The 144,179-nt window shown below is 41.4% G+C and overlaps 2 protein-coding genes across 2 annotated transcripts; both read right to left on the bottom strand.

The window, feature by feature from the left end:
• Window positions 1-4,454: 4,454 nt before the first annotated feature.
• Window positions 4,455-12,794, bottom strand: ADAMTS1 (ADAM metallopeptidase with thrombospondin type 1 motif 1). Its single transcript, XM_027648634.1, has 9 exons — window positions 11,782-12,794; window positions 11,042-11,388; window positions 10,468-10,600; window positions 9,925-10,092; window positions 9,330-9,616; window positions 8,905-9,091; window positions 8,628-8,803; window positions 7,599-7,774; window positions 4,455-7,239 (listed from the first exon to the last, which is right to left on the bottom strand). The coding sequence occupies exons 1-9, from the start codon at window positions 12,284-12,286 to the stop codon at window positions 6,498-6,500; spliced, it is 2,721 nt and encodes a 906-aa protein (XP_027504435.1). The 5' UTR covers window positions 12,287-12,794; the 3' UTR covers window positions 4,455-6,497.
• A 26,290-nt stretch (window positions 12,795-39,084) lies between these two features.
• On the bottom strand, window positions 39,085-86,035 carry ADAMTS5 (ADAM metallopeptidase with thrombospondin type 1 motif 5). The gene is made up of 8 exons (XM_027648641.1): window positions 85,172-86,035; window positions 73,243-73,375; window positions 58,238-58,405; window positions 52,184-52,467; window positions 50,856-51,039; window positions 50,254-50,429; window positions 49,453-49,628; window positions 39,085-46,004 (listed from the first exon to the last, which is right to left on the bottom strand). The coding sequence occupies exons 1-8, from the start codon at window positions 86,033-86,035 to the stop codon at window positions 45,449-45,451; spliced, it is 2,541 nt and encodes an 846-aa protein (XP_027504442.1). The 3' UTR covers window positions 39,085-45,448.
• Window positions 86,036-144,179: the final 58,144 nt, after the last annotated feature.

The following is a 144,179-nucleotide window of genomic DNA, read 5'->3' as shown; positions in this document are numbered from 1 at the left end:
TTGAATCAGAGCTGTACCCACACAACATCTTTCTTTCATTCAGGTAGCTACAGATGAGGCCAATTTTGTGACTGTTTAAAGAGCACTTCATGGTTTTGCTGCTGAAGTTAATTATTTAAAGCTCTTGGTAGGCTGAAGTGGGATCATACATGTGAGAAGCATAAGATGTACAGACTGTGGTAGGATGTGGTGCAGCTTTGAAGCCATTTCTAACAAAAATGATGCCCTAGTGATGTCAGATTTTGCCACTGCCCATCTGCCAGATGGTGCAGAATGACCCACTACTTTGTGCTTAGCTGTGCCTTCAGTGTATGTCTTGGAGTGTCCCTCTTTCTTGACATCACAGCATTCAAGTTTTTTGCCAGTCTGGCTGTCAGAAAACTGAAGAAAACAGAATAAGCAAATCAGAAGTAAATTGTTTGAAAGCTTCTTATCTTTGATGGTACACGTTTTCCATTAGAATAACTACTTAGAAAAGATTTCTGTTAATGTGTGTTGCTTGAAAGCGAAATTTTTTAATCAAAATATTTGAATTTAAGTTGTTTTCTTATCCCTAACTCCATCTCCAGTTTTGTACATGAGGAATCATATGAAGTGGCAGCCTACATTTAAATTGTTTGGGAGGAGACAGGCATATTGTCTTAGTTATACTGGAAAAAATATACTGGTGCACAATTAAAATGGCCACTGCTTTCAGCTTGCCTGATTATAATCTCTACCATATGATTTCCCTCTTGGAACATGCAGCTCCTTTTTGTGTTCATAGGAAAATATCTTATAGCTGAGTGCAACTAATATTGGAGAAAATATTAATTTCCAGCTGGAATATCTGTGAAAATTCACAAGCTGGTAGAAACTTAAATTAGATTTGCAGCATTCTGACACAAAAGTATAGTATATTAAAGAGGACAGATTTAGCACTGGTTCAACTTCGATTCTGGATGCTTAAATTTAGATATTGTCCAGGTATCTGGAATCTCATTAGCTGATGGTCTTGGGCTGCAATATGACACATCCTTTATCACACTGAAGCTATCAAGCACAGCTTACAGGCAGAGAGACTGTAGGAAACTGTATTTCTGTTGCCCAACATTAAATCTCTTTCGCACAAGACCCTCTTACACTGTTGTGGACTGTAAAACAGATCTGTGAGTCCAAACCAGGCTACTTTCATCTCCAGCAATAATCTGTCTACCCTAGGCTTCAGCTACCCTAGGCTTCAGGAGCACTGGAACACCATGTTCATAGCACTACTTTGTGAACCTGATAACAATGTTTTGACTTCCCTTCTGTTGATACAGGTTGTTTTGTGTTTTGAGGGGGAATATCAAGCACGAATGCACGTTTGCAGCTGCTGTTTCACTAGGAAAGCACCACAGTTTGATGCTGCCATGGAAGAGCTCTCAAGAGGGTGCTGCTAGAAGAAGTGGCAATCTCCTGTTCTTTTTCTGCCTCTATATGTTGTAACAGTGTGATCTGTTTATGCAAAACAGGGCAAAATGCAAGGGTTTATGCTAAATGAGGGCTATTGCTGAATGCTTACTTACACTCCTGTTGTAGCCTAGACATGTCCTAGAGATTTGGCTCTGTTCTGGGGAGGCGTGGGGGCAGGTGATCTGTTTGCTATATTTGGGTGTTGGGTGACCTTTGCTAGGGAAAACTTCTCACCTAATTATACCCTCTTTGCCTAGAGAACTAAGCAGTCCTGACCATATCACACAGGACTGATCTTTGCTCCAAATGGTGTGTGGCAGGCATGTCTGCAACTGCAGGGGATGAAAAGCTTTCCCAGGTGTATGAGGCCAGAGTAACACTGAGCTGTGAAAGCAAAGCTGCGCGAGCACTTTCAGAGCCAGCAGATGAGCAGAAGCCAGACAGTACAGTGGGGTTGTTTGCTGAGGACTCTGGGTTATTCTTCTGAAGCTGCCTTACTGAATTTCTTTAGGAGTATTTTCTTTTCCATTCCCTAACCTAATTAGTGTATTCATATATTTTGTCTAAAACTTCCGCTCCCTAGTCCATATAACCTATTTGTCCTACAAAATTCAACAAATCACATTACTTCACATCTGCTGACCCACTTGTGACGTGGCAATGATAAAAGCAAAGTGCTTACTTGTTGCTGAAACATAAACAGTGTTTGGAGATGTTGATTTGAATGAAAGCTACTGTGAAACTACAAACAAAGGAATCCAGTTGCCACATTACGAGTTATGTGGAGCTGCATTTCAGAAAGTGAAATCCTGGCTTTGCTACTGCCTGGCAAATGGGAGTGTCACTCATACAGATCTGGGGCCTTTATGCTCTAAGTCCATGTCATGACATTAAAATTACAGGTTGGAATATATTCAGGCAACTGGTGGCTCTGAAATGCAGGTATCATCTTCTGAAGTATATGGCTCTAGACAATTTCAGGATTTTTCCATATTAGATATATACAATTATTTCTTTATTCTGAAAGCTCAAACAGAACCAACTTTCAGATAGCCACTAACCTTTCACTGCTTTGAAACCACATGCATTACAACCAATGGCAAAATAGTTATTTTATGACACCAACATCTCTTGGTTTTACAACAACAGTTGAACTAAAGAGAGGAGAATGCAGCAGCTTAAGAACCCTATCACATACTGTTTTGAGGTTTTTCCTATTTAATGTTAATACAATTTCAAGCAGAAAATCACATTATTTATTAACAGCACCAGAGGAAAACAGCTACTCCAAATTTTTTAGTTACACCATTTACAATACTTACCCAGCATAGATACCACAATTCCACAACTAATCAGCTTGGCAGATAATTCTCCAGCATAAATAGTCTCCTCTTCAAACTTCCAGTTATTTTCTAACTTAGATGGTGAAGTTTGAAGATTGGATTCTGGAGATCTAGCCCTCAGACTGGCCTTCTGATCCAAAGCCAGGCTCCTGAGGCCTCTGAAAGACAGGAAAGAGTTTTCCTTTGGTCTCATGATGTCTGAAATGTCTAAGAACTACTCACTACAATGCTTTCAGAGCCAGAGGGGGACCCTTCATCAGGAACTGTAGTGACAGGACAAGGGGGAATGGCGTCAAACTGAAAGCGGGGAAATCTAGATTAGATATACTGAAGATATTCTTTACTGTGAGGGTGGTGAGGCACTGGAACAGGTTTGCCAGAGAAGTTTTGGATGCTCCATCCCTGTAAGTGTTCAAGGCCAGGTTGGATGGGGCTCTGAGCAACCTGGTCTAGTGGAAGGTGTCCCAGCTGATGGCAGGGGGGTTGAAACAAGATGATCTTTAAGGTCCCTTCCAACTCAAACCATTCTATGATTTTGTGATTCATGAACCTTATTACTGTATAAGAGGTGCAGCTTCCAAGAATTCATGATCTAATCAAAGAAAAATAGCCAGTGAACTATGACTTGGAAATGCAGTCTTGGTCAGCCGCACTACAACTGACCTGCTGCTGCTTTGTTTGTGCTCTGAAGAAATGAATGCTACCATAGCAAATAGGCTGCCAGTATGTCATAAAACTTTACTAGTTCATCACTCATTTTATTATGCAGCTGTTTGTGAAAGTGTAAAAACTGTTATTGACATTTGTGTAAAATACCAAATGTGTTTGATTTCCCTCACCCCCTCTGACTCCTCACTGTAACCACAGGGCTGACTGACCTAGGTAATGCAGTCACAATGTTTTGGAAATGCAGAACACTTCACCACCTTTTGTTAAAGAAGGAATTGGCTGTATTTGGTTGGATCCAAATTCCCTTCAGCATGAAAGGTGGTGCCTCTGAAATGCCATTTTTCTCTCCCAAGAGCCTCTTTAAGCACTACTGCAAGAAGTGAGAGTATGTCAGCGCCTCAGCTGGGCTTCAGTTGATATGGACAGGTCATGGAGAAGCTGTTTCCTCTGCAGGGCTTTCTCAGCCTTGCCTTGAATGTTTCTTCTTGGTTGAGGAGAGCAAATTTGGGCAATTGCCATCACCCAGAAGCCACGGGACCTCGTCAGTTCTGTAGATATCACAGGGTGTTGCCTTTTCAGGACTGTAGCTCCTTGGAATCTTAAATGAAGATTGTTTCAGGTAACACCAACCACCAGCTACATGTTAGGACATGAAGCCTACAAGGAGTAACAACAACAGCAGAATATGAAAATAAAAATGTATATTTTTTTCTCTTGAAACTGTATATAATCCTAATTTTAACCTGCTGTAGTAAAATATTGGTGTACATATATACAAATAAATAGTTATTTGCTGTGTTTATACATACTATTAACTATTTATAAATACAGAAAGGGATTGGCTCCCTCCTAAATAATGTTAGAAGCAAAATAGTCCCCAGTATTTTTGCATGTCAAAGCAATGCTCAATGAAGTGTGACGTGATGGGAATTTTTCTGTGCTTTAGAGGGGCCAGAATTTTATCCACAGAATAAAGTGGGAACTATTTCTGCAAGACTGAGTCCAAACATTGGCAAAGGAAGTTTTAATAGATTTTTACATGACATAAAGCCAAAAGTATCCATAAATGACTGATGTCTTAAATTCCATGGCAAAAATCCTACTGAGCTCAACCGAAGATTTTCCCTTGAGTGCAGTGGTCATGAGATCAGATATGAGGGAGCAAAAATCAGTTTCTCAATGCTTAATATCTATTTTAACATAATAAAAAGTGTAACCAACAGTGTTAGAACAGCTCATTCATACAGTACTTCTAATTAGAAAAGCACGATCAGGAGGGCCTCCAGAAACTGGTGAGGGAAACCTCTGAGTGCTTGTTAAAGGCTTTGAATTTTAAATGCTCCTTTCCCACTGGGGTAAGGTTAACCAGAGCAGGTAAAACTACTTTTGTATGTATTTTGTTGGTTATAAACACTACTGACAGCAATACTCCCTCTGCAAGCAGTTACTACAACCAGTAGCATCAGTCCAGTTGCACTGTGATTTTTAATAGATGAATTAGTGGTTAAGTAATAAAATACAAAATTACCTCTTTTAACTGATGTATGGTTGTACAGGTAGAGTTTTCCAAACCTCTTCACTAACACAGTTAATTATTAGCCTTTTGCATAACATTTCCTTAGATTCCAAGCTCTTTCTGCTTGATGGACTAGTTTTAGTCCAGTGAAATAAAGACGCTCCATTTCCAAAATTTATAGGGTTCTTTTATTACTTCTAGTAACATATTATACTGTATAAATACTCTATCCTTGTTATATGTCCTTTTAAAAAAGTGATAACTTAGAAGATCACATTAGACAAGAAGTATAAAAATAAATATGCTCATTATATGCATTTATTACAATTTATAACCTTTCCCAGAAGGGAAAGAAATATAAAATACTTATAAAGTATATAAAATCTATAGTAATATATTTTACTATATACATATGGAAAGCCATATTCTCTCATTGTCTATGAACTGGCACAAACTTCAATCATGTGAATGCAGCTGTGGATGGACCTGCTATCCTTCAGCTTTGCCTTCCCACCTTATCAGTGATTGAGCACTACAAACCCATCAGAGGCCGCATAGGAGGTTCCCATTCACAGTGGGATTCTTCTTTTTTTTTTAACCCAAATGCAAACAATATCCATTGGCTGGGGCAAGGCAAAAGATTTGAACGTCAAAGCTTGACTCAAATGCTCACAAACTCCATCAGTCTGTTTGACAGGAAGGTAGGACCAAGCTGGAATCAGAAAAGCCAGTGGAAGGTATGCAGAAGGCACAAAGAGCAACCAGAGGTAATATCTGTTCCATGAAGATTTCCACTTTGTCTAGCCTCTGGATTACATATGTCACCACAATGGCACTGGAGTGGATGAGAGAAATGGACAGGCACACTGGGATGACATAAAGGCACTTAAAAAACCCAAAAAGTTTAGTTATTTGTGAAGTTGACCGACTATTCTTGATACTTCTTACTCTTTACACATAGAGAATATGGCTTTATTTTTATATAAAACTATTCTCTAAAACAATAGCAGCCATGAATGACATAGTTAAAGCTCCTTTTCCAATCCTGTTTTTTTGCCCTTTGTGAGGTAGGTAAGCTCTGACCAATTATTTTAAGCTATCTTTTTCACTCCCCTTTCCCTCCCCTTCCTACACCTGGGGACTTGATCAGTACCACAATATAAATCCAAAAGAAGGAAGAAATAACTAAACCCCAAAATGTTTGCTTAAACATGTCTTACTGCTCCTGTTTTGTTTAATTTGTAACAGACTTTAAAAAAGGCAATTATGATGTCTTTAGGCGTTATCTGCTGAAGATGAGTGAGTGACATGGGTCTGCTATCCCATCAAATTTTCAGTTGGCAGGGTATTTTTAGGATGCAAAGCCAACTAAAGCTATTTGCACTGTCCCACCTCAGTGGATCCTTACCATGAATTTTTTATGCAAAAACACATGTGCTGCCTCTAGCCCTCTTTTTTTTTTTTCAGTGCATTGTTCTGAAGTTAAAAAAAAAATAAAAAATAAAAGACTTTTAGCTTTCCCAACTTGTCCTATTTTAACTGCAGTCCGTAACGTTGCAGAAGTCTATTAGGTGTTTCGGTTTCTTGGAAGGTTCACAGCTTTCTTGCGGCAGCACGCTGCCGTCATAAGAAATGCATTTCAACAATCTCTTCTTGAAACCTTTCCCACATGTCTTAGAGCAGGGTGACCAGTCCCCCAGCTGCCACTGCGGGCAGGGCACGTCGGCACAGGGACGGAGGTTGCTGGGCTTCAGCTCCCGGGCGCAGTCGGAGGCCGGCCGGCCCTGCGGGTCCCGGCACTCCACTGCCCGCCGCTGCCAGCCCGAGCCACACGACTTGGAGCACTCGCCCCACTCCTCGATGACCCACTCGGACGAGATGATCTCCCTGATGGCGTTGAAGGACTCTTTCTTTCTACCGGGCGCCTTCTCCGACCCAGGCTGCGTGGGCTTCTTCACGAAATAGGTGAACTTGATCTTGGGCTGCGGCAGGTCCCCCACCGTGAGGACCTGGATGGTCAAAGGCTCCTTCAAGGGGCTGAAACTGCGGATCCTCTCCAGGGCGGCAGAGGAGCCGCTGTACCTCAGCACGCTGCCCTTGTAGGTGATGTCCTGTTCCAGCGTGGACAAGGTGTAATCACCGTTGAGGACGTAGGTGCCATCTGCAGCTTTGATAGCGAGGAAGCTGCCATCGTGCCTCGCGCCCCTGTGGTTCCGCTGCTTCACCTCGATGTTGGTTGCCCCAGCCGGAATGGTGACGACATCGTGGTAGCCGGGTCTGCCCGAGAGAAAAGAGAAAGACTGAGCCCTCCGCTCTTCCCTGGGAAAGGGAAGAAGTTTCCCAGCACAAGGCTGAACTTCGTTTTTAGTCAAAACATTTAGGTCATGAGCTGCCAACCTAATGAATGGAGTAAGGGATTCCCCAAGTCACATCCCACATTTGCAGAGACACGCCCACACGTAAGGGCTTTCTTTTGCTGCATTCCACTGTAAGTCATCCTCAGTCAGATCGTTCTGACATATCAAATCTCAGTTCCAACGACACACTTGGGCAACATCTCGCTGACTTGGAAAGCCAGAGTTTGCACCCACAAAACATTCACCAGAACAAAGTAACAGCAGCAGTCATATACTCACTTTGCTCTTACAAGTGTGCCAGACACTTTCTTGCAAGTGGATCCATTGCCACCACAAATACCGCATTTGTCAAACTTCTTGTTGGACCCTATCACACGGTCACAGCCAGCCTTTACACACTGCCCCTGCACACACACGGACGTGGAATCGGGGCTACATGGGGTGCCGTCCACAACCTTTGCAAGAAACAAACAGCAGGACCTCTGATTAAAAGATGCACATTGCTTTGGAACTGCGTAACACAGACACATTTCAAATGCACAGTATGGACAGGTGGTAGACCTGCAGCACCTGTATTTTCAGGGCTTTGGAAATTAAAAAGCAGCCCATGGTCGGAGGTATGTAGTGCTACTTCATCTCACTTGCAAAAATGATGTCATGGTGAGAGGAAAGAACAAAAAATTTCAGTTTTCTTTAATACTCCCTCATACAAAACTGTTTTACTGACTTCATGTAAAGAAAGAATGTTGTTTTCTGATGTCACTAGAAGGCAGTCATGTTCTCAAAGTACAGTATCAACATTGCTTTTAATGTTGTTCAACATATCCTCTATTTCTAGAAGTACTGGTCTACAAAAAACATCTGTGTCATCGCCCTGGTAGTTACTGGCTCTCAACATCTGATGACAGTGAGTTCAAGTAGCTGTGCAAGATGAACACTTTTCCTCATGTTTATTTTAAGCTGTCAGCATATTAGTAACCAGTATGAGAAAGCACCAGTGTTTTGGCAAAGATCCCCCCCCAGTTTTCTGAACATATCTTCATGTAATCAAATTGGTGGAAGGAGAGGAAAGGAAACCATGGTGGAGTGGGTAGAAGAGGCAGTACGTGTGAAATAACTGGAAGCACTGTGCCAGAATAGTTAAAGCATGCTTGTACTGATTAAGCTGTATCTGTAGGAAAACGAATAATCCAATTTCAATATAAGAAAGACATAATTTCAGATTTCTGCACTGTTTGACCCTTCACATAAAGAGAGAAGATAAAAATCCTATTCATATTAGATGGAAGAGGTATGGTTTTGAAATACCTTTGGCTGTAAAACAAAGAAGTATCCTGTTCCTTTTGCTCGGCAAACCAACTTGCATCTGTCCTTTGGAGAGACACCAGCAAACTTGGGTGTCCACTCCACTGCAGGTCCACTTCCAAAGGGAGACTTGGAAAACTCATTGTGCTTTTCACATTGTTCCTCCCTAAACGTTTTGCCTGCAGGCAGAGAAAAGACAGGTGGACATTAGATCATCCCTGTCCATGCTCTTCCTCCACAAGACACCAATCCTCTGCCTCAGAAATGGGGACAGGATTACCATCGTTATCCGGGCAGTCCTCAATGTTACATGATCTGTATTGCACGCGCTTCCCTTCACAGTACTTCCCGCCGTTCCTCGGGATGGGGTTGTCACACTCCCTGAAGGAGTACTGCACTCCACCGCCGCAGGTCCGGGAGCACTCTCCCCACGCCCCCCAGGACCCCCAACTCCCATGCACTGGCGTCTGGAATGACAAGCAGAAGGGGAACAAAAGTTAATACAGTAAGAGCAAGACAAAACCAAACCACAAAAACCACAATCATGCTCATTTTTACCCAAACTACTCATTAGATGCTCCAAGTTTGTTTTATTACTGTCTGCCTCCATTGATTCAACCCCTTTTAACTGATTCCTCCCACCGCAGCATTTTCCATGCGACTCTGCAACCCAAGATACATTCTGATTTCTTTCTCAATACTTACATCATAATGCTTCTTCTCAGTTTTATTCACACACTTGCCATTCATGCACCACTTCCCTTCCCCGCAACTGGTGCCGTCTGCCCAAGGGAAGTGTTTGGTTTGGCACACAAGCAGTCCTCCAGAAGTGCCAGTACACCACAGCGTCGTACACGTACTGGCTGCGTCGGGGCAGTGCTTGGACTCATCTCCAAATGTAAACTGGCACTGTCTGTTGGCATCGTACAGCGTGCCAGGCAAGTCAGAAGGGAGCTGGATTGGTTTGTGGGGCTTGTCTAACAAACACTCACCTGAAGATGAAAAAAAAGGGGAAAAAAAAAAAAAAGGCAGATGATGCTGTGAGTGAATTCAGTTTCAAAAGGGAACTGCATTTGCTTTGTGACAGAAGTCTTTGAGCCCATTTTTGCCACCATTTCTATAAAACTAAGGGTCTTCTAAATTCACTGGCAGCATGCAAAAGGTTAACTCTATGCTGAAGCAGAAAGCACTCTGTTAAAAAAAAGGAAAAAGAAAGAAAAAAAAGAAAGAAAAAAAAAAAGCAGAGCAGTAAAGCACAAGAGCTTAAATGCCACATGAATGGAAAGCTTAATAATCTTACCATGACCATTATCCAAAAATGTTGTAATCATGTAGGCACTACACGGAGACCACGGCTGGCTGCGATCCAGATTGGAAAGCATAGATGCCATCATGTGGAAATCCCGGCTTATTCCATTAATACCAGCACACTGCTTTGCATCGTCATGAGGCATGTTAAACACATGGCCTTAAAAAAAAAGGAAACTCTGTGATTTTAGGAAGTCTGTCCTATGCATTACCAGTAGTATTTTAAATATTACTCTAGAGCTGCTCATAGCCTGGTCTTTAAGTAATAACCCAAATCTGAATGCTGCCAGATTTTAAGCAGATGGCACTGTATCTTCTCTCCCGTTTTTTCCTGCAGTCAGTCAAACACACAGCTCTTGCAGACAATGCTGTGCAGACTGGATTTGCTTTCCCCAGTTCAACCCTGCTGCAAGGCAAAGCTTTGCCTCCTCCTGACTGCACCGGGTGAGCCCGCGGTGCAGGCTGGGCAGTTGCTTTACGGCATCAAGCTGGCTTCAATTAATCACATGAAACTGCCTTTCAAAGCTTCAAGTACCTAGTTCGTGGGCTGTTGTAAAGGCAGCCTGCAAACCATCGTCTTCTATGATAGAGCAACTGCGGTTTAGATCACAAACTGTTCCCACATCAGCCATCCCAAGAGTATCACATGTCTTGGCACCGCACAGGTCCTGTAAAAAAAGGCAGTTTCATTATTAATCAGATCAGAGACTTAACCTTGGCAAGAGCCATCCAGCCCTGGCAGTTTGCCTTTACTTATGGAAAGAGCATAAATATTCAGCACTTCAATGGGTATGATGGCAAAAATCTGTCTTTGGAACATACACAAGGGTTACACGTAGAAATAAAATGCATAATTTCCATCCTAAATCTGCTAAAAATATATGGGGCAGAAATACAGTGCACAAACTGTAAGTTTCACCTGAGATGATGCAAACAGCAAAAGACTAACAAAATAAAAAGCACTTCATCTAATTTTTAGCCTACTTCACCAAAGCTGTGATGACACAAGACTGTCTCTGAACACTTTTTTGGGGGTTTCCTGGCAGAAGGGGCCTCCTGGGGTAGGGAGCAAAGGGCGTGGGGATGGATTTGACCTTCATGTCCCTCACCTGCCTAGTGAAGAGGATTGCCGTGTCGTAGTGCTCTGCGTGCCGGTCGCTGGGCGGGTTGTGCTGCTTCTGCCAGCTGCAGAAGTTTCTCAGAGTCAGGGCTGCGTTCGAAGAGATATCAGGTCCCTTCCGCTCCTCGTAAATGACCATGATTTTCACCACCACGAGGCTGATGGAGTTACGGATGCTGGGATGCTTGTACAGCTTGGCCGCCACAGAGAGCAGTGTCAGTAGATAGTGCTTCAGCCCGCTGCCGTGGAACTCGGCCATGGACTGGTCGGCTACCAGCATGGTCTCCACGTAGCGGGGGCTGGACACAAACCTCTTTTTCCTTCTGCTTCTCGTTTCTGCATTAAAAATAAGATAGGGAGAAGGAGGGAAAGCGCAGGTCAGCACAACAAAACAAGAGACCACCGTAAGGAAGCCCAAACCCACCGATACTCAAGGGACGTACCCCATGGCCCCGCGCCCGCCTCCCGCCCCCAAACTCCGGCAGCCCCCGCTGAATAACCCGTCCAGCTCGCTGCCTCCGGGCGAACGCCGCACCCAGTGCGGAGCACCCCGCCGCCGCCCCTCGGGATGCGATGCGGAGGAAGCTCTGGCCGGGGCATCCCTGCCAGCGCCCGTCGGGGCGGGGGCGCTGGGCGAGGCAGATCCCATGCCACCCCATCCCATGCCACCCCATGCCATCCCATCCCATCCCCGTCCCCGCGGAGGGCGGCGCGGCGTCCCGACGGTACCTGCGAGCCCGGCGGGCTGCGGCCCCTCCACCCCCGCCCCCGCCTCGGCCACGGCGCAGCGGGCGGCGGGGGCGGCCCGGCGGGCCCCGCGCAGGCGGAGGAGGTGCGGTCCGGCGCGGTGCGCCGTGCCGGGGGCCGGCTGGATCAGGTACTGCCGGCCCCGCAGCGAGAAGGCGCCGCGCATCCCCGCGCACAGGCTGAGGGCGGCGGCGGAGCTGGGGTCCCGGTTCACGGTGCCGGAGTAGAAGCAGCGGGAGAGGTCGTCCTCGGGCGGCGGCGGCGGCCCGCCCAGGTACTGCAGGGTGAAGTCCGGGGCCAGGAAGCTGCTGTCGGGCTCCAGCTCCAGCGTCAGCCGCTCCCCGAAGGCCTCCAGGCGGAAGCGCTCGCGGCCGGCGGGCGCGCCCAGGCGCCGCGGCAGCACCAGGGCCCGGCGCTCGGCGCTGCACAGCCCCAGCAGCGCCGCCAGCACCGGCGCCAGCGCCGGCAGGGGCCCCCCGGGCCTCATCGCGGCCGCCGCGCTCGGGCGGGGGAGGCTCGCTGCTGCACCCGCCGGCTTGACGGAGCCCTTCTCGTGTCTTTATTTGACTTTATAGAGAAATATGTAATAGAGATATAGGATTTTTTTTTTTTTTTTTTGCTTTCAGGTTTTGGGGGGTGTCTGAGTCTCTTTCTGCTGGCGGAGGACCGGGCGGGCTCCGGGTCCCGCGGTCACTGGAGCGGCGGCGTCGGCTTTCCCATGGCCGGGGCGCGGTGGCGGGGAGCGAGGGTGTGCGAGGGCGGCAGCCGTGCCCCCCGGTCCGTCTCTCTGCCTTCTGTCCTGCTCTCGCTGCCGCTTCTCCTTCCCGCCTCCTCCTCGGCTCTCCCCGGCAGCGGCAGCGGGCGGGGAGGACGCTCCGGCGAGTCTCCGGCAGCCCCGGGACGGTCCCGCCTGCACTTCCACGGCCCCGCCGAGGAGCCTCCCGTCCTTGCCGAGCGGAGCGAACGCCGGCTCTCCGGGCCAGCCGCGCTCCGACCCCCTCCGCCGTGCGGGCTGAGTGCGGCAGCGGGGCGGCCGGGGCCGCCCTTTATGGGGTTCTGCCGGGCCGCCCCCGCCGCGGCGCGTCCCGCCGCCCCCCGCCGCCCCCCGCCGCGCCGCCCCTCGGCCCGGGCCGCTGAGCTCACTGCGTGCGTAACGCGGCCGCGGGCGGCTGCCGGCCCCCCTTCTCCCCCGCCGCCCCCGACGGGGCGGGACGGGGCGCGGCGGGCACAGCCCGGGGTCGGCTCTCGGCTGCCGGGTGGCCTGCGCCCCTTCCCCTGCCCCCGCTGCTCCCCCTGCCCGGGGCCCGCCCGCCCGCGGGGGTGTCCGTCCCCCCCGGTCCCCGAGGGCATCCGAACTCAGTCCGTGCCGCAGTGGGCCCGAGCTGTGCCCCGCGCTGCCCGGCGGACGCGGGTCTCTCGCTGGAGCGCCGGGATGGGCTGCGGGCGGCGCCGGTCCGGGGGCTTGGGCGTGCGGCGGGGCTGGGGAGCGGCAGGTGGACGGCCCGGAGCTCCTGGGGCGGGGGAGGAAGGGGAGGGGGATTCCTGATCGCCTTCGTGGCTTTTCCGTCGTTTTATTTATTGGCCCCATCCCCCCCGCCATTCACCAAGCAATTCTTGCCCTTTCACGGCCCTAATAGCTGTAGTCAGTCATGCACCTGTACTTCTGGGAAATGGTTTCTTTTAAATCACTTAAACAGAGACATTTACGTAGGTGCAGCCAATGTTTTCCTTTGAAGCCATAACCAACCATAGTGGTGCAGCTAATCCCCTTAATTCTTTATATACAACGCCCGTGCGATGTGCACTGCCAAGTAACGCTTCCTTCTGCTTCTTGAGGCCGGGAGGATGAGGACAAAGAAGTGGTGAGCAAATGCGTGAATGAAAACAGAAGGCAGTGTACCTGTTGGTGACCTCCTGGGCTTCCAAATTGAAGATGCTTGTGTGTCTCTCAAAATGGCATTTTATACAAGTTTAAAACTCAGAGGTTGAAAACAGAAGTAGCAAAACCTTGTGATAGGGTGAACATTTCTGTAATTTTATGTATCCGCTGTTTTCTTAGGATGGAGTGTCCCATATATGCCACTAAATCTAACCCAAAGGCTATTCTTCCTAATTTAAACCATGTCACATGACCTTGGAACTCCGTGTCTGTGTCATTGCACAGTCTGATTGCCTGCTAAATTCCAACAATTCGTTCGTTTCCAATGGTGTTCTGTAAATCTTGCAAGTTTAGAAATGAATTTTGAGATGTGCAAAAAAACATGGGAAGAGGTAAACCCTATTTCCCAGCTACTTGCTCAGCACAAGTGCTGTTGTGCCACAGAGGGATGAGCAAAATCAGAACTGGGCCTCAAATGTGGGACTTTCTTTAGAATACAACAGGAAATGCTGGACATTTTGAGCAGTGTCATGACTTCTGGAGACTATGGCTGCTGCCCATTAATACCTCAGGAGCAGAAATACCCTTTTGGTTACAACAGAGGCCTAATTTGGCTTAAGCTGGAGATGTGTGTCAGTCTCTACCCTTATCTTTGAGATGTGGTAATGTGTGCCCAACTCTGTTGTGCTTTCCCTAGCATAGAAAACTCACAACAAAGGAACTGTTCATTCATGCTTTTAATTTTGTGTTGCATAGGATACCTCCCTAGGAGTTGTACGTACTTTGAAATTTAGGGAATTACAAGTGTCACAGACTAGAAATAGAAGCATAGAATTGAAAGGAAAGAATTTACATAATTTATTTTTGAACTTGCATGGATTCAAGATAGAGATGCTTGCAAATGTATTAATTAAAAATATGAAAACCTCCTTGTCTGTCATTTCACAGAATAATCAGTGTCACTCATAGATCAACAGGGACTTGAGCCAGGCCACGTGTCCACTCAGCTGCCGGGTGCTCTCTGTTGTAAGATTTTGTTGTTATTTTTTGATGTAAATTCTCTGATTTGAAATATCCTGACCACCTTAAAACAGCTTTATTGGTCTGAAAAGTCTTCCCGTTGTCCCACCAGGTGGCACTCGCCTATAAAGAATTGTTCTGGGAGGTTGTTTCACGGTTCATCTCCCAGGTTTCAGCTGTGCTCTGGTGTAAGGTTTGCATTTTAGCAGTGATCTTAACAGTTCTATGATTAAGGCAAAACTTTTCCTGGCATTTATATACTATCCAAGCTGCCTTGTTTTCCACTCATTGCTAACTGTGCTGCTGTGCACTGCTTGAACACAAATCATGTTGAGAAGAAACATTTACAAAAGATTTGCTGCCCAACACACATACAATACCACATGCATCATCTTGCTACAGCTTGAGTTGTTTTCTGTGAATAACCCCAGTGATTTTAGCTGGGTTATTCAAGACATTAAAGCCTGTGTACATGCAATTGCAATCCATATCATATCTAATCCATGCCAGCTCCGATCCCAGTTTGTGTGAATCCAGACTTAGAAAGATAAACATACTGAGCTTTTGCAGAATTTCGATTAGTTGGATGAAAACTTAGAAAATACATAAAACTTGGATTTTTTTTTTTTTAATGAAGTTCTGGCACTCAGAGAAAAAAACCCTAAAATCCAGTGAGGAAATACAAGAAACTGTAACGCCAAGTAAGCCACCAGATAGCGCTCACACATCATCGTATTTTGGTCAGATCACTGTATTTTCGTCTGCAGTGCAAGAATAGTTTTTATGGCTCAGACTCAAGTATTATTAGTCTCTGAGCAGTATTAACAACGGTGAAGCTTTAATTCCTTTGCCGCTGTTTGCATAAACGGTTGCTTCCAAAATTAAAGAAAAAAAGCAACAAAACAAACCGCCCCACCGTTTTTCAGCCTATTCGTTTAAATGCTGCAGAATGACTGCTTCTTTCAAAAGCTGTTTATAGTTTAGAACTGAAACAGCAGATGGCACATTAGGCCTACCGAATAGGGGATTAAAGACCCGATGCTGTTAAAAAAGTCCTCAGAAGAACACTTCCAAGATTATTTATGGAGATTGTTCTGCTGTGGTGTCTTTTGTGTTATATGTGTTTTTCCATTTATTATTGATTTTGAGATCATTAGCTGTTGGGTTTTGGTAGTAGGATGACAGTGTTTTGATAATCAGCAGAACTTGGAAAAAAGCAAACAATGTCCATCATCACTTTAATGAGAAGTGTACTTTTTTTCTGAGAAGAATCATGCGATTTAATGTGTTGATGTGTTTCCCCATAATTTCTGCTTTTACATTACTAAAGTTGCAAAAAAAAAGAAAAAAAAAGATGCAGAAATTTGGGCACCTTCCAAATTTTATTGCTAAGTAGCCTATGTAGGCCTGTATGCACTCAAAATGAACCGCTACCGGTTATTTCTGCTTTCCATTATTAAACTTTATTAAACTTCTATCAAAATTGGTCTCAGTGGGAACTTGGTCTGACACTTCTGGGTGTGTGAGTCAAACATTTTGCTATTCAGAAAATATAATGCACCAGACTTTGCGGTTCAGAATACAGGTTAGTTCAATTTATAAAAGTAAGGGCCAGCCAAGAAGCTTCATTTACTTTTAACTGAAAACCACTTGTAGAAGTAAGAATGCATTTATTGTGTGCCAGTCCTTATTTAGGTCACAAAGAAATTTTCTGTAGATATCTTGCCCTGACTAACATAATACCGCTCCCATGATTTTAGTACAATACAGGCATTATAACTGATGGCATAACTTTTCACTTTAACAATTTTTATTGTACACAGGTAGAAGTATTTGTAATCCAGGTCACCTACACATCTCCCAAGGACAGTATCTGTTTTTTCTGTTTGCTCCTGAAATAAGCATGGTGAAAAATGTATTGACTTTTGTCCATGATAACATGTTTTAAACCATTTTACAGTTTCTTGATTGATGTGCTTGTTAGAACCTGTGAGCTGATGCATGTTAAGTGATAAAGTTCCAAGAGTAGCAGCAACAAAGATGTGCATATATTTAGTGCCAGTTTCATGGCTAGATCAGGACCTGGGGGATGGCCTACCATTTAGGTTTATGTTAAACTCTTCCCACCTATTATCAGTCACATACCATAGCAAAAGTCTGTTATCACAGCAGGGTAAGGCCGAAGAGGGAGATTTGCTAAAGAATGTGAAGTCAGATGTGACTGTATCACACTTAAATCCACTGGCTCAAAAGACTGTTTAGATCTGACATGTGTATCTCACTTTCTGGTAGTAGAAGTATTCCTACTGAAGAATTCGCATCACCATCTAAATTTCTTGTGAACAGCTGACCTAAATCCAAATTTTCATGGTCAAAACCACTGCTAGGGATCAAATAAAAGCAATCAGGCAAAACAAAATGCTGCATTATAGCATGTCTTCAAAAGTGTTTCAGAAGTTAAATATAACTGTAACATTGGCTGCAAAGTCCCTTGGCAAATGGCAAGGAGCACATTCATGTGTACCCTGAGCTCCACTGACATTTTGATATTTTTATCACACTGCAGTTTCGACAGATACCACACTTTCTTCATGTGCTTTGGACAGGGGATTTCACAAGTACTGCAAGAAGTGTTACAATTGCCATGGAAGTCCTCCTAATGAAAACTCATCACTGTACCTATTAATAGTTTTTCACCTTTGAGACATCTGTGTGGTATGGCAGACAATTGCCATTCACTTAGCAGATGTTGGCAATGGCCACGCTGATTCCAAAGCTACTGCCTAGTAAGATTTCTATGCTATCCTGGGTATGGTGGTCATTCTTTCTGACCAAAGTCTGTATAATGCTGATACACCTTATAAAAATTGCCAAGGAATTTGAACATTAGCAGCAAACATTTTCAGTGGAGTTAACTGCCCAATCTCAGGCTGGGCAGTTCCCTCACCCTAGCTCAAGCTCATCCACCCTTCCTACTTGTTATGCTGGATAATCAAAATTGGACAGTAGGTGTACTGAACGAAGGGCAAAAAACATTAAGGAAGGTGATTAACCACTCTTCACTCCCCAAACAATTTATATATGTGTTTAGACTCATCTAATCCATACTTTGCTAAAGTTCTGGATAGGCTTTCCTCTTGGTTTGCAGGGATGGGGCTGGCCCCTCAAACTCCTCTGAGTCTTGGTTTGCTCACTTGTTCTGAGAGAGTTCCTTTTTTCTTCCCTCTCCCTTTCCAAAAAGCCTCACCTTTCCTATGCGTGTCTGAAGATGGTCACTGCTGGACAAATGGCATTTGTTGTAATACTCCCATGAAAACTTCCTTTTTGCCTGGCACAGCTTTTTTCCCCTCGTGAATAACTGTGACATCTAGGGAAGAAAGTTAGACCCTTTCTAACTGTGGTTATAAATTCATGTATGAGAGGCTGAATGTATTGTTAGCTCTGTATTATAGTCCAACACACTGCTTGAGGTTACCTAAACAGGCAGTTTAAAGTAGAGATTAGTATTCATTGTCAGCTTCTTCATCACCTATGACAGAGATAATATACTAATCGCAATAATTGAGGTGCTCAAAATGTTATATTGCCATTCCCCCCCTTTCCTTCAGACATGAGTGTTGCCTTTCTACGCCTTGTGAAGTGTTTTTCTGAACTTACTACAATGAAATGGACACACAGCAGGCCCAGGGGTCTTTGATGCCCTTTTTAAAAGTTAGGTATCTTGCATTTTACCATCCTTAGATCACTGTGTCATCTTTGCTGATACTAAGTAGTGCTGAACTTGTGCCATGTTGGTGTCTGACATAGTTAAAGATTTTCTCAGTATAGTCAAGGGTAGATTTTGCTACCTGAGCAGGTCAGAAGCCCTCTGACACCTTCTAGAAAGAGTGAAAACTTCAATTGTTTCAAATACGTGAGCCACCTCTGTGGTCCTTACTATACTGAGGACATGGTCCTTGAATTTGTTGAGACACTGACCTTGCTTCTGTTGCCTTTTGATAAAATGACAGTGTCTTTCTGTCTCTGTGATCTGAGGTCTGTACCACTAAGGTCAGAATATCTGCAGACTGTTTGGGAACAGAAGATGCGACCTCTTCTATCAACTCTGACACAGAGGTGGATGTTATGATCACTCTTAACCTTTTTTATATATATTTTTAGTACCTACTTTTACATACTAGGTCATGGTTGGCACTTGTCGTCCTAAATCTTGCTTTGATTTTAAATAAGAGCCTGTATTGGCTGAGCAGCCACAGATTTCCTTGACACCTGCATCCCAAAGGGGGTACAGCATTTGTAGTCTCCTCAGCTTACTCTTGGAGTGGAATTTGAAGTGTCAAACAAACATGCAACAGTAGTCATTTGAGAAGTAAACGGGCAAATGCCTTTAGTAGGCAAAAAGGAAAGTGAAACTTTGGGGAAAAAAGAATCAAGCAAGTTACACTTTTCTACATCCAGCAGTTGACTAATAAACCTCAACAGCTCTGAGTTTTCCTCTTGTGAAGAGAGGGATTTTGACATGTCTGTGCAACTCTTTTAAGGCCAAGAGAGTTGGTAGTCCCAGTGTTTTCACTAATTTCTGCACTACCTGTCAGCGACTGTAATGGAGATTGTCTGTTAGCTTCTACCTCGCTGCAAAGCAGAACCTGTATCCCAAGTGGAGAAAGTGATGGTCTAACCCTAACCCTTTCCCTAACCTTAATCCTAACCCTAACCCTAAACTAAGCATGAAATACTCTTGCCTGCATCTCTTTTATTCAGAACATGTAAACAAAATTTCAGCAATGTATACCTCAAGAGAGAGAACCTCAAAAGGCATCTTCACTTAACAGTAAATTCGGGGATTTGCATCAGGACCTTTACTTAGATGTTTAATCCAGGCAATTCATCAGTTTATTCTGTGACCTAAGCAGATGTTTCAAAAATACTACCAGGGGTTATAATACAAAGTCATGGTTTTAAGTACAGTTTTTTGTTTCTTTCTCAAATATTTGTTATATACCAAAATAGGGTAAGATGTCTCTTTAGTTTTTGGGAGACCTGGCTGTGCTCCAGGCTCCTTTTGAGATGAGGAACAAATCACCTTTGCTTAGTCCAAAAAAACCCCATTAATATGTAAAAAATCAGTTATTTACTCCAGTTGCTGGGTGAATACTATTTTTTAAAATCTTGTCGGCTTTTGGGAGCTCTTAATAATTACCTCCTTCTAAGCATTGGTAGGAGGAGGGGAAAATGGTCTGAAGTTGTGCCAAGGGAGGTTCAGGTTGGATATTAGGAAAAATTTCTTCAGTGAAAGGGTGTTTAAGCATTGGAGCAGGCTCCTTGGGAAAGTGGTGGAGTCACCATCCCTGGAAGTGTTCAAAAAATGAGTAGACATGGCACTTTGCAATATGCTTTAGTGGGAATGGGGGTATTCTGTTGAAGGTTGGATTCAATGGTCTTGGAGATCTTTTCCAGTCTTCATGATTCCATGATTCTGTGATTGTATTTTTGACTCCCTCATTGTGCTTATATGACTCTCAAATGAGCAATTCACTGTCATTAAGGACTATCTCCTCAAAAGCCCCTACCAAGTGCTATCCTTATTTAACAGGCAAAAACCTGAGGTACAAAGAGATTAAACAATTTATTATCAATAGGACAAAATACCTTTTTTATATTAATGTAATTCACAGATGTTTGCAGAACCTCTAGCTCTGCCATAACTTGTTGCAGCTATTTCAGAACAGGGCTCATGATGTTGCTAATTTGTTCTTGCTTTCTGACAGTTTTATCCACATTTGAACAGGAGATGGGATGGCTACCTCTTAGTTTTTTCTGCTTTCAATCCCCTTTGTTTTCTAATGTTAGTCTCTTAACTTCAGATGGCTTCTTCACTTCTTTTTTTAGTGTTAAAGTAAATGAGAAATCTTTGTTTACTATTGGGTACAAGGGCATGTAAGTCCATAAGACTTGCTTAGGTGTCTTGGGATAGAACAAACTCCTAGAAGGTCTCCCTAGGTTCTGGATATACCTATGCATGAACCCTGACACCTTTTAATCACAAGGTCAACAAGACTTCATCACATATTTTGCCTGACACATTGGAATGCTTAATATCTCCATTTTATCAATTAAGTGAGTAAAATAAAAGGTTGTAACACTAATCTTAGGTGAAGAAATATGTGGTATCATGGTGGGTTGACCTTGGCTGAGTGTCAGCTGCCCAACTGGCTGCTCCCTCATTCCTCCTCGTCAGAATAGGAGGAAGAAAATAAGATAGAAAAGCTCATGAATTGAGATAAGGGCAGGGAGATCAATTATCAGTTCCTGTCACAAGCAAACCAGACTTGGAGAAAATTAATTTAATTTATTGCCAGTTGGAGAGGGATGATGAGAAACAAGGATAAGATCTAATTCACCTTTTTTTCTCCTGGGCTCTAAGGCCCTCTTCAATTCCTGACTCCTCTGACTCCCTTGTAAGTGGTGCAGGAGGATGAGGAATGGAGAGCTGTGGTAAGTCCATGACAGCCCCTCTTTGCATTTCTCTCAGATATTGTCCCTGCTCCAGTGTGGGACCTTTCCATGGGCTGCAGTCTTTCAGAGCAAACCCCCTCCACCACAGGTCCTTTCCGTGGCTGCAGGGGACCCCTGCTTGGGCACCTGGAGGTCTTTTTTCCCCCCTGCCCACTCCCCTCGGGGCTCTCAGGACTGTCTCTCACACTGTTCCCCTCACCCCTCACCGTTGTGCCCTCCCCTATCCCGCTGTTCCTGAGGCACCACCATCGTGGCTGTGGGGCTCAGCCGTGCCTGGTGGTGGGTCTGCTGGAGCTGGTGGAACTGGCAGTGATCAGCATGGGGCAGCCCTGGCTGATCCTCACAGGGACCCTCCTGGCAGCCCCTGCCAGGGCCTGGGCACCCACACTCCATACTGGTACTCTGACTAAGAATGCTGCAGAAAGGACATGCAGAAAATTATATCCCGTGGTTTTCCCTTTCCAGCCCATTGCCTTTTTGCCTGACTTCACTGTCACTGTCACCTGCTGCCTGTACCCTTTTCCCTTCCTTCGGACCAGTTCCTTGCAAGCCTGGGATGCCAGGGAGGGGCAGCAGGAGCAGCAGGGTCATGTTTGCCACTGTCCTGGAGACTGATCCCCTCAACCTCTTCACACCGTATGATTTTCCCAAGCCATGTGAAAATCTAATACCAGATGTCCTGCTCAGGAATTAAATGCTTGACAAAATAGATGAAGCCGTTTTCGTCGGATTTGTATTGATGATACCCCATCTTTGACTGTCCCTTGGTGGCAGTTGCCCTGCTCCTCTCTGAGGAGGGCAGGTGAGGTGAGGAGGCCTCTTGCTTCCCTCCCTGCTGCTGATCCGGCCGGGAGCTGTCAGTAGGAAGAGGGTGAGCACAGGGGCAGCGAGGGCCTTCCTTTGCAGCTCTCTCCAGTTTTTGGAAAGCTTAAACTCCCTGTCTGTCCTAGTTCACTGCAGAGTCACGGTTGCTATCTCCCCAGCAGATCTGGAGCAGCTCACATGAGCCCCTCCTCTGGCACACAACCTTGCTTGCACAACTCCATGTTAAGACTATTAATACACCCTGCCCACGCGAGCAGCCCTCGCTGCAGCCATGGAACACGTATCTCAGTCACATAATGTTAACAGAGGGAACTCAGCAGACACATAGGCCCCAGTCCTGATAATATTTATAGTTAGGCTTAACTCCCAGCATCTTGCTAACCCCTGGAGTGCTCACAGGATCGAAAACTTAATAAAATGTTGGCTAAAATACTCTGTTTACAAATGATATCAAGAGGAAGCATGTGCAATGTCTTACCAGGAGAAATGAAGTTTTTAAAACAAAACACCCATCCATCCTCCATGTCAGTTTATTCCACAGACACTATAAGAGAGCACAGCAAGAAATAAACAGACAGTAGTAAGCCAGTACAAACCAAGCTTTTATTTTCACTCTTGTTACTCATTCCCCATCTTCTGGAAAAAACATTGTTCCTGCTTAAGACCAAACACCAAAAAGTCAGTCAACAAAACATTTAACTTCCATTTAGCATCCCTAAATTTCCCCTCTTGGCTTTGATATGCAAACCCTTATGCAAAGCCTTTGCTGTCATGGTGTAGACAGGCCGTTTGACCTCCAGTGGGTATAAAGCTGAGCATGTGAACACGTTTGTGAGAGATGCAGGAGACCCCTGCTGACGTGCTGCCTTCACTATGCCACCAACTCCTTTTTGCACAGCATGCCATAAGATATGGTATTGCTTTGGGTGATAAAGAACTAAGGGAGCATGGGGATGTTCAGGAAACCTTTTCATTCAGTCTTATTTCCATGAGTGTCCTGGGTAATTCACAGTGTATTTGACTGAATGGTTCAAATTGCCAAATGCGTGTCCTGAAGTTAAAAACTGTATTTAAGGCAAAATTAGAGGTTTGGATATATGATGAGGATTGGTCAAGGAAAAAAAATTACAGGTTTTGAAATGTCTCAAGTCTTCTAGGAATATGTGGACCTAAGAAGAGAGGGAAGGGGAAAAGTAGGGGAAAGCTTTTCCTGGTAGTATTAGATCTAACAGTTAATCCCAGTATTTTGATTCATTCTCTTATTGTTGAGTTCTACCTTCTGTTTATTTAGAGGATTATAAGTTTTAAATCCAAATAAATTTAAATGTGCATTTTAAATATCGCAGACAGAAAGATGCATCATAGTTTCATGATGCATGAAACAATAAAATTAATTTTATTACCTGCACAAGTTCAGCCATAATTTGTGATCATAAGGTGGGCATAACTGGAGGGCAGACATCACATCCCTGTACCCGCTGGCATTGCCCTCTCCTGTTGTGAAAGATACCCAGTTTGCCTGTTGGCACTCTAGGATCTGTGGGGAATACAGCTGAGGCAACCCCAAATTCTTTGGGTTGCAGTTGCCTCTGTCTGCTTGGCTGCATGCTGAGACCTGAGCAGAGGGACATCTGCGTGTCCCTTGTGAAATGCAAGTGGGTGAAGAGGAGAGAGAGCCCTCCAGCTGCCTGTGGCCGATCCAGGCTCTTTCAGGCTCAGTAGCAGTGCTTGTTGAAATCGTGTGGCTGCTGATGGGCTGATCTTCAGCATTTGCAAAAGCTGGGCTGGTCCTCAGTAAGTGTGGGACTTAATAAGGGACATGGACTGGAGGAGACTTCTTGGGCTTTTGAGTTTGACATTCCAAGGGGAAACATGGTCTGGTTACATATTATCTTCAAAGGCATAAATGAAAGCAGCTAGGGAAACCCCTTCTCTGGGACCTCCAAGGTCTCATAGCAGGACTCCTGCAGAGCCTGGATTGTTCTTACATTTCCAAAGTAGATCAGCACTATTTCTAATCATCTGGGAAGAAAGAAATCAGTGTTATTCTGTGCTGCTTCCCTCACCAACATTTTCTTTCTGGATTATTTAAAAATGTCAGAAGCTGTTGCTCAATAACATTTATGAACTGGGTGTGGTATAAAAATCCTAGCTACAGCGCAAATATGCACAGCTGTCACATGTAACACACTTTTTAAAACCAATGCATCATCAGGTATTTCAGCAAACAGGTGAAAAATTCCACTTTATAAAAACATACCTTTATATAATTCTAATGATGCCAGCTGAGCTGCCATTGCTTTAAATGGTAAATACATAAGCTAAAATAGGTTGTGTAAAGAAATTGTTACTAAAGCAAAAAAGTGAAACCAAATTTAACTGGGAGGGACCCTGCCAGCTTTGCAATTTGGATTTCAAAACTCTCCAAGAAAAACGTTCTGTCTTTACCTTTCCAAAAGAATTCAAACTCGAAGATATTATCGGAAACAACTTGAAAAACTATAAACACTCAAGCTATGACATACAGCACTCAGAAACTGTAAGTGACAACATTAACTTGTGCTATTTGTTTCAGGGAGGGCAGAAAAGCAAAAGTCAACGACAGTTGGGACACCCACTACTAAAAGTGCCAGCACATGTTGCTTTATGTTACTCTCTGTGGCTCCAGCCCCGCAGTATTTTTCACATATTGGTGGACAGGTGTGCTTGAACAGAGGCTCACTGACTTCTTGTCATTCGAGCATCTCTTTTGCCTTCAGGGGCTTTGATCTGTGTGGCTGGAAGTCTCTTCTTCGCTTCTGCCTACAGCAGTGTCCTGACACAGCCTTGCCTCTCTCTTAGCATGGTGCAATTCATCTTGACTGCTGCAAAGAACTATGGAAATACGTTGTGTGTTAGCTCCCTTTAGGTCATTTGTACAGTTATGATGTGAAAAGTACCCAAAACTATAGCTGTGAGCAATGTAAGCGGTGGTTGTCCACAAACCAGACATTTAATTGTTAGTGGCAGTGAAAAGAGACCAATTATTGATGTTAAAGACTGCTGCATCCATAGCCTACGTGGCCTCTCACAGGTGCTGATTCCAGATAAGATCTGCTGTAGGTGCACATAGATAGACCTGCTTTCCAACAAGAGGGATGGAAACAGAGGGCATGACAGCTGTAAAACTGAACCTGATGCATTTCAAGACTGAATTACGTGTATCTACCTCCTACCACAGCAGAAGAAGGGATACGTTGATGAAGGAAGCAGATTCCAGACTCGTGTCCCTAAAATGCTCCAAAACATACATGCATAAATTTCCTGCCTGGGCTTATTTCAACATCCAAATGAATTTGTGAGCAGTGTTTGATTATCCAAGAGCAGGGGAATGCAAACCTTCTGGCACCTCCAGAAAGCTTCCAACAAGCACTTGGACTAGCAAGCGGTGCCTGGGGATCGTTACCACACAGAGATAAGTTTAATTACAGACATCAGCATTTCGTTGGAGAGGCTGCCTTGTCCAACATTTTGCTGTGTGTGCGTATGTCATTTCAACCCCAACAGCGAGCAAAAAAGGATCAGCTGGTGCTCTAGACTCCAGGGCCAAGTGCTGTAAATAAATGCTGTTCCACACATGAGTAATTCATTTGGCTCTCTCTGTGCTGTCTCTGGGACCATGAGTCGGGGAGCACAGTACGAACCTTGGCCCACTCTTTGTGTGCCTACATTGCTGCAAGGAGGCATCCAAAGCCCGACTACCTCCAAGCCCTGTACTCTCCCTGTCACAGGTGAAATTGGCTTTGCTATGGCTTGTTTGTCCAGGAGTAGGGATAGAAAGGACTTCCATCTCATTAGGGGAAAAGGAAACCCTGCTGAAAGCATTATCTACTTTACTACACTCAGTTTCTTCTTGCTGAAGATGAAACTAGTTGACCACCAACTTTTTCAAAGGGACATTGTCATCTAATCCTGCTTTAGACCATTGGTTGGAAAGGCAGGGGTTTATGGTTAGATTTGGTTATTAGTTATCATGGACTAGGTACCATGGCATAAATATTTTACATATGCTTCTAATTCTGTGTCATCAGTGCAGGTGTTAAGTTGGAGTTTTGTATGCTTGGGTTTTGTCTGTTTTTGACATACGGTCTACTTTTAGACCCACCAAGGAATATGGGATAAAGACAGAATATAAACAACTAAATTAATGGGTTTGCTGTTGATCTTATGTTAGGAGTCAGAAGAAAGAAATTTGGTGATATAGGGTGTGACTGAGATACATAGATAATTATCTTATAAAATAGCGTGAACATTGGCCAAAGTTGGAAAAAAACAGTGTTTCTAAATAGGAAAATATTTTGCTGCTGGGGATTTGGGGATTTGTGTACTAAGAAAGGGCTGAGGGGTGGTTCTTTATGCAGCATGGAAACACTCCCAGCAATTCATCCTCACTTTGACTTTCTTTGTCATCTGACTGCTGCCACTCAGCTGTGTACTGTCCTCGCTGAACTGTGGATAGGAAACCGTGTGTTACTACATCCCTAAACTTGTTTCTAGGGAGTGATGGTGAGATTTATCCTAGATTACAGCTCCTGTCATCTCTACCTGTTTGTTCTTTAGAGAGCTCATGAACATTAGGAAGCAAAATCTAGGATAAAACCCCCACAACCCCTAGAAACAAGTTTTGGGATCTAGTAACACACGGCTTGGTGGACACATAAGTGGTGTCAAATGTATAATTGATTTGATGAAGCTGTTCTGTAGTATTAGGACCACCCAAAAGATGGCACTAAACAACCTTTAGTCATGGACACTTACACACAACAAAATTTGCTAATAATACTCAAAGAAATAGCTCACTACCTTAATTCTGTAATTTTGTGTGCAAAAGTAGAAGTCATCCTGATGATACTATGTTAGACCAACAGGAAAATTGAGGAAAAACACTTTTATATAAGCAGGTAAACTTTGCACTGCAAATATTACTTTCCTAGGCCACATGAAAGCATTCATATTTTTGTAAACATGACAATGTGACATTTGGTGAGTGGTGAAAATGTGTTAAAATTACTCAGGACTTAGGCACTGCACTTAAAATATTTGTTTCCTTAGAAGCTACTGATGCCATTGCTTTACATTGACCTTTATAAATCTGTGGTTGTTGGGCCAAAAGTGGTTTTATTTATGTGGGTACAATGTGGAGTCATTCCACCAAAGCCCACAGAGCTACATGGAATGACAGGTGTTAGCAAGGGGAAGCTCTGGCCACTTGTCACTGCCTTTTTTAATAGGTAGGGCTGAATATTTTGATTTTTAAATTAGCCTAGTTGTCTGCAATAGGAAGAACAAGACATGTTTTTACTAGTCACTTTCTGGTTTGTGTTGTAATAGTTGAAGGAGGAAAAAAACGCCTTTTATATTTATAACCTTTGAAAACTCAGTAATGGACTCCAATTTATACTGAACCCTGAAGATGAGAGTGTTCACATAAAGTGCTGGATGAAGGATCCTTGCATTCTGTAGGGGTAATTTTTTACAATTACTTCAGTTTCATGATTGGAACCAAATACATGTTAATAACAAACAATATAAATGAAAGAACACTGAACACCACCTTTGCTTAGAGCAGAAATCATTTGGGTGGCAAAAGGAGTTGAGAGATCTAATGCCTTCTACAAATATTTGATCCCCTGTATTTCGAGGCTCCTCTTTTGAATGTGCCTGTATCTAAACCTGCAGCTAAAGTAGCGGGATAAAAAGAAACTTCCCAGGAACCAGGCACAGAAACTTTCACCAGTTGCTCCAAAGTGTGCTCCCTCCATGAGTCTAGACTTCTGCCTGTCTTAGTGCCATGGCCAGCATGGATGCATATGAAGTGTTGAGCTTTCCATTGCTCTGTGCACTCGTTGGATTTAAAGGCATTTAAATCAACTGTATCAGCTCAGAAAAGGGAGTCAAGGTTTGTTTTTTTTTTGGTAACTCAGATAAGGCATTCAGCTCATACAGTAATTTGGCTAATATATGGTTGAATTATAACTACTATCTGGTTATAATCAAAAAATAAATTTGGATGTTGGGGATTCAGGGAATGAGCTGGAGCACATTCAAGAGAATTTAGTGACACCTGTGGAAAAACTGCACAGACATGAAAGCAGCAGCTGGCTTGATTATATTTATTCACCATGGAGTAAAGAAGACAAAAAAGAAGAGATAGTGGCAGTACACACAGAGCGAATGGGCGAGAAGCTGGACTTCCTTTGTTCTTGTAGCACAGCAACAAGATTTACTCACTGAGAGATTCTGCACAATGCATAGCATTCAAAGCCTCCATGTATATCATGGTCACATTTTGGATCTCATAGTCACAGCTCGTTGAAACTAAAGGCTTACCAATATTGATGTGTAACAGGGATACTGAGTTGTAATAACCAGTACTAATATATAATTGAAAAATTGAAAGTTCTTTAGTTACATACGATTTTAATATTGTATATCAAGGCTAAGTGAAGGAAATAGTTGTGCATCTTTCCAAGGCCTTCATAATTTGATTTTAAACAACTTCATTTTAATTAAAAAAGGCCTCTGCAAATAAGTCTTGGCATAAAAATTAGGTCACTCCACATGAATATGTTGTGGGCAGAGGGAGGTGAGCAAAGCATTTTTCTGGCAATCATTGCAACCTTTACATTCTGAGGGGATTTGAATTCACTGCAGATATTTTCTATGAGGAGAAGAGGTATAGTTTCTTATGAGCTTGAAGATAACTTTCCAATGAAGTAAGAGCTGGAAGACATAAGGAGGAGGGATGATAGGGAGGGAGAGAGTCTGAATTGGAACATTACTAATTCTCACAATGGTAGCTCAGTGAAAAAAAATGCTGCAGAACAAACCTGCCTTCATCCAGTCAATTTTTGGAAAGAATTATAGCCATTTGGAACTCAGTTTTTACTTGAAAACTCTTTGGAAACAGGATACTGCTCCCAAGCACTTTCAGCCCTTGAAACCTGGAATGAGATTCCTCTCACTCAGCTACAGACATCTGCACTGTAGCTGTCTACATCTGAACCCCATGTCCCTTTGTCACTGGAAAGAAATACACTTTTTTAATGTGTGATCCATCTAACCTATTATGGACATCCCCTGTATGGTGAGAAGAATCACATGTATGAAGTGCCCATTCTCTCTCTGTTGAATCCAAAAGGCACCTATAAACCCTGTTCAGATGCAGATTCAAAAGTCCTGGTGAGAAAGCCCCTCCCCAGTGTCAAAATATTTTTTTTTACATTCTTGAAAGCCTATGAAAGAGTTGTAGCAGTTTTATATATTTAGACTTAAAAAAATTAATAAGAGGAATGGTGTAATACAGTCTTGGCAGAAAACATGCCACTGAAATAGTTTAGGACAGCAGTGTTTGTCTTTATAGACCTGCTCACATAGAAGTCAACCATTGTTCCATAATGCAGTCTGTGGAGCAATCGGAGACCAGGGATGCAGCAAACAGGGAAGCATCCCCTACATATAGCAATAGAGACCAGTGGGGAGAAATAAGAGCCTGTAGTGTACTGTTCATCTTATCCTAAGGTCAGTGGCAAAAGCCACAATCCTTGTACCTTTTCAGTGCTTACTTTTCAGTCCTGTTTAATATCTTTATTGATGATCTGAATGAGAGGATCGAGTGTACTCAGTAAATTTGCAGAAGACACCAGGTTGGGCAGGACTGTTGATCTGCTGGAGGGCAGGAAGGCACTGCTGAGGGACTGATGGGCCAAGGTCGACAGGTTCAACAAGGCCAAGTGCTGGGTTCTGCACTTGGGTCACAAAAAACCCCTGCAGTGCTACAGGTTTAGGGCAGTGTGGCTGGAGAGCTGCCTAGGGGAAAAGGACCTGGGAGTGCTGGTGAACAGCAGCTGAACATGATCCAGTGTGTGCCCAGGTGGCCAAGGTGACTAGTGGCATCCTGGCCTGTATCAGCAATAGTGTGGCCAGCAGGACCAGGGCAGTGATTGTCCCCCTGTGCTGGGCACTAGTGAGTCCACACCTTGAGTGCTGTGTCCAGTTCTGGGCCCCTCACTGCAAGAAAGACACTGAGGAGCTGGAACATGTCCAGAGAAGTGCAACAGAGATAGGGAAGGGTCTGGAGCACAAGTCTGATGAGGAGCACTTGGGGCAGCTGGGGGGGGCTCATCCCAGAGAAAAGGAGTCTCAGGAGTGACCTTCCTGCTCTCCACAACTACCTGACAGGATGTTGTAGACAAGTGGGGGTCTCCTAGGCAAATAGTGACAGGCCAAGAGGATGCAGCATAAAGCTGGGCCAGGGAAGGTTTAGGTTGGACATCAGGAACAATTTCTTCATGGAAAGGGTTGTCAGGCATTGGAACAAACTACCAGGAATGTGTTGGATCACCGTCCCTGGAGGTGTTCAAGAATCCACTGGATGTGGCAGTTAATACTGTCATTTAGTTGACAAGGTCATGTGGTTAGTCAAAGGTTAGACTCCACAATCTTTAGGTCTTTTCCAGCCTAAATGATTCTGTGATTCTCTGTCAATTAGCAAAGATGCCTGGGTTGACTAATTAAAGGTACTTCAAGAGTTGCTGTAGGCAGGGCCAGCACTCCTGTCTGCAGTGTGGAACTGCTTCTGTGCATGCAGCTGCAAGAGGTGACTGGAATGAAAAAAATAACTGAGAACGTAAACCTGATGCTGAAAGCAGCTGTAAAAAATCCTGGTAACAGAGGAACAGTTGTTTTATATCACTATTTTGGAGCCTAGAAGCCCACGGTACATTCCTGGCTGTGGTTCTGCTCACTGTGTGACTTAAAACAGGATAATTATGACTTTTATGTCTTCCAGTTGCTTCAGCTGGGAAACAGGGGTAAGGATATCTTCTGGTGTCTATTTGTCACCACTTCATTTGACCTGTGTAAGCATAGGCAAATTCTGAAATCTTGCAGCTCAGCTTCACAGTTAACGGGAACTTGGGGATATTTGATTAGGATTAGGTTTTGAATGGCAACGCTATCTTTTAGTTAGACTAGTCTTGCATCAATCCAGCGTAATTTATTTGAGAGAAAATCCAAGCAATGAATTAATCAGTAAATCCTTGGAGATACAATTTATTTCATGTCATTATATGTATATGCTTTGCTTTTTCTTCTCATTTCTTTTAATTTCTCTGTTGCTGCAATGTGTGCTAGCTCAAGGTTGGGAACTGGAGACAAAAGCAGGGAGCAGACATTCCTGTAGGTGCCACTACTCTGGAGAGGGTTTGTGTAACTCCACTATTACCTACACAGCTCAGTCACACACTAAGGACATGTGGGAGGGGGCTGCTTGATGACTCCTGCTGTTAAGCTGCCCGGTGGGAAGGGACTTCCAAAGTCTGAAGTCCTGCTGCTGTACTTACTGGATAAAAGAAGCTAAAATGCCTAACACAGCTATACAATACATCACTTGCACGGAGGCAGTGAGAACCATTTTGGAGGCAAAAGTCTCAGCAAAGCAGGCGCTTCTTGGGGAGGAAAAGGGTTTCAGTGAGTGAGCACTGCATTAACACAGAGTACTGGGCAATGCAGTCCCATTGCTGAACCTGGGAGCAAAACTGTAGTAATATTGACCCAAAATTTGGGTTGGATCCATGTCTCTGCTGTTACATTTCTTTCCCTTCTATTTTTCATGACTTCAAGCTTGTGTACTGTGTGTTGTTTGGGTGCTTACACTGTCTACGCCCTGTTTCTTCTATTTGTTTGCAAAATATCTTGTAGGCTGAAGCTACTGTGGTGGAAATTATTAATGATCACAATGTGTGCAATGCCTAATTTGACCTGGAACTCGTGCCTTATCCTCTCACATGCAGCCAAAAATCCCGAAGTGACTTGAATCATGATGGTTGTGTTGCATTTTAATAAAATTTCCAAATTCAGTCAATATTAGAGAATTCCTGCTTTATAAGTGGCTTTTCATCCTTGATTCGTTCAATTTTTGACATTCTTGTAAATTTATATTCGCTACACAGGCGCTTGAAGGAACAGCACATTGAACTGTTCACTCAAAGCATTGCTCTGTTACAATGTTTTCTCATAATAAGAGAGCATGAAATCATCCAACTATCTGCTGGAAAATGTACTAATTATTTTCTGAGTGGGTAAAAGGTCACAAGCAACAAAGCAAGGGAAAGACAAGCAAGCCCCCATAATTCTGCACTGGAATTACACATTGGCAGGAAAATAATATTTATTAATACAGCCTACAAAAGTAATAGTAAAGCTTTTCTAAAAGCTTTAGCATGTTGTCCAACATGAAATTTAAGAATTATTTTGTGTCAAGACCAGAAAGACCTGCCCATAGAAACAGAGTTATAGTACTAGCAAAGAATAGGAACGTTTTATTTTCAGGTTCTCAAAGCAAACTTTGATCATCAGGCAGGAAATACACCAGACTTAAGAAATCCTGCCACTGACCTCTGTGGTAGAATAAAACTGAGAAAAAAGGGGAAATAACTCACCAATTTCTTAATTACTATTATGCCAAGACTTTTAAGAGTTTGAATTCCAAGCGTGTTCTAAGAAAGGAAAACATTTTGTTTCATTGAACAGCCCTTGGGGTTGACTGGCTTTTTTTCCCCCTCGACTCTCCCTGAGAGATTTTTCTATTTCTTTTCTATTGCATGTACGTGTAAAAATACAAAGTCATTTGTAAGAAGTTCACTTAATTCCTCACTCTTAGCTCACATTTGTTACAGATTTTGTTTGGCTTTCAGTTTGCCAGAAGGGAAGGGAAGCATGTGCTCCAGCCAGGGAATGCTGCTGTCCACTGAAAAATGTGTTTGGATGGAGGAGCTCTTTTTCATGGATGGATTGTGGCTTTTGGCAGCAGAGGTGGCAGGAAGCAGTTGCCATAACTACTATACCATTAGAAAAAAATGTTTTAAGTAAAGAGACATTTTTGAAATTATGGTTTTATTAACAATCCTGGTAGAAACAATCAATTCAATATGATGGGTGGCAGGATACTGAATGTGGTCTCCTGAGTGTATGCTGAGGATATGCTTTTAGGGCTATATTCAGGCTTTGGCTTGTAAGGTACATAGAAGAAGAAAATATGTAGACAGCCAGAGAACTGAACATAATCTGCCTTGCGTGGGATTTTGGGTTTTGGCTAGAATCACACTATGGTGTTAAATAGCAGGGTAAAAAAATAATATGTTTTTCAAAAGCTTTAAGGAGGGGATTTACAAATTCACTGCAATGATTTAGAAATAAAAGTTACATTTTAAGTCAATACTAAGGACTCTGCCTTAAGTATAGACATAATTTAATATTTATCTCTATTCAAGTGACAGCTACTACTCAGATAAAAAGCCCAGACATAGGTGGTTAACACTGCATATTACTGGAGTAGAGCCAGGGATGGTTTATACTGGGTGAAACCCAACTGAAGGTTTTTCATCCTCAACATTACACTACACATTATTGTCACTGGCAAATTACTTTGGCACTTTTTGTGTGCTGGTGGAATCAGAAAACATTTCACACTGCTAAAATAACCTCAGTCTATTACCATATAGACACCAGTGTAGTTTTTGTGGTCCTTTAGCTACTTTCCTGTATTGCTTTGAGACATGTCCCAAATGACCAAGCTATCTATTTATTAGTGAATTGGCCTCATGCTCCTGCTTAAAGACTGGCTCCCAGGCAGGCTTTATCCCTTCATTCTGACAAATTTCTGGGGTCAGCACCTATGAGACTGTTTCGCAGTGAGCAACCCACGGTCATGGTGCACCTTCAGCTGGGACCCTGGTCCTGGTTCCACGCACAGGAGAAGCGCAGCCACATTCCCACCTCATTCAGCCAGTGGCTTTCTCTTGTGTGACGACACCAAGAGCTCTGGGGTACTTGTGAATCAAGCTTGTACCTAAATCCCAGGTGTCTGAAGTGTGTTTCCTATGGTACATCTTGCTGGTCTGAGCAGGTGTAAAGAATAAACTCTAGTTTACCTGCTAACCCTTTGCTTTGAAAGCCAGCGTTACATTAAGAAGTACATTTGGAATGACTGATTCACTTCCACACCTTTGTGGGTTGTAATGCATATTGCAGCTTCAATTGCTTCCATGCAAGTGTAGGAACCTCCTAGAATATCTAATTAAAAAAATAACAAATCTTTGAAAAGGCTTGAAATTATAAACCCATCTGGGCTGCAATCTTCCGGATTTTAGTAACAATATCCACATTCTCATGAATAATTGGGCTATGAAGTCTTCAGGTACTGCTTCCAATGGAAATCTATATTTATTGTTTTTGGAATAAAAAAATTTTTGTTCCTTATATTTAGCTGATAAGTTTAATCTTGTATGAAATTATCCTAAACCGTCTGGGCTCCCTTCTTAGTTATTACTTCTTCCTTACTGTATCTAATTGAAAAGTAAAGCATTTTTTCCTCTACTGCTGCTCCATTATCTTATTTTAGCTGTTCTGTTTTATATTTTAAAGCTTACCAAAAGATATTGAGTTCTAGGAGATCTAAATCAACTCCCTGAGTTTTCCAAAGTTTTTGGATGCTGCCTGGTTATTGCTTAGATCCAGATTCAAAAGAGAAAAGATCCTGTTCATAGATACTGTTCTTTCTTGGAGCTTTTCCCCTGCTTTTTTCTTTTGTAGTTGTAAATGAGAAGTAACTACATCTCTTAATTTTTTTTTGCCAATGTGTTTCTTTTTCCTAGTCTACTAGGTATTTAACATCCTCTTTTACATATTTCTAAAAATCTGACTAGCTCTGAAAACAAACCAGGTGATGATTTGAATACACATTATGAATGCGGCCAAAGGAAATGGCTCCTGGGGTAGAAGGTGCAGACTCTGGGGAAGAGGAGCCTGAGACTGGAGCCACACTGGAAAGGCCTTCCCAGGCTGAGGCAGGCAGAGATCTTTTGGAGGCAAAGCTGTTCCACAGTAACATTACAACTTGTTCTGGCTCTGTCTCTGCCTGGCCTTAAGAAACTATTTTGGGGGAAAAAATAGCCAAAAATACACAACAAATCTATCCCAAAATAATAAACATTCTGACGGAGGGGGAAACAAACCCTTTGGTTCTTTCTCCTCTCCTCTGAAGGAAAAGTTCTTCATATATAATTCTTCACCGTTTCATTTTATCCCGACAAACGGGCAGAGTTGTGATGGTGATTTCCTGCATTCATGGAGAGGCTGAGGTTTCCACAGAGGAGTTCTGCCACTTCCCTTCTCCCTTTGAAGTGAAGCTGAAGAGCATTACAGCGTGCCTGTGCAGCCAAGAGTCTGACTGTGTATTTTGGCATTTGAATGCCAGACTGGTTGGTAATTTCCCCTTAAATCCTTTCATAGCTCAAATTCCTGTTGAAACAACCTATATCTCCGTAGCCACTGGTTTACCATACAGGGTCTGCCATTCGGTTTATCCCTCAGAAGCCATGCCATTTCATGTGCCTTTATTTGGCTGTGTGTAGCATGTATTTAAAATGAAATATTGGCCCAAACCCCTCTGGATGGCTGTCAGATCTTAGCATGCCACATAAATATCAGTGAGAAAACATTCCTCCCAGCCCACACAGAATGCATCTAACACTGTTTTTTCTGGACAAACCAGCCCTAGCACAGTGAGGCCTTCGGCAAAGGACCACTTCCAGTGGGCAGAGCCCTGTTTTAAATTGACCACTTTAAAGTGCTCTGAACGTTTCCAGTATAATTTTTGTTACCCTTTAGTTACAGACCACCTTTACTAGGTAACTAATCTTTTTTGCCAACCCGTTGGGTAGCTGCCATCTAAGCAATTCCCTGGGTGGCCTGCTGCCAGCTCTCAACTATTTCAAGATGTGAGTTACCTGATGCTCTCAGGCATGACAGGACCATAGTGGTGCTCATTGTGCTGCTTCCTGCCTGCTTTACCAGGCGGTTGTTTCTCTGTGGTGCCTCCATGGTTTTTCAGCTGCACAGGGCTGGTTTGCAATGGGCCTCTCTGCTGCAGTGCCAGTCAAGTGCAATTTGCACTTTTTTTTTTTTTTCAAAAATGTACAGTTTATGCACACTAACACGTGGATGGCCCTTATGTGATTACTGGCATGGCTAGAGCAGAATTTACACCTGCAAACCTCACCAGGGCATATGGGCTTCAATCTTTACAGCAGGTAAGCAAAATTATCCATGGGCATGAGAACATCTGGCTCCCATCAGCAGAGGACCTGGGCACAGCACCTGCTACCAACAGCAGCCTAAAGCTTGAAAGGAGCAAGGGCCTCAGTGCCTGCAGAGCAAACAATGCAAAATCCATTTTGACTGCACTCTCAATACTGCAATTGTGCAAGGGTGAAAAAAGGACAGAAGCAGAGCCGGCGCTATTTAAAAGATTGATTTCTGATGCACACCTGTGTGAAGCATCCAGATGAGCCAGAGACAGGTATGTCCTTGCCCTTGTGCAGGATCTCAAAGTTCAGCTGGTTTCACCCTGTGACACAGTGAGAGTCAATGCCGGCAGGGCTCTCATATGCGCTGTGGGGTTCAGCCCCCTGCCCTCCACTTCTGGCAGCTGCGAGGGCAGGGGTTCCTGTTCCTTTGGAGCCCAGCTGGCAGCTGTCATGACTTATGGGAAGCGCTCCTGCTAACGAGAGACTGCTTAGCAGAACGCACGCCTCTGTGGTCAGGGACATGCAGGAGGGCTTGGCTTAATTCTGTAAGGTTAGGTCCTTTGGGTTTACTGAGACAGTGGAATAGATGGAAGAAATAAAACAAAGACACACCACTGAACCAAATTACAGGTAGGTATAAATAGATGCTTACGAGCTTCCTGTGCCAAGATGCATTAAAGCTAATAAAGGTTACAGAGTGCAACACTTCTAACCCCTTAAACCTTCTGAGACACCCCTCTCTCCAATACCTGTGTGCACATGTGTTCTCCAGAATTTCATCCAACTTCCTGGTCTTACTGTATTTGTGAAGCAACACTTGGAGCAGTCAGACTATGGTGGCAATGGCCAAAGTGGCCATTTTAATAAGCTCATCCTAAGGCTGCACACAATTGCTTCAACAAAGCTTTCTTGAGCAGCTGCTTAAGAAAATGTCTGTGCACTTTCACTTAGAGGTATGCTTTTCCCCAGAATGATCAAGGGAAAGCAAAGAGACTGCTGCCCTGTCCTTCCAAGCATGGAAAATAATAATTTTTCTTTGGCTTTTTTTAGATTATTTTTCCCACACATTTGCTCTTCAACTCTATCCTTGGGTCAGCTTAGAATGCTGAGTGGTCTAAGTATGATGAATTTATTACTTTAAACTTCACAGAGCACAGCATAAGGAGAGAGGAACAGTGTAAGCAATGTGGAAAGGCTTGTACATTTTCTAGTTTGATTACTGGATGTATTTTGAGGTTTCCAAAACTATTTTTGTCTTAAAAAAAAAGGATCAGTTTGGCTAGAAGACTGAAATTGGATCAAATCCATCTTGCATCCCCACCTAAAAATGAGATTTGGGTCTGCAAGTTCAGAATCTTGGGAATAGAAGTCTCCCTCCTCACATGTAATTATGGATAGTTTCTGAAGAGGTGAAATGTCACGTTCTGAAGAGATGGAAAATACATTAAGAGAGAATGAGTTCATCTTCCTGATACAGAACAGTCTCTGCAGAATAATGGGATTATGGCAGCGTTGGACATTTGAGAAAGTCTATACTGCTGTGTCTGCTTTATTTGATTTGTATATGAATGGATTTCCATTTCCAGTAATTGTTTCCTCTGAGTTACTGCAAACTCTAAAATGGGAAATAAAAATGGAATTTTGGGGAGATAGGACCTGCTATAATCACTTGGTGACATTGCAGCTTGCCATACAGAGAGAGATATGGAGGAGGTGCTGATTTATCTCTGAGGTGGTAACACTTGCAGAGCTCTGTAGGAGGCAAAATGAAAGTAGAGGATAAAGTTGTGGCTTAGTTTGCATGTCTGGTATTTCTACGTGCAGGTGGGCAGGAAAACACAAGGTGTTAGAGGAGGTTTTGCACTACTCTAGGACCCTGGCTGAGGAAAGATGCAAGGAGGGGTGAAAACCTGTTAGTCAACTTTTACTGAAGACTGTAGCAGATGACCCATCTCCCTGAAACATTTAGGCAGGGTAAGTGCCAAAACTGCCTTCTAGCACAGGTTTTTCACTGCATCCTTCACTGGTGTTGCCTGCTGTAGGCTTGATGGGCAGTGACCAGCCTTATAACCATCTAGTGTAAATGTATAAGCACGATTTTCTAAAATATCTTTATATATGTGTATTTCTCTCTATATATACAGTAGTAATATTAAAAGTATGAAATATTGTGCATATATCAAGCACTAGTAGAACAGCTCTCTTCAAGCAGATTTATTAGCCAATTTTTTCTGAAGACCTTGGGCCCCTCTATAGGTACTGACAGCTCTGTAAAGCTTCACTGCCTTTGTTTGAACAGCCTAGGAAGAAAAGCTATTCCTAGGCATGTATAAAACTGTTTCTGTAAAAAAGAACCAATTTCATTCACAGTTTGTAAAACAAAATAAAAGCAAAACCTCCAAATTAATAAAAAGCAAAATCAAAAACTCATAAAAAACACCAGTAATCAATACATTAGACATGCACATGGAGTAAGATTTAGACAGGATGAGTTTGTTTTTACTTTGGGGAAGAACACCTCTTTGGAAAGCATCATTTTTGGGAACAAGAAAAACTCCAACTTAATGTTCTGGAATGTGAAAGGATAAGCAAGAAATCAGCATGAAAAATGACATATAAGGTATAATAATATGGTTCTATTGGAAGAGTAAATCTTTGTAATAGGGATCTTTGTCTGAGGCTCTGGAAGGGCACCCAATGCCCTCTTCTGCACTTTCCTGTTATGTGTCTTGACTCCCCAAAACACTTTGCTGGAACTCCACCCAACCACAACTAAAGTGCAGTGTTTACATACAGAAAGGATATTTATGCCTTAATGTAGAAATCAGCTCTTTATGCTCTTCTGTATGTAGTGGGGCACAAACAGCAAACAGTTGCCCCGAATATACCATATAAACAAATATTTTGGACCTATGATACAGTTTGCATTTATTACTTTTACTGAAATCACAGAATCAAATGTTTCAAGATTACAACTGGTAAATTATACATATGTAATAGTTCACAAAACAAAATATTGGCCTTCAATGTGTCATAGTACAGTGTAGACCTTGTACAATTCAGTTCAAATGATTCTTTATTTTGCATAACATATTTTTAGGATGTAAACTGGCTGACATAGTAGTGCTCTAAAAATGTTAACTCTTCAGTTGGACAAATACTAGGATGAAAAAAGGGTTTTGTGACACATCTTGTTTTTACAAAGGGTACTGGTATTTCAGCCAAGTTATCTGTAATGCACAAAGTGACAATTCCCAGAATATGCTGACACCAACAGTGTATAAAGAGGCACGTGAAGTAAACTAAGCAAAACCAAACATTGTGCTTTCCCCTTAGTCCTTCCTACAATACCTCGTTCATTTTATTTTATCTGGTGCTGGGCAGATGACCTGGCTATACAGGTTAAAGGGGTTTATTGCTGTACAGGAGTATACACTGTCTCCAACTTGAATTCAGCGTATTATTTCCTGTATCTGATGGGATTTTAACAATGAACTTATGCTTGACTGTCACTATGTTTCATACGATAAACTATTTGAAGATTTCACAGTTCATATGATAAATAGTGTAAACCAGTTACTATAAATTAAAATTATGCTGTCACTTACAGTGGTATAAGTTCGAAGCACCTCCTGCAAAGCCAAATGATGTAATGAAGTTACTCTAAATTTACACAGATATAACTAAACCCAGTGTAACTTTTTTCCCCTGTGAGTGGGAGTAATGGAGACCCCGAAAACTTGCTTCTGTATGTATGTACATGTACATGTTTATATATACACAAGCATACACATGCACACACAAAAACTACGCACTCTGCATTTAGCCAAGGGGAAGCTCTACATGTGCCCATGTATGAGTTTCAACATGGACCAAGCCAGGCTGATGTGTGTGGAGATGATTTTACTGTCCTTAAAGTGACCATGAGCCCCCACAGACAACATCCAGAGCCAACGACGCTGCGGGTTTTGTCTTCAACGTTTAAGTCTGCAGTGTGCAGAGCAGCGGGGTGGTACTGGGGTGTTTGGTGTGTTATGTCTGGAGAGAAGCTCCTACACCACTCACCTGTGTTTGGGCATTTCAAATTTTGCACTCTGTCACTGAAAACTTGCACTTGTGATAAAATCTTCTAAGGCCCAAAGCCACCTTCTGGGGTCCCAGCTGAGGACCTAGTTTCCCTTACATTAAGAGTCATTACTGGTACACCTGATAAACCAGAAATACCTGCATTTGCAATGTTATTTAAAGCAAGGATGTTGAATTAGCTTTACCATACAAGTTAGTATCAGCGTACCCACAGAAAAAACCCTCTTGGAAATGTTGCAAATAACAAGTATGAATGCAATGATGCACTCTGGCAGCTCTATAAAAATTAACCACTTAATTAAAAAAAGGAACAAACCCCTCCAAACCAAGCAACTTTTTTTCCTGAAAATGGCAGCCCATGCTCAGAGAATCTAATTTTGCCTCTTGTCATAGGCTCCACCTCCCTCAGTGACAAAGAACACCATGGCATTCATTGGCATGAGGAAAAACATTCACCTAAACATATTGCTGAAAGCCCACAATTGTTAATGAGCCATCCCTAGAAATCCTATTTAAAGCCTGCCCTGAAGATCATCAAGGACCCGGCTTGTAGCCACTCCCTGGCATTTTGGGTTGTGTCTTGAGTGAGGCAGCATCGCCCACTGGCCACCATTAATTCATTTAAAGCCTCGTGGCTGGCTCTGGGTCCTCGGTAGTGCCTGGGTGGCAGCAGGGGCTGTGCAGAGAGGCTGAGCTGGAATTTAACTTAGGTGAATGTGGGCACTGGCAGGAGGACTTTCAACAGCTTGAAATTGCTAATAAGCAGTCCGTAGTGCTGCCTTTACAGTGAAGTGGCTACAGGAGTCATTTGTATTGTTAAATAAACCGCAGAGAAGCTGTACATTTGTCTGTATCACATTTTTCCCCTAACACTGGACCTGATACTAGTTCCCTTGAGTTCTGCAGTAGTTGAACTGGAGGAAAAGTGGAAGTAAAACAGATATTGTTATTTTCATGGAAACATGCTTTACTAGCTTTTTTTGTATCTAACTTTTCCTGATGTGGTGCAAAGAGCTAGAATACAATGAAGTAAAATATTGAAAAGCATTCCAAACTGGGCTTTTGACTTTTATAGCCATATATACATATCTATATATGTATATAAACAGTGAAAACACTGGAAAAGTACCTTCTATAATGGTTCAGGCTTCATAAACCAAATCATACATTGTTTAAGCTATTTCTTAAAGAGGCACCCAAGAGTTTCTCTTTAGTGTTTTCACTTTAATGTAAGAAGCTGCATGAGAGAAGACTCACTTGCACCCTGGCAACTCAGGAACTTCATTCACATATAGAGGACTCCCAGTTACTAAAAGTCTGTGACTGCTTCAATGCAAGCACCAGCCTCGGTGGTCAGTCTGAGGTGTGCAGCACGAATTGCACATGTCTAAGCGAAGCAAATCTGTTGTCTGACTTCTTCAGGAGCCATTATGGGTTTTTTTCAGTCCACAGACCTTTATGACACTCTAGTTGAGAGATTTTTGAAGTGTAAGTGTAACAGGGAGCTTTGAGCACAAGGTGTCACAAAATTACAAATCTAGAACCTACTCTAAGTAAAAGATGGTAGCAGAAAAAGAATATACATCTATACAGTGTGCACACATGTATACACATATACTCCTGTTTCATGAAAAAAGTTTTCTAAATAAAATCATACAAAAAAAATAACCAGTGCCATATATTATGTAAACTCACAAGGCATACTTTCAACACAAATCTGAAGCATAAATTAAAAGAGAGCGAGAAAGTGAGAGACAGAGATGATAGGAAAACATTTTAAATATAGAATTTGCACAATTGGTATTTTGTTAAATAAGAATAAATAAATTCATTACATCCATTCACATACCAGTTGTAAAAACAATAAATTACTTTATTTTTTTCAGTGCTGTGTTGCCCTTTTCTTTTTTAAACAGCTGTTATTATTCCACAAGATTATTCCCTCTCCCCTTGTGATAAAACTGTTTCCACAGGAGGGCAGCTAAATTTAATTTCTTGTATACAGCCAAACCAAAGTTGACAGGCTTTTTCCTAATGAGAATCTCTTATTTGAAAAGCAGATGCTGTAAAACCCACCAAAGCTTAGAGGTCCAAATTCACCTAAGGGCACCCTAAGTGAGTCCCAAAGTCTGTGAATTTAACTGAGGACTGTTCCTTAATATGCCAAGAGCAAAACTCTGGGTTTCTATCCCCTAGGTGCATTTTATGACTCCAGCTTGGCAACACTGGGGAGCGATGTAAACAACGATGTAACAGAGTGAGTGACACAGAATTAAGTTGGGAACAGATGTGGACATGACAAACTCAGATACCTTCCACCAATTCTTCATTCATCAGTTACATGAGACAGCCATGACTGACAGAAGGAAGGTTTGGAATAGGAATCTGACTACCAAGAACACCTAAAAAAGTAAGAGTTAACTACTGTTTTAACTACAGCAGGCTGATCTAGTTTATCTTACACTTTTAGGGTCCTGCCTTGGTCTGTCCCCTTTGCCCTCTCACCATAGAAGGGCAACTGCTCTTTGCTCATGATACTTTGCTTCATTGCTACACTGGTGAAAAGGGTAAAGTCACTATAGTGGTTTGTTCTCATACTTATTTATATTTATATAAATAAACTCTTTCAGTGGAAAAGATACTCTTGATCTAAGGAAGCTTTAAATTTATACCCGCGTATGGTATTACTCTTCTGGAGCCTAAATAGCATCCAAAAGCTTTACTCACTCTTTTGAATATATAATAAATTATTACCATCATGAAAACACAAATACTTGTACATTCTGTCTCTATTATGAAAAAACATAGGAAAAACAAATACCACTTAATGCAGCAGCTGTATGCTGAGGCAAATGTTAAGTCTGTGCTGAGACACATTAAATCTCCTGATTTTTCCTCTCATGATGGTTTCTATTTGTAATTGACTTTTTCAAGAGGTTCTAGAACATGGGTAATATATAGATAAGTATAGAAATTTGATTACCTGAAAGGAAAATAAGGCATTTCAAAGCAATCTTATTTTAACAGGCAGAGAAGGCTCTCTGCAAATATTTAGAGCCTCTCAGTTCTTAGGGTGGGATCAAGATTAAATGGGGAGTTTTCCTCAAGACCCACAATTTTGCATAGGGACTACTCCTAAGCAGAAGGCCACACCGGTTTTGAAAGCTGGAGATGATTACTAACATTTGTTGGTGATCCATTTAACAGAGGAGGAGGCCCTGCCCCTGTTACTGTTTATTTAGAACAAGGTACAAAAATAGATACTTCTCCAGGTTTCACAGTTGTGGATGTAGCAACTCTATGCTGTTTTGAAATCATCACATGATTTCTAAGAGTTCATACAAACATGCCACAGTTGCAAAAACATGTTTGTGTCAGCCTGGAGTCAGACTTGCCCTTCTTGCTACACACTCCAACAAGTTTTCCCTCCTGATTTCATGGGATTTTCAGAAGAGCCTGAGGTGCTCGAGTACCACTGACTTACAGCTGTGAGGCTTGTCTGAAAATCCTCCTGTGATCCTGGACTCTCCTGTGTGGATGAACAAAGGCATAAAAGACAGATGGGATTCTACCTCCATCAGTATTTTTTAACTGTTTCTTTCACTACCTGTTATCTCAGGGCTTAATTCAAAGCCTGCTGATATAAGAGGAAGCAATTTTAACAGGATTGCTATCAGGCCTCCACCTGCATAAGGTGAAATGTCCATCCTCAGTAACAGAACTTCTACCAGACAATAACGGGATTCAGGAACTGCTGCCAATGAAAACTATTACCAGCTACTGCCTGTACTGTGGAAACAGTCTTATTGATATTGGACAAGTCCTCCACATCCTGATGTGGTTTGACTTTCTAGTGACCCCTCTTCCTCCCAAATGTGGTAGATATACAAAACATGAATGCCTTCTATAGATTTAAAAAACCCCAAAAGACACACAAAACAATCAAAAAAGACAAATAGTTACAAACTTTTGCTGGTAAGATGAATACCAGAGTTAGACATGATGGACAAAACAGTGATAAAATATTAACTGCTTGCTGTGTTTTTTTGACCTTTATAGCCTCTTGAAAAGATGTAGGTACATTACACATTGTTAGATTCAAGGTGGAAGCCATAGAGAAAATAACAGAGAAAGCAGCTGAACACAGCCTCAGAATATCTGAGTTAGAAGACACTTGATTATCTTACCTGTAATTTTTGGTTCTCTAACTAGTTTCTACAAAATACAGTATGCCTTTGTTTCATGGAAAGAAGCAGCTAGCAGCTATTGTTAACCGACAACAAGGACCCCAAGCTGTGGCACAGCTGGAACTAAGTGAAAGGTTTACAAGCACAGTGTAAATAAAGTACACAAATTCCTCCTAGCAGCCAAATCCTCCTTCTGTGCATGCCTGACACACACATGGCAAGGAGTTGCTGATGGTCCTGGTATTTGAGAAATGTACACGTGGGGTGTCCTGGTCTGCAAGCTGCTGCAACGCTCCTTCTGAGAATTTCTTGGTGGATACACAGTATTTGTCATAGAATAATGATATACCGTCAGGAAATTCCTAGCATGAAAATGTATTTCCTTTTGTCAAAACCAAAAGGTATTACTTTTTAAAACCAGCAGCAAGCTCTTCATTTTCCAGTAAAACATCTGTGGCCCTTTTTGAAGAATGGACCAAGTCCAAAAGGGCTACAGATATACTTTGGTCAATCACTTTGCTTATGTAGTTTCTCTTTTCACTTTTTAATAGAACCATGTCATATAAAGTGACATACTGAATGAAAGATATTTACAAAACAGTATAAAATAAGCTACTGTGGGATCATGGGTACATGTGACATTTTCTAAGGACATACTGTATTAGAGGTAGGTGAAAAAGGGGAGATGATTCTGTAACCTTTAAATATCCCAGGCTCCTCCATTCACTAGTTCTTCTTCTTTTGCATTATTTTAGTTTACATTTTTGCAGACACAGAGGGCTTGTAACAACTTTAATGCTTAGTTTTTTTGACATATTAAGATCACCCTACTATTACTTAAAGCAGTGCACATCTTCATTTGGTCCAAATAGGCAGATTCTGCCCATAATTTGAGACTGTATGTAAGTACATTGAAGCCTTTGCTTCTCTCTGTCTGGGCAGACCTAATACCAGTATGTCAACAATGGCTTAATCAAACCTCTTTTAAAGAAGATCACAACCACAGGTTAACACTTTTTCAACAAGCACTGTTTAAATGCTGACGGTCTCTGAGAGAGAAGACAACCCTTAGCTAGTTTTCCATGCCCGTCTTTGCACTGGACAGTCCTGGTGTGCCATCCCGTGTCACACGTTCGAGAACAGGAGAGCCACGGCCCCGTAACCCAGCGGGGTTGCGTGAGCTGCGGAGTCACTTTGCTGGTGACAGAGTTAGTCATTTGCCCGGGTTTCTTTGGCACGAAGAAACTGTAGCGGACGTCCACGGGCTGCGTTGGATCGGTCGCCAGTATCTGCACAATCAGAATCTCCTTTGTGGCAGAGTGTCCCATGGCGTGCAAAAAATCGTCTTTGTGGCTCCATCCGCTGTAGTTCATGACAGTCCCGTTGATGTCGATGATTGTTTCTGAAGTAGAGATCATGTATTTCCCATTGACAAGGTACTCACCGTTTTTCTTCTTCAGGGCCAGGTAGGCAGTGAACCTGCTCTGGTCCTTAGTCTTGAACTGCCGAACTTTGATGTGGGTTGCCCCTTCGGGGATCCTCACTACGTCTGTGTAGCCCTTGCTGAAGGCAGGGAGAGAAAGAAGAGCATTCAGTAGCTAGCATGAAATAAGCCTCAAGTCTTACTGCAATGCCTCACAAAGTCATTGCTATGACACATCTCGCTTCATTCAGTTCAGGCCCTAAATCCATCTGGATTGACGCTCATCTTAGATTAATTTGACCAGGTTCCACTGTTGGTCTACTGTGTTGTTCTTTATGTTCTTAAAGAAATTTCTATTGCACTTATTTCAAATTGCTTAATCTTTAGCTTTAGTAACAATTTGATGTAAGTCAGATACAAGAGGAATGAAAAATAACAGATAGCTCATATATTTCACCAAAGGGTGGGAGATACGAAATACGATGCATGCGTCGCCTGCCAAGGAAAAGATAATGAGATATGCATTGGTTACAGCTGTTTCTTGCTGTCTTTGCTAAAATGATGATTAAGGAAAGCATGAGCAGAGAAACAGCTGGGTAGAGGCACCTTGGGAACATTTAAAAATAATCTTGATCACTGAGAAAAAATTTGTTTACTCTGAAACTCATAAACCCAAAGATTAATTGTCTAATAAGAGGGGCACCCAAATGTTTCATTTGTATCATCACAGAGTTCTCTCTGTTGCTACTTATGGAATATCTGAACTCAGATTTAGAAAAAGGTATTAAACTCTTTTACCGAAAGTGACAAGCATTCAAAATGTGCAAGTGTGCTGGAATTTGTCACTATCTCAAGTATGTTATTTTAACTGTACTGATACACAGAAAAAAAATGTAAAGACTATACATAGCTATAAGCTACCAGATGGACTTTGGAGACACGTATTTTCATTTCTAAATCCGTGACAAAACCACACTGCAAGTATCCTATATCTGAAAGGTTCAATGAGAAAATACATTAAAAATGTATAAAAGTGAAGGGGTGTCCTTTGAGATTGTTCAAAGAACAGATTGCTAATTTTGAGAATTTCTGGCTGCACGAGTAGAGACAGCACATACTACACATGAAATGCTTGTGCTATTTCCCTGCTATTTCCAGCAGTTATGGGACAATGACTAAAACTCTACTGATTTAGCACCTCCATAAAGCTGAAGGGATTTGGTGCGAAACCCAGGCAGGGGACTCTGCTCTACAGCACTGCACAAATATTTTTACGTAACAGTTGCCAGAATAAGTCTGTAAAAACGTGTCATTAAGGTTACAAAATCATTTGTTCAAAAACTAAAAGCAGTACTGGAGAATTCAAGTCATCTGCATAAAGAACTGTAACACTTCATGTGCACAAAGAAATACGTGCAGGATTAACTCTCCTCTTTCCCAACTTCTGATAATTTGGCTTTAGAACTTTTTAAAAAAAGTTCTTAGGAAGCAAGTTTCCCAGAAGATTATGTTTTGCCTGCTTTGAATAAAAAAGAAGTACAAACAAATGTTGTTATGGCAATTGTCTACAATGGGAAATACTTGTGCATTTAAGTTTTGCTGTACACTTAATGTACAGATTGCTACAGTTTGATTTATAATGGACAGCAACACATGAGCTGCTATTTTTCAGTGGAGGAAAGACAATTCTACTACAGCCACTGCCTTTTCATACACAACTGTAAAAACTGTTTACAGACAGTTAAGATTTTACTATATTAATGCGGGGTTTATTTTAAAGTCAATTACTCGCATAAAAGAATCGTCTCAAACAACACTTCCAGTAAAAATAAATCCTCATCAGTCCAAAATCCAATCAAAATCCAGTTAGAAGATACTTGTGACTGGTTAATTATGACTTTCCAAAAGGGGCAATGTTTTAAAATGCATCGAGGCTGAATTTATATTTTACCCTCTGGCCAGTCTCATGTCACTTAGAGGTGTGATTTGAGGTGTAAGATGGGAACTTCACAGGAATAATTATAATAAACCTCTCAATTTCCAAGTATATCACTTCTACAAATCTGGCCTCACTGAAATTCATGGAGTCCCTTTAACACTTCTGCTGGAGGCTGGATCCCAGCATAAGGATTATTACTGAATCATATGAAGTGTATCTCCCACTGTCTTCATTCAGACATCCCAAGCATTTCAATATTTACAAACTGGAAAAGATTTAGTTTATATAGTTGCTAATTTGTATGGAAAGCCATTCCTTCTGGCAGAGGTGTTTTGGCACTGTTAGGTGAGCAATCATTGGTTTAGCAGGAAGAAGATTAGTTATGTTTATTTTTAGAATAAATTCACTCTCAAAGCCATTTTTGACTGCTATTAATCTCTATGTTGAAATGCATAGAAATAAAAGGTCATTTCAGGAGTCATATTTCAACTTCTGGTAGCTTTCGATATGCTATGTAAGAATTTGGAAGATATAAAACAAAATCAAGTTTATATATAAAGTTATTACACCAATGCAGTCACTGATTCTGAGTGGTAATTGACAACTAAAAGTTCCTACATTTGGATATCTGCAGCAATCCTCTTAGACCCTGGAAGCTATATGAATGATAATTTAAAATCCTCATTTTTCTATGAATCTTAAGAATTGGAGAGGGAGGAAAATGAGCCCAGACATAAAGGAGACTTACTTGACATTGGTATCTCAGTACAAAGCCTACTGCCCCCTCAGTGTGGTGAGGGAAAACCATGAGGGCAGTTCTTTTTATTTTACTTAACGCGTTAAGTTTTATTACAGTTAAAAGGTGAACTCTGACAGAAAAAAATGGATAACTGCTATAAATATTTTGACTTAAAAAAATCCATATGGAGATTGATATTATGCCAATGGACATGAAGGGATATAGTCACACTTAAGCCAATGTTTACTTCTGGTATCTCATCTAGTTATCTAAACTCCAAACATACTCAGCAGTTGAAAAGGTGATTTCAGGGTATAATCCCTCTCAGCTATTAAGGATGTTTACAGCTGTCTGCTTCTCTCCATTAGTTATACATGGAATGTGTGTCACAAAATCACGTGGAATGCCCTCACTGTCATTCAAAATAGATGAGATGAAAAATCATTCTCAGGGCATAACTTGCTAATGCAACAACATCTGGAAAATGCAAAATTTCAGAGATATGGAGATAATTCTGATCCCAAAAATTTTCTGATTCATTCATCTCTTACTTTTTCTCCCTCCTCTAGGAACCACAGTCCATCTGACACAGCAAGATTAGCAAGTAGGATGACTTGCTATGCCTTATTCTAGGCAGGCTTCTCATTAATGGGGTGCTCACCTGCATCACTGGCACTTTGTATCAGAAATGAACTTGGTACAGTGTTTTGCCAGTTGATGATTTGCCAGTTTCAGGGTAATGCTAAGAGCCAGCTGTACATATCTGGAAAGTGCAGTATAGCACAGGCAATGTACTTTTTTCCCCAATCTTCATATGAAAGCAAATTGCATTGAGGGACATACAGAAAGCAGCACATTAGCAGAGTTCTTATTTGCACAAGATACATTTAGCAATACTTGAGAGCAATACCTCTTTTTGGTAAAGGTGCCCATGACTTTTGTGCAGCTGGAGTTGTCTCCTCCACACACCCCACATTTGTCATACTGGAGCTTTGAGCCAATGATGCCATCGCAACCAGTCCGGATGCATTTTCCTCGGACACAGACTGAGTTACTGTACGGTCGACATTCAGTACCATCAGTTACCTGGGCAATCAAATAAATGAGCCTCAGTTAAAACTGCCACAGAAAAGACTGACTTTTTTGGATCCAACTGGCAGGACACAGTTACTTATGTGCGTCACCTACTCAGAACAGAGAGCCCGACAGACCAGACTGAGTTTCTCTAACATCCCCAGCACAAAACCAATTTAGTAAAGTGCTGAAAGCAGCGACAGGTAACTTTCAGTTTGAGTGGCATCTGATAGAACAAACTGACCACAAGTAACATCTATACTACTTGGCTAGGTTAATTGGCTCTGTAAGATTTACTCTGGACTCCCTTAACCTAATTCAGGGTTAAAATTCCAGAATAATGGAAAACTCCAGGCAGAAACCCCTTTGGCCACTTCTGAGAACAAACTAGTGCAGAGAGCTCTAAGAGGCTCATATTTTTCATTAATTCACATACTGAGATGTAGAAATCTCATCTCATTTTAGAGGCCGGTTCTGGTCCTAATGTATAACCAGTGGATCAAACCATTAAATCTAATCACACAGTGAAATCTCTGAATCATAGGATTAACTTCTTTTCCCTGGTTGAAGGGAAAGATTTTTAGATACAGGACACTTCTGCACTGGAGCATGAAATCATGACTGGAGTTGCCATTACCTTCTGAGAAAACACCACATAATAGCCAGTTCCTTTGGCTCGGCAGGTGAGCTTGCAGACATCTCCGGGAAGTACTCCAGCATACTTGGGGACCCATTCAACAAATGTCTTGACACCCTTTGCATCAGACTGATAGCCATTCCTTGCTTCACACTGCTCTTGTCGAAAAGACTTAGCTGCAGAATTATTCACATCATTAGTGGCTATTTCAGACTACGCTGCAAATATCATTATGTCCATCTATTATTTCACTTTCTTTTTTACATAATTTTTAAGATACATCACGTCACTTCTCTACTTAGAACTGGCCCTCCAATCCTTCAACTGTTTTAGCTTGGAAATCTTCCTATGGCATAATAAGCATTAAAGGCCTAAAATCTGCATTACATTTCATTTTCCAGGACTGAAAATCTTTTTTCATTCACGTGTCCTTTCCCTAAGGCATCTGGGGGGGACATGGGTGAATAATTACGACACTGTATTAATGATTAATGTCTTGCTTTGGTAAATACATTTTGGGGAAACTACAGTGGACCTTTGCTGTGTCCTTATTCAGTATTTACTGTCTATGAACAGACAGGCTGGAGCACAAAGGCACTCACCGTTGGCAGGGCAGGGAGCAACGTTGCAGGAGCGATAGATGGCCCTCTTGCCCGTGCAGTACCGCCCGTTGTTTCTGGGAGCTGGGTTGTTGCAGTGACGATAAGAAAACTGAACTCCTCCACCACAGGTACGGGAGCACTGTCCCCAAGGCCCCCAGGAGCCCCAGTTACCATGGCTTGAAGCCTGGAACGTAAGGAACAGTAGCAGGTAAGTTCATCATCCAAGTGCGAATGAAGTTGTGACATCTCAAAGTCACTGCTAATATTTTCCTCATTGAAGGCAATTCTTTGGTCATTTTAATCAGGAGCCTTCTTTCTCCCAGTAGAGTTAATTTCTGTCTTTTATCTGTACATTGACAACATCTCATTTGGCAAAGGCAATACCAGGCCTTGCTCCACACAGCTGCCTTCACACTGTTCCACAGAAGACATTGATGCACCAGAAAGAACGCCCAAAGTCTCATGTGCTGCTCTCCTTTATTTTGCTTTTCCTACCAAAAGGGCCCTTTAAACTGGCTTCAAGGGGTCTGGCTCCCAGAATATGTTCATAAAGCTAATCTATGATTAATTAAATCCAATTATTGTGATGTGTAGGCATTGCTTTGAATTACTGGCAAGAGATGGAGTTGTCAACTCTGCTAAATTGGCTACCTAGAAACAGTATTGCAATAGCATGTAGAAGTCTATAAATCTGTAAAACAGGGTGTTATAAGGGCTGTAGCTTGATTTGAATGGTTCTCATAGTTTTCAAATATTTTCACAAAGCTCTACAAGTCCACACCTGTTCTGTGGGGCTACTCTCTACCCAGTAAATTTAGAAGTATCTGAACTGAGTTCTCGTGACCCTTCAGATGCATAGTGGACAGATGGATACTCTGTCACTGGAGGTACAAACTTCTCTGCTCCAGAAATTATATTTTGTATTAACTTCATCAACCTTTTCCTTCACTGCAATTAGGGTCCTGGGGCCTTTCAGGTGAGGAATATAAATTAAATTTACGGATTTAATTTATCTTGCACTCCATGGCCAAGAAGCCCAGAGAGCTATGTCCTCATAACTGATTTACTGAATGGGCATATCATCTACTCTGAAAGGATGCTCCCAGTTTTCCAGGAATGAAGGCTCTCATACTTCAAGAAGAAAACATGCTTCCTGAACCTCAGCAGCATTTTTCCTATATCCCTCGCCAATAACAATCCAATTATACGCTAAAAAAATAAGGCAGCTTTCAATCTGACTTCCATCAAGTTCCTTTCACTCCCGCAAAAATCAGCAATTTGAGGATCACGCCTTTGAAAATCCCCTAGGGTCACAGCAGGTAACTTACCGAGTAGTATTTCTTCTTGGTTTTGTCAACACATTTTCCTTGGAGGCAGATCCTTCCTTTTCCACACGGTGTTCCCTCGACAGCAGGGAGCTTCTTAGTCAGACAGACCATCTGCCCTTGGCGCACCACGGCACACCAGAGGCGAGAGCACACGTCCATCCCGGGACACACGGTGTACTCGGGCCCGAACGCCAGCTTGCACTGACGAATGGCGTCGTACGTTTGTCCCGGCAGCTCCTCGGGGCCCACGATGTGCTTCCTCGGCTGGTCCAGCAAACAGTTACCTAAAAGAGCGATCCAACCTGTTACTACTCGTTTCCTGCTTTTCTCTGCAGAGCTGCAAATCCGTCAGGTAAGGCAGAACAACGATGACAGCAAACCTCACTCAAAGGAAGCTGACGTGAACGGGGAGGCTCTCTGAGGTGACATCAGGTTCTGCACAAGGTCATACTGCTGCCACTGTGTTCTCACCCAGCAGCACACTGGGTGTCGAGCTGCCTGTTTCCCACCTGAGCACGTAAGTGAGTTTTACTCAGGTCCCTTCGGCCTTTCATCCTGGTTTCCTTTATGCAACGACTGGACACATTCCACACTATCAGTCTGTGATTTAAGGAGTGAGCGAAGTAAGCAAAGTTGTCATTTGAGTTCTGAGACAGAATGTCAGAAATGGTAAAGCTTCTAAACGGATGTCAGAAAAGTCAAAAAATACAGACTTGTAGCCAATGAGGCACTTAAAAAAAAAAAAAAAGGGAAAAAAATCAAAACAAAAGGAAAAGAAAAAACCCTAACAGACCAAAGGGAAAATATAAGCTGCATGTCAAAACTGGTGGTAAACCTGGACCAGAGTCTCCTTCTAAAGAATGATACTTGGCTGCTTATGCAATTAGTTTGAAGAGGGCTATCCATTAATTAAAAAATACATAAATATCAGGAAGAAAAAATTACAAAAACATAAAGAATTGTATATGTGTTTTAAGATCTCCTGCAGTGGTCAAGATTTGTCTGGCATACTCTAAACATGAAAATTCCTATTTATGTTGTAGGTATCTACTGATAGCTATTTTTTCACCACTGGAAACCTCACTTGTTGACATGCAGAACTATTTATTCAGTGTAACCTCTTTTACACTTCATGAAAGGGATATGTGGTCTGGGCAAGCTTCACTTATCCTTGGCCAAAATAACTTACCACAATTTACCTCACTTTGGAATCTATACCAGTGTTCTTTAGTTGGATCATGGGTGAGAAAAGCCTATCTATAAAAACCTCTACTATTTACACAAAATGGAATAGAATTTCAAGCTATGGCAGTGAATTTAAACAAACCAAATACTTAATTTCTCAATAACTCAGGTTTTCCTTTCAGAACACATACTTACTGCAACTGTTATTTTGTTCCTCCAAAGACCAAGGCCCATTAGCCAAATTAGCCAAAAATGCTTTCTGCATTACCACTTACTACCAAAAACTCTCTGTTTTGCTAAACATGTTCCATTTGTTGACCCTGATTTACCCCAGCCTTATCTGGACTATGCCGACTTTTTTAATGCAAACAAAGTGTGACAATGCTAACTCTCAGAGATAAAGATACTTAAAAGTACCCTGGCATTCAAAGGTTGTTGTAGTGTAAAATATTAGAGACATGATGAGGAGTGAGGAAGCACCTATCTTTTTTCTGGAGTTTCTGAAAAGGACATAACTGGCAAAAGTTCTGGCAAAAATACACTTTGTAAAAGTAAGAGTGGAAATCCTACTTCATACACCTTGTGATGAGGAAGGAAGCTAATACATTGTTAGGGCAGTGATGGGAAGTCAGTAGTGTATCAACATTCATTATTATACACTGCTATTGTACCTATAGTTTATCCAACTCACATGTAGAACTGTTATTCAGTATTTTAAAACATCATAATAACACTTCATTTCACCATGACAGACACCTCTGCCCCTCACTGAAATCTACCTTGACTGAAATGCCTGGAAACACAAATTTAGAGAAAAAAGAAAGAAAAGTCTCATCCTTGCATATACTTATCTGTCAATCATTTTAGTTAAAACCCATTCAAATACTTTTCGCATTGAATAACAAACAGGTTTCACAAGCTTACATAGAACATATAGCGTTTTTCCCCTCCAGAAGACATTAATTCAAAACAGAAGACAGTGAACATCCCTAAGGATTCCTCACAGGAAAATAGAATTATATTGGTAGAGAGTAGCAGTGTCTATGTTTAGACAGGTTGCAGTGAAGTGTAGGTGTTTTTACCACGAGCTGGCCCAAACTCCTACTTGCAATGGTAAAACAAGAGTTGAGAAGTTGGAGAAAAGTTTGTCCTGGGCCCCGTGGTTGAGAAGGTAGAGAGGGCTTCAATTCACTGTTACACTTCAACATAGAGAATATGTATATTCTGCAATTCCCATTTTTTGTCCTGAGTACCAAAGAACATCTTTGTGCTCTGGAATAGAACAACATTGTTGGCTGATGACAGTGCTAATTAAGCCTTCTCATTATCTCTCTCAATGTTTTGTGTAATCTATCTTGGGGAAAAAAGAGGTGGAACAAGATCTGTGCAGGAAGCAGATAAGCAGGATATAAATTAATTAAAATACAAACAGCCCTTGTTTCAGGTTGCACTGAGCACTGTGGCTGAACACAATAAATCTCAGGCAGTCATACCACAGCCTCGTGGTTGGCATGACAATAAAGGCAATTAGTACCTTTGGAAAGGCTTTGCTAAAAGCAGATGGAAATAAATGTCACTCTTTTCTGGACACTAACTGAGCCTTTTCTTCCTAAATGTCAAACTGCTGTCTGGGGTCATCTCATGAGTGTAAAACAAATGGTGATATCATGACAACACTGTTTATCGTTCTCAGAGCAGGCCTCTGGACACAGGGAAGCAGGACCTTGATCCACCCCAGACCTCCTGGTTGACCTTGGACAAGACATTTATATTGGGATTTATTTAGCTGACTTTAGCTGTATGTAATGCTGGTGTCTGCAATGCAGTCAGCTGTCAGGTGTTTCACTACTGAGGCAAACAAGTTTATGGTGTAATTAAGCACCACTAAGGCAACTGATGAGCTGCAATGCTGCTGATGGCATTGATTAGACCTCTGTGCACAACGACGGGAACCTGAGTACTCAGTTTAGGAGTAGCTACCTACATAGCAAGTACCCACATTTTATAAGAATAATACAGTCCCCAACATCACTTTCCAAATTTAGAACTTAGGAATATGAGTATTTGACAAAGTCATGTCAAGGAATTAGAATCAAGACTGTAATGCTTTCTATTACAGCAGTACAGGGTGACTATCTAAATCTACATGAGAAGCTTGCTTAAAGCTTTGGTAAGACATTGACTCTTCATTTGTAATACAATAGTGCTCACAGATCCAAACTTCTGGACTTCACTCATATTTAATTTTGCTTACCCATAAGAAGGAGCAGATGAACCATTTTATTTCCTCACGCTGATGCTACCATGCCCTGTTTGTCATCCCAAAGCACAATTCATATGCTCATGCCCGCTCAGATCTACATAGTGCCTGCTGCACTTCTTGAAATTACACCCAAACGAGTGAGGGTTGTTTCCTCTCCCTAACAGTGCTTAAAAGAGATAGGATCTTTTTCTTTCTCTGGCAAGACTGGAGGGATCTCCTTCTTGAAAACCAAAAGGAAGGGAAAACACTGAAACTATACAACAGTACATCTGCTGCACCTAAGGAAAACCCCCAAAATAGACACATACTTAATCTGAAGGAAGCACAGAACTGTGGCATGTTTGCCCTGTTCCATTATCAGCCCAAAGCTGATAGACAGCATTGCTCTAATAGGCTCCTGTGGTTTCTGATACACTCAGTGCACTACAAATGGGAATTATGGAGCTACGGATTAATTCACTGTCTGAAAGATGAAAATAAAACAAGAAGAACCGTTCCAAAAATAATGCATGTCCTTTCAAGCACAATAATTTGAAGAAAGTGCAGTTTAAATCACTGACTTCCACTTTTACTTCATGAATAGCGTTTGCATTCTGTTAAGACTGATCTCTGATTTAAAATAAATAGCTGTAAAATTATAAATTTCAACAGAAAAGAAGACTGTTACTCACAAAAGGTCCCTGAAGGGCTGATCTATCAAGAAAAAAGATTTCCTAAACACTGTGTATTTGAAATCACATCAATCAGTAACAACATTAATTCTGTGAGGACTATGGGAACTCTGTGATGAGAGGTTCAATAACTCTTATTTAAGACTACATACCTGAGTGATAACTACTCATGAGTTTTCAAAAAGGCAATATACCCTAACCCATTCCTTAACAGACTGACAGACTGTAAGCCCTTTACATGCAGCAAAGAACATATGACATTGTGAAAAATTGGGTGGGTGGAAGGTGTCCCTGCCCACGGCAGGTGGTTGGAATTACATATCTTTAAGGTCCCTTCCAACCCAAACCATTCCATGATTCCATGATTCAAGGGAAAGTGTCAGCAGCTGAGGAATGCCAAACTTTTTGTGCAGCAACTCAGCACTCATGATGAACAAGGAGACCATAATGCAGCTCTGAAGGATGTGAAGCTCTTGCCTATTTGTACATGAAAGAACTGGCAGAGATACACTGTTAAACCTGCAGGACAGATTGTTACAGGCCCACCTTACTTCGATATTGAGACTGGGCCCAACTCATGAATAAGAGTCCAAATTTCAAGCATCCTCCAGATAGAAACAAGCCAAAGGTAAGGTGGGTGGGAGAAATGCTTTCTTTGCTTGCTTACTGCTGGAGAAAGAGCTCACTGGAGGCACAGTAAGGAGAACAACTCAGGTCACAAAAAAAAATAAGAAAAAGGAAAAATACAACCTTTCTACTCGCCTGCAGCAGGAGAGGAACAGAAGAGGAGAAGTAGTTCAGAGTTCCTTTTGCTCTCTAAGAGGTTATTTATGCATGGTAAGAGAAGTCCCTTTTTTTACCCCAGTGGACTGCACTGTACCTCAGTAACTAAACTCAAAAGGGAAAGTTCTCTTTGTATGTGGAAACTAATTCAGTAATATTAAGTCACTGCCAGAGCAATATGGACCATAAAACAGGACAGTACAGATTAATGGATCTAATAAAATTGAGAGAAAAAATTAAGTCATTCTCCAATCAAGAAAAATGGGAGAAAATATTTCAGGGAGCACTGAAATTAGTCGACAAAATATTTAAGAGCAAACCTTTACATATAGCAGACATACCATGGTTTTTATCCATAAGCATTTCAGTTACCATAACAACTTGATATATTCACTCAATTATGTCATTTTTATCTCAGCATTTTGGAATTTCAGTGGTTTATTTAAGAACTGCTGTTGCTTTGGGAGCATACTGAAGACTTTAAAACTCATTAAAGAGTGAAGACTATGCTTTTTTATTTCTACCTTTGGAAAATGAAAGTTTTATACTTATTCTCCAAGAGGTAAATTTCATATTTAACAAATAATAGTTACATGACTTTGGAAGGTAAGCTCCCGGGGCAGAAGTTACCTTTTACCATATATAGCACAGAGGAGTCTGTATTTACATAGTAAATACAATGGCATTATAAATGTAATAAATGTAATAAACATAACAGCATTATAAACATAATAAATGACATTAATGGTAACAAGAGCTAACTCTAGGTAGACCATATCACCCACTTTAATTTCTGTGAGAAAAAAGCCCTTTCCTTGTGCCCTTTGTTTAAAGGACCCCTCTGAGCTCATATCTGTGGCATTTTGGAAGACAAGACTAATTTCATGCTTTTAAATAAACCTCTCAATTTTCCAAACCACAGTATTGCCAACGTATACTCCACCAACTCTTTCTTTTCTCTTGCATTTGAACCATTGGAGGAAGGGTGAGACTCTGTCAGGCCTTTAGATTGTTGCCTAGCTTTGCAATCGCTTCCAAGATAGTCCTGAAGATGACCAGGGAAGGAACAAGCTGCCATAAAATGTTCTTATTTAAAAAACAGATCACAGCAAAAACTAACATGTAGCTGACACAAGGTGTGATAATACATACCATGACCATCATCAAAAAATTCTGTAATAGTTGCTGAAGTGCATTTGGACCAGGGTTTTGAAGCATCAATGCTGGTCAGAATGGAGGACATCAGGCGCTTGTCTTCCATGGAGCCAAAGTTCTCCTCACAAAATTTGGAGTCATCATGGGAAAGTCCAAGCAAGTGCCCTATAGATATGAAACAAATAAAAAAATTATATTACTATCTGTAACAGAATTTACCAGCTGGAGCTCACAGTCATGGCAAAATGAATTGTATAATTCATCCTCAAATTTTAAAGAGCAGCCCAAAGCAGGACACTTGAAGTGTGGTATCTCTGCCTAAAGAAAAAAACAAAAAAGCTGTGACAGTTTGCACCATTACATATAGGAAAGAAGTAATGCCATCAGCTGACATGTCATTGAACTAACTGGTGGAAACCTGATGGAGGGTAAAAAGAACTGTACTCAATTATATTAGTCAACAATTTAGCCCTTACTGTTTTTCCAAATCATCTTCTGCAAGAAAGACTAATACTTTACTCTGTAAAGGCATTCTGCAATTGCCTAGGAAGGTGCTACAACATCTTTTAAAACAGACAAAAACCAAAGTATTTATGATGCAACCAAACAACCTCTATATAAATTCTTAAAGTGCACACCTTGCTTAAGTGCAAGTACCCTTTATAATATCAAATACATAAGCCATTTGAATAATGTTTTCAGCCTCTTTCATGTAGAGTCTTGTTTTGTGGTTTTTTTAGTTTGTTTTGATTAGGGTTCTAGTTTTGCTGGGTTTTACTTTTAAATGCACATGGTACTGGATATTTATACTTCAGAACACAAAATAATGTGTGCATAAAGCAGCACACGACGGAACTTTCAAAAATCCTTTATGTTCCAGGGGAGTTCAGTCCAGTGCTATGTGAGCTCCTCTTAAGTGTGACAGCCCCAAGCCGACAGAGCTCAAGAAGTGTTTAGACAATGCTCTCAGGCACATGATGGGACCCTGCTCTGTGCAGGGTCAGGAGCTGGACTTTGATGGTCCTTCGGGGTCCCTTCCAACTCAGGTTATTCTGTGATTCTCTGAACCCTTCCTGTAGATTAGTGACCCCCATCTTCTCCCCTCTCTGGGCAACAATAATAGTCTGTAGATAACGCACCCTGTTCCCTCTGCAAACATCAAGTGTAGCTTTAACTTCCATGCCTGCACTAGATCATTTTGCAGCCAACTTACTACCCAAGAGGTAGAAGAATGAATAGGAATAAAATTGCAGAGAGCTCAAGCTCACAGTCTTCAACCTAGGCCAGGACATGATTAATCTGACATCCAGGGCTAGACCAAGAGCCCTTTAATAATAAGGACAAAGACCACACTTCAAAGCCACTGTAGAGAAATAAACCTGATGCCCTGAAAGACACACACTGTACTATTCTGCAATAACTACAAGCCTTGTATGTACCATCAGCTTCATGTTTTGGTATAACTGCTGTGGACTAGCTGTAAGGTGACACAAGGGACACTTGATGGCAGGATAAATATTCTGATATCCTTAATCATAGGCATGACAATAGTAACAATAATAGTAAAAAGTACAGTACAGACTGGAAAAGAATAAAATCAGCAAATTCTACCCATTTTCCTTCTATAAACTTGCTGTTATGTTGTTTTCATCTGCTTTGGGGGAGAAGTCAAGAGGAAAGAGATGCAGGCAGTACTCACTGCTGAGCTGTATCTGCGATTACAAAAGTAGCTGTCAGATGAGAAGTCTGTGTTAAGGTTACAGGAGGTCAGAAATCAGGGTTTCTATCCCATGAAAGAAGCCAAGGTATCATCTGGCAGCCTTTACTCAGACGCTGGGTTCCTGACCAAAGGATAGAGCCACAGGAAAAGTGACAAGAGGACCTTGATCTATCACTCCCAGTTGTAGCAGTGAGGACTGAGAAAAGCCAATCTGTCTTCTGCAGCTACTGAATCCCCACTGGAGGGGAAGTGGGAAGGAGAATGAAGAGGGCATTTATCTTTTTTTCTCTCTTCCCCTCATGTGCACACATTTACCAACATCATTCAAAGAGAGCTGGTATTTTGAACAAATTGTCCTGTAATGCCTAATAAATGTTAGTAAGAATTTATTCAAGGAACCTGAGTTAACACTGATGGGAGTTCATACTTTTTGCCCTGTTACTCCTGTTGCTAACTGCTACTGCAATACTACATCACAAGTACATTGCTGCAAAAACATAACGAATCAAACTTTCACACCAAAGGCACATCTAGTTTCTGGTGTGTTTTATATGCAAGATTTGGGCTTATTTTTTTCAGATAACCCACCTTCCTTTGGCAATACTTACTGTATATGGACAGATAATGCTATTTTTATACTGCACTGAGACACAGTTGAGTATCAGTAGGTACATGTCGAGCTTCAATCTGATAGAGCACTACATAAAGATGTGCTCTGAAGAGATGACAGAAACTTTGTTTTATTTAAGACAAATGCTGGTGTTGAGCAAAATAATTTACTACTAACATTATTATTTCACTTCATTTCTCTGGATTGATAGATTTCTCTGACAAGAGTAACCAAATAATCAGTGCATTACTTCTAACCTACAGAGCAAATTCTGTGGAAGTGTCACAGGCTGAGTGAGGGTTTGATGCATCAGCAGCTACTGTGCCAAGGAGGACTGCCTCTGACTTTGCCAAAGTCCTAGACACTGACAAGGAGCGTCTTCAGGAAACGCAAAGTTGATGTTACTTTTGGTTGCTGTTCTATGCTGTGTTATCTCTGAGCTTGCTAATGCACTGAGGAGCACCAGGTCACACCTCACAGCTGAGAACTGTGGGCAGAACTGACAGGTTAGTGAACCTCAACATATGCCTAGTAGTAATATAACTAGAACCATTTTCTGCTGACATTTCATAACTCCTTGTTAGCACGTTTCACCAGTGTTCTGCTAACCCTAGCAGGACAGGGCTTCAGGCCTATCCCCTGGCTTTTGTTGATGGACCCCTCAATATGCAGCACAGCCCCACATTTAAATCAGGACCACACTGCTTTTCAGAGCTGTTCAGGAGTTTCAGCCACTGTCTTGTATTTAACTTGAATCCATTCTCTTCAATATGCACAACTACCACTCAACCGAATAGAAATATTTGCTAAAAATTAGCCCAGCCAGCAAGAAAATGCCACGCTGGTTAGACTTAAGCCTCACTAGAGCAATCTTCTCTGAGACAATTTGTATGCTCAAAGGTTGCAGGAAGAATGCTTTTGTATTTACTGTCCCAAGAGTGCTCATAGTTGTAGAAATTACTTCATTGCAGCATGCTTGTGAAATAAGGTAATGAGGCTCTCTCAGTGGAAAAGGAGTTTCATTTCTAAGTCATTGGCTTGGTAGTAAACATTTTGGGTGAATAAAAAAAGCTGGAGAATTGATCTAAGAGTTTGGCTGAATAACATCACATGGTACACAACACATGTTCAGTGTAGGATATGAATGACAGCTGAGTGCAAACCAGCAACTCGAGAACTTAATTTTTCAAAGTGCTCAACATTTTATAGCACCACTGAGAACTACCCAAAACTTTGTGCTATGAAGCATTCAGTCTTGTAGGGCAGAATTCAAGTTTCTTAACCTCTATTTACCAGCCTGTGACACCACTCTTCAAGACTCCACCCATTTAAGATACAGTTTTGCTCTCTATATGAATCCCTTTCTTGCATAACTGTACTTCACCTTTCGGAACTGTTCATTTTATGTGAAGGACACTCCATGTGAGTACATAATTAAAAGACAATGCAATGCACATATTCACAGCCCCATTAATGCCGATGCTTCCAACGCACAACTTGAGCACCTCTGAGTTTCTCTGCTACCTGGGACATTCTGAAAGGGCCTCTTTGCCTTTTTCTTCATGTGTTTTTCAGCCCTGGCTCCTCCTGCAGTGCAATTTGTAAGCAATTTCAGCTCAGACTACCTACTGTCAGAGCAATGTGGTCACACCACATCAAACTATGGAAACCCTACAGCCAAGCAATGTGAATGCCCCTGGAGCAGGCCAGGCAGTACATTTTGCTTTAGCTTGCTCCATCTTCCCGTCCTGAAGACAGTTTAGTTTTCTTCTCTCTCAGCTCTGAGAGACACACTGACTCTGCAGAGAATAAAACCACTGAATTGTGGACTGAAATTCTACTCCTTCCTTTCTTTTTTTCTCCTTCACACAGAAAAAAATATCCTTCAGATTAGAGGAAGCTTGCTGCCAAATTTCAAGCTCTTCACTTTGAGCAGAGTGATTGAAAATTTTTTCTTAACATGATTAGAATTTAAGTCTCCCTCTCAGAAAAGGCTGGACAGTCTCTGTGGAGAAGTTCAGAGTAAATAAATAGAATTAAATGCTTCTCAGGAGACTATTCAGCACAGAACATTTCATCCCAAATACTTTGGCAAAAGCACAGGAATCTGAAACAGGGTCATCTTCTGGAAAGTGTCAAGCTACTGGCTTCACCTTTAATTGGAGTGCAGCATAACTTCTATACTTTACAGTGGTAAATGGGGTGAGCTGAGGACACACCTCATTAACGGCGTCTACTCTGTCATATTAAATCAGGCCATTGTTCTAATGCATGACGAGAACTAAGACACTTACTTGGCAGACTTCAGCTTTTTGAGGAGACGCTTCTCAAAGTATTTGTGAATCTCTCTTGTTATGTTTAAAATTTTCAAAAATAATTTAAAAAAAAAATCTTGACAAGGAAAGAAGCAGTAAGAAATAATACATAATCCTGATTGTCAGTTTTTGAACTTCTAAATTAGCCACCGGTGACGTTAGCTGTTTATAGCATTAAATATATGGATTTTAGCTCTCCATACTGATTTGCCAGTTAAAATGATTTGCCAGTTAACTTTGTATGCATACTTACAAACACTATGAATGCAAATTTCAACGGATTTTATGGAAACTAAAAATCTGAATTCTTATCCCAATCTTAATTTCCCTCTGTCCTAACTTCGCCTTTTAAGGCATTCTGACCAGACTTAAAAGTAATTAAAGCATAGGACAAACTTCCAATGATGCTTAAAGCTGGTTTTGCCTTTCATTAAAAGGAATCAAAATTCAAAATATCACAGGGTTCTGCAATCTCTACTGCCTAGCTAAGTTATGCTCTTTTTAGTACAGAAGTGAGAACAACAAAATACTTCAACACCTGTGCCCTTTGTCCTTTTGCATCCCAAAATTAAAGAAGGGACGCTTCCCTTCCTACTTCAAAAAGTCAGTCCCCCCCACCCCTTGCATGCGTGAACGTGTTGGTATTATCACATATTGCTCAGGACATTAGGGGAGTTTCTGGCATTTACTGGTGGGGTGCTCCCTTTCATAAAAACCTGAGTGAAAAGGTTACAGGTGATCCTTCAAGTGATCCTTCCTGTATGTCAGCAGAACTCCAGAGAAAGCTTTGGACAAAAGCAAGATTTAAGGAATACAAATCTTATAAAGAAGGCTTTTAAAAACAGTGCCAATTTTAGCACCACACCATTTTGTACTACTATGAACGTCAAACCAGGCTATTGAAAAAAAAAGAAAGGGCTCCCAGCAGCTGTGTAAAATGATGACTGATTGAGAATGGGTTAGTAGATCATCTGATGTTTTCTACTTAATGAAGCATCTTACTGGTGTTGACAGTTCCCACTGAGTGAAAATGACATAATATAATTTTACCAGCAGGATGGTGTTTAGTTAAGTTATGCTGTAGGAATGCACAAAATGGTGAAAGAAACAGATGGTGAGGAAGCAGGGTTTGCCCTCATGGAAGGGGAGTTAGCCTTCTTGTGAATTGTGAAGCTGAAAAAAGACCAACCACCTAAATGTACTGATACCCTTTCCTCACAGCCTTCTTTCTCTTCCTTGAGGGGAGACAAAGTGTAACTATTTCAGTAAACTGCTGGCAGTGGTATGACAGCAACCTGCGTTCTTTGGACAGGAGTATATTTTGGAACACCACCTGCAAGGGGCTCTTGGCATGGCTCAGCCAGTTTAGATTCTGAAGCAAGAGGAGCAAGAGGAGCCAATAGCAGCCAATAGTCTCTGGATCCCAGTTCACCTGCACTGTCTGCATTGCTGATTGTGGGCCTTGAACTGCACAGGTTTCCCTACCCCAATACTACTGAGGGCCAACACCTGCTACAGCCCAACAGGAAATAATACCCGCAATGGGTTCAAAAAAAATTCCTATGCCTTGTAGGAACAGGGTATATATTCCTAACATAAAGGTGGGAATACCCCAAAGCAATTATGACATATTGGCTAAAACTTTGATCCTCTCTAAGGATCAGGACACAAAGAGCTCTGCAGGGAAATCAGGAGTTGAATGTGTGGTGGAGCACACTGGACTGCAGCTGTCTTATTCCAAATGAAGTGGGAAGCAAAACAGAATTACAGAATCACAAAATATGCTGAGCTGGAAGGGACCCACAAGGATCATCGAAGTCCAGCTCCTGGCCCTGCACAGGACAGACCCAAGATTCACACCATGGCCCTGAGAGTGTTGTCCAAATGCTTCCTGAAGTTTGGATATTTCTGATTTTTCTTAATATATAGTTCTAGACTATCTGCAGAGGTTCTCTGAGTGAAAAGCATGCAAAATTACTCTAATCTCATTCATTTTTCCCTTGTATCTCAAGCATAAGAAGCAAGAAAACAAGGTGTCCACAATGTACAGCAAGCAATCCCTAGCTTTTGCTACAGCACAAATCATGGTGGCTCTCCTGAAAAAAAGCCAACAGTCTTGTTTATGGACATACATTGATCTCTAGTGCTTGAAGTGAACAGAGTCACTTACTTGTCAAAGTAAGCTCTTGCACTCAATTTGACCACTGGACACATGCAAAGTGACACAACATGCTAAAAAATGCTGCAGGCATTGTAATTTGTTTTCTTAGAAAAGCTCAACTCTGGTGAAGCATGTGTCTTCCAGTGAGGTCATGCCTTTCCCCTAATTTTCAGTTGGGATGACTCGGGTACAAAAGCAGGTCAAGTGATTTGCCCAAGGTTACCCAGTGAGTCACTGGCTCTCATGGGATCAGGACTCAGGAAGCTCTGGCTCAACATTCCTTGGTCTAATCACCAGCCCATACCTTCTGCATTAGCCTCCCACTCTCTCCTTTGGTAAACAAAGATTGCATGTGGTAACTCTTTCAAAATAAAACCACGTCTTTTCATATGTACTGTTTTTCTAACTTGTGTCAGTACATGATGCCTTATTAAGAACTTCATATTGATATATAACTTACAAATCCTCTTGAATTCATGGGAATTTTGCATAAAAATGATGGACGTAAGCAATAACAATTAATAAAGTTTTTTTTAATAAAATAGAAGCAATTTGAATTACACAAGCTTACAAAAAATTGGATAGAATATAAAACTGGCTATTCCTCTTTCTTCATCCTTGAACTTTCCTCCCAATTTTCTTTTCTTTGACTGCTATCAATCATTTATGAAAGAAAAAAGAATAAAAAAATAACTTTCTTTTAAATCACCAGCCCAGAGGCAGTTTTTAATATTTCTGGCTTAAAAGAGTTCTTCAGACTAAATGAAACAATAGTATGAAGTGCAGCTTCTTCTCAGGAGCAGACATAAAACCAAGCCACAATCAGACATTCATACACCAGCACTGCAGACTTTACACAAAACAAACTCGGGTTTAAAAGGCTTGTTATAACAGACTTCTGTGGGAGATCAGAGATACATCACCCCGTCAGACAGGCAATTTGCAAGCAAAATTCTGGCCAGGCAATGCAGTCAAAGCAATCAGAGACCACTATGCCCACATAGACACAAATAATCATTAAAAACATGCGGTCTTGGAGGTCCACACTACCTCTACTGCACTAATTAATGGGGCATGTAGAAGATAAATATTAATTTCAGTGAAAAAGTGGGAGATGGTGACACCTATTTCACATCTGTTCAACTCCGAGTAACTCGCAAACAATATAATTCATCGCAGCTCATGGTAAATGAATGAACTCCAGGAGGGTACACAGTGCAAAAATGTAAAAATTGCATTGCCTGCTCCCTGTTTATTAGGTAATTCTGCCTTCCTTTCTGTACCAGAAGTACCTTGCCCACAAAAACTACATGATCATACGGGTAGGAGCTACCTGCCAAGGAGGAAAGCAGTCCCTACTTCACCCTGCAGCCTGGAAGACTGGGGGTCCAAGCTGAACATAGAACTTGCTTTAGGATCATAGAATCACTTAGGTTGGAAAAGACCCTTAAGACCATTGAGTACAACCATAAACTTAACACTGCCAAGTCCACCGCTAAACCATGTCCTTGAAATATTTTTTGATACCGACTGTTCTGAAACATTAGACAAAATATGTTTGATTCTCAACTCCTTTGTGGTTGCAGAGATACTGATATTCCACTCTACATATCTGGCTTTAAGTTACAATGTTCAGGATCTATAGCAGCTTCTCAAAGCATGGTGTCTGTTTAGTCTAATTCTTCATGAGGTTACATGTACACAGAGATCAGCACAACTCCAGAAAACCTCTGGAAACTTAGGCAATGTTAGTGCTCTGAGTCACTTCCTGAAGCCTCTGGTTGAGAATCTGGCCCTCCACCTCCTCACTGCTCTGTCAGGACCACCTCACAGGCATTATGAAGGCAGAGATCCCCAGTCCACTCAGACTTAAAAGCACATGGTAGATAAAAAAGAGCTCAGGCATATTCAGAATCTGAGGATTATATTTTTCTACAGGATATCAATTTACCCCTTTCACCTCTCCATATGAACTGCCTCACCTTCACCAAATAAGGTCTGCTATAAGCACCACATCTGCTCCAGGTGGAATAATTATATATTTTATATAATATTAGAAGTTAATAAAAATATTGTTGGGTAAACCAAGAATTTTTATTCAAAATTTTAACCAGCAACCTTTTATACAGCTGATGTTTGCTTTTTGAAGGATCAGCTCAATTTTCTGCCCTATCAGCACCTCTTGTGAAGGCTTATCTTTGACTGCTCATCTTTTCTCTTAATCAAAGGGGAGATGTTCATGAAGGCTTAATTCAAGAGCTTTTGCAAGCAGAAGTTAATACAGAAGTCTGAAAAAGGTTCAAAGAGAAGGAATCAAACAATTGCCCTGATATATGTCATCAGAGAAGACTTGGATAAGTGTACTCTCTCCCCTTTTTTGTTGTTTTAAGAAAGCAAATCTGCCTAATTATGATTACCTGGATATTTGCCTAAACTTCATCTGTCATGAAGGAAACATAATACAAGAGTCAGACAGCCTTCACCATTTTTTCATGTGGCTATGAGATTCTGTGCCCTTGGCAATGCATCCCCCTTGAAATGAAAGGCTACAAAAGATTTGTAGCTGTCAAGTCTGAAGCTTGTCTTTATCTGCTTTATCTTGACAGCCTTGAAATCAAAGGGCTACATGTTCAGCAGTGGAAAAGAAAAGATTACTGTATTTAGTTACTCTTGAGTGTACACAAAATGAGCACATGTGGTAAAATATGGAATGGGAGCATTTTTTGACTGTTCTATGGACATCAAAAGCAAGACTACCATGGAATTATCATACACATTGTTCCTAGTTTAATTTTTTACTGAAGGGTCAGAATTGTAGTTTGCTATAAACCTTACATAGGTTAGACATGGTCTTCTTTCCACAGAATCCTGCAACTCAAACACAGGCTCAGTTGCTGAATAAATAGCTTCAAACCACTCAGAATTCACCAAAATGGTATTCTGACATATTTCAGTGACCACCAGAGTACAGATGCCAGGAGTGATACCTCGCTTCTAAAATGGCTTCTTTACAGAAAATTATGTTCTCTAATAAAGCACTACATTTTGCCAATGGTGTTTGTGACACTTTTGTCGTCAGTGGTGGCAGATCCTGAAAAAGATTTGGTATTAAACACGTTATTCAGTATTTGGAAGAAATTCTTCCCTGTGAGAGTGGTGAGGCACTGCAACAGGTTGCCCAGAGAAGCTGTGGCTGCCCCATCCCTGGAAATGTTCAAGGTCAGGTTGGATCTGCCCAGCAACCTGGTCTAGTGAAAGGTCTCCCTGGGAAGAGGAGGTGTAACTAGATGGTCTTTGAGGCCTCTTCCAACCCAAACCATTCTACAATTCTGTGATTTTCTAGTTTTAGTTTCTGTACAGTTCCTTGATTTTAGGCATTACACAGTACGGCTGTGGAGGAAGTTGTGATAACTTCACATAACCACAGAAAACGAAGCTCCTCAGAGACCTTGAAAAGGCACCTTGTGCATACCTCTGCCCTAGGGTAGGATCACCGGCCCTTCAGCCACAGCTGTTTTAGTCAGACAGCTCCTGTGAAACTCGAGTAATGGAGATTTCACTGCTTCCCCAAGCAATTAATTTCTGCCCTTAACTGTCCTGGTTAGATGATTTTGGCTAATGCTTAAAGTAAATCTCCCTTGCTGCAATTTAAGGCCATTACCCCTTGTGCTGTCCCAGACGGACACAGACAATAATTTATTACGCAAATTTTCGCAACGATTTTTTTAACATATTTGAAGGCTGCTTTTATTCCCCCCTTTGGCCTTCCCTTCTCTAAAGTCACATGTAAAAGATAAAAGAAAACTAATGAACAAAAGTTTAATTAGTTCCACATAGCAATACTGAAGTTATATCCTAAAAATAAAATACTTGGAAAGAACATCAGTAAACCATATTACTCAGGACAGGAGGAGTAATAGCCTGCCAGACTGTTTGTGCAACAGAGGAATAGGAACACTGCAAAAGGTCAAATGGACATTATCATTCAGCAGAAAGGCAGCGCTTTCTCTGTATTGCCTCCTCTGAAAAAGTAAGTTTTTCAAGACTGATGAAAAGAACAAAGATACATATAATTTAAGCTATTAGACCCATGTAAGGCTCATTGAACTGAACTGGAGCTTTGCCTACTTGAAGACTGCAGGAAGGATGCCTTTGTATTTAAGGATTAGATCAAAACTCAAGAGACAACTTTAAACCTTGGCTTTCCTTGTGACTTCCTTTGCAATTTGGGGAAATGACCAGCTGATAAAACAAGCAGTAGCTCCACTTATGTCCTCTTGAACTCTTCTCATTTTGCTTTTGTAGATAACAAACTGTTTAGGGTGATGGGCTGTCTGTAACAAAAAGCACGTGAAATTCCAGCATAAGAGGAGCCAGTCAGTAGAAACTTCTGACTGTGACTGCACCTCAAAATACTACACCAGGCTACTAAACACAGATAATATCCCATCACAAAATATGTAAACTTTAACTTCAAACTAACTGACTGCATCTGTTGGTGACGTTGGATCATGCTTATCTTCAGGAGATGCAAAGGTTGGCTTATAATTCAACACTGTAAAAGCAACAAATCTCCAACCCCAAAGTCCAGAGTACTGAAGTGAGAATCTACTTATTATTGTTTCCTGATGGTTATTTTATAAGGGGTATATGGAGAAGCAATATGCTAGTGCTGACCTATGAAAAACATAAAATAAATGTTGAGATTATGAGCAATAATAAGTTCTTCAATGCTTTTCTCCGTATGTCCCCATGAAGCAGAAAAGTGCATGAAGTAAGGCAACATCATTTTTTTACAGATAATAGGCTGATGACAACAAAGACTTGGAGAATGCCTACATACTGTGCCCAAGCTAGCTCAGACAGCTCTGCAAAGCCATGGAGGTGTAGCTGAAGGAGCTGCTAAAAGTAAAAAAAGGCATCCATATGCCACAGCGTGAACTGATGATTTCAGGCAAGAATCCAGAAGACTATTTTTGTGAAAACAAAGCTACTGCTGTCCAACCTGATAGAAGCATGTCCTTTGCTAAAAAACAGCCATATATGGATTTACTATTAGTGGTTGGATGTCTTGACAGGCTATGATTTAAATATAACATTTACAGTATTAGCAGTGCTTCCCTTTATTCTGAGGAGAAACTGGATTATCACATTCAAAGTTGCAAGATTTCCTCCTGGTTTTGCTGTATTATCCTCATTTTTTGCATTTGACATTGGAGACAAACTATTACTGATTTCCCTACATTCAAGTAGGACAAGATTCAGCTCCTACCTCATCAAACTTTATATACAGATCTCCACCTCTTATTGTCAGCTAATCAGTTGCACTAAGTATTTGACTGCATCTATGTCTTTGGTTGCATCTGCGCTCTCCTTTACAGACCTTTGGAGATTTTGCCTGTTACTGCCACTCATTCATACTCTTCCCCTCAAAAACCACTGGTTAAAATCCATCTATTTTATCTGAAAGAAATAAAATAAAACAAACATCTTACACACAATGTGGTAGACACCCCAGCAACAGAAACTTTACTCTGTATCAGGCTGCTTTCTGGCTTCCTATGCACGAATCCAACCTGAGCCCCTGGGCTGTGCATCGTCCTGTTTGGTTGAGCGGCAGTTCAATCGACTTTGGTTGCCTTCCAGAGAAAGAATGTGATCCTGAAAAATGCTCTTCAGTCCTTCAGAGAGGAAACACGAGCATTTAGGTCCCCTTGGAAGTTAAAATGAGGACATACAGCCATTCTGTGGATCTAGTCCACCCTAATGATGCTGCATCTGCTCCACATGCACACAGAGATGGGTTACTTAAAAAACTGCAGAGAGTGACTCTGATTGACCTTGTGGCTCACCCTGATCTTCCTACTGACAGAAAGGAACACCTTAGAGCCCTTAGCATCCCTCTGACTTGCAGGGCATCACTTATGTTGCCATGTGAATTCTACCAAGTGACTAAGCCTGCTGTAAAATTAAAGCTACACCCTGCCCACAGGACAGGGGGAACTTTAAGATTTCTGGATTGTAGGAAGAAATCTAGTCTCCAACTAAAATAAAGCAAGGTTTTCCCCAAAGTGCTTAACTAAAGGGTATCCATGCCACACTTCTATTTTTCATCCTTTTTTGACCTTTGATTTAATTTAAGTACTCAAGCAATTTTAGCTGTGTTTTTTTTCTCAACTTCTCCCACTTCAGGACACACACACAAAGATCATTCTGTGACCTGACACTCCTCCTTTCTTAAAAACTTCTGGTGAAGAGAAAAAAAAAAAAGGATGTTATTTTAACCAGCCTCAAACTAAAGGTTTTAAGTCCATTAGGGTAGTTATGTATTCATTTTAATTCCTGCCTTTTTTACATTGAAAATGTTTTTACAGATTCCTGTAAATGTCTAGGTACGAAAATGGCTCTTTTTCAAAAATGTTCTTCTAGATGACTAAAAATAATTCACTTTTGTTTATATTTTCTTTGTGCAGAATTGAAGGTAACAATATGTATGTTTACTGCTCATCCCTATCTTTATTGATCTATATTCCTTCATTTTTAATCTGCCTAAATATGTATTTATTGCTGATAGAGTGGTAGTCGAGACACATTACTCACCTCTTCACATACTAGATACACTGGCATCACAAGCAGGTTCCTCAGCCAACCTCACCAATGCCCACTAACCCTCAGCAGCAGGCATCACTTCTGGATGCAAGGAGATACAAGCAGTCCCTCTCAGCAGGGCCTTTGACTGACAGGCTAAGTTTGCAATCTATTTGTCCTAGGTCTAGACCAGGTTCATGCTGGGTCGTTGGCTTCACAGCATCTGCGTTTGGAGCCTCTGAACACATACAGCATGAATCTGTATTTGATGTGTTGCTCTAGCTACCTCCAAATGCTCTGAATTACTGATTTCAGAGGACTTTTTCTTTTATAATTACATTATTGTTTGTTAAAATAAAATTTCTGTTTGGGGGACTCATCCTGCTACAATACTTCATGTCTTCTTGCAACGTATGATCCCCTCTCCAGCCACTACTGATTTAACTTCTTTGAAGCTCAATAGGAGCAGTAGGTTTAGGTTCACTTATCACTGAAGAGTCACGTCACTGACACACCAGCTGCTTTTACACACTTGGTGACCTCTGTTTGCCGAGCCTGAGGTATATGTAAGGCATGCAACTCTTGGGCTCTACCTGCTAGCTACTTGAAAATTGAACTACTGCAGTGATACTCCCAAAGCAAACTTTACTTTGGTTTGGCATGAGGTACAAGGCAATTCAGCAATTGGCTCTCTCTGAAAGTTCTCCTCTCCTTGTTATTTCCTTCCAAGAATGTTGGGAAAAAAAAAAAAAAAGAAAAAAAGAACCTTCTCCACTTTTAAGTTGCTGTTTGCTCACCAAAGTGAATAGCCCTTATAGCAAATGTGAACACAGTTCACAAACATCAGCAAATTGAACATAATCAAGATAGCAGCAGTCTCTCTGAAGGAATATATCAGGACAGACGTAATATCCCAGAACATAAACTTTCTTCTGTCACTAATTCTATCTTAAATCCTTCTGAAGGCTACATGTAAGGCTTCTAATTTAATTGCTGTGCACTGCGGTGGAAACTGAAACAAAGTTAAACAGGTTTTTTGACCAAACCTTTATCACCTAAATACTATTTCACTTATTACAGCATTCATATTAGTACCATATTTCACCATAAAGGTGGATTTTCCATAAAGTTAGAAAAATATTAGAATTATAGGGCTTTTTTTCCACAAAAGTCTTTCTCTGCAGGTAATACAGTGTCCCAGGAAAAAAAGCTTTGTAACAGCAGAGCATGCAAATAGGTCAAAAATGTCAGTTATTTTCCACTCAGTATGTACTAAAAGGATGCAAATTACAATAGATGGGCCAAATGCTTTCTCAGGAGGGACACGTATTGACATCTTTGGACAGTAACAGTAGCAGCAGCCTTTAAATTTTCACTTCAACTACTGCTTAGAAACGACACTGTCAGAAAGGAAACACCTACTGTGCGCCTTCACTTGCTTTCTGATCCCTTATTAGTTAACCCTGAAGTGCATATGTATACAGCCTTAATCCCCAAGTGAGTATCTGGACCAGGGGAAATCTGGAATTAATTGCGAAGTATTTTGGTTACTAATGCAGCTGTTACAAGTGTTTGATTTGGCAAGGGAACAGAAAAGGCACTGCATACCAATTTCGTGAGCCACTGTAAAAGCTGCGTGGAGGCCGTCATCTTCAATCACCGCACAGCTGCGCTCAGGAGAGCATATGGTCCCAACGTCTGCCATTCCCAGAGTATCACATGAATGATGTCCACATAAATCCTGCCCAGGAAAGGGGAGAAAAAAAAAAAAAAAAAGGTATTAAAATAAATTTTTACACCCATAGGTAACAACCGGTTAGAGGCACCAGCCCTTTGCAAACAGCAGAACCTGGGTAAAAACATCAATGTAAGCGTCTATCTAAAGGTATCAATGCAGTTTAAAAGAATGATGAGCCAATCCCACCCCTGGTAAAATCAGTGGGAGGATTTTCATTGACTTTAACAGGATTTGGATATGTTGTGTAACTAATTATTATTTCTTTTTCTGCTCAAAATTGCATTGAGGTAGGTATTCAAAATATGCTGTAGAAGCATTTCTTCATTGGCAATAAAAATGGAATATCCTCTTTATTTACAGAAGGTAAACAAAGGCACAAAGAGAACACTTCAGATTCCTGATCAGTCCTTGAACCAGAGATCGCCCTTCTTCTCCAAAGGCAGGTCTCATACTCGCACTTAAATGAGATTGTTATATGTGAAACCTCATTCCACATCTGTCGGGTAACACAATGATTAACAGTGCATTACCCAATATACCAAGTATTTAAGCAATTCTCAAAGGTTGCTTAAAGAGTCAGTGATGTGATAGAGCCCAAAATGCCTTCACTCCCAGCCTTACTAGTGCACCAACTCAACCACGTCTCCTACATGTAGATATGGGGTGTCTCCAAAAACCATGCATGTAGCATTAGGTTTTTCCTTCCACTCAGGATAGTGATAATGGTAATGATAATGATGGAAGGAACTTTGGTCAGACGTCGTGTTTTAATCATCAGCAGTAACTTTTCTGTGCTTCTGTTGAAGCAGAGGGAAGAATACTAGTCTGAATATACGTACATAATGCTTTTTTGGATGAGAAGGAAAAGTAGATATCATGCTGCTTAGAACACTTCAGCATTTCATTGTGGTTGAATGAAATTGTAATTTTCAAGGCATTATAGTATTATCAAAGGTTATTATCAAAATGATCAAAGAGTACCTTTTTTCACCTTCATTTTTAAGACTCTCTGCTTTCCTTCACATCTCTTTTTATAAGGACTTCCTTTGATGAAGCCTTTCATAATTAATCCACCTGAATAACAGACACCTCATATGAGGTTTGAATTGTATGAACAATGTTCACTGATTAGACAGGTTAGGCAAACTTGAAAATGCACAGGATTCAAACCCACTGAAGTAAAAGAAAAACACACCGAGTTCACAGATATTATGACAGAGCATCTCTTAAAAAAAAAAACAAAAACAAAAACAACCAAACAAACAAATTTTTTTTTTTTCCTCCAAGAGGAAACAAAGAAATTTTTCAAGCTAAAAATACACAGCAATATTACATATATGGAGGAAGAATTTCAGGCTCAGTTCTGGCTTCCAGGTGTCTGGGAACTCTTTTCAGTAAGTGCATTCTTGGTGCTACTTAATACCAAGATTTAAATTCTGCAGTACCAATGAACAAAACAGCCTGACAAAAAGAGAAGGGATGCAGTTCAAAACTATTTCAATTTCCAAATTACAAGTGTAATCCATGGTTTAAGAAAAATTTCCATTCTGCAGCAATGCAGATAATATGCAGACAATTTTCTCTCCAACACCCCAGGCTCCCCTCCTTGGAATCCAATTAGCTCCCCAGACTTTGCTTCTGGCTCTGCATGGGTTATGGGAAGGTATGGGATGCCCATTTTTAAGTACTTTAAAAGAAATTCAAAATGTTTTTGCTTGCATTTAGGGAAATAAACTTTGTATCACTTTCAGCAGCTCTCTACCAGTGTTGGATCAGGTTCCAAGTGAGATCATGTTATTATAATGTCAAATATCTGGGGCATATTCAACAAAAAAGACACAATCCTTAAACTCCTATATCTTTTGCTTGGGTTCATATCCATTTAGTCCTTTATGTATCACTTCTGAATCTGGCCCTTTTGGTCTAAGGGTACATTTTAGATAAAGTAAACTCCATGTAGAGGTAACTGTAAGTGGTTTACCTGCATGAGCATGTGCAACAAAACTCAGAAAAAATGCATGTGCATAGTACCAATAAATATACCCTTCCAAAGGGATATAATCCATCTAAATAAATGAGTTTAAGCCACATAGGAAGTAAGATACCTTTATACTACTGCCATGCAGTGTTAAAGGCTGGGGGAAGAGTGGCTGGAAAGTGGCCCTCCTAGAAAAGGACCTGGGAGTGCTGGTTGACCATGGCTGAACAAGAGCCAGCGTGTGCCCAAGTGGCCAAGAAGGCCAGTGATATCCTGGCCTGTATCAGAAATAGAGGGACCAGAAGGACTAGGAAAGTGCTTCTTCCCCTGCACTCAGCACTGGTGCAGCCGCACCTCGAGTGCCATGTCCAGTTCTGGGCTCCTCACTACAGGAAACACATTGAGGTGCTGGAGCATGTCCAGAGAAGGACAACAGAGCTGGGGAAGGGTGAAGAGCAGCTGAGGGACCTAAGGTTTATCCAGAAGAAAAGGAGTTTCAGGAGAGACCTTATGACTCTCTACAACTACCTGACAGAAGGTTATAGCCAGGTGGAGGTCGGGCTCTTCTCTAAGGCAACCAGTGACAGGACAAGAGAAAACAGCCTCCAGCTGCACCAGGGAGGGTTCAAGCTGGACATCAGGAAGTAATTCTTCACAGAAAGGGTGATTAGATATTGGAAGGGGCTGCCTAGAAAGGTGGTGGAGTCACCATCCCTGGAGGTGTTTAAGGAAAAACTGGATGTGGCACTCAGTGCTCTGGTCTCACACACGGTAGTGTTTGGTCAGTGGTTGGACCTGATGATCTCAGAGGTCTTTTCCAACCTAATTGATTTTGTGATTCTGTGATAGTGCAATTTGACCTGTATCCACACAAGCCTGAAATTCTGAAACTGAAATTCTTATACAAGTACCAAAAAGCACATAAGTGAGACACAAAGCAGCTCACTGTAGGAGGTCTAGACTACTCTCAGGTTGACAGTGCCAATGACAGTACAAAATGCATTAATTCAGGCTTTGTCTCTGCATGCAGATTTTATGTCATCTGGTCTTTTGTTGTGTTTGGGTGTCATTATTACGTAGATACTTACATCAATACCGCTGCCAATGTGGGCACAATTGTATCAGCACACAGATGTCTTATGCCAGTGCATGATTTACTTCTATTTGCATACAAGAAGCAGCTATGTCAATGATATGGCTGGGAATTTATACCAGCAGACACAACCAGACCTCACAATGATTCACCGGATTTGATGACACAAGTATAATTAAAAGAATATAATCTTTTAAGCAGGCAATCTCATAAACTTCCTTAGAGTTACTTCTGATGGGATGTGGGGAACATGGAAAATTACGACAGGGATGTTAAACATAAGCAGCCCTTCTGACTCGTGGCTGGTTAGTAATCTCACCCTCAACATTTCAAAAACTATGCACAGGATTGCATTACCATCTTCCTTAGACATTAGGGCTGTATTAGTTAGAGGCTGGCCCTAGGAAATCCCACAGCAGGAAATAAATGGTAAAATTACCTAGGTCCTCCAATTCCCCACAGACAGCTGGGAAACAGCTGTCCTCAGATGGTGTGGGATCAACAATTCCCATAAAGGAGAAGAGAGGAGAGTGACTGCACTGGGGTCAGGAAGTGGTGGACAGTGACGCATTAAAGCTCTGCTACCTCCAGCCAGCCCCATTTCCACATCCACACTGCTGCCCCGGCACTTGGAGCAAGGACCTCGGGGGGGGAGTCCTGCAGCCACCTACCAAATCCCATCTGGGAAGTGGCAGAGGTGGCTTGTAAAGGATTTTAGGAAACAGGGACAGGAAATATTTTCTGGCATTAGTATGAAGGTGTTTCTGGGATGTCTCTGGGTTGCCCATCTGCTGCTAGAGCAGGGCATGCAATGGCTATGCTTTGAACAGAGAGCATGTGTTGAGCCTCCTGGTTTTCCTTGCCAACTTCAGTCCTCAGTGACTGCCTGAGGATGCTTTTTCTCAGCTAATGCTGACATTGTCAAGAATCATTTAGGCAGATTACTAAAGGCTCGGATCCCTTATGCTGTCAACTCACTGTCTCATTTATTCTTTACTTCTCTTGCCTCTGCATGATTTGAACTTTAATATATTTCTATTCATAACATCACATAGTATATACTATAAACAAAACTGCAGCCTATCAAGTGGCATTTCTGAGACAAATATTCTGAAAAGTTTGCTATTGGGTCAACTCAGTGATACTAGTTTCCCAACAGTATGACTTTAAGTGATGTTATTGAAAACCATGCTTGTTTACACTTCCACTGATTTAAATCTTGATGGCAAAATTTCTCTTGACTTAAACCTCCTATAGCTGCACTGGCTATTGATTACTTGTTACCACCATCAATAGTTATACTTTTTTTATTTTCCTGGGCAGTCTTGGAAAGCAGTCTACAACTTCTAAGAAGTAACTTTTCTGGGAGTACAGTAAAAAGTTTTATTCCCTTGAAAATATTTTTTTTTGCTAAAAACAGGCCCCAATGTAATGATGCAAACCAAAAAAACTGTAAGGGTCACCTCAACTTTTCATACTCCAGCTAAAGCACTAGGAAAAAGGGGACTTGGGATACTTAAATTTCCAATGATTATTTCACTCTGGTGTTTGGCTTCTATTAGAAAGTTAATCAGTTACTCAGATCTGTATACTCAAATGCCTTGAAACAGTGGCAGAAGCTTCAAAGAATGAGTGTTTCTTGATATTTCTAAAGAAGGAATGCATTCTGGCCCTTGATCTGTATTACAGCAGTTTCAAAACAAGAATGACTAGGAAATGCATTCGCTAAGCAGGAGGTAATAGATGGTAAGACTTAAGCTTTGGCAAAGAAACGATTTAGGAAAACTAAGCTGTACATCATAAAACTAGTAGTTAATTAGACAGCTTATTAGAGGCAAAGATTTCTTGGCATTCTAAACACATCAAGAGCAGCTGGCTGTCTGCCATGTATACATGGCATTGTGGTGAAAAGAAGACAACTGTCACTTCATCCTGCTGGAGCAGTGAGTTTATTTTACCTGAAACTTGTTCAGTAGGCTAATAAAAAAACCAAACAAAAACTGTTTAGTGAAAGCTGGTATTAGATCAGAGCCCACTGACCAGATCCAAATCAGGATGTGAACACCAACATGGGCAATTTGATGGAATATACAAGGGAGAAGAATATGTCCTTTGGTCTTTTGAGTTATCTACCCTTCCTAGGGCTTGCAGTTTGTGACCTTATGGGCCCCGAAGTGCCATAGTTTCACAGTCCTAAGCAGCTTAGCACTTCGCTTATACTAAAGCTTGATTGATTTTAAGATGCTTAATGTTTCTCTACCTTTACTCCTGATGGAAGTTAAGCCTACAGATAGATGTACTCAGATCAGATGTATGAGAAACCCACAGAATGAAGCTTTCTATGAGGCAAAGCTGCATTTCATCTTCTCGTAAAGCTTTTACATCTCTGTGTGTTTGTTCACTTGCTCTTCTGGGTATTTTACAATGGCTCATCAACTAAAGCCTTTGCCCAGTAAGAACATGATCCAGCTTCAAATTCCTTTAGGGATGAGGCCAATTAGAAGCATGTTTCTTAGGAGAGCACCATATGGTCTACGCTAGACTGTGGCCTGCAGGGAAGGTCTGCACGTGCCCATGCACACAGGGAGTTGTGGCTCTTCCTGTAGCAGCCGATGTGCCGAAGGCTTCCCTGGCCCAGGCTGCTGTTAGTGCTTACAGTGCTTGGTGAAGAGACCTAGTTTTGGTCCCTTTCTCAGCTTGCTTCTCTATTTTACACTGAACAGTCCTGTGGTAAATTACAGAAACAGTCCTCTCTCCTCTCTCCGTGCTTTAGGAACCCAGACCACCTTGCTCTAAGCGGTGCACTCCAGTCAGCGGCTTCAGGTCACGATTCCTCTCGTTCTCACCATATGAATTACTCACTAAACAGTGACATAGCTTTGGTCAGAGGAGTGGAAAGTTTCCTTAACACCTGGAACAGCTTACAACCTACTGGTTAAGGACCTCTCCAGGGAGGTGGGCGATACAGACCCAAAATCCCTCAAGCAGAGGAAGGAATTAAGTATGACTTTCCGACTTCCTGCAGCAGCATTCCCACCGCAGCCCTGTAAAGGGAGGGTGGGGTGAGGCAGCATTCGGAACACACACATCCACCCTCCCATGTGCCCCTCTGCAAAGCGGGTGAACGTTTATTAATGTCACAGCAACGCGGAACCGTACATGCGGAGGGAGGTGAGGATCACCCAAACAGAAAGGATCACGGGTATCGCCCAAGGAGGGCATGACATCTGCAAGGCAAAAGGAGCATAAGACTGAAGCTGACAGTCTGCAAAAGGTATACTGTAAATAAGGGTAAGGGGTGAACAAAGTAATTAGGGCATGGTCTATGTTACCCTCAGCCAATACTATGACACTTAAAAGAAAGGCTTTGCAAGCCAAAATAGTGGGACGCTGTCCTGGAGGAAGACTGCTGTGAAAAATCCTCTTTGAGACACTAGTGGGTCTCTCTCATGGGGATGTCTAGGTTAGAGCACCAGGGAGAGGGCCTGGACATGACTATGAAGAGAGGAAGGACTCCCATCAGACTCACCGGGTTACTGCTTTGTCCTTCTCCCCAGCCACATTTTGAGAGGATGGCCTAGGCCTGGTTACCTTTTGAGGAAAACCAGAATGGTGATGCCTGCCATATCTACCACAACAAAAATCACATATTTTTATCCAGTAGTTGAGCTTAAAAACTGAGATTGTCTGCCTTTTGGGTTCATTTGATAAATACAGGCCTGAGGTTTGGGCATTTGAATCTCAAATGTACAGAGGTGTCTTTCTGAATTTTAAGTAAGAAAATCCAACGTATGCGTGACACCTTTTTTGGCTCAGTTTAACACATGCATGCTACACTTGCTGGCTTCAGAAACTACCTCCACACCAGTCTGGATATTTAGGCATGTTCTTATTCTTCCCCTGTATGGTACAGGGACTCTATGCACTCATCGTGTGAGGACACTGAAGCAAAGTATTAGAAATAGAGCTTAAATTGGATTAAGTTTTTATGTTATGTTAACAAAATGGTTATGTTATGTTAACATTGACAGAAAACACAGTAGTATTACCAAAGGTGATTTAAAAATATTGACAAATTGGACATAAAGCATTTGGACTCTGCAGGGGGAGGAGAAGCTTCAGTTATGAAACCGGTGACTGGTGAACAAGGAAAAGTGTGTGATTTAACTTGCCTAACCCATAGTTCCTTCGTGGAGAAACTGTACACCATCTCTCTAGATCAGTGTGAATCATACTGCATCTCCTCTACAAGTTATGTCCCACTTTATTTTCCCCAGGGATGTTATTTAAATGTATTAGATTTGCAACAAAATTGGTGAAAATATTATGAAACTGGTAGAAACATCATACTATAATTTCTTCAGAGTAATAATAATAAACAATGAAATATATTCTATTGACCATTGGTACAGTGACTTGTTTTACTACCATGGCATAATAACTGTGGGAAGACGATAATAGAGAAAAGAAAAAAAAAAAGGAAGAAAGAATTAGAGCCAAAGAAAGCATGTGCTCCATGCAAGGAAATTATCATCTACAGAGCTGAGATAATATAAAGCTTGGTGTTAAATTTCAACAGCACTGTCAGATGGACAATTAAACTAAATCACAGCCACAAGACATATAATTACTGTGCAGAAAAAGGAAGGACAGCAGCCTTTGGCTCTAGCATGAACTTTTTTGTTAGAGTCACAGCTGATGGTACTATCACGGGTGATGCTAACAAGCACTTAGGAAAGTATTTTTTATTGCTCCTGTCTGTATCTACTGTGAGAAATATCTGTTTTAACCTTCATATGATTCAGAACTGGAGGGAAAGGAAGAGAGCTGGATTTTGTCCAAACACATTCAATTGTTCACTTGAAATTTAACTAAGGGTCACTAATGAAATAGACTGGATGAATTCTAAAGGATAATTGCAGAGCAGGCTAGACCTCAGAAAAGGTACAGTGTGAGTTCAACTGCAGTTTGCAAGTCATGTCTAATATGTTCTTCTACTGTGACAAATAATCTGGTGTTTTGTTGCACTCATAAAAATCTGAAGATAACCTGCTTCCAGCTTCTGAGAACTGTTCACAATAAAAAGAGGTTGAAACAGTCTGAACTCTAAATTTACTGTTGACTTCACTCTCACTTGAGAACAAGTGAGCTCATCTGCAGGGAAAGAGGGCTTTATAAGCTCTTCCTCCTTCCCACCACACAGCCAGTTCCTTACCTGCTGCATGGGGTGTAGGACTCACCTGGCCACCAGCTGATCAAATCCTTGCACCACCATATTCCATGGAGGATGCTCTAAGCATGTGTGCAGCCCAAAAATTTACAGCTGCTGTCAAGGACTCAACCACAAAGTAGTCAAACAGCAGGGGACCCATGTACTCTCTGAGGTCCTTATGGTCAGGCTGCCTTAATGAGATCTCTCACAGGATTTAGAAATATTAGAAAATTATCCCTTTTTGTTACTGCCAAGTCAGACCTCTGTCATGTTTGATACTGGCCATCACGGCCCCAAATGAGAGAATGAGATCCCTGGGAAAATATACTTTTCTTCATCAGATTTTGGGAATTTACATAATCACTGTGGAACCCAACGAAATTTCTGCAGTATTTACTGATACATAACTTCTGTGTCCACTGAAGGTTTTCACAATCTCCTACACAGTTGATAACAATGGTCAGACATGCTCCTTACAGCTACAGAGTAAACATAGGACCCACTGCAGCTAATGGACGGGCAAGTGGCCCTTGCCATCACTGATAAACAATACAGAGCCTTAAAATATCTTTAATGTGTTGCCTGTATCACCCAAAACTGAACTCATGTTCGTATTTATTTACTATTTACTATGGTCTGCAGCATAATTGCTTTAAAGCCCTTATCAAATTAAGCACAGATTATGACCAAAAGTGGCTATTTTAACTCAGAATCAGTAAATTTCCTTCTAAAAATCTTTTTGTACGGGAAGTGCTTCCTAGTATGAATAATGATGATGACCATAATTTGAACTGCCAGTACTAATTTTATAATAAGAGAGAGCTGCCAGCACACCCTTAGTCTACCAATGGTTACTAATTTATCTTTAAAGAAGTAAAGACAACCAAAGAAGAGGAAGCAACAGTGCTGAATTCTGTCTTCCTTTCTAAGGAACTCCAATAAAGCTACTATCTTTTCAGACAGCCTCTTTTGGCATAAAAATAGCATGCAAGTAAATGTCGCTCCGGGACGAAGATAATTATTACATTAGACTTGTATGACAACAGACACACATAATGTAGATTCTATCTACACATAAACAGTTACATACAGCTGAAGACATGCATTCAGCTGACAAATGATTTGCAAATATTATTCTGTTGACGGAGAGACACAAAGTTCAAGGTGGCCTCCGTTAGTAAACAAAGATGGAAAATGTACCTCACACACTTACTCCATGCCTAAAAAACAAGCCATTTAGAAAAAGGCGTCTGGATGTTCAAGAATCAGCATGACAGTATTCAGAGCCCATCAAAACACGCGGCCATGGCTTGGCGTCTTGTAGCTAGGCAACGTACTTCATACATTCAAAACATAGTTGTAAAAGTGCAATTCTCCTGCCAATTGCTGCCACTCTCATTGAAAAGCCAAACTGGAAAAATATCTCTTTAGTTCAAAGTGGGGCTGTTTTGTCCAGGAAACATCTTAACTGCTTTTTCATCCTTTAACCCTTTTCGTGTTTACATTCCAAGAGAAGCAAACAGATTCATGTTGACATTTCAAGTGTAAGCATATAAAAATCGTGTGGACTCACACATACTCCCTGCAAAGAACATCATGAACACATGTTAGCTAGAAACTCTGGTCTTGTTCTTATTGAGTAAAATACCAAAATACAATGCCAAACAATGTGCGTGTGCACACAGCTAACCATTAAAGCAGATTAACTTATCCTGAACTGCATCGAGGAGATAATCCTATAGTTAAAGCTGTTAAAATGTAAACTAAGGAAACGGAAGCCTGTGCTCTTTTCTCAGAAAGCATTTACATCCCTAAGTAACAATGCAAAGTAATATTTGCACCTTAAGAGTAGAAGAAGACCACAGGAACTGTGATGTTTTGTTTAGTTTAGGTACTACTTGCATCCAAAAGAAGTAACTCTACACATGGAAGATACATTGTTCAGGAGTCTTTGAAAGTGGGTTACTGATTAGCAACACACTCTTACTCTGGCAGGTGGGCATCCATGCAAAGAATTACAGATAAGCATCTGTAAAGCAAGTGCACTTTAAATTCACATCCTATCTCAATCCAAATTAACTTAATAATTGATGTTAAGGTTCACAGTCTGCCACCCTAAGAGTTTCTGAGTTGTCATAAATCCCAGGGAAATAAATGGGAATACTGGCAGAGAGAAACACTCTTCAGTGAGAAGTGATGGATTCTGGCCCAGGCGTAATTAATAAGCCATTAGAAAGGATCCTGATAGCAAAAAGCAAGAGCATTCTGACCCAGACTAGGTAGCATGCTTTCGTTCAGATTATAATGATAAAAAAAGGAAAGTTTGCAAATTGGACTGATGGGTCTTAAACTGCTAAAAAAGGCTCCTGTTGCACAAGTGATGCCTGACTGACACAGAACCTAATGTTTCAACTATTTACAGCTATAAAAGCAAGCCAGGCACTTTTTTTTCCCCCTTCTGGAGCAACTCCTTCCACAAACCATCCAAAGCATCCCTTTTGGCAGGCTCCTATGATGTAGAAAAGCAGGAGAACTCAAATGAACGGAAAGTCATGCAGTTATTTTTTTCATACTTGGGGAAGGGAAAAAAAGAAAACACCAAACCCAAACCGCTGAAGGGATATTCTTACAGAAGAACTTCATTGCATAAACTCAGCCACATGTCTACTAGAGCAATGTCCCTTAACGACCTCTGGCAATGCAGTTAATCAACAACCAATCGTGGAGCATGGCTCTGCATGGGTAATACCAGCTAGATCCAACCCGCAGTTATCAGGACACCCATTTTTCACTTGGGGGGAAAGAAAAGGACTGCATCCCCTCACCAGCAGCCCAACTCAACCAACTTTTGCAGCTCTGTTTACCTGTGGTTTGCATTTACGTCCTACACTTGAACCACAAGTGCTGCTGGCTTCCAGTGTGGTCAAGCTATTCTTGCTGGAAATAGCATCTCAAGGCACTCAACAAGGAAGTCGTCTGTACTCTTAAGGTGTTCTCCACCATTTTCACTAGCAGGTTTGTTTGGGGACTAATTTAGTCTAGAAAGTGCTATCAGCCCTTTCTGCTTGGACCACAACAGCAGAGAGAGAGGAGCTGCGTGTTAAACATCTCACCGGGAAAGACGGAACAATGTCATGTCTTAAGCAAAGCTGGGTGGCCTCAGCTGAGTCCCCCCCCCCGATCAGGCAAATCACCCCCTCTTCACCCTGGCAGGAGTCCCAACACTGCACTGGCGAGACAATGTGTACCCGCAGTGGGGGTGACTGCGCAGGAGAGGGGAGCGGGCACACACAAATACGTGCACCACTGGTTGGGTTCTCAACCCCTCTTCCATCCCCGTCAGTAGTCCCTGAGATGCAGTGCAACCCGACGGCAGAGCCGAATCCCTGGGCGGGGAGGCAACCACGGGGTAAAGCAGAGCAGCGTGGCTGGAGGCCCGCCAGGCTCGCCACGCTGCAGCGCGGCCACCCATGGCCCGAGGAACAGCACGCCTCTGCCGGCCAGGGCGATGCCTACCTCGCGGGTGAAGAGGATGGCGGCATCGTAGTGCTCGTCGTGGTCGTCGTCGAGGCGGTTGTGCTGGTGCTGCCACTTGCAGAAGTTCTTGAGAGTGGTGGCGGCATTCCTGTTGACCTCCAGCCCCTTCTCCTTCTCGCCCAGGGCCACCACCTTCACCACGGCCAGCCGGACGTGGTTCTCCAGGCTGGCGTGGGCGTAGAGCCGGGAGGCGATGGAGGCCAAGGTGAGCAGGTAGTGCTGCAGCCCCTTCCCGTACTTGCGGACCATGGAGGCGTCGGCCACCAGCAGCAGCTCCACCTGCCGGGCCCGGGAGACGGAGCGACGCCGCCGCCGCCGCCGCCCGTCCCCCGCCGCCGCCCCGGCGGGGTCGCGGGTCTCGCAGCTGGTGCGGGCGGGCACCGTCTCGAAGCTGAAGCGCTCCCTGCGGAAGAGGTGCGGGGTTCGGGCCGGGCCCTCCCCGTAGATCCGCGGTCCGGCCGCCTCCGCGCCGCGCCGCGCCGGCCGGACGGTGTAGCGGGAGCGCCCCACGGCGAAGAAGCCGTCGAGGCCGCCGCAGAGGTTGAAGACGGCGAGGGAGCGCGGGCTGCCGTCCACCGTGCCGCGGTACTGGCAGCGCGGCCCGTCGCGCTCCAGGTCGAGCAGGAAGCGCTGTCCCCCGGCGTAGAGCACATACCCCGCCTTGCCGCCCCCCGCGTAGGTCGGGTCGAGGCGCCGCACGACGCCGCTGGCCCCGCGGGGCGGCCCGGGGGCGGGGGGCCGGGGGGGCGGCGGCGGCGCTCCCGGGTCGGCAGGTGCCGGCGGCGAGGCCAGAGCGCGGTGCGGCTGGGCCGCCAGCAGCAGCGACAGCAGCCTCAGGAGCATCCTGCCCCGCCGTCAGGAGCGGCGGCGGGAATTAGGAGGAGTAATAATAATAACAGGAGTCGGGGTCGGCGGTGGAAAGAGCCGGCCCGGCGGAGTGCGGCAGCGTAGTTAAGGGACGGGAAGAAGAAGGGGGAAGATGGGGGGGAAGGGGAAAAAAAATAAAAGAAAAAAAAAAAAAGAAAAAGAAAGTTCTCCTTCCCAAACTCGAGTCAAGTGTGAGTGGGAGAGAAAAAAATGTCAACAAAAGCCGCTCGCGTGTGAACTTTGTGTTTCTCAGCAGGGAAGAGCCGGGAGCACATGGAAGGAGAGAGAGAGAGGCAAAAAATCCCAAATCGCTGCTGCTGCCGGGGAGGCAAAGTGGAGAGAGAGGAAAAGGAGGAGAGGAGGCTCGGAACCGGCAAGTAGAGAAGTTTGAGCACTTCCCACTCCTCTTCCACTTCTCTGCTGTAGTCACCGGATCATCACCAGCAGCAGCAGGGGCAGGGGCCAGGTCTGCTGCGACTCGGCACTTTGTCGGGCTCCGGTGGGGTCCCTTTCCTTCTTTTGCCCCCTTTTGTTTTGAAGAGGAGAAAAGGAGACAAGAAATTCAGGCACCAAAAACCGCCTCGATCGTCTCCGGCGAGATGGTTAAAAAGAAAAAAAAAAAAAGCGCCCAAGAAGCGGAAAACGTCCTGGATTTCTGTAAAAGCGCCCTCCCTGTATCTTTTCTGTTGTTGTTGTTATCCCCAGTCTGTCGATGTGAACAAGAGGAGAAGGGAGAGAAATGTGAAGATGAGAGGAGGTGGAACAATGAATTTATAGCGGAATGCCATCCTGCAATGGCAATTTCAACAATTCGTCACTGCAGGCTGCCTCTTAAAGGGAGAGCTTCAAAACCACCACTCCCACACTTCCTTCTCATTTAATCAGACAGAAGGAGAAACTTGAGGGGAGGCGGAAAGGGGGGGGGCGGCTGCGGGGGGAGGAGAAAAGGAGGGATGGTGAGAGGGAGAGAGGGAAGCAGAAGAGGAGAAGAGCCGGAGGAAGCCGGGGAGAGGAGAGAGACCGGGAGAAAAAACTGTGTGTGAAAACCGCGAGGTTTTCCCCGAAACGCTTGAAGCCCCAGAGTCACCCGGGGTTTGAGCTGTCACCGCTGGCCGGGGACGGTGGAGCCGGGCTTACCTCCCGTCCTGCCCGCCACCCCCGCTCTGCTGCCCTGGCGCTGCAGTTTGCAAAGCTCGGTGGAGGAGGCAGGTTTGCGTCTGGCTCTGAAGGGGAGGGAAGCGTCCAGGGCTTTTCCGAGAACGCCGGTGATGCGGCGCCCGAGGCGGCCGGGGGAGCCGAGCGGCTGCGGCTGGTCGGGGGTGTCCCCGGCGCTGCCCCCCGTGTCCCGGCTCGGCCCCTGCCCATGCCTCTTTCCCGGGTCGGCGGCAGCGCCAAACTCCCCCTCTTTGTCTTGGGCGACCGCGGCTCGTCTTCATCCAGCCTGTCATTAAGACCCGGCAAGCTGTCATCTAGTGTGGACTGTGATTTCCCCTGAGCCCCGAGGACGAGAGAGGGCGGGGAAGCGGTAATGCTTGCTCTAATCTTTCGAATGACTTCAGATACTTAGATCATCCCCCCGCTGACACACATATCCACTAACCCTATTCCCTCGTCTTCCACCCCCTGCTTCGTGCTCCAGCAGGGACACTGCGAAGCGCAGATGACTGCATTTCCCTTTTCATGTGCCCTTTTCACCTTAACGTTGCCCACAGAGAGAGTGGAGGTTGGCAAACAGCTCGTTCTCTGCCCAGATCATGGTTGGAAGGTAGCACGGGCTCTGGGAAGGCGGGAGGAAGGGGACCCCTGAGGATTCCGACCCTGCTGATTTCCCCTGCTGAGGTATGGACCCAGGACCTTGCCTTGCACCAAGTCAAACACAGATGCATGGGAAACAGCAGTGCTTAGTATCTCATGTTTCCTCTCGATGTCCCAAAACGGGTGCCTGGAACAGGTGCTCTCTGGTTGCAGGACTCCAGAGGGATGCAGGTCTCCAACTCCGTCCTCACCTGCAACAGCATCTCAGTCCAACTACTCTGACCGCAAGGGAGTGACAGGCATGTCTGTGATGCTTTGCAGGATCATGGCCATGGTGGTGGGATGCACAGAGAATGGCAGACCAGCACCCGCCTCTGTAGCTTCCAGGGGCTGCTTTGAGAGTCTGGCACTTCTCTAAGGAACAGGTTAACTAAAGCCACAAATGTTTCAAAAATTAATATTCCCGTGTAAATGATTACATTAACATAACCCTGAGGTTATGCTTATAAAATGTTTAACACACCGAAGTTTTGGTGGTGTTTTTTCTTCTTTTTCCATTTTTCCAGATATGGTGATACCTGAGATCAAAAGTTCGTTTCTCAACCTCCTGGTATCTCTTTTTCTACATTTCAGTATTCTGTCATCACCAAGAATTTTTAACTGGAGTCAGTAAGTTTCAAAATTAAGAGTTATATATCAGGAAGGTCACATTAGCATTTTTGGGTATTGGTCCAGGACTATTCAACATTTAAAAATTTAAACGTTTTCTCAGCTACTTTAAGCTAGTTATAAAGTTAAAATAGTTGAAGAAAAATTTAAAGAGAGAGAAAGAAGACGTATTTTGATTAGAAAAAGAACCTGTAATTTGCCTCACACTTTTTCTTGGATGGGTTTTACTTTTCATTTGAGATTAATGCATATCTTTTCAGTACCAACAATATTTTTATTGACTTCACTGGGACCTGATCAAGCCCTGGATTTGCAGATATGTCTGGATCCAAACTCCCAGATACCCCTGGGAGAGGTGCTAAAGATGAGATATGGGATAAGGAATGTATTTTGGATTACAACCTCAGAAACTCTCATTAAAAAAGTGTTAGTTTGTCAATGAAAAGGCATATGGTGCACAAGAGGACGGTGTAAGGTTCTCCCATGCTACAGCCTAATTCCAACTGTCTGGACATATATAACCTTGGAAAAGCAGGAATACTAAAAGGGCTAGTGATAATTAAATATGTCTCACTGCTCATCTCTTGTGTTATCTTTGATTTCCCAAATGACAGGAAAAGTTGGCTAAACTTCCACAGTGCCCTGTTTCACTGAGAAAGGATCTAGGCTTTCCAGGAAGGTACAAATTAACCTTTGCAAATTACCCCATAGATTATGAAATCTTTCCTATTTATATTTCAAAACTGCAATAACTCAGCACAGCACTGCAATAATGGAAAGATAGGTCAGTCATGCCTAGTGCAACCAGAGAGTCCTCTTTTAGTCTGAGAGCCTGGAAGTGTAAGGATAAATCACTGAAATGAATCATCTTTTTCCTCATAGTTTTGCCCTCTTAGCCTCTTTTTACGGTTACAGCACTGCCTTTAAACAAGAAATCCTGTTAGCATGTCCCAAGTTGTGGATGACGCTAAATCCTTGTCAAACAGTTCTGACCTGGAAATTTCAAAGCTGACCTTTCTCAACTGAGAGATAGAGAGCCAGAAATCCTCAATTAGATTTAAGGCACAATGCAAGTTTTGTACACTTTGGACCAATTCAATACTGATGAAAGAAGACAATATCCCCTGGAGTCTCTGGGAGCTACAAGCTGCTTTCATTAAAGTTGTGTTTCACCCCCTGATTTTGTCCGTGAAAGCTTTTAGGATCCTTCAAATAACAGCCTTGGTAGCTGGGGATTCCTGATCATGTAGCATTTTAGCCACATAAGAAACATTGCTCTAAGCAGTAGAAACACTCACATGAAGGAATAGCGTGAGGGATGTGGAGATACCAGCAAAGTTGTTAATAATTTTATCTGCGTGTCCTTTAAGTTGTTTATAAAATGGTCCCGTTTTGCATCACCTCTTTTTCATTTCTCAGTCATGTTACAAGGGGTAGAAAACCGTGAATCCAACTGGATTGTTGACAAATTAGCCTTGTGTTTGCCTGCAGCCCCCTGACAGTAGTTAAGGCCTAGCAGAGATGTCCTACCCAACACCACCTGCTTTCACCATTGACTTAACTCTTTCTCCTTGAAAGTTAAAATAATTCTGTTCAGCTTTTATTGTCCTGGTGCTAGGACTGTCTGGGATTTCTATGTAATTGCACAGGGAAGATAGCAATTACTATGAGAGGCAACATTTGTTCTATAAAAATATAAGAAAACCAAATCAAACTCAGGAAAATTACCTGCTCATCATGATTCAAAGTAATACCAACTGAACAGCATTTGATAGACTTGTGATCAACACAGGGAACTGGACCCAGGTTTGAGTAAGATCCTATTCAAGGAACTACCTGTAGCAACATGCTTCTTAACATGCGACAACTTTCTCCCTCCTGAGAATTGAAAGCCTCTGTTCTATTAACTTTATAGGAAATTGTAATATGTTGAGAAAGACTTGGGGGTGCTGATGGATGAGAGGCTGGACATGACCCAGCCATGTGCACTGGGAGCCCAGAAACCCCCCGTGTCCTGGGCTGCATCCAAAGCAGTGTGGGCAGCAGGGGAGGGAGGGGATTCTGCCCCTCTGCTCTGCTCTGGTGAGACCCCACCTGCAGTGCTGCCTCCAGTTCTGGGGTCCTCAGCACAGGAAGGACATGGAGCCGTTAGAGTCCACCAAGGAGGCCACGAAGATGATCAGAGGGATGGAGCACCTCTGCTATGAGGAAAAGCTGAGAGAATTGGGATTGTTCAGCCTGGAAAAGAGAAGGCTTTGTGGTGACCTGACTGTGGCCTTCCAGTACCTGAAGGGAACCTTCAGGAAAGATGGGACAAGAGCATGGAGGCACAGGATAAGGGAAATGTCTTCAAACTCAGAGACAGAGGATTTAGATTGGATATTAGCAAGAAATTCTTCCCTGTGATGGTGGTGAGGCCCTGGGACAGGTTGCTCAGAGCAGCTGTGGCTGCCCAATCCCTGGAAGTGTTCAAGGCCAGGTTGGGTGGGATTCTGAGCAACCTGTTTTCGTGGAAGGTGTCTCTGCCCGTGGCAGAGCGGTCGGAACAAGATGATCTTCAGGGTCGCCTTCTAACCCCAACCATTTTATGACTCTATGATTCTATGATATCGGCAAGGCCAAGCCTGCCTGCAACAGGAGGCTGTTTGAATCTTTATTCCCCCAGAAATCTACCAGTGATATTTTGCTGCTTCTCTAATCTACTATGCTTATTGGTCTTGTCAGCAATTTTAACAATACAAACATTATGATTATAATGTTCAAGTCTATTCACTTTAAAGCTTTCCTACAGTGATGCATAACCACTGAAAAAATTTATTTCTAAAGTGCTCATTATTAAATAAAATATTCATTATAAGTAATTTTGCAAAGAGCTCTTAAAGATTAATATTTTAGGCTAGTGTTCTGGAAAGGACTAGAGATTCCAGCATTTGGAATAAGTTATACAACCTTGACCCCCACCCTAGGACAGCAGCACAGTTAGCATTGTCCCTTATTTGGACCATGTGTCTTTACATGGCTTAAATGCTATGAAAACCCATTCAGGTGGAGACCTCTTGGTTGTTGTTTTGACTGACTCTAAGTTGCTTGTTGATATTGAAGTGGGTTTGTGGTTGATAAATAAGACAACACCACCGTTATTGGTGTATCCTTCCTGCCAGTCTTACCAGATATGCTGGGAATTGAGGGCTTCTGGAGACTGAGGTAACTTCTTTGTCTTTCTCATATTGCACGTGGCAAAGGCAGTAGTGGAAAGCTTGTTGTGGGCTGTACATTCTCTCTGTTCCACAGCTGGCATTTCCTACACACACAGCTGACATTTTTAAGGAGTCCGGTAAAGTTTTTATAGGATGTAAATTATTTATTTAAAGGTCAAGTAACATCTACCTCAGAAAAACAATTAGAAAATATTTTCACAATAAGACACAGGCTGGTGTTCCTCAGTGTGCAGGTTCTTGAGTGGCATTAGTTAGGTTGTACCTTTGTGCTCCTCACAAGCCACCACTGCATTTGGCCACCACCTGTAGTTGTTGTAATTGGCCAGGTTTAAAATAAAATTGTCTTCATTTACAGTAAAATGATGAACTTAAAGCAGTTATGCTTGGTAAGGAACGCAAGTCTTTGTGGTGTGAAGTGCTGTAGCTTTAAGGCAAAATGTTTTGCTTGTTTCTTTATGGTCAATGACATCTTCAAGTACAGCCATGTGGGACTGAAGGAGACGCCTTTGGCTTAGGGCTTATGTTTTTATAAGTGGCATGTGTAAATAATGTATCAAGTATATAACAGTTCCAGTAGGCTGGAAATCTTACATTTGACATCAGCTTCATTTTTCTGTAAGAGCTAAGGAGACAGCCATAAGGGGTATGGAGTTGAAGGTGGGTTGGGCACTGTTTAAAAAGCAGTATTGTTTTAGTGTAACAACACAAGAATATTGTGAGTTTGTGGGTACCATATCAAATTAAAATAGGAAACTCTTTGAGGCCTGGCATCCAGAAATCAGATTGTTAGGGTGTCAGCTTGTGGAGAAGGAAAAGAGATTTCTGCAAGATTAATCATATATAAAAATAAATCACATAATAAAAGTATGCCCTTCACCTGCATAGCAGGATCCAGAGGAGGGGTGAGTTGACAATACGATTGTCCAGTCAGGGGGAAAAAGAAGACACAAATGACAAATTGTATTTCCTAGGCGTTGACCTAGAGAATAGACAGGAATGGGGTCCTCAACTTCCTACAACTGTTGTAAGAAATGGACTCACTAAGCCATAAGTGAGTATTTGTGACCATTGAACCTACTATGAATTTTATTTAAAAACACATGTTGGGTGGAGGCAGCGCTCTGCAGGAAGTATCAGATGTTAGTACAGTAAGTATCAGACCCTTATCCTTTTTTATTTTCTGAACAGCAGCAAGATAATCAGAGGAAGGGTAAAATGTTAAACTTTCCTTATAAAAAAATGACACTTGTTATAAAAATACATTTTAAGAGTGCAAGATGTGCATTTGATGTATGCTACAGCTGTTCATTCAGAAGACTAGAAGGCCCAAAAAAGTCTCGAGTGTAGTTTTTGTGAGGAGCAGCAGACATTTAATTAATCTCAGTCCTAGAATTTTACAGCTGATATGTGGTCTCTGAACATCTCTGCTCTAGTTAGCAGAACATCTGTAGTAGAAAAACAGAACTCAAATAAATCTGCATTCTCTTGTAGCCCTCCAAACCTTACCACTTTTTATCATTTCTTTAAATATTTTTCCAAAGATTTTTATGTTTAGCTTCTCCCTGTCCTCCCAGCTCCATTCGTGAATCTTTCAGCGAGCTGTGCAACTTAAAATTTTTATTGAGCCTCATCTAAACAAAAACTAATTCAATACTGAATTAGGAGACTCACTTCTACTCAAATCTTGTTTTCCTTTTTTTCACATAGACTGTATATATATCCTTAAATACCTAGATCTGAAATTCTGGAGCAATTATAATAAAAGAAGTGCCTCAAAAGTTCTTTTTTTTTTCTTTTTTTTTCTTTTTTCAGTCAAGTCCTCAGTTTATGCAAATTGGGATAGTTCCATGTGGACAAATTGTTAGAGGTATAGCTTTATGAATTTACACTTCTTTAAATGATATTCCAGTACTGTAGGTGGAATATCTTTTTACATGTCATCTGAGGCATAAACCAGAAAATGTACTTCCCTAGACTTCAAAGTTAAAACTGTAAGAGTGATTAAAGAGAAATTTAAAACAAACGTTCACTTGCCAGATCTCACCTGGCATTAATACACATGCTCCACCATCTAAGATATCAAGTTCTGGTTGCTGTGTGCACAGATTTTTCCATCTGAATCCTGGTTGCCTTGAAGCTCAGGGAGGAAGAGCTTTGCAGGTGCTGTGAGGCAGGAGCTAGGGCCAGTGCTCTCAGGTGGCACGGCTGTCAGCACAGGGCTTCAGCTGGATGGCCCTCACTCAGAACAGAAATCTTTGCCATGAAGGGGAAACGTGGAGACCCTGCAGCTTGCTCTTCCCACAGAGAGTTCTGTAACATTAATCCACAAGTAGGATCATTTTAAGAGCACTTCTTGCTCTTGTACATCGTCTAAGAAGGCAGGTAGGTGTGCACTGGGCACATCTAGGGGAGGATCATGAATGTGCTTTTGGAGAGATTCTCCTATTATTCCCTTATTATCTCCACTTACCGCGCTTTGATTTGCACCAGGTAGGGGTCATGGAGCACACAAACAGGATTCCTTTGGAATGAAAGTAAACCAGAAGTTATGTTCCCATGGGCACAGGAATAGACTAGAGCTAGACCAAATAAATCCACCTGAAGGTGTACTGAGTGGATGCCACATCCTTAGCACCAGCTGTTCCACATCCAGATCTCCTCCTATCCAGCTACACTACTTCCCAGAGTGGACGGTCCTGCTACTGTTGAGGAAAATCAGAAGGACACAAACAGACTGTAGTGTCAGCTGAGAGCTACACAATGTTCCTTTTCAGATGGGGAGGCCTTAGACACTTTGCAAACTAGGATGTTGTAAGAAGAAATGGTAAGAGAATGCATACGTAAGACAGGGCCATCATTTGGGGGATGTATTTTACTGTTTTTAACAGTGGAAAGCATGCATTTAATGAATAGCACATACATTTTATTGATTAACACATACATTTTAATGTTTAGCACATTTCTTACAATGCACTCACTTCCATCAAAAGGGCCAGGAGGTCCATCTAACATTTTAATGCTATGTTAGTCTTATTTTAAGGGCTTAAATGGATCTCAAATGATGCATTAGACTTATGCTGGACTTGGGCATAAGGGCGCAATTCACCCTGAAAGAAGAGACCAAACATAAGTGTCATCACAGCTGCAATATTCATTTCTGGAATGCACCCAGCAAGTCTTATCCAAGCCACTACAGACAGGCAGTTTGAGTTTTTCCAGTTCCTAATGATTACACAGTATCCTGGAGTCAGTTGGACAATTTCCACCGAGAGTGAAACTCTTTGTATTTAATATCCCCCTAAAATAAAAGTGGTATAAAAGAAGGGCCTCAGTCTTTTTCTTCTTTTATTGCTGCTGTTGAAAAGGCATAGCCCACAGGGATTGGAGCACTGGGCAAAACTACAAAATATGCAGTACATCCTGTTTCACCAAAGTAGGCAGATCCTCTCCTGTAACAACCAGACCAGTACAATGGAAGACTTTGTCTAGTTTTCCTGCCCATACAGTGCTATAGCGTGCATGGTATTTCATTATGGTTTCCATTTCAGGAAGGTAAATGGTGAAAATTGATAAATATCATGACTCCTTTTTCTCCATTGTTCTGGGATGGTGTGTGTTTAAAAGGAATGGGAAAATCTCCCTGGAGCTCTATTACATGGTACTGCAATGTACCACAGGAAATTATTTCCCTTTTTAGTAGACACCAAAAATATCATCAAATACGAGTCTTGAAAATCATCAGCAACCATGTTGCAAAGAAATTTGTTGAGAAATAAACAAATGAAGCATCTAGGAGATACAACACATGGGCAGAGTAGAGAACAGCTTGATCTGAACAACTGGTCCTTTCAAAATCCATCTACATGATCTTCAGCAGGAGGAAACTCTGGAGCAGTTCACTAGACAAAAACACTACTTCCACTATATGTTATGCTACAAAATCCATTCCTATCTCTGGAATGGATTTACAAAGCAGTGTCAAAACACAAAACCCACCTTTCAGGGCATTAGGAGAAGAGGGCAAGAAACCTCCCAGTCAACGCAAACTTTTGCTCTCCTGTGTAGTCTGACTTACAGAGATTTCATCATAGCCTCAAGGCTGTTTCCCAAATTACCTGCTCTCTCTCAGAACTTCTCTACTCCCTTGCCTGCAATATTTTCAGATTTTTTTCTCCCTAGAGAGCATTTTGAAATGTGCGTGTCATGGTCTAGATCATAGCCACACCAGGCAACCTTATTTCCTTCCTGATGTTTACTGGGGTTTATATGCTCCAATATGAACTGAAAAATGTGTGTACTCAAACCCTTGCCAATGAACAGCATGACTTTCCATGGTTCATAAAAACTCACCCATCCCCTGTGTAGGAAAACCATTCTCCTCTGCACAAGAGCAGAAGTTCAGTACTTCAAAACATGCAAACCATATGGTGACATGTTTTAAAAGAAAACATAACAACACAGTGTCCCACCCATGACCTTTCCCAACAACAACCCACCCTTTTCATCCTGGAACACTGACCTCTACAATCACCTGGTTTACCACAAGGTTCTCACTGCTGTTGTGTGAGGAAGGATGAGTGTTAGCACTGTGTTTGTGCTTGGCAGCTGCAAGTTAGCCTGTTGTCAGCCTTACCACCTTCTTATTTGGTGACTGATTTATGCCCAAAGCAGAAGGAAGGCAGAGCACATTAAGGGATAGTTTGTGCCTTGGGCTCTTCCCCTGCTGTGGCTGGGAAGTTCTCAAACCTCAGCCTCCAGGAGATCAGAAGCACACACATAGACTTTTGGAGTCAATATATGTTTGGGCTCAAGAAAAACCATGTGTTCACATCTGAAACACTGAGCTTGACCCACTTGACTCATTAAACCCAAGATCTTGGTATTTCCAGGGAAGAAACAAGAGCTTTCGGTAAAGCGTTCCAAGGCTTATTTAACCTTAACAGTTAAAAAGTTGCATCCAACTTCTAATCTGAATGCATTTAGCTGCAGTGCCCAGACATCACACCTTATTAAACATTTTCCTGCTAGTCTTAAGAATCTACTTCTTCTTCCTAGTGAGTAAAATTATAGATAATAGCCTTGTCACTCTAGCACTTGCTTTGTGAGGCTTAAACACAGTAAGGACCTTGTGCATAGGCAAAGAAAAATTTTTTAATATTTCAGTGATTCTCAGGGTCCATGTCTTAGCCTTCTTCAGTTTACAAAAAATATCTTTCAGCTGTGGATGTTGCTGCTGGACAAAGCAATGCTGCTCATACCAGTGTAAAATACATGCGCAACTTGACTTGCCATAACTCTGTTGTGCAGAGCACCACACCAGGAACTCACATTACCTGATGAACAGCAGGAGTTTCTCCCTTTGCCTTGGCAAAAGGTCTATGTCTCCCTGCTTCTCTGGAGCAAATGTTCCTCTTCTAAGGTTATGGCTTACAGTCTTTGTTTCCAGATGTACTGCTCTGCTCCATACTTAATCATCAGGATCCTAAATTCTTCATGTCAGTATCCAGCCCACCTTAAGTCTTAGATGGTCTCCCAAACTGATTTTATGATTTATGATGTGACTGTGATTTTGTATGTCAAGTGGTGTCCTTCAGGGGTCTATATTGGAACCAGTGTTCTTTAGTATCTCCATCAATGACATAGGCAAATGGATCAAGTGCACCCTCAGCAGATTTGCTGATGACACCAAGCTGAGTGGTGCAGTGACACACCTGAAGGGCAGGATGCCTCCGGAGGGACCTGGACCAGATTAAGAAATGGAACCATGGGAATCACATGACGTTTAACAAGACCAAGTGCTGGTGCTGCACCCGGGTCAGGGCAACTCCCAGTGTCAATCCAGGCTGGGGGATGAACAAACTGAGAGCAGCCCTGCTGAGAAGGACTTGGAGGTGCTGGTGGGTGAGAGGCTGGACATGACCCAGCCATGTGCACTGGGAGCCCAGAACCCTCCCATGTCCTGGGCCGCATCCAAAGCAGTGTGGGTAGCAGAGGAGGGAGGGGATTCTGCCCCTCTGCTCTGCTCTGCTGAGACCCCACCTGCAGTGCTGCCTCCAGCTCTGGGGTCCCCAGCACAGGAAGGACATGGAGCTGTTGGAGTGAGTCCAGAGGAGGCCATCAAGATGATCAGAGGGATGGAGCACCTCTGCTATGAGGAAGGACAGAGAGAATTGGGATTGTTCAGCCTGGAAAAGAGAAAGCTTCAGGGTAATCTAATTGTTGCCTTGCAATACCTGAAGGAAACCTACAAGAAAGATGGAGAGAGACTATTTACAAGAACTTGTAGTGACAGGGGGAATGGCTTTAAACAGAAAAACAATAGGTTTAGATTAGATAGTAAGAAAAAATTCTTCCTGATGAGAGTGGTAAGGCACTGGCACAGGTTGCCCAGAGAAGCTGTGAGTCTCTCATCCCTGTAAATGTTCAAGGCCAGGTTGGATGGGGTTACGAGCAACCTGGTCCAGCAGAAGCTGTCCCTGCCCACAGCAGTGGGGTTGTAATGAGATGATCTTTATGCTCCCTTCCAATCCAGGTCACTCTATGATTCTATGATTCTATTCTATTTCCAAGTCACTGATAAAAATATTAAACTGTTTTGTGCTAAGAGTTGTGTTCTTTGGTATTGAGCAGAAAAGCCTTGCTTGATAGTAAGTGCCTCTTTATAATCACACATTGAGGTCTATCAGTTTTCAGTACAGTCAACATTTGCTGCGTGTTTTCTACTCCTAGACAAAGCCACATGAACATCACTGAGCAACTACACTGTAATAAGGATGAATAATAGTTCTTAGTTGTATAGTCACTTCCTTCTTATCCTCTGTCTGCTGGCACATTTGCCATTCAGGTCCGGGGCTGCTGTCTAGAACATCGCTGCTGGGGTCCCTCAGGGTGAAGTCAGGCTTCCTGAGTGGCACTGACAAAGACATGACCTCACTCCAGCTATGTTTTGTCTGCTTGTGCACGTTTCTACTTATAGGGCTCAGATAGCACCTCCCTTCTGTGCTTCAAAGAGACATAAAAACCCCTGTCCTTTCCAGACTGCATCTTCTGAGAGCTCCTTTTGGTAAATCCTAATTGCAGGGGGTTTTTTTGTCTTACTTAGAACAATCTGTCTACACTTTTGTGTACACCAGGTCAGACCAATTTCTAGTGAAGAGCAATATAGCAATCTCTCTTACTGCTGAGTTTTACATATTATGGAGAAAAGATTTAGTGGGTGAGGAAAATCTGCAAATCCTTGACAAAAAGCCTTACTGCATGTCATTGTGCACAAGCTGTACTTGTCCTTGGAAGTAAACACTGAGTGAGGTCCTATGTTCTGTTGGTTTGGTTTTGGATTTTGTTTTGGTTTCGGTTCTTGGGGTTTTTTTATCTGTGTGTTCATTTATAGTGATATGGAGTAGTCCCCATTATAACTAATCAAGAAATTATAATGCAGCAGTCTTGCACATGTGGAAATTAGTGACTGCACAAAATGCAAGGCAGTGGCCCATCAGACTGTCTGTTTTCTGCAGTTTAACCCCCGTGGACCTTTCTCCTCTCTCATTTTGCGAAACCTGTTTTAACAAGCACCTGGAATGGTTCAGCTATGATGTTCCTGCTGTTCCTGCTCTGTAAACCCAGAGGACTCCCTCACATACTTCTCTTGACACAGTGACTTGCATGGGGCAGAGGCAAAATTCCAAAACAAAGCAAGCAGATGCTGTGGGTCCATGAAAACCACATGAAGCTGGAACTCTGATGGTTTTCATTATGTTGTGGTGTGAGTGCCCTGCATTCACATGGCCTGATGAATCTTAGTAAACTCTGCCATTAGTTTGAGTTTCACTCTCTCTGCAAATTTGAAGGTGCTCTGTGTGCGTGTATACTTGCCTGCATAAGATGGGGATTTTATTTTATTTTTTAATGTTGGAAAGCAAAACGCTCTTATTCTCTATCTTTACTTACATTCTCCATTCTTTACTTACACTTTGCTGTGCTACCAGGAAAACACTAGGAGAGTTATTGGTCAATACCTCTTAGAGTAAAAGTTAGTAATGTTTCCCAGTAGTAAGTGTTGTGGGAAAGACATGAATTCCTTTCGAGTTCTGAATCAGATTCCTTTTTTTCCTTCAACCCATTCCTCAGATCTGAGGAATTCCGAAAAGAAGGGCTTTCATACTGAACCCAAAACTATCTATATTGTTAATGGGACTGTCAAACTGCTGTTTTTACAATGTGTGATTCAGAGAACTCAGCCACCCACACACTAACTGAAACCACAAGAGGCAACACTTCAGAGCATCCTATCTGAGAATCCATCTATACGGACATTTCAGACAGACCTGAGGCTGCTCTGCTTATGCTTCGAATTGCCTGGACATGAGCCAGCTCTAATTTAGAAGTCCTGCAAACGTGTTAGCTCAAACGTGTGTTTGAGCTGATATCAAAGCCCTTGCAATCATCTGGGTTGAGATGATGCCTTGTAGGTAAAACTCAGTCCTCAGGTGATCCAGGGTTGCGTTGCCTCCATGGATGTCAGAGGAATTTTGCCTCAGAATACAAACATACAGGGAGTATGTGTTTTTCTGCTTTTTGCTGTTCATGTGCTGTAACCATTGCTCTTGCCCAACAGATTTTTCTACAGAACTGATGCTGAGCCTAGAGCCTATTTCAGGGAGCCTCCTTAAACACAGCAGCCTCTCTGCTGAGCATGAAGGAGCTCACTAATAACCTCCACCCCTAGCCCGTCTTTCTCTTCCTTGCTTTGCACCCACTCAGGCCTGGCCAAAATCCAGTCCTCAGTTGAAGCCTTTAGGACTCCTATCCCAGTGCACATACTTCACACACAAAAAAAGTAAGACTTGAATCAGAAGAAAACCAACCAGAAACCCCCTGCCTGCAGTCACGTGTCACACCCAGAAGCAATATCAAGAGTTCTTGGCTCTTAGTCTCGGCAGACAACAAGTTTGCACCTGAATCATTTGGAAGGAAAATCTTTTCAGGAAAAAGGCATCTGGTCCAAAATACAGTATCAATTCCTTTGTTTAGTTTAGCTGAATCCCATGGTTTTGCATTTTCATCCCTCAATCCTCCCTACGAGAGAAACAAATCTCCGGTAATTTGAACACGTGTATGCTCTGCACTAACTCCCGACACTGGTAACTTGTTCCATACTCTCAGTACCATTCGCATTAAATAGTTCTGCCACGTTTCATCTGTGCTCCAAGTGCAGAGAAACAGATGGGTAAACAAAGCAAAGAATGGCTGTGCCTGACTGCACCTGAGTTTTGGTTTGAAATCTATGCAAACTTGGGACTAATTAGGTCATTTTAAAATAAGGGAAATTCCTGCAAAACCTTTTTTTTTCACTTCTTCGGGAAGCATCCTGGATTACAGTATATAAATTGATGTGGAGATAAGATAGGCTTTGTTTTGTTTGAGACTCAGAAAGACACTTTAGGTAAAGCTCCTTGTTGTTGGCAGCCTACTTAACCTTACTAAAATGCGATTTAATGTTATCATTTACCAGCTTTTTTCACAACACTTTGATGAGAGGAGGAAAGTGGCAGTGGGAAGTCTTTTTATGGGAGGCATGCTGAATGATTATAAAAATGTTGCATGTAAAAACCGGTGCAGGATAACCTCTCTGCTTGTTTTTGTTTTTCTGGAAAGTCAGACCCATGGTTGACTGTGTCTTTCACATCATGTTGATACTGTCTGTATCAACATTTCTCTCCATTGCAGACATATTCATGTTCTCTGCTTGTGCAGCACAGCCTTCTGTGGCCCGGGCTGTGTGGGTCAGCTCGTTCTTTCCACCTCTTTCTGGTGCCCAAGATGCTGTTTGCCTCCAGCAGCACCCCTTTAGGGAAGGGCATGTTTGACTTGCTCTAACTGGTAGCCCTTCATTGCCACAGAGCTGCAGAGGGAGCAAGGATGAGATGGAATCCATTGATTGTTGGAAAACAGGAGACCAGTTGATGAAAAATAACTTCACAAAATAAATAAATTCCCTTCAGCTTAATGGCAGTTAAAATCCACATTTGTGGATTTTTTTTCTTTTTATTTGTTTGTCTGTACTTTCTTTTTTTTGTTGTTTTTGTTTTGCTTTGTTTTGTTTGTTTGTTTTGGTTTTGTTTTGGTTTTGGGGTTTTTTTTTTTTTTGTTTTTTTTTTGTTTGTTTGTTTTTTTAAATGGGCTGAAACTTTTTCATGCTGTTTAGCATGACAACAATAAAAGTTCCTCAATTAAAAATAAATACAGATTTGGTACCTGGAAAGGCTAATTACTACTTCCATAGATTTAAGGGACTGCAACCCTTGATGGGAGGTTTTGTGGAAACCAGACAACTCTCTTAAGCTGAAGTCACTGCTATGCTTTTTTATTGCAAATTTCTCTGCTCTCTGGCCACCAACTAGTCACAGCAAGAAGTTGTGTAGATTCAGTAGATAAACATGAAATCAGTGTAATAACAGGTGAAATTCTTGATAAAAGGACTTCAAACATGGACCCTGGATGGCATCTGTTTCTCAAAGATCTTTATCAGAGGATTTGAGACTCTCCCAGCAATTTGCTGCGTGGCACTGTAGCACAGGGAAATTCATCTTGCTCTTCTTTCCAAGTCAAGCTGCAGAGAAAAGCTGATATTTTAACATCAGGTTTCCTGGTTGGAGTCACATGGAGAGCTCAGGCTGGAGGAACAAACCCCTAGAGCCCAGAAGAGCCCAGTAAAGTCACCTCTGTGAGTAGCCAAGGACGGGTGTATCAGACCTGGGAACACAGCGATCCTCATTAGAATAAATTGTTTCCTCTGAGACCTCCCGATGGCCTGTAAAACAGGAGAGGACTGGGCTGCAGTCCTGGACACGGCAGGTGCGAGGGCAAGGGGTGCTGTCCTTGGGGCTGGGGCTCACCAGGCCCCCTCCAAGGTCACCCTGCTCTCTGCACAGCCCTCACCGTGTCCTGGGAACGTACACAAAGGGAAGCAACCTGTCAGCAGGGAACGGGGCAACGCTGATGTCTCTGAGGATCCTCTGACCCCTCATTAACCACTCTCTGAGTCCCCCTGTTGCCTCATACTGCTCTGGGTTTTTATCCCTTTGACTTGTAGATTCACAGGTGCTTAATGTCTGCTAGACATCCTAGCTGAACCACAGTACACTGAGGGGCCTTGGAACTGAGAGAAATGAGGAATCTTTCAAAACTCAGATTTTCTGTTCTGTTTTAGTTCTTGGGCTTATTCAGGATGTGTTGAATATGGCAGATCCTTATCCAAGCTCCATAAGCATCCAAATTTGCAATGAGCTGGAGATGCTTTAGCAGGGAGGTTGGACCAGATGACCCACTGTGGTCCCTTTCAACCTGACCCATTCTGTGATTCCATGGAGTACCTACAAATTACCTTTGTTAGAACTCTTGGGAAATGACAGCAAAACCTTTTCCTCATGTTCTTACACTTATATTCTGGATGAGTGCCTGAGGCCTTTCTGAAAATCCTCAATGCTGTTGAAAGTCACTGACAAATGGCTATGGAGTTTTTTCTGAAACCCCAAATAATTTAGGATATGTTTAGTAATCCCATGAAATTGTAGGCTTTGTAAAAGCCCATTAATGTGAATTTATCATTCCAAATGAGAGACAACAGGAAAACCTGTGAAAGGGCAAGTCTTTTTTGTTGTTCTGGAAGACATGAGCTAGCACATTTTGTCTTCTCCTGCATGTCTACCTCAATTTGTTCTCAAATCTTGGAACAAAAGAACATTTTGGTGCCCAACTACTTCAAGAACAGTTTTCTTATATATGAAATTACATGGCTGAAATCATCTTGACTCTAGTAGTATTATTGCTGTGATACTGAAATGTTCTCTTTCATGCATTTGATATTCGGACTGTGGTGACAGATCTGCAGACTTGCCTAATAACAGCGCTTGTAAAAGAAAGATTTCACTAAGCATTAATTTTACATGACACAATTTTATTTTTATCATTCTGTTTGCCCAAACAAAAGCAAACTTGCCTTGCATAATTTTCCTTTACTGATGTTAGTTGTACAAATATTTACTGACTCACCTAAGCCAGGGCTTAACTAAAACAGTTTTTACCCAGCTAAATAAGGTAATTTAAACAGTCATATACCATTAAAAAAAAGAATTTTCACATACATCAAACGCAAATTTTACTTTTGGTGAAAGGGAGGGTAATTTGCTATAATCAGACTTGAACTGGGCTTCATTTTTTAATGCAGTAAATAAATTAATTTTGCTACCTCTCAGCTCGAACCAATTAAAGTGGCATTGGTGTATGATCAGCCTGTTCACAACCTCATTCTGATGCTTTTGTTCAGAGTAAAAGGATGAGTAAAACATCTCCAAAGGGTGTTTTATCTAGCTGACATTGCAAAATGAGCATTGTGAGGGTTTTATTTCATTTGTTTGTTTGTTTTGCTGGAGATGTGGACTTGTATCCAGGTTCCCAAATAGTGCAATCTCATCAGTCAAAAGATGCACAGCTTACAGCAGTCTTTGTTTTAACCACAAGCAACAGGGAAACTGGAGGAGGTCCATCATGCAGGAGGAAGGAGAGAGGGAGGCACCCATTGTGCAGGCTGCCTTAGGGGCCATGAGCATAATGGACCTCTATTTGGAAGGATTTTTTTCTCCTCTTCCTTAGTTTTAGCTTTTGTTTAAAAAAATTAGATAAAAAGGTATAATGTCATTAGTCACAACTTTGTTAGAAGGAAGCCAACACTAAATCTTGCTTCCTTCTAGGTTCTGCCTTATATTTTGCTGATGTGAAGAATGAGGTCTGAATGCAAATGGGACCACTGTTTATTCTGACCTTCTTTTCTATTTTTCTCAACATTTTTTAGTTTAAATGCAGCACTGATTGTCTAAGGCCATGATTAATGGGAACAGCCCACATCCTTAGCAAAACCAGGAATGCCTCTGACATTTTCCAAGTCTACACCAGACACAATATTCCCTGAACTGCAGTGGAATCATCCAGCTGACCCTGGTGGTTTTGAGCTCAGACCCAAGGTGTGTGGTGAATGTGCAGAAGAGACGATCTGGATTGAATTCCTTTTTAGTGTCTATTTTATAGAGGAAGGAACTGGTTAGTGGGCCTTCCCAGCTCAGGTCTCAGTGCTCAACCATATCATCATCCAAGAATGGGAGAGTTATGAAGACTCTCTAACTGCTGTTTTCAAAAGAAATGCCTTCCTCATGCCTCTGCACTAGAAGCATCTGTTCTTATTTATGAGGTTGTTCATATAGAAGAGGATATCATGCGTTTTCATCCTGGAGACCTTATTGCTGGTTGAAAAAAACAAACCCAAACCTACAGAAAGCAACATATGAAAGAAAAAAAAAATCTCACACCTTGAAGGTGTCTCCAAAGGAGGTGGGACTGGGTGCCTAGTTCCTCGGTGAGATGTTTTCACCCAGGCTGGCTCTGCTTCAGCAAAGCACTCAAGTGCATCCATAAGCCCCGTTCACTCCAGTGGGTCTTGAAGCCTGGACTTGAGTTTGACTTGATGCAACAGCTGCTGAACTAACTCTTAGTAGTGCCTCCTCCCTCAGTGATGCAGGGAGGACCCTGATTAGAGCTGATGTAAGAGACTGCTAGCAAAAGCTGAGTGCTCTTTACGACAACAAGTTTTATTGATCTCGTAAAACTCAGGAACACTTCTCTTAGCCAGCCACCTATTTTTGACTACCATTTACGAAAAAGGAACATACTATTCATGTCTAAAGACATAGACCAATCAGTCTCAGCATTTAAAGTACTCCATAAAAGAAACATCAATACTCTCCCCCCTTGTGCAGCTACATAAACCTTGTCTCTTATTTGGATATGTCTAAGAGGGTTTGTCTGCCAAAGGTTACTCTGGCTGCTGAATGCCTGGTGCTGGTGCACTGTAGGTAACAAGGTTGGACAGCCTCTGCAAGTGGTTACAGTGCTCCCTGCAACCCTGAATGGCCAGGATAAACCTCCTCTCTCCTTCACCATTGATCACTCTTACAGAGATCTCTATTAGTTGTGTGGGAAATGAACAATTGAACCATGTGCCCATGAGCCCAAGGAGGCCAGTGGTGTCCTGGGCTGCATGAGGAAGAGTGTGGCCAGCAGATGGAAGAAGATGATCCTTCCCTCTTCTCTGGTTAGGCCACATCTGGAGTTCTGTGTCTAGTTCTGGGCTCCCCAGTTCAAGAAAGACAAGGAACTACTGGATTGGGTCCAAAGGAGAGCTATGGAGGTGAGGAGGGCACTGGAGCATCTCTCTTATCAGGAAAGGCTGAGGGAGCTGGGGAGGTTCAGTCTCCAGAAGAGATGACTCAGAGGGGATCTTATCAATGCATACAAATATCTTAAGGGCAGGTATCAAGAGGGTGGGACCAGACTCTTTTCAGTGGTTCCCAGAGACAGAACAAGCAGCAACAGACACAAATTGAAACACTGGAAGTTTCATCTGAATATGAGGAAAATCTTTTCTGTGAGCATGACAGAGCACTGGAACAGGCTACCCAGAGAGAATGTGGAGTCTCCCTCTCAGGAGATATTCCAAACCCACCTGGTTGTTTTCTTGTGCAACTTGCTCTAGGTAAACCTGCTTTAGCAGGGGAGTTGGAATAGATGATCTCCAGAGGTCCCTTCCAACCCCAGTCATTCTGTGATTCTGTGAACCACTGCTTTGTGCTGCTCTTTGGGGAGTATTCAGACATGGGAGACTTCCAAAACACAGCTCTAGTAGAGTGTGACCTAGGATGGTAGGGAGAAAAAGAATGAAGTAGGGAAGCCCCATTCTTGTGTGCCACCCAATTAATCCACTATTGTTACCTGTTTCTTTACTCTTGCCCTGGCTGGGCAGGGGATTGTACTGACAGATTTCAACTTCAGCTGAAATCAGACACTAGAGGAAATGAACTGGATTTATCCACGTGTAGAAGGGTTACTCAGGCAGGATCTATGTTTATTAAAGCACTGTCTGGCAATTCTCATCGGGTGCCTTTATAACTTGTAAACCTTTAATAGAAAAGAAGATTCAAAATACAATCAAGAATACAATGAGGTTTGCAGGTTCCTGCAGTTATCCCTCTCCAATCCTATAATCCATACTTGTGTGGTGACTTGCATGGTTCTGGTCTGATTCTGCAACCCTCTTCCTATGGAAATACATATATTCATACTAATAACTCTTTAAAATCAATACTATTTTATTACATGGTATATATGTTTCAGAATCAGACCTTCTGAGAAGGTCTGTTCTGTTTGCAGACAAAATAGTCAAGAGAGCAAAGTATTGCTTGTGCTTAAATGACCTAATGGGAGACAATATATTAATTTCTCTCATATAGGAAAAAGAGTGCAAATATAATATTTCTAAACGAAGAGGAGAAACCTTAAAAAATGTTCACTTTAATTTAGAGACATAAAAATAAGTCTTGAAGAGGTGTGAATTGGTCATGTAGTCAATATGTCTATTGGAGGACTGGCTTATTAGAAGAGAAAACAAAAGGAAAATTTTGTCTGGTGTTAACTAAGTATATCAACATAAAATATGCTTTTAGCAGTTGGTGATTAGTTCTCACATTTTTAGAAGAAAAATATTACTAAATAGCTGTGATTTCTTTGAATATAATTTTTTTTTTTAATGCACATAATGATTTTCCATTTCTGAACCAAGGATAACTTCTGTTGCTTGGTTATCTCAATAAAAAAAAACTCATAGTGGGCAGGCAATTGTATTTTCATTTGCGTTTGATTGCTTCTACTTACTTTATTAAGAAAGACTCCCACTTTCAGCAATGTTATCAGTTCTTCAGATAATTTATGAGCAAGCACAGATTACATTTGGGATGAAATAACTATAAATCTGTAGTATCTAATAACATGGCTTTGTTGAAGTAGAAGTAATTTGGAGTTAGTAACCTTAAGCACAAATTTGTCTCTGATGCCAATAAACCTTTTTCCCTAGGAAGAGCTTATGCTACGGCAATCAGCTTCTCTTCTGAGTCTGGAAAGAAAAACAGCTTCTCACTTCCACTAAACTGAATGCTGAAAAACAGAATTTTCACCTTCCCACCATTGCTGATCCAGTCTCTGGAATAAATTAAACCTTAAAAACTTTAACTAGGGAGGGCTTGCAGTGTCTGAGACTGCTTAGTGAATTGCTTAAAACAACAGATTCTTGGCACCAAAAATTTCTTGAGATGCTCTTTCCATTGTAAAAAGGATTAATAATAACCAAACATTGCTAGTTAATTTCTCCAGAGTACTTAAAGGGTGGAAACAGTGTGCAGATGAGGGAGAACCCTTCACTACTCTCAGTATTCAAAACCCTGCTGGGTATTCATAGTCTTTGAAATATCTGCTTTTAATTATGCACATTGCCTTTCTGCCAGAGAGCAGGTGGAACAGCTTTCAGTTCAAGTGGGAGCTAATATAAACTCCTCTCAGCAAAGTCTCTTCAAGAGGCTGCCTGTGTCAAGCTGAGACTTTAGGTATGCACAGGAGAATTTCCTCCTTTCAGTTAATTGCCCAAGAAGAACCGTCTTCTTCTGCGTACTGAGAAGTCAGTAAAACCTGCATTTCCTCTCCTCCTCTGTTATCTGTCCAATAGCCAGCTATGTGGCTGTGCTGTACTTTGGTAAAATAACACTCTCTCTTTGTATACAGCCTGGCATAGAATCATAGATTCACAGAATATCTCAAGTTGGAAGGGACCCATAAGGATCACTGAGTCCAACTCCCTCCTCTTTACAGGACTGCCTAAAACTAAACCATATGACTATCAAGAAAAAAATTAGAAAAATGTTAACTAGGAAAGTCTTTCAGAAAATGTCACGCTAGTTTTCTTTTTATATCCAAATCTCCCAAGGTGTATACATCTGTGTACTTTGCGTTGGGATTGTTCAGCCTGGAGAAGAGAAGGTTTTGGAGTGACCTAATTGTGGCCTTCAAGTACCTGAAGGGAGCCTACAAGAAAAATGGAGACTATTTACAAGGGCATGTAGTGACAGGACAAGGAGAAATGGCTTTAAACTAAAAAGTGTATGTTTAGAGTGGATATTAAAAAGAAAATCTGTGTGAGGGTGGAGAAGAACTGGTGTGGGTTGCCCAGAGAAGCTGTGGCTGCCCTATCTCTGGAAGTGTTCAAGGCCAGGTTGCATGGGGCTTGGAGCAACCTGGTCTCATGGAAGGTCTGCCTGCTCATGGCAGGAAGGTTGGAGCTGGATGATCTCTAAGGTCCCTTCCATCTCAGACCATTCTCTGATTGTGTGATTCCAAAATAGATGCTCAAACAATGCATTAATGAAAAATACTGACATCAAGCTTGTCCAAGCACCCAGAAGTCACTTTTGTCTCTACCATATCTTTTTGTGACTCTTTATTTTAGATGATTATAATAGCAAGAATAACTACTGGATAACTAATGTAGACCTGCTGTTTGTTCTTATTCCTTCACACCTTGCATTGAATCTGTCAGGGCCACTTTTTCTCCTTTTATAGCAATTTTTTCCGGGTTTTCCCTGTGTTGTCCATAGGACAGAATGAACACAGCTGTATACTCAGGCATGACTGAAAGTCAGGCATTCAAACTCCCTGCTTCTTTACAAGTTCACATGTGCCAAAGGGCTTTTGTGCACAAGCTATTTGTTGACAGACATAAGGAGTTAGAGGTTTGAAAATTCTTAGAGATATTGTTACACTGTACCAAGAATATCTGTCAACAATCAGGAGAAATCCTATAGACCCAAGGTCTGCTCCCCGAAAATGACTCACAGAACTTTGGTAAAGTTTTGTTAAAGAAGACGGAACTACTTACAGGCTAAAAGAACATTACATTTTTAAACTTCTGATTCAAGAAAAGGCAGGCTCTACATATGAGTCTAATTGCTTTTCTGAATAAGTGTAAATGTAAATAAAAGTTCAGTCAAATGAAAATTTAATAGCCCCACCTACCATAAGCCTCTCATCCCCTTGGTTTCATCTAGAACTAATGTGGATGGGAGAGGAGGGCTTGTGAAAAGACAGCGTGGGCTTGGCCCACCTACAGCTTTAAAAAGTGTTAATATTTGTCTTGAAAATGAAAAATATAGGCTACTGCCACTCAGTAGATGGATTATGTTATAAAAACTATAATCAGCAATCCAATTTTTTTCCTGTTGACTTCATTGTCAAGTACAGTCAGGAGTTTTCTCAGTTCAAGACTTTGGGTTTGAAAGGAACGCAGGAACAACTCTTAAGGGTAGGCCTATAAAAGTAGCATATACTCCACATCACAGACCAATTTTGCATTAGACAAGAAACTTTCACCAGAAGAGATAAGTCTTATGGTGCTATGAGGTGATAATTAAGAAGAATACAGTCAGGAATTTATTGTCTCTGGAAGGGGTCTGTAACAAGCAGGAGAAAAATTAAGTGGAGAGAGAACTAGTAAAAGCAAGAGGGAAGGAGAACATTTTATTCAACAAGGCTACTGAAAAAAACCCTGAAGTAACAATGGTTCTCAGCTTCAGTGTCTAGAGGTTATTATATTTTTATCCCAGACTCTTAAAAAGGCAGTTCCTTATACAGGTATTAGCATTTTCTCAGATCAGGTGACCAGCTCCTCAGCTATTGTACAGAGATGTCACTGTCAGTTTTCATTAGTTGGAGATGTAGGCAAAAAAATCAAAGTAGGGCTTAAGTGGGGTTTAAGATGGGTATAAGCTCTTTGCAAAGCCCGAGGAACAGCTGGCATGCAATGTAAGCATTGTTCATCCAGCATGTAAGAATCCTGTGTCTTCTCCTCTTACATGAACACCATAAACAGCATGAGAACCACAAAAAAGGTAACTGAAACATGCACAGGGCTATGAAAATACTTACATGTGGCAGTGAAACCTTGCAAACCATAAAAAAATCCCACACCAAAACATGTGAACTAGAATAGTAGGAATGATCCTAATACTCTTAAAGGCTACCTCTGTCTTCAGTACTGTGTTGACACTTCATATGGCCATAAGACTCCTCTAAGGACATGTTTAACTCCTTAATGCATTTTGTGCACGAGACACTTCACATAAAGACTTTGTTCATTTAGGTGGTTGTCAAAAACTATGTATAACTGTTGAAGAAAAATATCAGTGGAATGTATGAAAAGAAAATCAGGCTGAAAATGTACAAAAAGAAAATCAGGTGTATGCAGCAGTTACGATGGCAATGCACAGTGGTTCACTACCTTTTCAGAAAACATCTGCAGTACTTAAACACTTGATATAGGATACTGATGTAAATAAGAAAGGAAGAGTACTATATGCCCAGACTGTTCCAAAGCATGTTCCAATGCCACATTTTTTTTTCACAGGTACTCATTTCATACTTTTAATAATAAGAGGAAATGGGTTCTTTGATGTGCAAAACCCAGTTGACAGTAACTCATAGATTTAATGAAGTTATTTACAGTTGAAACAACGTTCAACTGACCCCATGTATTGCTTCCATCTCTCACCATCTTGTACTGAAATTGTGGTGTGTTAAGAATCCTCCCATGGTCTAAGAAAAACTCAGGCCATATATAGAAATAAAACGTCGGCTGCTTTCCTTTAATACTATTCTAATTCTACCAAAGTGAAGCAGAGATAAAGTTTAATGTAAGACACTTAAAATACTGGTTTTTTCTGTCTTGGTTTAAGTCAAAGCTCTAATGGCATTTGAGCTTTTTTTTTTTTTTTTTTCAAAGACATGTAAAGCTGGACACTGTGACAAAAGGCATAATGGAAGGAATGTGCTTCACTTCTCACCTGTCTTTCCCAAAATGTGCTGGCAGCCAAGTAAGATATTTGAGACAGTTTCAAAAGAATGCTTCTCTTCTCTAGTAAAAGGAAGCTTTATTCAGATACGCTTTTTAATTCCAAAGTCCAAAAGGGGCCACGCTCTTAACATCCTCAGAAGCTCAGCTGGATTGAAACGGAAATATTGGAGCCAGCACATGTGTTGCTACTTCTTTTGGCCCAATAATTTAAAAAGAAAAAAAAATCATTATTAAATCTGCTAAAGGGTTCAGTTTTGCCTGGTCCTCAGTGACCTGAAACTCCCAGAAGGCAATAAAGTTGAGTGCTCAGCCTCTTTTGGGAATCTCCATATGGTACCTGCCAAGCACATGACTTCCTGGCATCTGCTGAAGCAGCAGTACCTGCACAACCCCAACACTGCTTGAAGTACGAGAGAGCACTTGAGTCCAACTCTTTAAAGATGAACATTGCAAATATTCCAATATATCAAGTAATTTCTGACATCTGTGGACAGAACAACCTCTTAGCATCGCAGTACTGGGTAAGAACAAGCACAGAAATACATCTTTAAATTTAAATGGAAAAAGACATAAGTATGGATCTTGCTCAACTTTACCCTCCAAATTACCAGTCATTGCAAGGGGTAGCAAACAAACCTGTTGCCCCTGTGTGAGATTCTTCAAAACCAAAGAATGAATTCTGATATTTAATCTGACTTAAAAATTACTTTCTTAAGCTTTTTTTCTGGGAACAAAAATATCACAAAAGCATCTAGTGTAGTCACTAAACTGTATAAGATAACATTTACATAGGTCACTGAGAAATTTCTCAAGATTTACTAGCACATCTTTTTGTTTTTGGTTTCCCACACCTCTATCCTTTCAGAAAGCTGTGAGTTTTCACACAAAACACCCAAACCCTGTGAACGTGTTCTTTCTTTTTAAAAGAATAACAAAAATTTCTTAAAAAATAGCAAATACTTTTGGCTGAGAACTAACCTTTTCATGGTTTCCACAGATTTAAACTGTCTATGTTTTCTTTATGGCTGCCAGCATCTCATTTTTATTTCTTTTTCAAAGCATAAATTTGATTTTACAAGGAAAAGTTAACATTTTCAATTGAAAGCTTCTTGTGAACATCAGTAGTTTTCAGCAGAGAGCAAAAGTTTTGTCACCTTACCTGCTTATATCTGTTCCATATTTATTGTTCTCACGCCCAGTGAAAAAAGGAAGGGAAAATTAAGGATTAACACATGAGAACCAGAATCAGTCCAGCAAGAATGGCTTTGCCACATGCCAGCTTCTCAGCCAGCCCCTCTAACAAAATGTCCATCACCACCTGGCCTTTTCCTCTCTTTGTTTGCCATCACACCTTTATTTCCACAGCAGGTTAAGTGGCTTGTTTGTACTCCTGAGCAGTGGGAGATCAGAGCATCCCATCCTACCCATCTCACAAGACAATAAGACCACAAGCATCATCCCGAGCACTTACACTATTAAACTATTCTAAATTGTCAACAATTTCATGGAATCATAGGATCTCCTGAGTTGGAAGGGGCCCACAATGATCATCGAGTCCAGCTCCTGGCCCTGCGTGGGACAGTGCAAGAATCCCACCATGTGCCTGAGAACATTGCCCAAGTGTGTCTCTTTCCACAGATCATTTGTAAACTAAACTGAACCACACTCAGACTTTGAGCTAATTAGTGAAGAAAAGGAGCAAAGGTGTTTCTACAGCTCTGTTTTGTTTCAGAGCATGGCTTCGAAGCCACCTCCCCTGCTTGTCTCCACTTGCTGCACTTTGTTTCTGTTCCCAGGGTGGTTTCAGTGTCTGTGAACAGGTTTCATTTCAGAGGCATTTAAGGCAGGTGATCTGTTCCAGCTGCACACCAAATGCATTGCAGCTCCTAATGGAGACAACATGGGTCAACGAAGCATCCTTTTGCAGATACAGACAAGATGGGGGTGGTCTGTCCAACAACCCAGCCCAAATTTAGTCTAATTTAAAACCACTCTGTTGCATACAATGTACGTGTAGGGCACTGAACACCATCTTCCCTTACAGAGTCAAACTAATATAAAGTAGACAGAAAACATTAAACATGTATTTGCAGAATGGGCCAAATAATTTCTTTACTGCTGGGGAGTTTAGGCTTTCAATTTAAAACATGTTAAAACATTTAATAACAATGACATGATTACTATTATTAAACTCCCATTATTTTTATTTTAAGCTCAACTACTGAACAGTTATTACCCTGTAAAGCGCTTTCATAATCATAACCAAAGTAGTTGTCAACAGGTGCATTTTACTATGTATTATCCATGTCTCCTTTCAGTGCATTCAATTCAATTGCCACTTTTTCTTGGCACAGTTGTGTGGCACCAGGCATCTAATGACTGAGAGGGAAGCTTTGCTCTGCTTTATGCCTTCCAGAGAGGCCGAAGGTTTGAGTAATTTCTCTACCTTTACCTCTCTATCTTTTTGGAAGCCCTTCCTGTCACCATCCCCTCCAGCTCCAAATGTTCTTGGCTTGTTATTCCTTGACTTGTTGCCAAGAACAGGTTACACTGTCCACCAGTGAAGTAAAAATATAACATCATTGTAGACCTCCTTGAAATAGAGAGACACTGTCCCAGTGAGGTTTACTGGCTCAGTGAAACAAGATCATACAGAACTCTTCCTTCCAAGATTTCTTTTCCAGCAGAGTAGTAGATCCCCAGAAAACTGTGTAAACCTGGAAAATAAAACATTTGGAAGCTATATGCACATAGCTGGTTCAATTCAGACTCATTCAAACATCTTAATTAATGACATTTAAAATGGAAAAAACCTCAAACCTTTAGGAGTGCCAGCCTCAGTTCTTGAGCACCTGCAGTCACTGTGCCAGGCTTGTGTCTCTGTGCTTTCCTAGAGAAGTTCATGAAAAGCTTTCAGAAACGTCAATACAATGGAGTTAGTTTTGTCTTTCGAAGACAAGTTAGCTGTGTTTTCTCAGCTTTTATTTATTTATTTATAGGGAGTCAAGTCTCTTAAAAATCTTCCTTCCTCACCAATAGGAAAATAATTGCATGTTTTTTCCCTCATTCACATATAAGGATGTATGCAGCACAGAGCACACTTTAAAAATCTCTTGTTGGCTCGCCATTTCTTAATTCTAAAGATCTATTGATTCTTTTCACCATGCAAGATCACTGAGATGTCTTTACCTGTAGATGAACAAGCAGGTGATCGGCATAAAGAAAACTTCAAGGCTTAAAAAGTAGAAAAGCTAAAAAAACAACCCCAGTCTTACTTGCTGATTATAACAGCAGCTCTGAAGCCTGGTGTTGTGCACAGGCAGTCCCAGTAAGGGTTCAGTTACCTAAGCACAAGCGCATTATGCCACTGGAAACGCACTGGCAGCACTGGCAAAGATTCTATGGGAAACTCATGTCCTTCTGCATCAGCAGCTAGAGGCCAGGTGGGATCCCTAGGGCATCTCAAATGTCCCTAAACACCTGTGTTTGGCAACTGAGTGAAATGCAGCACTCCCATTCCAGAAGGCATGTTTCTGAATAAACTTACACTGATGCCACTCCTGATAGAGTTAATGAGATAAGGACCAGTTTTTCAACTTCACAGACTGTAAGGAATTACTCTGAAAAGTGAATAGGTAAACCATGTTGGCATCTCACCAGATTTTTAAACATATAGTTTAACCTCCTTTCTTCTTTGAAATCATAGTTTATAAAAAGCGATTCACAATCTTGTTCTAATTTCTTGGGTTTGTTTCTAATGTATGACATTCTTACTGTGTTTTTCAGCTTCCCTCTATAATTATAAATATATGAATAACACTACAACTATACTAAATAAATATAATTATATGGAAACCATTCTTTGTTTACTGTTGTTGTTCCAGGACATACATGGTTTTAGGAGACATAAGTTTAAAAAAGAAAAATTGCAAAAATTACAGTATGAAACATTCAAAAAACCCCATAAGTCTTTGCAGCTTGAACTACTAGTGTTATCCTGATTAAACATGACTTTATATAGCTCAAAACTTAGAAGAACTGGATGTGTTAGAATATGATTTTCTGGAAAGTCTGTGTGTGTTGTGGAAGTTTTTACTACAGCTTTATGCTCTGTATACATTCCAGGTTTTACTGCCTATTAGCAAAGTGCAAATAAGTGACTGTTGAAGTGAAAGTAGGCCTAATGAAGCATCACTTCTGATTCTGATTTGATTATTTCAAGAATGTGCAGAACAATTTGCAGCAGTCTTGGGTTGGTAGCATCCACTTTACTCTTTGTATTCACTACCTCTGTTACAGAAGTATGAAGGATACTTAGGAAGCTGAAAAGTCAGAAAAACATGAACTTTCATTCTAAAAAGCTGAAAGAATAATTTTTTTAATTAAGGAAAATTAAAAACATTAATAATGACTGTTGGTTACTAAATCCTTCATAATTCCCTCCACTTTCTTGTCTGATTTCAATTAGTTGGGATAGTGGAGTAACTGAACAAATGTTAGCTTTTGTACATTTGTGGCAATAAAAGGTATTTTCTCTACAGCTAGTTTAGCTCTCAAAAGGAGTTGCTTTGTGTTTTAAACTTGAGAACCTCTGCTGTTTGGTTAGATCTTGGATTAATGCCTTCTGGAGGGCAGCAAGAGCCATCAGAATTAGTAACACTGAAAACCTGGATGATTTATAGGCTTTATGGAAACTGCAGAGGGTTAGGCAATGAGACCCAGTAACCCCATCACTTTATAACTTCTGCCTTGCTACCAGGGCTTATAGCAAGAAACCATTCTATCAGACAGGTGGCCTTGACAAAGAAGGGTCACTTGATGGTAATCCAATCTCTGAGAGTGTTTTCAGTTGCAGGGAAGATGAGAATTATTCAAAAAAACTCTCAGAGAGAAAGTTAAGTAGGGGTCCAAAAAAATCTATTTAAAACTAATCATAAACCAAACTAAATAAGGAGCATAATCTATATTCTGTGAAAATGCTGTGTGAAACTGCACTGGAAAAAGTGATAACTTTTTAAAAAATAACTTCCATTAAAACTAATTTCTCAAATTACCAACCTGCCTTATTAGATACTGCTTAACTCCAACAAGAAATAAAGTTACCAGAGTTGCCTTCACTGTGTTTTCAGTGAAGCATTGTCAGCTTTTATGTTGCAAAAATTATTTTAAATTTTGACTGTGCTGCTTTCCATGAATGGCGTGGGAGCACTGGCAAAAACTTGCTTGGTGTAGGGTGTGGGATTTGACAAACACAGGGGACTGGGAAAGCATTACTGTCTTATTGCTTTTGCAATCACTGAATCACATTGCTGGCCACTATAAAGTAGTTAAATCAAATCTGCATGGCCTTACTCTTTACAAATGGCTCACTTGCCTTCAGCATAGACAGAGGCTTAGGAAATTGGAAAACCTGGAAATGTGTGGAAAAATGTTTTAGCTGTTTTGGTTTTCTTTTTTTTCCCTGCAAGTATCATTTTTTACAGCTGCTTTCATCCAAAATTCAGGTTAAGGTGTCCAACAGACCAAATGGTGCAGAGGCAGCTCTAGTCACCCATCACAGCTCACTTCCCTGCAGAAGAACAATCCAGGTCACAACAGCAAGATGACTGCATCGCTTTCTGGAGAAAGGTCCCATTTCCTTCCTGGCTTTTTGGTCAGGAATAGCACTGTCATCTTCTGAGGAAGCAAAATCCAGTGGGACTGTGTAATTAATTCCCTAGCACCTCCAAATTATTATTGTTCATTACGAGAATATTTGTTGGGGTTTTTTTGTGTAGTTTTTGTTTTGTTTTGGTTTGGTTTTTTTTGTTTTGTTTTTTTTTTGTTTTTTGTTTTTTGTTTTTTGATTGGCTTTTTGTTAATAGTTGGTGACTTTCTGGCAATTCACAGTTCACAGGTGCATTTGAGGAAAACACATCTTATTAGGCATTAAAAGACATAACTCACAGCAACTCCCTGGGCCTTTCGTAGAACAACATTAAATGTCCCAGTATCATGTTCCTTGAAGGTTTGTCTGGATTCAAGTCTTGGAGCACAAGTCTTAGGAGGAGCAGCTGAGTGAGCAGGGTTTGTTTAATCTGGAGAAAAGAAGCCTAAGTAGAAACTTCATTGCTCTCTACAACTACTTGAGAGGAGAGTGTGTTGAGGTGTGGGTTGGTCTCTTCTACAAGTGACAGGATGAGAGAGAATGGCCTCAAGTTGCACCAGGGGAGGTTTAGATTGGATATTAAGAAAAATGAAACGTGGTCGGGTATTGGAACAGATTGCCCAGGGAAGTGATGGAAGTGTTCCAAAAATGTGTAGATGTGGTGGTTCAAGACATATTTTAGTGGTGGAACTGGCACTGTTATGTTATTGGTTGGACTTTATCAAGTATTAGAGGCCTTTTCCAACCTTAATGATTCTATGATTCTATATGACTCTTTATCTTCCCACCTCTGTGGGATTTAATTTGGATGGGTTTCTTGACCTGCTTCATTCTGTGTGGGTACTGAGGGCCTCTGGCTGGCACTGACAGGGGTGTACATGTAGCCTCACACTTGCTCTGCTCCCTGGAATGTCCTGATTCCTGCTGTGCCCCTGTTCCAGCCCTTCTGCTCGTAAGTCACTGTGTGAGTGCCTCAACTCAGGAAGGTGGAAATTCAGCATGGGGCAAGAGGATATCTGAGTTCCTTACAAAGAGGAAACTCCTACCAAGGAGCAGCAAGAGAGGGCAGCTGGGGGTGGTGACCAAATCCCACCAGGAGCTGAGACCATAATCATGGCAATATCATGGTGATGAGGCAGGTCTGGGGTCAAGCTGAGAGGTCAACCCCAGAGGTAGGGCCAGGAGCAGGTCCAGAGGCTGGTGGGCAGGGCCACGGGGTTGGGAATGGGCTGGGACTTGGTCCTGAGCATGGGCCCAGCTCAGCAGGACCCGTGTCTGGGCAGGGCAGGGCTGTGGGGAGCTGGAGACCAGCCTTGTTGTGTCATGGCTGGGGCAGGGGCTGACGGCCCCATGATGGCTGGGACACAGTCCTGGGCTGTAGGCAGGGGGGTGACAGCCCCAGGGGATCAGACAGTGGGGGTCAGGGCTAAGAGTGCCCTCAGTGCCTGGATAGGTGCATATGCATGGCCAGAATATCCTAGGAAACCAGTGGAGGGATCTGACATACAACAGCTGAAATGCAGGTGCTGGAGAAACCTGGGATAGAGGAGGAGGGTGTCTCAGGACTCCTTGTCATCTCACTTATTATGATAATTCTTCTGCTGAGAAGTCTGAGTTTAGGGGTCTTTTGTTATTGTATATTTCTCTTCTGTGTATTGATACCTCTTTCGCAGTAGCTGGAAGGTGGGAAAGTGTTCTTGTCTTTGGGAAATCATCTGGACCATACAGTATTTGTGTCACAAATAACAATGCAGAAAGGAACATCAACATTAACAAAAGAATCTGGTATAACAAAACTTATCACCATGGAAGCTGGAGAAAAGTACGTTCCTTTGCTTTTTACCTATCCCTTCTGTTTTCAGAACATCCGGAATAAACAATGATAACCTCTATTGATACTGAGATATAAAAAATTGGCAATTTAAAAAAAAAGGCAAAAATCATAGCAATGTTATGGGATTGAGTGTCTTTATTTCCATTTAAAATACATCTTATAGTTAAAAAAAATAAATTAAAAAGTGAAATGTGAAATTAATCTAAAGCAAATGACAATTTTGCAGTCTCTCAGCTGAGCTCACTGGAGTTTGAATAATTGAAACCTACATGCCCCAAACCCCTTTTGCTATGGAATAGGGCATTTTTAAAGTATTTTCCTTTTTCATGACTGTCTCATGGAAGCAAAAATGGGAAAATTTTGTAATTGTGGACTTCTCTTACAAGCTTTCCCATTTATAATTCTACTCTTATTCCGGAGCCTACAAAGTCTTTTCTATTCAATTTTACTCTCTGAAGAAATCATTGGAGACCGTTCTCCAGATGCTGAAGTAGCAACAAAAGAAACTGATGTTTTATTAAAAAAAAAGTGAAACAAATAATCAAACTTAAGATAACCTAAAAATATTTTTCTTATCTTTTAGTTAGAGCAAACTTGCATGTAACTCTTTAGAATATACCCTTTTTTTTAAAAAAATAACATTTTCTCTTTAAATAAAATTACCTTCTAGTATCCTCAGAAAATTCAAGATCATTTACATCTTGTTTTACATCATCTTTTAATACTGTAAGATGAGAAGAAAATAGTGTCTGGCATCCTGCTACACAGAGGTCTATCTAAAAGCCTTTGCATTTGTTCTCATACAAAAGTCATTGTAAAATGATACCTCTGCTCATGGCTGGGAAGTTCTGAAAGATTAGGCAGTCTTCATTTGGCAGAATGCAAAACCCAATTTTCCTTCTGTTCAAGGCCTCCTGCACAGTACACTTACTTCAAAATCCAACTTGCAATGATGTTGCTTTGTAAAAGTATAATGAAAGGGTTTGGAATAGGCCTTTCAAGTCAATTGCTTTGCAGCTTTGCTGTAGTTTTTTGGAAGGCACTTCTCATTATACTGTGTTTTATCATAGCTATTAACATTTATCAGTTGGTACTTGATATAAAGATTACTCTTGTATAATGAGCATGATGAAAGACCCATTTGTGCCTCTCATATCAAGCACACTGGAGATCTCTTGCAAACTAAATTACCTTTATGAGAGCAGCTTGCAAATACAAAGCACTCAAAAAGCCTAAGCTCATATTCCTCGCTTGTATGAAAATGCACTCAAACCTTAGCCTTAAATGAACTATGCTTTAATTTACACCTAAATATATACCAAGAATAACTTCTCCGGCTCCAGTGCAACTTCGTACAATCCTAGGGATCTTCCCAAACAGATGTAATTGAAAGGTTGAGAGCTTTATTTGTTAACCCAACAACATCAACATGGTAGTGAGTCATCTGGTGACTTTTATAGATCTAAAATTACACATAACTAGAGCTACTTTTGTTCCTCATCTTGAGCCCATACTACTATGCTCTGATGGGTTCTGGTTTAAAGGAAGAGCAGTTTTAGACCAGAAATGTCATGATGGCTTTTAGCCAAGACCCTTCTTATATAAGGCAAAAACCACAATGAACAGCTGACATTAGTAGTTCCTTGAAGTAAGTCCAAAGCAATTCAATACAAGACTGTAAGCATAAAGTATGATAAAACATCATTGTCGATTTAAAACCCCTTTTTTTCAAATCAAAGTTTGTAGTCTTTCAGGGATTTGGGATTTACAAAATAAACTGCAAAGGAAATAAATCTGTACCTGGCATAAAGTGTTCAAGACCAGGTTGGATGGAGCTCTGAACAACCTGATCTAGTGGAAGGTGTCCCTGTCCATGACAGGGGGTTTGGAACTAGTTGATCCTTAAGGTACCTTCCAACCCCAGCCTTTCTGTGACTATGGTTCTATGGCAAGATTGCTCTTTGAGTGATGTTCCCCCTAGTCATGGTTTTCTCTCTCACATATTACATCTCTCTTCTGTATCTTGTACTACCTGTAGCACAAACTGCACAAGAGTAACTACAACAGCAGAGTAAAAGAAAAATATTTTGAAGATCAAGATGCTAATTGTATATTGTAGCAATGGCAGAAAAGAGGACACGAAAAGGCCGATGAGTGAAGGAATGAGTGTTGATGTGAATTAGCTGATGTGAATTCGCTGTTTGAATTATGTGATGGCACTGATTTAAAAAGTAATGTACTCTTCAAACAGTAGCAAATTATTTAATTAATAGTCCAGATTCCTGAGTATTCATCAAGCTACTATTTAGCCCTTCCAGAGGAGGACAAGGGCATGCCTTTTGTACAGTAGTATAAAAACTTTATTGCTTGTGTAGGAGCACAGAAACAGGCAACAGGCGAGCTGGTGCAAGAGGTATCTGAAAGGGCAGATCATGTGGTTGGCAGTGGGAGAATCTGTGGGAGTAGTACAGGACTTCCTGGCTTTCAGCAAGAGCTTAAACAGGTTAGGTAGTGAAGAGGAAGGCAATAAAGGGCCTGGGGAGGTAGGTTTCACAGGCAGAGTGAGCAGCTATGAAGATGATTCTGGCAGAAAGTGTGTGTGCACTTGTGCTTTCAAGAAGAGGAAAAGCTGTGATGGGGAGAGATGAGGAAAGAGAGAGAAAAGCTGCTTAAGTGGTGGAACGAGGTCTTGGAAATAGTTTGAGAGGAGAGCAGAGAAGAGTAGGTTGTGTGGGGTGATGGAGAAAGCAGTCCTAGACAATGTTTTTTTCTAATTCAGCAGAAGGGCAGTAATATTTCTAACAGTGACAAGGAGGTAGGAACGCAAAGTGAGATAGAATCTTGGCCATGATATATTTAGGATAAACTACTCAGGAGTAAGTGTCAGAAATACAATGACAGGAAACAATGCAGAGAGAAAGACTGAGTTAAAAAAAATAAGTTCAGGGATAAGGTTGACCTTGTCTTTTCTTGTATCCATGTTTGCTTCAAGTCCAAGCAGGTAATTTATTTTTCCATATTAGATCATAAAATCACTATTAACTTCAGAAAGGAGGAAAAAAACAGAATGAACAGCTTTGTGACAAATGTTACCTTTAAATTACTAGGTTTAGCGTACCTGTCCACTGTATACTGTAGTGCACATTTTCACATTTTTTGTTCTGCCAGGCAGGATTTTATTAATTTTCATATTTTGGAACATGCTTCAGGTCTGCACAGATACACAGCATGCTCTAGCATAAGAATTTCCTTCTTACCATCAAGTTATAGCACACATGGCAGTTCACACAGCTTGTGTCAAAGCAAGTCAGAACTCATTGCCAATTAAAGGGTGGCCATATACTGTTTTCTTTAGGCACTCAATTAAAGGCAGGTTTCTGGCCCCTCATCAGTTCTAGGTGGTCTTTTCCTCTTGGGTTGTTTTTCTTTTCTTGGTGGTGACTCAAGTGCTTTCTTCACTTTTGAAATCTGTAAAACAACCCACGATCATTTTGTAATATTCTCTCTAGTTACACGTGCAAAAGTTTCCAAGTAACAGTCAGGACGTGGTAAGTAATTTCTCCTTCTTCTTCTCCTAGGTACATATTTATTCCAAAGTCCTAATGGTGGTTAGTGATCTCAAAGGAAATCAAATAACAGATGCACCACTGTGGATGGCAGACATGCCAATTTTCCATTGATGAGTTCAGGGGACACTGTAAATTATGTCTGCTGCTAGAAGACCCCAGAAATGGAACAGTCAATCAGAGGACTCTTGCCTTGTTTATCCTATAATTTTGGGACTTGAAATTTAACTCCTCTCTCTGTCCCTTCCTCTCAACAGAAAAGCTGAGAAGGCACCACATGTTTAGATTTAGCCTCTTTTGGATGTGCACAAAATTCACATTGACTTTGGGACCTTTGCCAGGGTACATGCTGACAAAAGACAGCACAGACCTTCATTTGATAATGAACCTTTCTTCAGTCATCAATATTTTACATTAAATAATATAATCATAGGGCAACACTGTTAGTCTGAGGATCAAGAACTGCAGAGACCCAAACTTAGAGGAAAAAGATGAGAAAATACCCATGAGATTATGTGACTAGGATCATTTGCTGTAAAGAAAAATTAATTTTAAATGGACTGTTTACCCACACCAGGTTGCTAGAGATAAGCTCCCACCTTTGGAAAAACACCTCTCTTCAAGGAACAACCATCCGCTTGTGGTGGAGCCACACCACGCTTGCCTTGAACAAAAAACACAAACACTTGCTCTGGCAGCCTGCTGCTTATGTTAAGCAGTGGTGCAGAAGCAAGTTTTGCCCATTCTTTATACAGCTGTGCCTTGCAGGAAATGGTGGATGGAGCTGTTTCCTTAACCTTGCCTGGCTCCCGAGCCTGCCAAGATCGTGGGCTCTTTGTGCTCTGGAACTGAAGATCTCACTCCTCCAAAGCTTCCTCCACACACAGCTAACTGAGAGAGAGTGGACAGGGGAGGAGGAGAGGGTAAGGAAAAGAGGGAAAATAGGTTGGCCGTTTGTCAGGGGGTTTCCAGATGGCAGGCAGGCCAGCTGGGGCAATAGCTAAACCAGGCTGCCTGACACCCAGAAGTCCAGGACAAATGGCTGCTGCATGTGCACAGTATGCCCAGAATACATTAGATTTGTCATGCATGTGCAGGCCATCTGTGAAGCAAATGCTCAGCAGTTCCAGTGAGCTGAGATGGAAATATGAGGGCCCCTGCAGAGCACAACTGTCACTGGAAAGCGGCTCCCCCTGAACTGGGTGAAGAAGGACTCTGTCCCTCTGCGGTATCCATGCTGTATTTCAGCATCTGACTGCCAGCATTAAAGATTTTTTCAGTGACAGCATGACCATGAGAACATTATACACATCTGTGGAATAAGATGGATGTTAAATTGTGCCCACAAAATACATCTGTTTTTAAAAGTGGGCAATTGCATTTGCCAACAGCGCATTTAAGCAAACTAAAGTTACCATTCACTTTCACAGTGCCAGCTGCTGGCAGGGAAATATTAACATTTCTTGCCCTCCCTCCATTACATGGCACTGCTGGAGTGCAAGGAAAGGACAACCAGTGGGCTGTTTGGGAATTAAGTTGTCCCTACTGCTACTTTGATGCTCCAAGGAACTGATTTTAGTGAGATATTCCAGAATCATAAAACCATAGAAAAAAAATGGGTTGGAAGGGACCTCTGGAGGCTCTGTAGTCCAAACTCCAGGCTAATTACAGGCTTATGCAGGGTTTTGTCCAGTTGAATTTTGCAAATCTCTGAGGATGGAGACTTCAGAGCCTTTCTGGGCACCAGTGCCAGTGCTTGGTCACTCTCACAGTGAATCAGTCTTTTCTTAGGTCCCCCTAGGACTGCCTCCATTGCAAGTCATGGCTGTCGTCTCTTACCCCTTTCACTGTGCACCTTGAGAAGAGTTTAATTCTGTCTTCTCCATAATACTCTTAAACAGAAAGGGGAGAATTTTAAATGACATTTCTATCCTGCTAGTTTTGCCTCCGCTTAGAATTTTATACTCTATTGTTCATTCTTTCACAATGAGGGATAGGTTGGTGCTGCTTGCATTTAGCATTTCATATATAGGCCCATTTCTTCACCATACCAGAGTAAAGCTTATTATCGGGAAACCTGAATAGAGAATATGCCTAAGTGTTAGAAAAAAAGGACAGGTTTTAAAACTTCTGAGCAATTACCTTTTTCTTGGAGGGGAGCAAAACACAGCACTACCATCTCCTTTTGTCTCTCTTTGCGTGGAATTTCACAGATGTATTATTACTCTCACTTTTCCAGCTTGGAGTTATAAACAGAGAAATGGGACGTGTTTTTTGTGTAGGATTTTTCCTACCTCACAGCGACTTCATGAGTGTAAATATAAAAGATGTTCTGTGCATACCTCAGAGAAAAATGTGCCTTGACAAAAGAATTTGGGCATATTTTTACTAGTATGGTACCTTTCCTGAATCCAGTCAGGAAGATTTTTGAAGGGACAAAGCAATCACTGAAATGCACTAGAATTTATACAACTACTATCCATTTGTCTCTTTGAAAATCTTTTTACCCTAGTTAAGATCCTCTTTGAATTGGTCTGAAGCCATCTATGGTGACAGAGTGGCTTCTCAACTTTTCTATAATTTTCACAAAAATTTGCTACCTCTTTAATTCAAGTTAAAGTTGTGTTTTAGTTTTCATGACATGGCAATACTGCATCATGATTCAGAGGCAGGACACAAAGGTCTTGTCAGCTCTAGTCGGCTTCCGTATGGTCTTAACTTGACATCAGAAAAGGAAACATGGAAATGATGCCATATAAAACAAAGTTTTATCCTTTTAAGCAATTGCAAAAAAAAAGTGCTTGCAGCTTACCTTAAGCAAACACTTTTTTTTTTTTCTTCCCCATAGAACCTAAATGTGTTTGGAAAATGCAGATCCCAGGAAGAGCCTAACAACCACCCTCTGGAACTGTATTCCTCTGGTTTCTCTCTGCTTGAAATACCTCACTACTACTTGCTTTGTTTTTTAATGAATTTCTACAATTTTAATTATTTTCTGATTTAATTACTTTTCCCCAAAAAAATCTTCAAGCATATGCTAAATGTAAAGATAGGCAATCTTTAATAAACTGTTAGAGAAAACTGTGTCAGAGTTCTTTCTATCTCTGTAATGTATTCATGACAAATATTCTGTCTGGTCTTAGAAAAGTAGCAGTGAGGGAATTGCTCATAGGGCACCAGCATGAGAAGAGACAAAAGTGACTCATTTCATGTGGTCTTTCATTAGCATTCTTTGTAACACAGGTGTAATGACCACAATGAAATGTGACATCCCTCAGGTTACTGGAAATGTTTTAAGTAGGAACCAGGTAAACAGAGACTATTTAAACTCTTTTGGAGACAAGTAATAAGGCTGTAATGGACAGCTATAGACAGGCAGTGACATAGTGACTAATGAAAAGAAATAGGAAAAAGCAATTGGAAAATTTTCTTCCTTATTCCTTCTATGAAAAATAAGTAGGAAAAACACCATGCTAACTGGAAAAAATGCAGATCTTAAAGGTGTCTGATATCCTTCCTGTTATGCTGAAAGAAATGGGGAACTGGAAGCAAGCAAGAGGGGAAAAAGAAAACCCAAAATAAATAATCAGCTTGTTTACGAGGAAGATTGCAGCAGCTGGATGAGCAGCAGGAATGGAATGGGACAGGATGGTCTGGCCCAAGTCCACACTCTCCACACGCACAGCCTCCTCACAGGAGTGACATTATCCCCAGTCAATAACCTCTTAGACAAAACTATAACTTCAGCACTCCTCCCACAGGCCAGTGAGTAACTCTGAGCACGGGGCCATGCAGCTGAATTAACTGTCTTGTGGGTTTCCTTTTCTGCTTTTCCTTTTGCTTTCAGGTTTCCTACTCCTGCTCATACTGTTGGATCTTTTCCATACAATCCTAAACTTGACGGCTCCTAAATCAGCTGCTGTTGAGCCAGATGTCCCAACACAGTTTCATGTTTTTCTGTGATCGTGGCTATGACTGCACCTCCTCAACGGTACTGGATCTGGGGAGGACACTGATAGCAGCGTTATGGGAACAGTCTTGTGAGTGGCCTGGAAATATCTCAGGCATTTTGTCTACTCCAAAGAAAAGATGAAAGGTGATTTCCTTTACTGATTCTGCATCCATTTCCCCTTAATTTTTCCTCTCTCATTTTCCTTCATTGTCTCTTTTTTTCTTTTTCCCTTTCTCCTCCCAGTACCCCTTTTCTTGTTCCATGCTCACTATAGTGCTCCTGACATGTACTTCCCTCTCTTCCCTCATTGTACTCTTTCCCACTTTCTCTTTTTACCTCCTTTTTGCTTTATTCATTCACCTCTACTGTAACTCCTCCTGTTCCCTCTTTCTGGTATCCTCCTCATTCCTGTCAGGTAGCGCTTCTTTTTTTGCTAAGTAATCCTGCAATAGCTCCATTTGTTTTCAAATTCACTTTTCATGGCTACACACAGCAAAACCACTTTCATACCATATAAAGAGTCAGAGGACATAAAGCAGCTGAATCTCTGTTCTTCCTGAGAAGGCTCTGGCTCACATCAGTCCTGTGATAACACTGGAGAAATGAACACGATGGACAGTTGGACAGAGTGGCCTCCATCGCTGTAGTCCCATCTGCCCTGACATGGACATTGTCCCCTCCTGCTGGCTGTGATGGGGTGCTGAGGTGGATAAAGCACAAAACCAGTGAGTTTGGCTCCCAGAACGTGGTGGCACCAGGGTCTTTAAGGGCTCAGATACTCATCGTCTGAGTCAGGGAGACAAAAGTTCAAAGAAGGGCAGCATCTACAATAAGAAACATGTTTTGGGCCTGAGGACTAGAGGAGTTAAAAATAGGAACATGTGGGCCTAATTACAAAACAAAGGAAAAAGGGGCTAGAAAAAGGAACAATTTGAGGAAATTAGGAACAGTTGATCAACCAGAGTATTGCAAACAACCTCAGATACTGCTCCTGCTTTTCTTACAGGAGAGATAAAAATCACGTAACAGATGCCCCATGCTCTGCATGGGAATGAAATGCAAGGAGGGCTAAAACCTTGAGATGTGTAGTTGACAAGATGATCCTTGCATGATAAAAATAGGAGTTAACTCTGTCCTTGTAGAAACTGTGCAGGCCTAAAAGCTGTAACAGCCTTCAAAGCTCACAAAATACAAAACCTGCTGGTGGAGACCTGCCTGATCTGTCTCTTCAAGCAAGTTAATTCATGTCCTCTCTCTCAGGCCCTCACAAACTTACTTCCCTGTAAACTTGAATGGATTCTCCTTAGCTTACTCCAGCTTTCTCTGCTTTAATGAAATATATATTTTAGCAATACTAAGACTCTGAAGATTCTCAAGTTCAACTATATTGGCTTTTTTGAGTATTGTATTTCATTGGGTATATCTTTAAAACTCTAATCAAGATAATAAATTGATGGCAGTTGTACTATAATCTGAAAATGCAATGGCCTTACAGTGGTACACTGCAGCCAAACTTCCTTTTGACTTGGGTCTAAAACCTGCATTTCATCTTAGATTTCTTGACCTGGTTATATTTTGAATGCCCTCCATGCTTGTACAGATGGTAGAAAATTGTCTCAGCTATAAGGCAAAGAAGAAACCTACCATAGCACAGTAGTGGCCAAAGCAAGCATGAAAATTACTGGATCAATGCATTAGACTGCTACTTTTCTTTGTTCTCGCTCTGATTCCAGCAGGGCATGTTTAACCATACCTGGCTCTGTGCAGTGCTCCACTGCTCTACTGGACTTTGATGTCACATTTGCCAGTAGCACCTGAGAGTAAGTGCAGTGACTTCCTGGTTATGTTTTACTTTGCAGTGGTGAAATACCATTACAGAACACTGTCTTTTTCTTCCAGCGTTTATAGTACAAGCTTTTGCATACTGAATCTAGATTATGATGATAATTTTGTGCAGAACTGTTTCTTTCCATTAAGATCTTCCCAATGCAAATCAGAGAAATGCCATGAGAAATATATGCCATGGTAAATTCAGAGTCATTATGAGTCTTCATACAGCACAGGAAGCCTGTATGGTAGGATCTAACTGTGTCATCTAACTGATAAAGAAGCAATAAAAAATTTGGGTGATCAGTTGTGATGATTACAGAGGAAAAAGCAGCTGATTTTCTCTCCTAGCACATTTTATTAGCGTAAGTACTTCACCCTCAGAACACGAAGAAACATCAGCCAACCTTGAGGACTTGCACTCCTAAGCAAACCCTGTCCCATACAGACCAAGCACAGAAATGAATGCAGCACTACATTTACTATCCAACCACGCAGCAGCTTGTTATGTTCTTTGTCATAGTTGTTCTTGGACACAGAGATACTCTCATTCAATGCTGATAATTTATAGGCATTTTATCATTGAAACTTGTTTGCTTTTCTGTGCCCCTAGAGCTGCTCAGATGTGGCAGAGATCAGTGCTTTGAAGGAACCTGAAGGTATTTATTCTGGATCATACTTTTTTGGAAGATATCAAAGAAAAAAACTCTAGTTTTTAAAAAGTTCTCTGACTCAGAAATCATAGAAATTATTAGAGCCACTGAAACTTATTGCAGAAACCTGTAATGATGATTGCTTTTAAACTAACTGCTACATTTTTGTTTTCATCTCTCCAGTTTGGCTTGAATAGGGTAATCTCACATCTGAATGTATACATTTACAAGTGTGTGAGTCACTAACAGACAAAAATCCCTGGGGTCCGCTTACTTTCCTACGCTTGGGTAGTAGCACCAGAGGATATCCTTCACACTCTCCTGTTGTGCTTGAGGACGCAGGTCTCCTGCAAACCCTATATGTCCTCTGCCTGCCCAGTGCTGATGGGTGCTGTATGGCACCTCAAATGACACCGGATGACTGAATCAAGCCCCTGAATAGCTATATTCTAGACATCTAAAGATAAAATTTCAAGGAAGAGCTTCCATGTTGGGATGGTTCAGATATTGGATATATGCTTGTATCAGATCTCTAAATAGTAGTGCACTTGCAGTTTTATTTTCTGAGGAACCTTATTATGTGGAATTCTAAAATGTAAATCTGAAAAAATTTTTGAAATGAAATTGGAAAAAAAAAAGTCCTCCAAGAAGTGAAGCGTATTGCAGTTTCAGTACTTTTTACTTTACTCCTGAGTGCTTCCAGCAGACTAACAGTATTCCACAATGAATACCAGGATAATGGTAAATATGTATAAGCCCATGCAACATATTTCTGAGACTTTACACCTTAGCTGAATTTTTATATTATACCTGTGTCATCTGTGTGCTATTCTTGACATCTAGAAAGGGGTGAAAGATAAAGAAAAAAATATGTAGTTGAAATAACTGAATGATGATTGTCTTTCCTCTAGACATGGATATACTTTATTTGCTCCAAATAACAAACAAGAACATGAGAACACATTCTTTTGGGTCCAAAGGATCTCCATGTCCAATCTGACTTCGTTTTACACCCATCGGTATCTTGGATGGACCATATCACCCGTACCTATAAGAAAATTACCATCTCTACCAAGATGCATCCATGGAGAACTTTAGCATATTTATGCTACAGGAGTTATTTCGAGTCACCAAAACAAAATGAGAACAATTTTAGAATACAGCATAGAAATTGTCTCCTGTGGGCCTTAGAGAATGATAAGGAATAGCTTGAAAATAGCATTTGCTAATTTCTGAAGGGGTATTTGAAATAAACTTTCCTCTTTCTTCCCTGAGGTGTTATTGAAATGACAATTTCTTTCCATTTCCAAGCAAAGAATGTTTCCAAAAATATTTTCTCGCTTGACCCCAGCGTACTGCTAAGGCATAAAGTTTAAATGCTTATTTTCTGCAACTCCCAGGGTTTTATTTCTCCTTCTTTTATGTACGCCTGTTTTGGGAAGCTTGACCTCCAGTACTTGAATGTGGAAAGGCTGATAACTTACACTGGAACTAATGTTTGGGGAACTTGTATGTCTGGAGAGCTGGTTTGAATAGAAATTGTAAAAATGCACTAAGGGGGAAAATTGACTGCCAAAATTAGACTGGCACACTTAAAGATTTTAAGCGCCAAGCTTCCTGCATAATGGACTGATTAGCTATGTCTAAATTCATTACTGAAATACAATTAATGCTGGTATTCTTCAAAACTATGAAAGATAAAAAGTGCAGCAAATGTTTGAATGCATAAACTTAAGCTTTAGGGTATTCTTTTGGAATATATAGTGTGTTTAGTGTTATAAAGTACTGGACATGTTCAGACAATACCCTACTAGGAGGGTGGCTGAATATTCTCTTCAGTTTGACCTCAGGGCACTGTTCTTCACTGAAGCTTTTCTCTTCCCCCAGTAGTTGCTTCAGTGGAAACATATTTACAAGCAAGCTGGGAGTTTCCTTTCCTTGTTCCTCTAACAGATTTTGGAATTTCAGTTCAGTCCTTGATAACAAGGTTTCCAAGTACCACAAGGAAGTTTGTTGTCCAGACACATAACCAAAATGCTGTTTCAGGTACTGCCTTGGTAGGCTGGATGGGAACTTATGGTGAAGGAACACAAGGCTCAAGATCCCAGTCTGAGTGTTGTAGGAGGTTAAGGCCTTCTGCTTCCTCAGATATACCTCACAAGAGCAGGGAGTGACAGGACAAGGGGGAAGAGCTTCAAACAGAAAGAAAGTAGGTTTAGCTTAACTATAAGGAAGGAATTCTCCCCTGGAGGATGGTGAGGCTTTAACACAGGTTGCCCAGAGAAGCTGTGGCTGCCCCATCCCTGTCAGTGTCCAAAGCCAGGTTGAATGGGGCTTGGAGCAACCTGGTCTAGTGGAGGGTGTCTCTGCCCATGGCAGGGTTGTAACTGGATGACCTTTACAGTCCCTTGCAACCCCAACTATTCTATGATTCTATGATTCTGCCCATCACCTCTATCTGAAAACCCGTATTTGCCACTACCAACATTGAATAAATATCCTGGCCGGTGCTGATGGGAGCACAGTCACATATTTCTTCTCTGCTGACTCTGGATCTGTAGGAGGAGACCACGGACAACTGGGATGAGAGCGACTATGCCCAACAGCAGGACAGCAAGGTGTGCCCCAGTCTTGCAGCAAGGATTCCCAGTTTTTTCCATTCTTCCCACACTGTCAGGTCTCAGAGGTAGTGAGTCAAGCAGAGAGACTCGCATATGCTAAAGACTAGTTATCCAGTTTTTACTCAAATTCTCTATTTGGCCTTTAATCACAAAATTTCATGCACAAAACTACTCATGGAAGAACATTCAGAACATACAGCTCCAACTTTCCCTTGTATAATGTGTGGATCCACTCCTGGCTCTGCTGGAAAAAAACCCCTTTGAGTTAAAGAGGCTAGTAATAGAAATTCCATGCTTACACGTGCTAGAGTTTCATTTCAGTGACATAATTTATCAGTTAGACTTTGCCAAAGGGAAGAAGTTGACATTATAGGATTCAAAAGCAGCGTTTAGGATGAAATCAGTTAGAAAGGGCTCAGGTTTCAAAAGGACATGCTGTGTGTGGACCTCAGTCTACTCACTTGAGCTCATTTCTGGAGATTTGTATTTGTAACCAAAACTTTCTTAGTTTCAACCTTGAAAAGCACTTAGAAAATGGAAACACATTCCAGACAGTAAAAAAGGCTGTGTTAAAAAAGCTTGTATTATTTTTTGGAAAGACATAAAGAGAATTTAGGGAGATTTCATGCAGATTCTCTAGTGGAAAGGCATGCCAGATAAAAAGCTTAATCATATTAACTCTCTAGAAGACAAAAGGACAGGCAAACTTTATGCATGTCAACTTATAGAAATCCTAAAACTCCATGGAAGGCTTTTTGTAACTTAATACATGCTGTAGCCTCTTTTTCGTTCCTGGTATATATTTTCAAATATTAATTTTTATTTTTCATCTTGCTATGTATAACTGTATAACCTAAGTAAAAGCTGTATAAATGTCAATGTCTCAAACACGAAAACACAGGTGACTAATCTAGCTAAGTCTTGGAAATGTCTGCAACTGTGTGAATAATATATAAACCAGTTGAGCTAATTTAGGAGTGAAGTGAAGGATATATCCAACCAACGGAGATGAATTCTATTCCTGTTTCAGGCGTTGGCTGGAGGTACTATGAATGAAAGGCAGAAAAGAAAATTGGCATTGAGAATCTCTTTTTACCTTCTCTTCTGAGCTGATATTACATTCCTCTGATGGTGTCACTTATGGTTTTCTACCCTCTTGTGCTCACTTTGAACCCACTTAGACAGCTTGTTTATGCACATTTGACAGTAATAAGAACAAGTGAGCAGACCAGAGACTGAAAAGGAAAGCTGGTCAGGGAGTAGCAGATGGCACATTTCTGCTTGGTGCTGGTATCCCTAAAAGGCTTATTTAAATACCAGCCTAGAAACAAGGAATCCCACATGATTTTTAGTTAATTTTCTCTAAACATTACCAAAAAAAGTTGTTTGCTGCTTTAAGGGAACTGTATTAGAAAATTGAACATTGTGAAGTCAGCCGACTCTAAAATGGAGTAGAGGGTGGCAAAGGGTCAGATTACTTGATTTAGACATGTAAATTTTCACCATTTGGTGAAGTTCTCTTAAATAAAAATTGCCTTCCTAGATGATAGTAAATCTTCATCCAAAATTCTTTCTTTTATTCTGACCGATGTGTAGGAAGGAACATAAGAATGGGTGGTGTAAGGTTACTGCCCTCCAGGACTTGCTTTCAGCCTCTGACAATTTGTAGTTGAGAAAGAGTCTAACACTCCTTTACTGTTCTTGTGCTCAAAGACCTTCAGTGGGCTTCTTATTTTAGGTTTTTACCCAGTTGCTTTCTGAACCCATATAAAGTCTCAGGATCCACAAAGAATTCCCCAGGTCAGTTAGGTAATATAAAGAAATGTAATATTTTTGTTTTCTTTTGCTGTGATTTTTTCTGTTTCTGTTTGAATCTTCCACCAGTTAGTTTAGGTCAGTTCTCCTACAGCAGGTGCCAAAACCTAAGCAAGTAGAATTTTCCATGGAAGGCCCTCAAAAGGCAACTCTGTTGATGGTTTAATAAACTTGATTCAAAACTACTGCTTTGCTTCGTTCCCAAAACTGAGATATGACCTAGATGCTTGAGTCAGGGAGCCAGGGTCACAGTCAGAATAATTTACAAAATTATTACATTTGTGTGTAGTATTGTGGAGCCTGATAGGGCTGAGAGAGAGGCTCTCATGTGCTGTGCATTTTCTGGGTGTGGCAAAGGAAAAGGAAATATCTGTGCTGATGATGGACAGGGCTGAGCTGCTGATGTACCATAAAGAGTGGCAGTTTACTGAAAAATGAAATGTTTTGTGCTAAAGTAAAGCCAGAATTAGTGTAGTTGAAGCATCAGGACTGGTTTTGTGAGGCAACACACTTACTTTTAATTCCTGGGAGTCTGAGTCACTGTTGATTTTAATCTCTCATTCTGTCTCTAGTTTCCTTAAAACTGACTAGAGCAGGGTTTTTCTAAAAGCAAGCTCCTCTTTGCACTTAAGGCAATGGAGAATTTGTATGAACTAGGGCTTACGAGATGATAGTTTAATAGGATTAATGAGCAGTAACACAATATATGACAGTCACAGATAGAGATATTTAGGGAAGCTTCAGAAACATATATGTCTCTATTGTCAGTTTGAATTGAGGAGGGAGAAGAGCACAGAGTAGTCATGCCTGTTCCTTACCTCTCCTTTTTGTACTTCTATGAGGTTTTGGCAAGCATTCTGTGTTTGGACTCCACACAGACGAAAGGAGCCTTTTCCATACTGATGAAAACATAGAAGGGAAAATTGATATAGTTCTTCAGGGCTGACGGGAAAATGAAGATCAAGAATGTTGTTAAATTATAATATAGACCTAATAGAAAATAGATGATGATGGAAAATACTGACAATATAACTGGCCTTTAATGAAGGATAACATTTTCCATTACAGGAAATATAAAGCACTGAAAACATTTTGAAGACCTATCATTTAAAGTTTTGAGTTTTAGTGGAAAATACCCCTTCTCAAATCGTATTCATGATACAATCCCATAAATTTGGGATTAAAAGTTCCTTTAAAGTTTTGGCCTTTCTTCAGCATATTTTTTTTTATTCTTTTATGTTGTATTAATTTTTGTTTGCTTTGAAGAGAAAAAACCACTCCTCTCCATGTTTCCATTCCCCTCCCAATTCTCTTCTTTTAATGAGTTGTTTGACTCAAACATCATTCTCCACGTTACCCTCCTAAATTTTTATGCTCTCTCTGTTCTTGTTTCTGGCAACATCGGAATCTGCCTTCTCACTTTGTATAGATAAACAGCTCTCTTAAACCCAACAATTCTCAAATCAGCACCTAAACTGTCATTTCTTTTGCTTTTAAATCTCAGGAGCATGTATTATTTTCCATTTCTATCACCTTAGTTTTAACCAATTCTTTCCTGATTGTCCAATTTAAATTAGTCTATTCTTCTGCTGTTTCTCTCCATAAATACAAATATTGTAGTACAAAATACCACTGAGCAGTTTGTGTCATCAGCCTGTTAGTGCTGATATAATGTTTTTTCCTCATAGTCAGACTTTCTCAAAGACTCTTTTTTAGGGATACCTTCGGCTATATTTATTCTTATTTTATGCCACTACCTAGGCAGCTGAATTGAATGTTCCTTACCTTAGACATCTACAAAACTCAGGCCTTTAAATGTGGGCACATCTCATTTCAAGGTCTAAATGAAGGCAGTGTTAATATCACACCTCCTTTTTCTATTTCCAATTTGATCCTCTCCCTGTCTCTCTAGATACTCCTGTAGAATACCCAGCCATATGTCCCTCTCTTCCATCTCAATTTGATTTTTTTTTTAATTTATCCTTGACAACACTACTGTCAAGTTGTGAGTTTGTTTCTTCTGTAAATCTGTCATGGCCATTCATGGGTCTATTTCTTATTCCTGAAGCTGGTTTCCTTCTCCAGCCTGAAGTCTACTTTCGATAATGACAGATTCTAGTTCTTTGGACTCCTGAGGATGGACAGACACTGCCTTCTGTACAAAGAAATGAGCCATCTCTTGGGCTGTTACAAATGCAACTTTCCTGTTAAAGCTGCAACCTTTTGACAGGAAACCTCAGTTTACCAAGAAATCTACTTTCCAAAGGAATGTCCTTTAAAGAAAACGAAAAAGGTTTGTATTTGTCCAAAGTGGAGAAATATGGTTCCAATGTTCTTATTTAATTCCAATTCAGCTACCAAATGTAGTGTTTTTTGTATGAACCTTGCTAAATAATTTTCTTTGTGATGAAATTAAACTCTTCTGATGTGTTACTTCCCAAACTAGAAGGGAGAATTTGTGTACCATTGAAGATGTGTTTTGAGCTGAATATTAACTAGAAAGTGGACAGGAACCACCCAGCTTACATGTGGACAAGGTATTGGAGTGAGATCAGAAGCTGTCAGAGCTGGATGACTGTGCTGATGCACTGCAAACAGGAGCTTCCCAATTTGAGACCAGTGCAGCCAAGTTGAAAAGGAAGTATTGGTAGAAGAACTGTAAGATGTGGGCAATATTGATAGCTGTTGTTGTCATTATCATCATCATTATTGTCTCGACTGTGTCTTCATCTGGAAAAAAACTCAGATCAACTGAAGGTGCTTCTGAATCTTCAGTCTCTCCACTTCCAACCTGCTGCATTTTCAGTCCATTTACTGCTGTTTAAAGCAAAACTATTTTCGTTACTGAAATGTTAACTAACTTTACTGGTTGCCTTAAGACTGCTGCCGTTAATTACTAACAAGCACAACTCACCACTTGCACAGTGCCTGAGGTGTTTGGCAACAGCAGCTTCCAATTCAATCGAATTCCTTAATTTACTGTCAAAGTCATGGTAAGAGGAAGATAAGGTGAAGATGAATAAAACAGATTACCAAAGCAACTTCATTTTCTGTGATCATTGAGATTAAATATACAAACCTTTTGCAAATGCTGACCCTTAGTTCCTCTTGAGAAGGTGCAATTTACGATTGTGTCATTTACATCAAATTATTACCACCAAAGTAGGTGAAAGTGTGGTTAAGGTGGATGTAAAGTTCACAAAACACACTGCATATTCTAGTCATGAAAAATGAGGTGTTTGGGGTATTTTTTTGTCTAGCTCTGTGGCTCTACCAGCAAATTGCTTTTCTATTCCCAGCTCTAACCAGTGGGTATGAGATTCTGGATAAGTTCTTTGTTCTGTTTTTCTAGAATTTCATTACTTGGGAAGAGCAGGGGAATACTTACTGTCCTACTGCAAAATTTAGAGTTATTTACACAGAACAGCAGACAACTGTACAAAAATCCTTGAGCTGGTGGGAATCTGAGCCAGTAATTCCATGTGATACACTGAATAGCCCTGTGTGGCTGGGAGCAGCCTAACCACTATTAAATGGCAATTTGCCAGAGTCTGGGTCTGGACCCCTGACAATAGCAATGATTATGTTAGATTAAGCTTTTTGATCATGTAAACATTGCATTGTCCCAGCATATGTGGGCTGTACAAGGCCTCCTCTGAAGCTGTGCTGTAAATTTGGTCTTGGTCTATCACAGGCAAACTCCAAAGCTCACATAAAATCAATGGATATAACCTATATATCTGACCCTCCCCTCCCACCTGCCCCAGCTCAAACAGGCTGTACACTGTCGCTGTTACTCATAATCTTGTGATAATTATTATTATGTCTTTTAAAAGATAAAACTTATATAATCTCAATGGTAAAAAACCTACACAGGCTCAGTAGGACCAAAAGTTCATTCTGTCAGATCAGAATTACCTGTAGGTGTTTCATAAGGTGAAAACCAAACTTTCAATTGCCTGTCACATTCAAAGGTATTTCAGATAAGACTCTCAATTGCCTTAAATTTGCTCACCAAAAATCAAGGAATGTTGTCACCCCACTGTGAGCACAGTTAAATCCTGGCAAAAAATCATTGCTAAAAAGAGCCATTACTGCATTTTATTTGAAAAGCAGGAAGATTTTGCAAAAGCATCAGCTTGGTGAGACTTAAAAATCCATTTATATGAGAAGCAAAATTTCAAATTGACAAAATCAAATGCTGTAGAAAGTACTTGCTTCTTTTTCTTAGCAGTCACCAAAGTGCATAAGTATTTCAAACTGCTTAACATCTGTATTACATAAGCAGAAAGCAATTCAGCTGCTTAGAGAATATAAAAAACAACTTTGACCTTACATTGGAGTCATGCTTCAAAAGACTGATTATTCATACAAGGAAAATTGCTCAAAAACAACTGCTTGAAAATATTCTCAGAAAGAAAATAGATCGATTGTTCTGAGGCAATAATATAATTATGATATAAGAAACTGGATCTTTCTTATTTTGTTCCTAAGGCTTTTTCTTTTTTCACAATGTGTTTCATCTGCTAGTATTTGAAATATTTTATCTTTCAAAATGTTTTCCTTGTTTGTTCAGCATATTTGTTAGCTTGCTTGAATGTAAGTCTTCAAGAAGATAGAGAGTTGCTGCTAATGGGACAGTTTCAAGCAATGTTAGATCAGAAACCACACCACTGTAGGGTTAAAGAAGTGTTGTGTTGGTAGAAAATAGTGTAAAAATGTCCATAAGGAAAAAAACTGTGATTCAAGATATTTTCAATGTATCCTTGATATAATACTAAATTACATTAATTCTGGATTTATTTTAAGGTAATATTTTCTCTCTGAAGGAGAAGGTCTAGTCATCTGTTTGAGGGGCTGAGTGGAAGTTCTGGAAATCTGGGTTCAATTCACAACACTGCTACTGATTTCCTCCACAATGCTGGGTAGAGAGTTCAGGCCTCACTCCTGAAATCACTTATGCAAATCTTTATCTTCATTGTTGTGAGTAGTTCTGGGATTTCAAGAGGTCACACTGTAATCTAATTAAATGCTGAAGACTGAGGCCATGTCTCCTCAGCTCTCCTCTGTTAACTGTGGATATCAGTTTTTCACTTTCTTCCACCCATTTCCCTCTTGCTTCTTTAGCTTGTTAAGTTTGGAGATCCAGGATGGGGCTTGGGCTTCTCTAGACAGGAAAATTAAGCTGTCTTAGCTTGACCAGCGCACTTGAAGCAGCACATCCCCCAAAGTGTGCTCAGTTGTTACAGTGCATAAAAATGAAGCGGGCTCAAGTCTTCTCCAGAAGAGAATCAGTAAGTTTGGAAAACACCTGTAAGGTCATCAAGTTCAGCCATTAACCCAACACTGCCAAGTCCACCACCAAACCATGTCCCTAAGCACCACATTTACATGTTTTCAGAACACTTCCATGGATGGTGATTCTGCCACTCCCCTGGTCAGCCTGTTCCAGTACTTGACAATTGTTTCTCTGAAGAATTTTTTCCTAATCTCCAATTTAAACCTCCCATGGTACAACTTGAAGCTATTTCATCTTGTCCCATCACTGGTTGCCTGGGAGTAGAGACTGACCCCCACTTTGATATTCCCTTCTTTCCAGCAGCTGTAGAGGTGATAAGGTCTCCCCCGAGCCTCCTTTGCTCCAGACTGAGCCTCTTCAGCTCCCTCAGCTGCTCCTCATCAGGCTTGTGCTCCAGACCCTTCCTCAGCTCTGTCACCCTTCTCTGGACATGCTCCAGCATCTCAGTGTCCTTCCTGCAGTGAAGGGCCCAAAACCGAACCCAGGATTCAAGGTGTGGCCTCACCAATGCCCAACACAAGGGGACAATCACTGACCTGATCTTGCTGGCCACACTATTGCTGACACAGGTCAGGATGCCACCAGCTTTCTTGCTCACCTGGGCACCCCGATGGCTCATAGCAATTAAATCAGTCCATAAACAAATCTTGTAACTTGGGTTACAGGATCTGGTTGATGCTCAAGTATTGGGGTTCAATTTTTCTTCAAGTTCTCCTTCATGATACTATGCAGAGGTCATAATTTTTTCCTAGCAGTATTGTTTTTTATCGTTTATTAACGAAGTCAAACTATAATGTTGCTGTGTATTCCGCAGGAGAGGTTTCTGGGGAAAATCAGATAGTTTTCTCCAGTTATCTGTAATTCACCTCAGTGAAACTGTTTCGAACAAGGATTTTTCCTCAGTGATTTGGTCAAGTAGCTCTGGACAGTGACATTACACTACATTAACCAATCTTGAAAGGTAATTCACTTAGTGCTTCTGATGTGCATCCTAATTTTATCAGTTCAGAATCACAGTTCAGTGGGTTTCTTCTTGTCAAACTTGAGCTATTCTTTTTCTACCTTACATTTTTCAAATAGTTTTCAAACCAAGGGAAGGAATTTCACACCACTACTCAAAATAAGCCACTCAGCAGAAAAGTTTCAATTTCCAGCTCTTAATAAATCACATAGACTTAAATCAGATTCACGAATTCCAGAGAAGTTAGGCATTTATGTTCTCAATTTCCATAACGGAAGTTGCAACTCAGTAGGAAAATCTGAACTCTCCAATAGTTACCTGCTGAATTTAATATCAGGCAGAACTCATTTGTTTATGTCTGCTAGTCTCGCAGTGTAAAAATGTTATGCAATATTAACATAAACTTACTGCCTCATTCAGTCCCCTTTGTTTCGATCTAAACACGCAAAAAAAATTTCCCCCTCTAACTTCAGCACTGGTCTCTATTTATTACACAGCATGTCTCCCTATTAGCAGAGGTTGAGCAAGGACCATAAAAATATCACATCTGCTGACTTACAAAAGCAAAGTGTGGGAGTGTAAATCTCCCTCAAAAGTTCTCTCCATCAAGAGACACAGAGTGCCCCCTTGTCTGTAAGATGCGTGACCACTTGCTTGTGACGTGATCATCTCCCCATTTTATACTGTTGATTATTTAGCTTTTATATTTTGATGAGCACTGCTCCCCTTCTCTGAAGGCTGACACTGCTGGGGCCTTTCCCCCAGAGCCAAAAGGAAGGCTGCTCCAGGAGCTCTTTGCCAGGGATGCTGAAAGTGAAGCAATGGAGTCCCACCCTTCCCCTGTGCTGAGTAGGGGGCTGAGGAATCCAGATGGATTCAGTCCACAGCTGAGGTCTCCAAGTTCACAGCATAATGTGCTACAGTCATGTCCCTAAACTGGCTTCTTATCAGACTTTAAAATGAAACATTATGTTTTTTCTCTTCAATACTAACTTTGCCAGAAAGGAGTTTTTAATTTAAAAAACAAAAGTGTGTGTGTAGAAACACTGGAAAAAAAATAACATCTGTGACCTGATACCTGTGTGTCAGCAATGATTAAAGTCACAGAGGGTGCATAAACATATGTAGCAATTAATTCAGGTCCTCCTTGTTACAAGCACCACATTTTCTTTTTCTTCTGTTGATTACAAATGCTGCGTGATTACTTTTAATCCAAAAGCAATAAATTTACACTGGCTGCTTAATCTCATCTGTAAACTGAGCTTTTTTGTTTCATCAGCCCCCGATTTATTGCATTTTTGAGATAAAACAGCCAATGTTTGATACTGTTTGATTTTGGTGTACTGTATCTTTTTCAATTCTTACTTTTACTGTGTTTATGTTTACTTAAAATCCTTCTAAAGAAAAATTAAAACCAGTAAGGCTCATCTTTGGAGTTCCAAATATTTTTTTTTTTTTAAATTCTTTTTTCCCCACAGATTTTCCACTTGGGATGCATATAAAGTACCAAAGACATTTCAGACTGTGCAGCATTAGTTGAATCTCAGGATGTGTTCAGACTCTCTCTTTGCAGTTCTTATATTGGCCAAATTCAACATTGTGCTCTGCCAGAAAATGTCAGGTGGTAACAGAGAATAATTTTAGGTACTTTCTTAACTGTCAACCAGATGGTGATAACACAAATAATCATATCAAACAAGTATTAACTTGTCTCTCACCCTTGCTTCCATATGCTATAGATGCAAAAGGTCATTCATATGAAGCACTTACCATGTATTCTTCAGTACACAGTAGACACTCCAGCAAAACTGGTCCCTGGAGTATCCCGGAAGCACCCTGGTTGGAATTCCCCAATGACAATGGAAGAGACAATAGAAAAAAAAAATCTATTATTAGTGGTTCATGATTACGATTTGAAGTGAACCACATCAAGTAAGTACTTCATAGTTTTAAGTCACTTAGTAGCCTTAGCAGAGCCTCTTTATTCTCACGTAGGCAAAATTCTCAGCTCTGTTCTCCTGCATTTTCAGATACTTACCACAGTAGATCATTATACTCCTTGGTTGATTTGCTGGAGTTTGCCATGAAACTGATGTAAGGATGGCCATGGAGGATTGAAAAGAGTACTGACAATATTTCAGTTGTATGTGCTGGTTGGTTTCTCATCTAGTGCAGGCTATATTACCATCATTAGTAAATGAAATTATATTAACTTTTGTCTGCTCAGCATATGGTCTATGTGTTTCCTGTCTAAAGCACCAGTCCTGTGAAGGAAATTAAAGCAAGGGGTGAACTTTAAAGGGATTGGGCATCACTCTTTCAGATGAATGTAGTAATATTGCAATTAAAGGCTGCATACTTCTTTAAGACTTACCTGGCTAGAGGAATATTTGTAAATTACTTTGATACAAAACTTCCCAAAAACAGCATTAAAAACAAGTACATGAAATCAATGATCTAAAATTAAAGAAAACCAAATTTTTTCTCCCTTCACCTTCCATTAAAAAGAGTAGTTAAAGCCTTCTACTTCCTGTGGAAACAGATGAAACATAGTTGCCTTCTGTCTTAATTTCCCCATGCATATTTCTGAGTCCTGACATTTTCTTTCTCTCAGCAAAATAAGACCTGAAGTTACGGCCTCTCCATGCTGTATTACATGTCTTAAGAAAAATACTGGAGTACCTCAGAAACTATATTGGAATAAAATCATCCAGATTGCAATGTCAGAGTGGTTTGCTTTTAGTTTGAATATGAGAGTGACCCATTCCAAATGCTCCAGAGAAATATTTCCTTGTTCAACTCCCTCTTTCTTCCCCCTCAGCTCCACCTCCAGGCTTCCTCAGGTTATTTCCAGTTTGCTTTTAATGGAAATTCCTTCTGACCCCAATCTGGTACTTGATAAATTCAACCTTTTGCATGTATCAATCATAGTAGCCTTTAATCCAATTTATGGAGGGCTGGGGAAAAGAGAAAGAAGTAAATATATGGAGATCAGTAGAATCACAACAGTGTGATAAAAATCCACTCCCAAATGGGTGAAATTAAACTGTCTTCTGATTCTGGTAACTGAGAGGCCTTTAATATCTTACTGCTTCTTACCTGAGTTGGAGCCAATGCTCAGGGTCCTCTAGAGTCATCAAGTTACAGGTTATAGTTCTGCTTCCAAAGTCTGCCTGGCAATTTCTCCTCAGTGCTCATGTAGTCAAGGTCTCATAGGTATTAAAGGCCTCTGGCTGATCTCTTCTTGTGCATGCATAGTTTGCATGCCTGACTGCATAAGAGGTCCTCATGCCTGATCTCTGTTTTAGCCAAATAATGTGTCCAGCCAGCCATCAGCACCATCTTGTGGTGCTGGCACCACCAAACCTCTTAGTACTGTCGTGGCACAAAAGTGGGAAGGTGAGTTCTTGAATAATCGGACAGGCGGCACCTACAACTCACACTGAATTTGCAACTGACTTTGACCTACAGACCTTTCGATGGTGTGTCCTGTGCCTTCTGTACATAAAAACTCTGATATATTTCAAAATATTCAAAGGTTGATTATAGCAATAAAAAACATGGTTGCAATTTCTCCCTCATAGTCATTTGAGCCCATTTATTTCTGCTATCACACAATCATCTTTTATTTTGGCATAATTCTGCTGCTCAGCTCAGAGGATGATACGTGTGCTACTTGCCATTGGTTTAGTTAGAAGCCGAAAGCACTGGCATCGTGTCAATCTAAGCATGAGATTCGTGTAGTCTTCCATGGGATCAAAGTGTTCTACAGGATCCGTGTCCTCGAAGCTTAACAGTTTTTCAGTAAGCAATGTTATTTGATTTATGAGGTTTATTCCCATCTTTCAGATCAGCCTCAGGGCATGGAATGGTGAAAATGAAGTAGCAAAGAGAAGTAACTCGCACCCATGCTTGGAAGAGGTTTTGTGATGCCCTTTCCACAACTTCATATTGATAGCTCCTTTTAGAGGAAATGGAGTTAGGGGAAAACACATACCAGCACACCAGCAGATTTAGACAGCAATTTCAGGAGTGGGATTTAGCACAAACATTGTCTCAAAACCACTATTCAATTTATATTACAAGCATGTACCTAGCACATCCACCATTTTCTCTCATCAGTGGAAAAATCTTTAAAATTTGTGCAGAAAGAAAGAAGACAGATAAGAAAAAGGATAAAAGCAATGTGAGATATCTTAATGAAACCTTCTTCTAGGACAGTGGTTTCTCCTAGCTCAGTGTATTCCTGCAAAATATTATCCAGTAAGATGTGGTTTTCACCATGTATTGCAGGTGTTAAGGAGGAAGTGTGTCTCCTTCAATATCCCAGCAGAAGGGCATGTCCAATCTACAAATATTTTCTTTTATTTTTTTCCCCCAAAATACATTTAGGAAACTTCCAAGATCCCAATAACTTGGAATTGAACACTGAATCAATAGAAATCAGTAGAAACTGTGTAGCACCTCTGCTGATTTCAGCTGAAATGTAATGTTTTACAAAACTCCAGATAGTTGCAGAGAGC

Source organism: Corapipo altera, unplaced genomic scaffold (genome assembly GCF_003945725.1).
Source record: "Corapipo altera isolate COAL_440 unplaced genomic scaffold, ASM394572v1 58, whole genome shotgun sequence".
NCBI lineage: Eukaryota > Metazoa > Chordata > Aves > Passeriformes > Pipridae > Corapipo > Corapipo altera.
The sequence above is the reverse complement of the archived record's forward strand: the minus strand, read 5'-3'. Positions and strand labels throughout refer to the sequence as shown.

What these genes read in the sequence shown, in the direction of transcription:
- ADAMTS1 (XM_027648634.1), bottom strand. Translation starts at nt 12,286, where the DNA reads ATGAGGCCCGGGGGGCCCCTGCCGGCGCTGGCGCCGGTGCTGGCGGCG. An exon ending in TACAACAGCCCACGAACTAG is followed by an intron (nt 10,093 to 10,467) that starts GTACTTGAAGCT and finishes TTTTTTTTTAAG; the next exon opens with GCCATGTGTTTAACATGCCT. An exon ending in ATTTTTGGATAATGGTCATG is followed by an intron (nt 9,617 to 9,924) that starts GTAAGATTATTA and finishes TTTCATCTTCAG; the next exon opens with GTGAGTGTTTGTTAGACAAG.
- ADAMTS5 (XM_027648641.1), bottom strand. Translation starts at nt 86,035, where the DNA reads ATGCTCCTGAGGCTGCTGTCGCTGCTGCTGGCGGCCCAGCCGCACCGC. An exon ending in CCATCCTCTTCACCCGCGAG is followed by an intron (nt 73,376 to 85,171) that starts GTAGGCATCGCC and finishes TTTCCTGGGCAG; the next exon opens with GATTTATGTGGACATCATTC. An exon ending in ATTTTTTGATGATGGTCATG is followed by an intron (nt 52,468 to 58,237) that starts GTATGTATTATC and finishes TCGCTCTTTTAG; the next exon opens with GTAACTGTTTGCTGGACCAG.